General features: G+C 39.0%; 8 protein-coding genes across 19 annotated transcripts in view; 6 read left to right on the top strand and 2 right to left on the bottom strand.

Annotated features, from left to right (window-relative positions):
- The window catches only part of LOC121866015 (origin recognition complex subunit 2-like), a 10,633-nt gene extending 3,535 nt beyond the window's left edge, over window positions 1-7,098 (top strand). Inside the window, exons 4-11 of the mRNA XM_042365595.1 lie at window positions 207-299; window positions 954-1,222; window positions 1,496-1,707; window positions 2,470-2,602; window positions 3,374-3,617; window positions 3,940-4,090; window positions 4,438-4,520; window positions 5,108-7,098. Coding sequence (XP_042221529.1) covers window positions 207-299; window positions 954-1,222; window positions 1,496-1,707; window positions 2,470-2,602; window positions 3,374-3,617; window positions 3,940-4,090; window positions 4,438-4,520; window positions 5,108-5,316 — 1,394 coding nt within the window. The 3' untranslated portion in view covers window positions 5,317-7,098. The remainder of the gene's footprint in view (window positions 1-206; window positions 300-953; window positions 1,223-1,495; window positions 1,708-2,469; window positions 2,603-3,373; window positions 3,618-3,939; window positions 4,091-4,437; window positions 4,521-5,107) is intronic.
- Window positions 7,099-9,357: 2,259 nt separating this feature from the next.
- Window positions 9,358-34,874, top strand: LOC121866014 (mesoderm induction early response protein 1-like). Of its 10 annotated transcripts, XR_006088870.1 has the most exons (11): window positions 9,358-9,410; window positions 14,261-14,458; window positions 16,623-16,871; window positions 23,752-23,878; window positions 24,728-24,960; window positions 25,134-25,229; window positions 26,388-26,513; window positions 28,614-28,790; window positions 29,103-29,230; window positions 29,667-30,467; window positions 31,928-34,874. XR_006088870.1 is itself a non-coding variant. In XM_042365589.1 (10 exons), the coding sequence occupies exons 1-10, from the start codon at window positions 9,402-9,404 to the stop codon at window positions 30,151-30,153; spliced, it is 1,797 nt and encodes a 598-aa protein (XP_042221523.1). In that variant the 5' UTR covers window positions 9,358-9,401; the 3' UTR covers window positions 30,154-34,874. The 10 variants fall into 10 exon arrangements, 9 of the variants coding, with proteins under 9 accessions (XP_042221523.1, XP_042221522.1, XP_042221520.1 ...); XM_042365589.1 differs by having other exon boundaries at window positions 14,261-14,431; window positions 16,629-16,871; window positions 29,667-34,874; XM_042365588.1 differs by having other exon boundaries at window positions 14,261-14,431; window positions 29,667-34,874.
- A 5,301-nt stretch (window positions 34,875-40,175) lies between these two features.
- LOC121866011 (RCC1 and BTB domain-containing protein 1-like) lies at window positions 40,176-63,163 on the top strand. Of its 2 annotated transcripts, XM_042365582.1 has the most exons (13): window positions 40,176-40,408; window positions 41,855-42,004; window positions 42,521-42,732; window positions 43,061-43,219; window positions 43,649-43,756; window positions 44,681-44,912; window positions 45,641-45,798; window positions 51,449-51,573; window positions 54,084-54,181; window positions 54,630-54,760; window positions 55,186-55,257; window positions 55,978-62,391; window positions 63,151-63,163. In XM_042365582.1, the coding sequence occupies exons 1-12, from the start codon at window positions 40,330-40,332 to the stop codon at window positions 56,116-56,118; spliced, it is 1,665 nt and encodes a 554-aa protein (XP_042221516.1). In that variant the 5' UTR covers window positions 40,176-40,329; the 3' UTR covers window positions 56,119-62,391; window positions 63,151-63,163. The 2 variants fall into 2 exon arrangements, with proteins under 2 accessions (XP_042221516.1, XP_042221517.1); XM_042365583.1 differs by lacking the exon at window positions 55,186-55,257.
- A 7,174-nt stretch (window positions 63,164-70,337) lies between these two features.
- LOC121866013 (40S ribosomal protein S13) lies at window positions 70,338-73,000 on the bottom strand. The gene is made up of 4 exons (XM_042365584.1): window positions 72,869-73,000; window positions 72,472-72,599; window positions 70,749-70,914; window positions 70,338-70,494 (listed from the first exon to the last, which is right to left on the bottom strand). The coding sequence occupies exons 1-4, from the start codon at window positions 72,889-72,891 to the stop codon at window positions 70,356-70,358; spliced, it is 456 nt and encodes a 151-aa protein (XP_042221518.1). The 5' UTR covers window positions 72,892-73,000; the 3' UTR covers window positions 70,338-70,355.
- Window positions 73,001-73,420: 420 nt separating this feature from the next.
- LOC121866010 (PHD and RING finger domain-containing protein 1-like) lies at window positions 73,421-98,409 on the top strand. Of its 2 annotated transcripts, XM_042365580.1 has the most exons (12): window positions 73,421-73,652; window positions 78,325-78,634; window positions 82,065-82,297; window positions 82,601-82,753; window positions 84,751-84,912; window positions 87,554-87,778; window positions 88,264-88,536; window positions 89,670-89,875; window positions 91,106-95,214; window positions 95,582-95,649; window positions 96,119-96,247; window positions 96,992-98,409. In XM_042365580.1, exons 2-12 carry the CDS (start codon window positions 78,334-78,336, stop codon window positions 97,202-97,204), a joined length of 6,072 nt encoding a protein of 2,023 aa, XP_042221514.1. In that variant the 5' UTR covers window positions 73,421-73,652; window positions 78,325-78,333; the 3' UTR covers window positions 97,205-98,409. The 2 variants fall into 2 exon arrangements, with proteins under 2 accessions (XP_042221514.1, XP_042221515.1); XM_042365581.1 differs by lacking the exon at window positions 84,751-84,912.
- A 2,458-nt stretch (window positions 98,410-100,867) lies between these two features.
- LOC121866009 (proteasome subunit alpha type-3-like) lies at window positions 100,868-107,539 on the top strand. Its single transcript, XM_042365579.1, has 7 exons — window positions 100,868-101,017; window positions 102,929-103,011; window positions 103,500-103,623; window positions 103,774-103,875; window positions 105,358-105,501; window positions 106,449-106,561; window positions 107,061-107,539. The coding sequence occupies exons 1-7, from the start codon at window positions 100,997-100,999 to the stop codon at window positions 107,236-107,238; spliced, it is 765 nt and encodes a 254-aa protein (XP_042221513.1). The 5' UTR covers window positions 100,868-100,996; the 3' UTR covers window positions 107,239-107,539.
- Window positions 107,540-110,420: 2,881 nt separating this feature from the next.
- Window positions 110,421-120,446, top strand: LOC121866008. The gene is made up of 15 exons (XM_042365578.1): window positions 110,421-110,663; window positions 112,031-112,274; window positions 112,447-112,504; window positions 113,755-113,943; window positions 114,095-114,386; window positions 115,007-115,172; window positions 115,330-115,736; window positions 116,495-116,578; window positions 116,855-116,997; window positions 117,379-117,517; window positions 117,722-117,876; window positions 118,505-118,615; window positions 118,983-119,097; window positions 119,507-119,646; window positions 119,897-120,446. The coding sequence occupies exons 1-15, from the start codon at window positions 110,648-110,650 to the stop codon at window positions 120,011-120,013; spliced, it is 2,376 nt and encodes a 791-aa protein (XP_042221512.1). The 5' UTR covers window positions 110,421-110,647; the 3' UTR covers window positions 120,014-120,446.
- A 9,741-nt stretch (window positions 120,447-130,187) lies between these two features.
- Window positions 130,188-139,086, bottom strand: LOC121866007. The gene is made up of 6 exons (XM_042365577.1): window positions 138,996-139,086; window positions 133,921-134,008; window positions 133,122-133,832; window positions 132,344-132,502; window positions 131,892-132,071; window positions 130,188-130,794 (listed from the first exon to the last, which is right to left on the bottom strand). The coding sequence occupies exons 2-6, from the start codon at window positions 133,924-133,926 to the stop codon at window positions 130,288-130,290; spliced, it is 1,563 nt and encodes a 520-aa protein (XP_042221511.1). The 5' UTR covers window positions 133,927-134,008; window positions 138,996-139,086; the 3' UTR covers window positions 130,188-130,287.
- Between the last annotated feature and the right edge of the window lie 5,093 nt (window positions 139,087-144,179).

The following is a 144,179-nucleotide window of genomic DNA, read 5'->3' as shown; positions in this document are numbered from 1 at the left end:
TGCTCATAAAAACTAATGAAGAATAAACAATGTAAGGTGGTTTTAGTGTGGTATTGTCTTACCCTGTTTCAATGGGGTAAAGTGTTTGCTTGCTTCCCTGAGTTCCTAAGTTATAAACCTCCTCCGGATCCGGAGGCCATTTTCACGAATCATTTTATTCCTGCTGGAGCATAAAGAGGCATTTCAGTCAATCGTTCATTTTTCAGATGGATTCAGAACCCCGAAGAGTCACCAGAGGTCGTCAGAAGTCTTCCAGGAGGTTACAACACCTTACAACTTCAGGAACAGAGTAAAACACCGTAAGTTATGCCTGCCTCTCTCTCTCTCTCTCTCTGATCTTGATAATCTATTTCTGATCCTTTTGTTTACTTCCTTGCACACCCAGTACCTCCCCTGGTTAAGTCAGAAGTGTTTTATAGCATCATAGGCTTTGTGAGCTAGAGTTAATGTGTCTCTTGTTCATTTTCTTCGCTTCCTTCCCCTCCACCAGAAAGCTGATAAGGACAGATCATTGGTGATTGGAATTATTAACTGCAGCATTTTCAGGATTAATATTTTACTTATATTGTGCTACTGTATCGCATTTAGAATACTTAATGTGTGTAAATGATAGAAAAATAGGTAGTTTGGGGGATAATTGAAAACACATTGTTGCAAGTTTTCTGCCTGAGGTGCAATTAAGTTCTTAAGGTTTGCATTCCACTCTGCGTCTGTCACCTTGAATTTAGTAGTACAGTGCTCAACATGGCTGCTTGCTAGGATGGTTATTGATTCAGGGTTTTCTCATCTGTACTTACATACTCCCTCTGGTCACTTGCCCTCTTCACTTAACCATACACAAGGGTTTTTTTTTTTAAGAGAAGTTTTGATGACTCGCCTGAGATCACTCAACCCTCCCACTTGTTTTCCATAGAAGAGGGATATTCAAAGCTTTTTATTTTATTTGTTTTCAGGTATTAAAAAAATAGTTTGTGAGGAGGAAAGTTCATCAGAAGAGGATAGTGATGGAAGTAACTATTCTTTAAGCGAGTCTGATGATGATGACGACAACGAGAGTAAGGAGAACTTTGACGACTTCTCCGAGAGTTTCATCAGGACCCCGAGCAGAACACCAAAGAGAACACCTATTAGGAAAACATTATCAAGTAGTACTCCAGGAAAGACTCCCTCTAGAACCCCAGGGAAAGTTGGAAGAGGGAGGAAGATCAAGGACGTGGAAATGGTATCACGATATTTCTCAGTTTGTCAATACATAGTGTTAATAAAATCCTTGTGTTATATAAGACGGTGTTAGCTTTGAATTTACCCATAAAAAAAAAACATAAAGTAATTGAACATTTAATAGTGCATAGAGTAATATTTTAAACACAATATACAGTACAGTACACTTAAAATTTGTAGGCTTTGTCTTAATGGTAAGCTGATAAAATTTGTATTCTTATTTATTTATTTATTTATTCTGGAAACATGCTTTATCTTTGTGTTTTCTTTCCAGGTTGGTCGGTCAGACGAATATTTCAATGCAAATGGAGACTTAGGAAAAGTAATCACCTCCGACCACACGCTCAGTCGCCTGGAAACTCCCAGATTAGCACCGGACGCTCTTCAGTCAATTCTCTTGGGTGTAACGGCAACTCATCAGGCAGAGAGAAAGGCATTGATTGAAGAACACAGACAGATGTTCCCTCGATGGATGACGTTTTTATGGTTAGTTTCTCTGGTGTTCTGACTTGGTCGTTAGAATACATGTACAGGTATACAGGTAACACTTGTTTTATGACTGGGTTAAGTTCCTTGATAACCATAACAAAACAACACAACACAACATATGGGTAAAATAGGGTTCAGTTACCCAATTACAAGAAAACTCCAATATTATACCTAAATAAAAAATAAGGTTCATAAACAACACTAAAACCCACCTTATCTCCTGTAATTTAGTACCTAATACTGTACTGTACATTAACAAAATTAGTAAGACATAAATTTGACACGTCACCTTAAGGGACCATATATGTATTAATGAGAATAGCTTCCATACAGCAAGGAAGAGGTGTAAGAATATAAATTTCATGGAGCAAACTTTTGCATAATGAGGGATGCTTGTCTTTTATTTACAATGAAACAACTGATAGATGGTGAGGTTTTGAGTCACTTCAACATCACGACAGTTCTACAGGAAGTTTTTGTTATTTTTTAATGCAATATACTGTACCTGGTTGTATTGTGTGATTCAGACGAAAAGATAAAGTGAGATTGGAGTGCAAAGCAAGAACAAGAGCACCAATCAGTGGCCACCTTGCATTGTTTTAGTAGGAGAGAACCAATCAGTGTCCACCTTGCTTCATGACTTAGTAGGAGAGAACCAATCAGTAGCCACCTTGCATCATGACTCAGTAGGAGAACACCAATCAATGGCCACAGGTGTTAAGAATATTGTACAAATATTTGCTTCTTTTGTCCTTTCAGTGAAGGCTTCAGTATATTCCTGTATGGTTTCGGCAGCAAAAAGGACCTGTTATCGAAGTTCCAGCAAGAATATTTAGACGAATACGACCACATTGTCGTTAATGGATTCTTTCCGTCGCTTACACTAAAAAATGTACGTTATCGTGGATGCTACAGACTGTTTCTGTGTGTTCAGGTGTCTGTGGACCATACCATACCTTTGGGTCAAGGTGTTACCTGTATTCAGATTTTTATTTATTATGGGTGTCTTAGTTTGGCAGATAATGCTCCCCATGGCCTTTATAATGCTTCACCGTGGTTTTTATAATGCTTCCCCGTGGTTTTTATAATGCTTCCCCATGGCCTTTATAATGCTTCCTGTGGCTTTTATAATGCTCCCACATGACTTTTACAATGCTTCCCCCATGGCTTTCAGTAATGCTGTTTCCTAGGTTCCTGTAATAAGTGGCTTAGCAAATGTTATACTGTACTAAATGTGTTCCCTCAGTTCCCTCTCCTATAACTACTGACTCTTCTCCGGGTTATTTATCAGTGTTCTGCTGAGGAGAATCTTTCAGGTCATGAGAGATATCCACACGGCAACAAAAACGGATTTCTAAATTCAGTCTTTTGTTTTTGTTTTTGATTTTTTATTAAATATTTGGAAAGAATTAGATGGCATTAATGAGGATATTACAGGAACCAAATAATTTTTTTTTTGGGGGGGGGGGGGGGGTAAAGTAAATGGCACTTTTAGAAGTTTGTCTAAATATAATCAATAGTGTTTAAATGAGAGTACCAAAGTATGTTATTGGATAAGGTAAATTTTTAAGATTAAAAGGCAGACTGAAGTTCCTATGAGGTGAAATTATTACACTGTATGTGGATCTGATATAATTCACCACTTCCTATTTTCTTTTTCCAGATTTTAAATAACATAACGGAAGATATCTTAGATCAATCCGGCAGCTTCCACAGCATCCAAGAACAACTCGAATTCATTGAAGAAATCTATAGCAAACCTAATGCAGAATCCTTATTTATTATCATCCACAACCTAGATGGCCCTCTGCTTCGTGGAGACAAGACCCAGTCAGCTATTGCCCACTTAGCCTCAATCACCAACGTTCACCTCTTGGCGTCCATTGATCATATCAACGCTCCTCTCAGTAAGATTCTGTTCTCCATATTTTATTGGATTTTACACATACATTTAAGATTTTTTTTTTTTTATTACGTTTATAGATTTTTTATATTTTAAGGTGTAACTATTACGGAAAATGTAGACGTGGTGTTTTGTTAATCTTTACATGTATTTTTTTTACATATATTACAGTCCATTGTAAAGACTATACTGAGAGCTATCCGAGAGAGACAATATATTTTACACAGGGTACCATTTGTTATGCAGTACAGTATATGTATTTTATATGGTTTTCATATTTGTTAATTTATTTTATTTTATTTTTTTTTATTTTTATTTTTTTGCAGTATTTGATAGCGGTAAAATGAGCAGCTACAATGCTCTCTGGTGTGACGCTACAACGTTGGCGCCTTACTCTGAGGAGACATCTTACGAAAATTCCCTGCTAGTACAACAGTCAGGATCTCTGGCACTGTCTTCGCTCGTTCATGTCTTCAAGTTTGTATTGTTACTCCTGTACCCCTTTTATCTCTAATACATGATTTTTGGAGAGACAATTTTGCACAATTGACGAAGGGTTTTTGACGACTTAACCGAGACAATGGGAGTCGCGGTGTTTATTTTTAAATTCATCTAACCTTTACGTAAAGTTACTTTTTAGCCCGAGTGTATATAACCCTTAGAATGAAAATGGTTTCTTTTTCCTTAATTATTTATTCTATTCCTTTGTTTCTTCTTTATCTTCTCACTTTCTTTCTTTCTTCTTCAAATTCTTATCAAAGTATTAAATTATTTTATATATATTTACAGATCTACATAACCACATTGTATTAACTTTATTACAGGTCATTAACTCCAAATGCCAAAGGGATTTTCCTGCTCTTGGCTAAACATCAGCTGGACCAGAAGGATAAGTCCAACTATGTGGGTTAGTGTCTCTGAGAATATTATTGTTACACTTATTTCTGAATCATTTAACAGTATATGACATTACAGAAATTATTTTGGAGTCATTCACAATATTTCACTTGAATTAGTTATATTTTTAAGAATCTTTTGGTATATTTTTTGGTAGACAAGATAGGTTGCCAGTAGTTATACTGTTTAGGTCTTTTAGTTGCCATAGTAAACTCACGTGTGTTGGAAGGGAATGAAGAATAGGGTTGTTGCCATGTTTGATTAAGTGATATATTTGATACAGAATTAACCCTTGTGTACGGCTCCCCCTCTGTGCTGAATAAAATTATCTGATGTTAGCCAAATGAAGCATTAAAAGTGACATCCCCATAGTGAATGGGTTAGTAGAAGTGGTCCATTCATCCCTTGTGTATGGGGTCTCCTATAAGCTAAATAAAATCATCTAACGTTAGCCACATGAAGTATTAAAAGTGATGTTCCTGTAGTGAAGGGGTTAACAGAGCTGGTAAGATTTGGAACTGGCTAGAACAGTTACTTAATGTGGAAAAGAGGATAATTAAATCAAGTTTGTTTATTTTATTTTTATTTTTTTTACAGGTCTATCCTTCAATGACATGTATCAACGCTGTCGGGAAGCCTTTCTGGTTAATTCTGACCTAACCCTACGGGCCCAGCTCACTGAATTTAAAGACCATAAGCTCATCCGTTCCAAAAAGGGACCAGATGGAATCAAGAACCTCCTTATATCCTTAGATTCAACCACACTTCAGGATTTCATCAGTCAACAGGAATTAGAGAATCTTTGATAATTGTATGTTTGCTACATGTACTGCATCTGTTTTGTGTGATTTATCACTTTTATGATATAATTGAATTTATCACCCTATTTATATTATGGAATTATATTTTTAGAGTACAGTATGTCCTGTTATAAGAATTTGCTTAATAACCTGAATCCCATTCTCATGTTGTATTGAGTGTGTAGTTTTTAATGCATATTATTTTGTGTGTTACTACGTATTTTAAATCTTTTACATTGTACAGAACCCTTCACATATATTATTTGGTATGATGGTTTAATATGAGTGATGTGGTCTGTGCCTGGCTGTGTGGTTCCTATACTAATGTACAAAGTTACGGCAGGTTTGGGTTACTTAGATGAATACAGTAGATACGTTACTGAGAATCACCTAAGATGAAGAATGTTTGAGTAAGATGGCTTGAGATTGTTTAGAGAAATGTAGGAATGAGTTGAGGGTTCAGGAAGTGCTAGTTATTTAGACAAAAATGAAAAAGATCTAAATGAGAAAAGCTTATCGATAAATAGAAAAAGCGTCTGAAGTTTAGTTAGGGAAGTGCATGTATAGTGTAAACAAATGCTCAAAAAATTTAAACAGTGGATTTATTCAGGAGCTACTGTACTTTATTCCTACACTTCATTATGTAAATCAGCAGCATCCTGTGTGAGGGGCCAGGCCATTCATCTATCATCCTGTAGGTCAGTACAACTTTGTTAGCGACTTGGGCAGTGGTGGTGGTGGTGGTGGTGGCGGTGGTGTCTTTGATGTTAATTTGTTATGTTATTTCAGAAACATTGTGTGTGGTCATGTTCACCGATACACAAATATCAACTATCTATTATGTGTAAAAAAAACTGTAAGACAAATTGAAGCAACTGTAGTACAAGTAGCAGGCATGGGGCAATTATTTAACTTAATCATACGATTAAGTTAAATTAACTTTGCTTAATTAGTTAACTTTTGAAATAACACTTTAACTTAATTGATTAACTTCGATTAATTACCAATTATCTCCTTAGAAAAAATAAACACAAATAATATATAACACACCAGCCCTTGAGTATCCAATGTATTTATTTAGCATTATAAAGTGTAATAAGTATGTGAAGAAACAGTTTGAGTTTAAACTTTCAGTGATTATATTTATTTGATATGCAGAATTCTTATCTTATCATGATATAATTCTTCAAGTAAGAAACCTGGTTTTGCATCCTGAAATAATTATATTATTTACATGATAAAAACTAATTAGTAAAAATTAAAAAAACCAAGACTTTATAATTATTTTATCTCAAGACTTATTCATACCAAGGAAGTTGTGTGCCAAACTGCCTCACTATTCAGGTTATTCAAACTACAGTACTACAGTATTCATTGACTCTTCTGGAAAACATTTACAGGATATTAAGTTATTTAATCCACATGAAAATTCCCCTAAGTAAATTTAACACAGACTGGTTAACTTAACTTAACTTAACTTAATTGAAAAATCTTAACTTAATTAGTTATGTTCAAAAAAGCAGGTTAACTTAACTGGAAAAAATGAAAATTAACTTAACTAGTTAAATTTTAAACTTAATTGCCCCATGCCTGACAAGTAGTACAGTATACAAGTTTGTAAATATGTATAGAATGTACTGGGAGCATTGTACAATTACCTGTATCTTGATACCTGTACATGCAACCTGTATAAATTTTCTATATGGTTTACAGATTTTTTTCTGTTTTTGACTGAAACTGGTACATCTGAAATATATTTTTATAAGATCTTTATTATGTAAAAATATTAAAAGAATAATCTTGAGGCTTCATGATATTCATATCAGATTTATCCTGTTAATTACTGCCTGGGGTTGACTCTCTCTCAGGTCACCCATATTCAAAGAAACTTAAAGGTGTTTGGGTAGTTCTGAATGGCTGCCAGTGAAAGATAAATCAAACTTACTGACAATGACACTCAGAAGAAATGCCACAGACTGGACTTTCTGTTGTGCCAAGATCAATTCACTGCCAACTATATACTCTACTTCCAGTTAGCTGTCCATTCATACTGTACTAGGATTGACACCTCCTGCCTGTTTACTGAGGTGCTTTTGTCCCTAAGTTCCCTGATAGTCACAGGTACTTAATCCATCTGGGGTTAATCCTTAGTAGTGAATAAAGAAGAGGTCAGTACTGTATGATGGGTCTTGCTGGTGAGGTGATTGTTTTTATGACCTGCCTGCCAGGTGTTGTGTCTATAAACAGCAACTCTATTGTAGTGTAGGTTCTCACGGTATGGAAAGCTGCAAGACCCTACGAGCCAGACCCATCCAAGAGAGGGAACAAGCTTATATCCACTCTGCTTAGGTGACCTTTTGCATTATAGGCAGTTAAAGTATACTTTATAGACATTGACAAAGCCCACTCATGTTCTCCTTAATACAAGGACTAATGCAAACTTGTTTCTAAGCTTAAGATGTCAGAAATAACCCAAGAAAAAATCAACATATCTTGCACTTCATGAAATTGGAGATGGACTCGAGGCAGTGTGAGAACAGATAAGTAGGTTAAAAAATCAAATGACAATGGAAACACAAGAGAACTTGATTTAAGAAGTTATGTTAGTCAATAGTTATACCTCTGGAAGGAATAACACTATTTTCTTCCACTGACTCGACCAACTAACAGGAGCACACTGAAGAGGGATTGAAAAGAACCAGCAGACTAAAATTGTATCCTAAAATTTGCTGCCATTAGGGAAAGTCTGATTTCTAACTAAATAATACAGTATCTCATTTTCTTATGTTGATAGGTCACATGTCTTCTGGTGAGTCTGCTTCCCTTTGGATGTAATTAACTTAATAAAAAACCACATTGATAGGAGCTAAGCTGGGTACAATACAGAGGAGATATTGTTGACCACAAAAATACCCAAACACTAGCAAATGACATAAGATAAAAACTGTTCACAAAGCCATTGAAACTGCAGCACATGATAACACTACATACAAATAAACAGAACCAATGAGATGACACAATTCATAAATACTGTACCAGGCAATACACTGAACAACATGGAGACTAAAACTCCTAATTCATTTAACTATAAATTGACCTCAGAGAACACTACCAGAAGTTTATGGAAAGAAAATTATAATTTAAAGTCTAATCGAAATTTAGATGTATCTGAGGAAATTTTGAAACGAGCATAAACAGGGATATGGACAGTGACCGAGCATCAATTTTCGTGCCAGTAAAAGTTAATTCTAATGCAATGACTAACTTTCTCAAAACTCTTGCTGTTATTTTCTGTAACTGTGGTCATTGTTCCCAAACTTCATTATTGTACTTGACAAACGAGAGGTCGGGCTTTAAGGAATCATAACTTATTGAGGTCATTACATTTTGATACCAAATCCAGAGATTGTATTACAATATTCTTCAATGACTAAGGTTTCTGAGCGTGTAACAAGGTTAATAATTACGCTAATCCACCATAAAGAAAATGTAAGATAGATAGAACCCTTGACCATATGACTAGAGGGAAGGATCGAAACGGCATTTCCTCGTCTATTCCAGGAAAGACCAAACTATAGTCCTTCACTTCATACTCTAGAATCTAGAGTATATATCTTTTGTCTACTTACAAAAATATTCCCCTAATAGATTTGTACGTAAATTATTCTGTATTCTTGATAAATACAGTATAATCTATGTACCATTTTCCCTGTACAAAGTTATTGTTGGTGTTGTTGTTCCATATACTGTGTTACTATATTCTTGTATTTTTCTTAATTCATCCACTCTCTATACCGTAATGCTGCCTAACTCTCAGGATAAGTAAACTCTTAGTTCCAGTGTGTATCTTTTCGTCTATCTATCTATTTACATATATACATATATATATACATGCTTAGTACAATAAGTGCTTTTGGTATGATGTACAATTAACACATTTTGAAAGACCCGCCATATATTTGGCGCCCCAGCCATCATTGGACATAACTTATCCAATCAGAAGAAAGGACTGAGTTATAGATGATTCTCAACCAATCACAGATGCTCTTGCAAAGGGTCTGGGGGCCCGGCGTCCCCCGATAGAAACCAACATGGCGGAGGTGAAGTTTGATCAATTCTTGTTGATATTGTTATTTTTAGCAGAAACTGTGTATTAATCCGGAAAAATTATCAGATAAATTATATTCCAGCCTCTGTTGAAATTGATAAAGAGGGTGGAGGGATAACAGTACCTTAGATGTGATGAAAGGAAATCAGTAGGTGGCTTTGTTTACACTGGGTCGAGGTGGGGGGGACGTGACCAGTGCGGCACGTTTTGAAGGGATCAAGTGAATTATTACCCTAAAAGACCAAACCGGCTGTACATGGCCTGCCAATCACTGCACAAAGTATTCAACAATCGTTTACCACCGGAGAGTCCCAGAAATAGGTAATTGGAAGATCGAAATAAGTAATGATAAGTGAATGACGATTGACTGGGCGTGCTGGCTCTTGATTTCTTATCATTCCGAGTGATTAAGACCATAGAGGAAGGTAAACCTATGTCATATATAAACCAAGTATAATACGAAGGTTCAGGAGCAGGAATAAACCACTCTCAATGTTAATAATAAAGTGTAAAGTGGTTAAAGTGTGATAAAAAGTGTTGTGGTCGTGACGTTATGAGGATCAAGTGTGACAAGTGGAGGACGACGTCACTCACTACCACCTCCACCTCCTACTCCATCATCTCTACCTATACTTATTATATATATTTACAAACTTGGGTTATAAATCTAAGATAAATCATTTATTTTAAGAGAAATTACTCGAGATATTTATTTTTTTAATTTTTCTGTGGGTAAATTTTAACTCATTTGGGGATTTTTTTTATTTTTTTATTTTTATTTTTCATTCCTCTGGGTTTATTGGTTTATCTAATTGACAATTTTTTCCAAAGATAGATTATATAAGATGATGATAGATGAATATATTAAATTACTGTACTTACTTGAAGGAAAACTTACCCTGATATGAGTTTTGAAATTTTTCCTATTTATATGGACCATTAAAAAGTCTCTGGTTTAAGCTCATTGTGGGATTTACAGCATATATTGGGTACAGAATTTAACCTTTGTCAGTTAGTCAATATTAATTTATTTTTATTATTTTATGAATATTTATGGCTTAAAATAAAATTATAATTAGTAAAGGATGTAATATTTAACTCTTCATTATTAAAAAAAAGTGTAGAAATAGTAAATCACATGAAGATTCTGCCTCCCTTGCCTTACCCCAGCTTATTTTACCTGATGATTAAACACCTTGATGCTATCTTTGGGGGGGGTTAGGTTAGGTTAGAATTAGGGTGGTTAACTTTAGGTGAAATAAGCAATGAAGTATACTGTATGGTAAATTGGGGAATGAAATATAGTTTTTTATCATTATTATTTTTCGAGGGAAAAAATGCATAATGTATAATGAGAAGGGTTTGCTTTTAATAATGCATAGAATAAAACAGATGGAATAAGGAAAAAATGGCTGAATTTAGGTAAAGGTTTGTTTCATTGTTTTTATGGCGATTTTACTACAGGATTTATTTTAATGCTAACAATGTGAATAAGAGAGAAAGCAAAGGAAAAACAGAAAAACTTTGTCATCACGTGAAGAATCTCGATCACAGTTTATTTCACCTGATGTGATTAACCAACCTAATGTTATTTAGGAAGATGAGCTTAGGTTAGGATACCATCAAAGTGGTTAGGTTAGGTTAGGATGCCACTTTAAAATGGTTAATCTCCCTAGCTCTTCAAAAAGGGGTGTTTAGGAGCAATTATGGTAAGTGTAGGGAAATTACAAGTTACTACCATCATCAACACCTATACAGACAGTTCTGTAGGAAGGGCTTACCTTTATTCTTTATGTTTTACCAGACTGAGTTCTGTAGGACTTTACTATGCTCATTCTTGAGATGTGTTGGTTAGAGTATGGTGGAAGGAGTCTGAGCATGGTTGAAGTAGGTGTGGTGAGTATGGTTGGAGTAACAAGGTATGCTTGAAGTGGGTATGGTAGTGTGTGGTGGACTGTGGGTGTGGTGAGTATGGTGAAGAGGTGGTGGCATGGTGAGGTGGTGGTGAGTATGGTTGAAGTAGGTGGTGAGTGGCTTGGTGGTGAGAAGTGAGCATGGTTGAAGGCGGGTGTGGGCGAGCTATGGCTGAAGCAGGTGTGGTGGGAGTATGGTTGAATGTGTTGGTATGGTGAGCCTGGGTGCATGGTTGAAGTAGGTGTGGTGAGTTGAAGTAGGTGTGGTGAGTAGTGGTGAGTATGGTTGTGGTGAGTATGGTGAAGTAGGTGTGGTATATGGTGGGTATGGTTGGGGAGTTGTGGTGAGGTGTTGGAAGTGAGGTGGTGAGCATGGTTAAGTGGGTGTGGTGAGCATGGTTGAAGCAGGGTGGTGAGCATGGTTGAGTAGGTGTGAGGGCTGTGGGAAGTAAGGTGGTGAATGGTGGTTAGGTGTGGTGAGTATGGTTGAAGTAGGTGTGGTGGGTATGGTTGAAGTAGGTGGGGTGGCTGAAGCAGGTGTGGTGAGTATGGTTGAAGCAGGTTGTAGGTGGTGAGCAGAGTATGGTGTGGAGGTGTGGTGAGTATGGTTGAAGTAGGTGTGAGTATGGTTAAGCTTAGGTGTGGTGAGTATGGCAGGTGGTGGTACAGTAGGTGTGGTGAGTGTGGTGAAGTGGTGTGTGGTGAGTGGTGTGGTGGTGAGTATGGTTGGAAGCAGGTGTGGGGAGTATGGATTTGAAGAGGTGTGGTGAGTATGGTTGAAGTAGGTGTGGTGAGTATGGTTGAAGTAGGTGTGGTGAGTATGGTTGAAGTAGGTGTGGTGAGTATGGTTGAAGTAGGTGTGGTGAGTATGGTTGAAGTAGGTGTGGTGAGTATGGTTGAAGTAGGTGTGGTGAGTATGGTGGAAGTAGGTGTGGTGAGTATGGTTGAAGTAGGTGTGGTGAGTATGGTTGAAGTAGGTGTGGTGTGTATGGTTGAAGTAGGTGTGGTGAGTATGGTTGAAGTAGGTGTGGGTATGGTGGAATAGGTGTGAGTATGGTGTAAGCAGGTGTGAAGAGAAGGGAATTGTCTGCTACTTTGGCATGATGCAATAGTACAACACACACCTGATTCAGTTTTTATTCACTAATATGACCTCTTTTGTAAATAATTTTTGATCCAGTGTAGATTAGGTTTTGAGGGACCCACTCTTATGCTCATTAGTGGATTCATCATGGTGCAATCTGAGTGGTGGTGAGGTTCAATTTACACCAATCTGGGTCAAACATTGCTGTGATTCTTGTTTGGGGAGTTGGCTTGTATAAAGCCACCTGTAGGTTTTGCTGCATACTTTTTCCTGGTGTGAAATTGTGGAGGTTAGGCACCCCAGCATATTTCACCTGATGATGCAACACCCCCAATCCTATTTTGCAGAGGGTTAGGTTAGGATTGGTTAGAATAAAGGTTAGGTTAACTTAGCATAAAGGTTAGGTTATGTTTGTGTAAAGGTTAGGTTAAAGGTAAGCTTATGTCGAGAATAAAGATTAGATTAGGTTAGGGCCTTGATCATTGGTTATCTAAACGTGTGTTATTTAGTGGGAACAGTGAGGCATGTGAATATCTCTTTCCTCCAAATAAAGTACTTGGGTTCATACAAAGGAGTGTTAGTTACAAGACTAGCGAGGTCATCCTAAAACTGTATCTTGCTCTTGTGAGACCACACCTGGATTACGCAGTTCAGTTCTGGTCACCGTATTACAGAATGGATATAGAATCATTGGAAAGAATTCAGAGGAGAATGACAAGACTAATCCCGGGCATTAGGAACCTTGAGTATAGAGACAGGTTAAAGCACCTTAATTTGCACTCCCTCGAGAGACGTAGAGCGAGGGGCGACCTGATAGAGGTGTATAAGCGGAAGTCAGGGCTGAACAAAGGGTACATTACAAAGGTACTCAAACTATACAACCAGGAGCGAACTCGTAACAATGGTTTTAAATTAGACAAATTTAGATTTAGGTGTGAAATAGGTAAACACTGGTTTGGAAACAGAGTTGTGGATGAATGGAACAAGTTGCCAAATATCATCATTAACTCGAATACGCTGAATAGCTTCAAACATAGGTTGGATGCTTATATGAGCAATAGGGGTTGGGTGTAAACGGGACTGCCCAGTATGGGCCAATAGGCCCGCTGCAGTTTCCTCCATTCTTATGTTCTTTTGTTCTTATAAATCTGGGTCAGTATTTTCTATTCTCGGCATTTTTTTTTTTTTTTTTTTTTAACATAAGAGTGTAATTTAAAAAAAAGTAGTTACTGTGTTCTGCTGTTTGGGAAATACAAGACATGTTGCAATATAATCAGACTTAAACAAGATTATCTAAAGATATGTAATCACCTCCCAGATAAAATTAGTCACTGATAATATTTTGGGGTTTAAAAGTAATCTACCGGTACAGTATTCAATACATTGTTGCAGTTATACAGTTACAGTTAGGAAGTACAATATAGGTCATCTGGTCATGTTAAATTTAAGATCCAACTGTGCTTCCAGAGTACTGTAATGCATTATGCTACTATGGTCACCAAATTTCCAATGAATAAACAAATAATGGCTCAGAGTACTGTACTGTATACTGTAGTCACAAATGCATCTGGAAGCTAATTTTATATTACTCAAACTAATCTTTGAGTGCGTACTGTTATAACATTGGGAAATTCAGTGTGTGCAGTGGTCTCACCTTAGCATTAATCCAACAGTGTGATGAAACAAAAGAAAGTAAGATTACTTGAAACCTCTGTAAGATTTGGTACTAGATGGACTACAGTGACTCCTTAAGTGGACAATAATGTACTACTATATTATTATTATTTTTATAATTATTAAAAGAACGCACAAACTAATACGACATGACGTGTTGTGTTTCAGCAGCAGAAAGAGAGTACAGGGACCGCCGGCAGTGAAAGTGATGCAGGCGATGGAGAATTTGAACCGACGGCGGAAATGCTAGTCGATGATTACGACGATGAGAGAACATTAGACGAGGAGGAGGATATGGAAGAAGGCACAGACCGCGAGGAAGAGATCGATAACCTAGAGAAGGTGGGTGGCGTTGATGAACCGCAGAAGGTGAGGGGATCTTTTATTCGCTGGTTAGACGGTATCTGGGTCAAATTTATGTCACTTCTGTTTTGGGCAGAATTAACTGTATGATAAGAGAAACATGTCTTCCTTGGTGCAGTACCTTACCTTAAGTTACTCTCTCTGGTACTACACTGTTTGTTGTACCATTGTAATGCATCATCTTCATAGAAATTGGCCAGTGCATTTTTTTCTTTTTCTTTAATTAATCTTACAAATTTTTGGCCCATGATACTATATGATTCACTGTAAGTGTGTGATTTGTATGGTGGTGACTTGAGTTAGAATACATACAGTACGAGAAGTAATTTGTATAGCTGTGTAATGTGTGTGTGCGTGCACGTGCATTGTTTACTGTGTTTATAAAGTAAAGCTCAACAAAATCACTTCAGTGTACAGTATTTAGATAGCAAGGTTGGTGATTTTTTAAATTTAAATCAGATTTATTTGAAAATTTTTCCACATTCCAAATACTGTACATATACCGGTTATGTAACAAGTAAAAAAAAGATCCCTTTTATTACTATAAGTTCCTGTATCAGACTACTGTATTGTCTTTGCTGTTTAAACAGCTAAGTCATCTTCAAGGTTGGATTAGAATTGTGAAGTTGTGTAAAACTACAAATCTGGCTGTGAGAACCTACTGTACAGTACATCATTGCTCTTGTGGTTTTCTTCATTTATTGAATTGTTTCTCTCTATTCCCATAAGAGAGTACTGTATATTTTTAGGCATATTCATTTATTCACATACAGTACAGGTTACAGTATACATTACATTATCTTGACGAATATAAGCTGCACTTCTTTCCTAAGAAATGGTGGCAAACTGGAGGTGTGGCTTACTATCAGATACAAATTTTAGTACAGTAATGCCTCAAAACTACCTGTAAGTACTGTACAGTATAGGTATCCTTTATTTACTCTACTGATGAAAATCAGTGATTTAAATCAACCAACCCTGTTATGTAGAGTGCAGAGTCCAAGGAGAATCCATTCTTTTTGTAACAGACAAGCAATAAAGTTTGTAGCAACTAACTAAACCATCATGTGGCTCTACCAGCTTTGGGGTACAGGATGGTTTAATACTAAAACCTTGTACAGTAACTGTAACATTGGTTTCAGTGTGTTGTGGAGTTGGGAATGTATCTTGATAGCTACGATTTTAGTCCTACAATAATCCCTTGTATACGCTGTGATAAAATATAGTATTATGATTTTGCAGATTCTGTATACAGTACAGTACAGTAATTAACAGGAGAATCATACAGATGGGGGACTGATCTGTGACAATACTTTTTGTTGGCAGAACCTGTAGCCCAGCAGCCTTTGAGAGAGGGCTGCTTGTACAGGTTTTCAGTGGTCATATATTCCCCATAACAAGAGCTTCTGGGGGAGGGAAAGAAAATTAGCATATTTAATTGGGTTAATAAGTCTACTGTATTTACATTATGGGGGGGGTTATTCTGATGGAAAATTGGATGTCAGGATCAAACCTCCATTTACATCCTACAAATGAGTAAACAAGAAAGATGGTAAAACTTGTGGTTACCTGTCTACTGAATACCATGTTATTTTTATTAGATAAAGATAATAATGACTTTATTTTGGGGGTGATGAAGCCATGGTTAGGATTTTGCCGAACCAGTGACTAAATATCTTAGAACCGTAAGTTTCGATGATGATGATATTAATAGTGAACTTACTCCATGGTTTAAAAGTGTGCTGTTGAATATTATTATTTTTTTAATATTTGCACTAAGTGTTTGATATAGGTATACAGTAGTGTTGGATATGTAATAGGTAGTGGCACATCCATATTTTTTCATCTAAGTAACAAGACTGTGCTGGTGTTACCCTCTCTCCTGTTATTACCAATCCATTTTTATCAAACATTGAATTTAGTGATATAATGTTTTTCTATATCACATGTTTATCTGATATTCAGTATATAGTAGAATATTTAGGTACATATTAATGAATAGTTTTACTTATTTTAATGGAAGTTATTGCTTTAGTGTGTGTGTGGGAATTATTCAGTATTATATGGTGAAAGGTAACAGTAACTGACTCATTATTATCTTTTATTTTTAATACTGACTCTTAACCCTTTAACTTGTAGACCTTGATTAAAAAGCAACGTCTTGCCCCAGGAACAGGACATGCCCATTGCACAGCTGCTGGCTATGTATAGAGGATACCCACCCGAGGAGGGGGAAGGAGAGGTGGAGGAGCAAGCTAATGGAGAGGGGGAGACTAACCAGAATGAGAATGAAAACAGTAACGGGGAAGTGATCGAGAATGAAGCAGAGGTCGAGAACGAGACAGAGGAGCAGGAGGAACCCGAAGTCATATCATCGAGATCTTCCACCTCCGAGGAAAATGTAAATAATCACGAAAAGGTTGGTGGTCGTGGGGCGGTTCTGTAAAATGCTTATTGTCATGTGTATCTGTGGTGTGTGGGGGGATGAATGAGAATTGTTTTGGGGAAGTTGATTATTTCTTACTTTTATTTATTTATTTTATTTTATCTATTTATTTTTTAAGTCTCTGATAATGGTAGAGGAATGTGAGTGAAGCATCAACAGTAAAGATAGTCATTCAAGTCATAGTACTTCCTCTTGACACACACACACACACACACACACACACACACACACACACACACACAACTACTACTACTACTACAACTTTGCTGTCACTCGGAATTGAGTATGATGATCATCCAGCTATGATACAATGATATGAGTTATTAAGGGTGTCACCTTCATTGGTGAGTTTTAAGGTTACTAAAGAGACTGATACGGGACCGGCAGAGTCGATAACAGAAGTTGCACATGTGGGGGGCTACTTCTAGTGCCGGAGGGGCGGTGGCAGTGTCTTTCCAGCGTTGGGCTAACTTGAAAGTATTGACACCTTGTGTGATGATCCCCCAAGTGTTATGATGTGGGGTAATCGTCTCCCAGGTGAGGGGGGTTGTTTTGGCACTTTTTCAGGTTTGTCTTAAGACTATCCTTATACAGTGGGGTATGCTATAACGAACGTAATTGGTTCCAGAACCTCGTTCGTTATAGGATTAATCCGTTCCAGGCCCCCAAATACAACCGCTTAACACTGAAAAAATTCTGTGGAAAATGTAAAAAATACGGTACTTTATCTTACCTTAGTGTTATTCAGCATGCAGGTACCCCTAAACACTGGCACATCACTATCACTTCCACTGGGAGTCTTGGCTTTAAGGTCCTCAAACAATTGTTTAGCCTTCTCACAAATTATAGCTTCACTAATGTTACCACCTGCCATTTCTTTCTCCTTTATCCACACTAGAGTAAATTTTCCATCTCTTCAATCACATTACACCTTGCTTTGCTAAGTCTAAAGATTCCCTTAGCCACTTGCACAGTTTTTAACTCCTCTTTATTCTTCAAAATCGTACATATAGTCGATTTAGCCATCCCATATTCATCACTAAGTTTCGCAATGCTTCTTCCATTCTCACGTTTCTTTATAATTTCTTTCTTAGTTTCAAGGGTTATTAGCTTTCTCACTCGCTTTGGACGACTCATTGTTACAATTGTATACTTGTATAACAAAATAGTTATACAAATAACACGAATTTCCACATCAAAAGACGAAATTTCAACAATAACAGTGGTGCACTGGCTACACAATGAGACAAAGATGGCGCCTGACGCTCTTGTTGTGGGTCGCGGTACAACAATATTCATGCGCCAGGCGAAATAGTCCGGTATTCATCCGCGTTCGTTGTAGGAGTTGCGTTCGTTATAGCATTCTCAATTTTATAGATAAAACCGTTCGTTATAGGAATATTCGTAGTAGGATCCGTTCGTTATAGCATACCCCACTGTACCTTTTCAGATGCGTTACGTTTACTATTCGTCAGGTGACTGTAAAGTAGCTGCTTTGGCAGTCTACTGTCGTCCATGTGGGTAACATGGCCAGTCCAGCATAGTAGTTCATGGGTAATGGTAGCCTCGATGCTCCAATAGTTGATGTCAGCAAGAATACTGGCATTTGTTCTCTTGTCTTCCCAGCGAACTCAGAGGATGGAACGTAAACTACGTTGGTGAAAGTTTTCTAGTGCCTTGATATGCTTTCTGTATGTGACCCATGTCTTGCTGCCATATAACAGGGTGGGGAGGACCACTGCTCGATATACAGCACATGTAACTTCGTAGATAATTTCATCTCCCTAGAGCTGAAGACACAGTTTTAGAGTCTGCACATCTGATCCGATGCTGAATTTCTTTCTCAATGTCTGCGGTGGTGGACAGGTGGGAGCCAAGATACCAAAAGTGGGTAACATTAGTGAGGGTAGTACCGTTAAGCTGGATGGATGCTGAACCAAGGCTGTCTGAGGTCATTCTGGCCGAAGTATATGCATCTGAATCTCCTGCTTCAGTGAGGTCATCTGCATACTGAAGCTCAGTAATGGAGGCTGTCGACACCTTTTTTCCTGCCTGGAATCGTCTTAAGTTGAAAAGACCCTTCATCTGGTACCCGATGTCCACCCCGCTGGCTAAATTGGCTCTGGCACAAGTAAGGAAGGCAGCCAAGAAAATGGAAAAGAATTGGTGCCAGTATACACCCTTGTTTAACCCATTTGGATGGGGAATGACTCAGACTGGGTGCCATTGTGCAGGACACTGCCGTTTATGCCATCGTGGAGTTGTCTCACAATGGTGATGAATTTTGGTGGGCAGCCAAAACGGCTGAGGGTCCACCAGGGGGCTTCCCTGTTGACCAAGTCGTACGTCTTGGTTAGGTCGATGAACGCCATATACAGGTCACGACGCTGTTCTCTGCACTTTTCCTGTATCTGACGGGCAGCAAAGATTATGTCAGTGGTGCCACGTGATGATCTAAAGTCACATTAAGATTCTGGAAGGAAGTTTTCCGCCTTAGGAAGAAGTCTGTTTAGGAGGACTCTGGCGATATTCTTGCCAGCTATAGAGAGCAGCAAGATCCCACGGTAGTTGCCACAGTCTGACCGGTCTCACTTGTTCTTATAAATATTGACAATGCAGGCATCTTTAAAAACTTGGGGGATTTCCTTTTTTTCCCATATATTCTCCAAGAGAGGGTGGAGATGGCTGGCAAGTAGAGGTCCTCCTGCTTTATACACCTCGGCTGGGATTCCATCAGGCCCTGAGGCCTTGTTATTTTTCATCTGTTTGATGGCAGTAGCTACCTCATCCAGGGATGGAAAATAGCTGAGGTGGGTCAGTTCTGGATGCTGAGGGACCTGCTGGGTAGTCAGGACATCCACATCAGTGTTTCGTTTAAGCAGTGAATGGTAGTGCTCTTTCCAACGCTGTAGGAGGCCTTCATCATCTTTAATTGTGTAATTACCGTCGGTTGAGCGGAGGAGAGCTGCGGCACGAGTGATTGGGCCATAAAATGTTTTATTTGAATTGAAAAATTCGCGAATCTTGTACTGATCTGCAAATTTTTGTGATTCACATTTTTTATTTATTTTTTATTTTTTATATCATATTCGCCACTTATGAGCTTACTAGCCATTTGGGCGCTCTATCCAGTGTTAGTACAGGAGGAAACCAGGGACCGGGAAACCTTTGGTGTTTGGTTAGGTGACACTGGATAACACCCTTCTCACGTGTGTCTGGGCCGAGGCTCGAACCTTGACATATTGGGGAGAGTTATGTACGCTACTGCTGTACCACCAACACCCCTTTATTTTTAAACCAGTCGTTCTTTAGATTGCAAAGTTGCCGCTGGGCTGCCGCTTTCTTCTTGCGGAAGGTATCAGCTTTGGTCCTAGACTGAGGGTTGTTCTGCCAGTCAGTTAAAGCGGCACGTTTATCATCGACGAGTGCATTGATTGCCGGGTCATTTTCATCAAACCAATCCTGGTGTATTCTTTCAATCTGGCCGAGGGTCTCTGCAGGTTTTTGTCATGACAGTGTCGAGAATATCCCATTCGGCACTGGGATTTGGGTTGTTTATCAGCCCGTGTTCGAGCTGCTCTCTGAAAGCATGTGCTACTGCTGGATCCTTCAGATGCTAAATGTTAAAACCTCTTCTGGAAACTTGCTGCCTTCACCGTTTTGGGGCGACCTGAAGTGAGAGCTTGGCTCTGACAAGCCGATGATCATTGTCACTGTGGTCTGAGCCATGCATGGAACGGGTGATGAGGACATCTCGGCGATCTCTTTCTCTAACAATGATGTAGTCAATGAGATGCCAGTGTTTGGATCGTGGGTGTTGCCACGAACCATTGAACTTGTCGGCCTGCCTAAACAAGGTACAGTGATCCCTCGGTTAACGAGATTTCGGTTGACGATTTACCTTCCATAAGATTCTTAACTTCGGTTAACGAGCAATCCTTCGATTAACGAGTTTTTTACGAGCCGACTTCAACATGTTTTCGCTTGCATTTGGCGGTCCACCAGCTGTAGTATTAGTCCGCCAATACAGTAATTGGTTTTAGGGCTTAAATTCCTTACTATTTTAGTAAATATCAAGAAGTTTATACTATTCAATAATTTTAAAAGTTTAATATTAACTTTTTTAGTCATTTTAACAATTATTGAACATAATTGAAGGTAAAGAAACTAGTTTCTGGCGTGCCATCCAGCCTGTTAGCACACCAGACAGGCGTTAGTCTCCCTCTGTTTTCAGTGGAGGTAACATCTTGCTTGAGACTCTTCAACTAAACGCTTTTTTCTGTGTTTCCAAGCAAATTATTGGTCATTTTGAAATTTTTTTTACATATTGACAATATATAATGCAGTGCAGTGTTGATTTAAAGAAAATAATCTTGAATTACACCAAGAGAACTAAAATTTTATGGGTGAAATGGTGCCATGGGGTGACTTCTCTTCCACCCCATTGCCTTCTCTTCTCCCTTCTCCTCCACCCCCATTCTAATTCCCATCATCATCATCCAGGAGCCTTCTACATACACACCTCAAAGTAAGTGTACTTTTCTACCTTTTTTGTTGAATTTAGGCAATTTTCGGTGAGCTGGAACCAACTACCCAAAAACCCATTGAAACAATGGTTTCGGTAAACGAGTTTTTCAGTTAACGAGCAACCTGCTGGAACGGATTGTGCTCGTTAACCGAGGGACCACTGTATTGGTGATAGTGAGGTTGTGTGCAGCACACTTGCTGAGGAGGACGAGGGCATTGGGATTACACTTGCCTAGTCCATTTCTCCCTATGGTTCCCTGCCAAATGTTAGCATCTCTGGCATTAAAGTCACCAAGGAGCACAACCTTATCTTCTCTGGGGATAGAGGTTAGCACTCTGTCGAGGTCAGCATAAAAAAACCTCTTGATGTCATCCTCTGCAATCAGTTTTGGGGCGTATGCACTTATGAAAAAGGCATGATGTGAGTGATTCAATGGGACTCGGAGCGTCATGAGGCACTTGTTGATGCCAATAGGCATTTCAGTTAGCCTGTGTAGGATGCATTGGCGGATGGCAAAACCAACTCCATGAATGCAGTTTCTCTCCGCAGCAGGCTTACCCTTCTAGAAGAAGGTATAGCCAAACCCCTGCTCTGTGAGTTGACCCTCTTCTGGGAGCTGGGACTCACTGGTGGCTGCCATGTCGATGTTATAGCTAGCCAGCTCTTTTGCCACAAGGCAAGTACTTCTTTCTGGACGCTCATTTATGCTAGTATCCAGAAGGGTCCTGACATTCCATGCATCGACCACAAGAGGTTGTATACATAGTCTGTTTTTGTTTGGATATGTGATTTTGTTTGTGTTTTCGACTGCATAAGGATGACCTTACTGGGTGCTGTTGCCCAGTCAGGTTGGTTTTTTAGGCAGGTTATGTTTAGGAAACCCTTTCTAGCCTCCTCCCTATGTGGGGTGAGTAGAGTGTCACCTCGAAAGGGCTGCTCAGTCGCACAGACAGGACCGGATTGCACTGCTGCCTAGATCCCAGTGCATAAACGATCATCTTATTTGTGCCGCCCATATGCAGAGTTGTGTCTAGAGACTCCCGCCAGTCATCTCTGCCCGTACCCGTCATCATAAGACTTTTGGGGTACAGGGGTTTTGATGATGATGAGCTGGATGATGGCTGCGTGAGTTGATTTATGTGGTGAGGCAGGAGCGCAGGTTGCAACAACACGTCTTGGCTCTCCCTTTTCCTGATCCAGTGGTGCAAGTGTTACAACGACCGGGAGAGAGAGAGTTGCAATGGACTGCCGATAGCCCAGTTTGTTGGGTTTCACCTTAGTTGCCTGTCTATCAGGCATTGCCTTCATCCGCCGGTGTAGTCGTTGGGTTCCCATGGTGGTCACCTCTACCACCTACACCATCGTTGGGGTCTTGTTGGAGCTCTGTACTCATGTGTGCCTGATGCGGGGTGCCACCGCAGATTTTTCGTTTGGGGTTTACTCCTGTAACCTTATACCTACCAAGGTTAATCCGCAAACACACACCTCCAACCCCGCCCCCCACTCATACCTACACCCCCCACACACACACCTACACCCCCCACACACACCCCTACACCCCCCACACACTTACACCGCACACACACCTACACCGCACACACACCTACACACACACCTTCAACTAGCATGCAGTAAATACAAAGTGAATCCCCAAACCACCGCATTGATTACACCCATCCCGTGTATATCTCTCTCTTGTGCATGTTAGGTAAGGTAAGTAGGCAGAATAGGTAGGTAGAAGACTAATTTTATTATGTATACTTGGTAATCATAAAGCCAGCCTTTCGAATCACCCACCAGTCATTAGCCCCCAGTATGTCACCAGTCCTCTTCCTTACCCACCAGTCATCAACACCCAGTAACTGTCACCAGTCCTCTTCCTTACCCACCAGTCATCAACACCCAGTAACAGTCACCAGTCCTCTTCCTAACCCACCAGTCATCAGCCCCCAGTAACAGTCACCAGTCCTCTTCCTAACCCACCAGTCATCAACACCCAGTAACAGTCACCAGTCCTCTTCCTTACCCACCAGTCATCAGCCCCCAGTAACAGTCACCAGTCCTCTTCCTTACCCACCAGTCATCAGTCCCCAGTAAGTAACCAGTCCTCTTCCTTACCCACCAGTCATCAGTCCCCAGTAAGTAACCAGTCCTCTTCCTTACCCACCAGTCATCAGTCCCTAGTAAGTAACCAGTCCTCTTCCTTACCCACCAGTCATCAACACCCAGTCACACACACACGTTTTTAGTTGCTCATCAATATACCTATGCACACCATCACTCCCAGAGAAAGGTTAACGATTAATAATGACTCTTACTTTCCAGGAAATAAAACCAGATGTAAAGCCCGAGAGAAAACGGAGAGAAAAGACGTCAGAATTGGCCCAACTCTATGCAGACATGGATACCAACGGCGACACTCCGACCCCATCGTCTTCGCGTTCTCTGAGATGTGAGTGTGGCGAGACGTATTGAGGCGATTACTGGGTTTACCTATCAGTTTTATCGGCCGTTAATGCCTGGGTCATCATTACGGCCTCTAGCAAAGTTCATCGTTATCTGGGGAGTTGTTTCGACCCGGGGTATTTGTCGGTGCTGTCTTCAGTGTCTTCCTCTCGTCCCTGGGTGGTTAATCAAAGGAAGAGAGTAACTCCTCTTTCTTTCTTTCTCTACTGATACTTTTTCTATTATATACATGAGTGAAGATCAAATCACATTCTTATACAGTAAAGCCTTGATTCCGCTGTTGTCTGTTTTGAGATGTCATAATGAACGAATTTAGACGATAGACCACACAGGATGGAGAACTGCTTTCAGGTAATCATGACTTGCTTGCGTCAACTTGGGAAAATGGACGTAAAAACATAAAATAATGGCATTGATGTTCAGTGCCTCAATATGATGAAGTATTTAGTAGTGCAGTGTGGGAAAGAGGAGCAGTTATTATCCTATCTACACTAAAATGAGAAGAGGAAGTATTGAAGGCACCTTTGGTTTGAGAATTTTAAATAGAAGTGTTTTGGAGGGTGAAAAAAATTTGCGTACTAGTTATTGATTTTGAAAACGGGATTTGATAATGTAAACTATAATAAATTAAATATCATGATTATACTGTAGATGTGGCAGCTTGAGTGCCATTTGTTTCACCTTTGTATCAGGTTATTTTTGTAATGTGATGTTAGTGTCATCAGCCTACTGTGAAGGGTAGAATCTCCTCTGATCAAAGTTAATTTAGTTCCGTTCTTTTTAGAAATATTCAACCTGCCTTTTCTTAACTAATTTTGTTTTAAATTTATTGCAGGTCACAAACCTCTAGGAATCCTGTCAACGGGCAGCTCGCGACAACAGAGTGAAGATGAAGAGGAGGAAGAAGGGGATTATTCTGGGGAGGAGGAGGACTGGCATAAAACTATTATGATCGGTTCGTCCTACCAGGCACAGGTACCCGAGGGTCTACAAGCGTACGGTGCAACGCCGCCTTATGAGAATGAAGATAAACTCTTGTGGGAGCCTGGCAAATTAAGCCCTAAACAGGTAGATTGACGACCCTTCACAAGACCTAACATGATCTCTCATTATGTGGTGTCAGTGTTTTGTTAATTTTATTTTTTCTTCTTCGCTCCAGTAAGTAATGTATTTTCATGTGTTGTGTTTAATTCTGCGGTTGTCAGGGCTGTATACATGTATATTTCATTTCTGTTTTAAAGGTAGAGGAGTACCTACGGGCACTAAGTCATCCCCCGCCTGGTTCTCAAGGTGTTGCTGCCATCCCCCTCGGAAAGCACGTCAGAGATGATGAACAGGTGGGCGTGATATCTGTCCTTGGTGTAGCAGTACCCATACATGCCACTAATACAGACTCTAGTTAAGTTACCTTGCAGGGTGGCTCTCTCTCCCAAGCTCATAACCACACCTCACTCACACCTTCACACATTCCTTTACCATCCTTGCACCTCATTCTTGGTCACAATAATCTTCGTCTATTTTCGTTTTATGATCAAACTGCCTGTGAACCATTCTCTTTGGTTTTCCAGCTTCCAACGATCTCTGTCCTACATCTTTCTCCCACCTCCTCTTCATTTTTTCCTTCCGCTCTGCTCTTGTAGGCATTCACCCAAGGTACACTTTTATTGTTCCTTTAAACTGATCTCATTCTTGTTCAGTTCCTACTCTCTTTCACCTACCTGTACATGTATGTGTGTTCACTTTGTCTCAATCATCTAGTTTAATCTTTCATTTTCATTCTCTCTCTTCTCTGCTCATCGTCTTTTTATCAATTTCTCACTGGATTGAATAATTCACCCTCAGCCTCAAACCTACCCAACCGGTATAGATTACGCATCTGGAGTAAGGGACAGACATTTGCCGCATTTCCCCTTGTAGCGCAATTGGCATCAGTAAGACAACACTTCCTCCCATTCACTAATCCTCTTCTCTCTGTTTTATCCCACCTTCTTGTGTACATTTAGAAATCTTTTGCTATTGTATTTTATTGTGTATTTTCTCCACTCATCATCTTTCTTTCAGTACATGGTGGTATTTGTCTCTCTCCCCCTTCATCTATTTTCTTATTATCAAGTCTTGTGTTATGTCCCCATCATTATCACTCACTCTCTCTTTTCTCGTTTCCTGTTTTATTACTATGTGTTCACTTAATCCCACCTTTCACTTTCAGCTTTTAATATAAACTATTATAATCTGGGATTGACCTTCATTATGTTCTGTTACATGACTACATTTCATCAGTAAACAGTGCTATCAAGACCTCCCTCCTCTCTTCATCTTTCTGATAGTCTTGACTTTCCTCCCTCTGCACGTCCTCCCCACTTCACCTCTCTCTTTATTTACACAGAACAAGAGTATCCAGGTTCCTTGCATCCACTCTCACCATTGTTTCTGTCACTGATTACATCCATATACTCTCAGACACCCTATTTTTATTTGGTCTTTTTTCTTTTTAGTTACTGAATAGAAGAAAGTGGGGTAACCTGCCCCACTACCCTGGAGTAGGAAGGGGGGTGGGGGAGTGCATCAAGCCTCAAGCAGGTGCAAGTTTGTTGAATAATGATACGGGATGCAAATGTAAGGTGAGTCAGCTGCTGTTTGCAGATGACGCTGCTCTAAATAGTGATTTGGAAGAAAAGCTACCTTGCCAGAGGAGGCAAAACTGGACTTGTACTGAACTTTATTAAGTTGCCTATCTTATATGGGTGCAAAGTGTGATCTCTGGATGCCAAAGGAGTGATGAGATGAAAAACAACTGAAATGGTTTTCTTGAGAGTAAGATGTTTGATAAATAAGATGCATACAGAGAATAAGAAAATAAGGAAATATATTAAAAAGTTGTATTGAACCGGTATTGCATGACGGTCTTCACAGGTGGTTTGGCATGTTGAGAGAAGAGAAAGAATGGTGGATAAAAGTGTACATAATTTACTGTAAAAAAACAATTATGGTAAATGAGACGGAGGGGAAGACATAATGATTGAAGGATGTACTGTACAAATTGTGAGGAAGAAACATCAAGTAAATAGCAGTGTGTGTGTTTGAATTCCTGGAGACATTTGAGTAAAGGCTGATGCTGTCTTGTGTGACATGATGAAGGTAGACCAGATTTCTTGCAGCTTTTATATACAGTCTCTCCTCGACTTACGACAACCCGGACATACGACAGCCATGGTCGTATAAAATATTTTTCACATTACTTTTTTTTCCGAGTCCCAACGTTAGTGATCACGCTGTGTACTGACGAAATTTTCGTTTGTAATTCCCTTTAAAGTGGCTGGCAAGCGTAAAAGTGAGAGTTCTCGTGGTGCTGAGAAGAAAAAGAGACACCCATTTTAGAATTTCTATGTATTAATTTCGCCTTTTTGACTTACGACCAATTCGAATTACAACTGGGTTCCGTCCCGACGACCAGTCGCAAGTCGAAAAGGCGAAAATAATACATAGAAATTCTAAAATGAAATACAGTACAGTAAAGGTCATCAATAATGAAAATTGAATAAAGTGTTGCTGTGCACTTACCTTTAATGTAGTCAGCTAAATGCACACGGGGGGCCTTAATATAATTTTTAATTAAGCATGGAGACTACATTAATTGGATGAAGCAGAGGAGGAGACAGGGCTGGGTAGGTCATGAAGTTTGCTTTCTTCAGACAGGCTAACATACTTGCTTGTTGAAGGTATTGGATCATTTTTAGGGAGTGAAGAGGCAGCAGTGGTGGGGCGTGAGGAGACAGCAGTGGGGGACTTCTTAAAAAATATGTCCAATTTAGAATGCACAGTTTGCCTTTTCTTTTCATTGTAAATCTCCCTGTAGCAAGCAAGTGCATCTTGGATCAGTCTGTCAACTTTTGCAAAACGTTAAACATTTTGATCCATTTCTTCACACATTTGCATCCCCTTATTAATAGTCCCAACCAAATGTCGGGACTCGAAAATACGTAATGTGAAAAATATTTTATACGACCATGGCCGTCATATGTCCGGGTTGTCATAAGTCGAATATGTCGTAAGTCGAGGAGAGACTGTGTGTATATATATATATATATATATATATATATATATATATATATATATATATATATATATCCTACAGCTGTGAGAATAAGTGAATTGCATCAACAAACGAAGGAAAGATTTATGTGTGTGCTTCCTCTTGATTCTGACAAGCTTGCATTACTGCTCCCCCACCACCACTCCCTGCCAAAGAAAGGACAATTAATGAAAATCTATTGTATAATACAGTATAGTGAACCCATAATAGAGATACTAGATTAGGTTCCCCAAGGGTCTTACTTTCAGAATTGAGAAACCAATGGCATGGTTAGATGAGAACCCACTTCAGTATTATTATTACATTATTATTATTATTATTATTATTATTATTATTATTATTATTATTACATGTATTATTATTATAATTGCCCTGCCACAATTTCCAAACCCTGACTGGAGAATGTGGTTTGTCGCAGATTGACGTTCTCTGTGAATCATTAGCAGCTTGCTCCTTACTCAGTCATAAAGAATGGGGACTTTAGGCATCAGTCCCCCTTCCCATTTATATACATTTATTTAATTATATTCTGTATTTAATTGTATTTTGTCAATGGTGATTTTCATGTAAAGTACCTGATGATTTATATATTTTATTCATTTATGTATTTTTCCTCTCTCCCCAACAGGCTTTGTATCTATTACTTCAATGTGGGTATAATGTAGAAGAAGCTTTACGTAGACACCGTATGAACCCTACTCCGCTGGCCTCCACTATGACACTATGGTCGGAAGAGGAGTGTAGAAATTTTGAAAACGGTCTTAAAACTTACGGCAAAGATTTCCACCTCATACAACAAAATAAGGTGTGTGTGTGTATGTGTATGCGTGTCTGTGTGTTTGATTTCTCTCTGTGGTCTCTTCTCTTCTCTCGGTGATGATGACAGTGATTTAAAACTTCAATATGTGTACAATAAACTATATCATTAAAGTAATGGTTACAGTAAACCCTCTCAATAGTGGATATTCTCAATAAAAGAATCCTCCCAATAATGGACTGTAGTACTTACAAGAATTAGTCTGGTATTAGATGGTGTTGACTGTAATGTACTGTAAGGCTTTGTACTCATGTACTGTACTGAATGTGTATAGTTCATGGGTCTTTAATACACTAACAGGTTCGAACGAGATCGGTGGGAGAGTTAGTACAGTTTTATTATCTCTGGAAGAAGACGGAAAGACACGACCTCTTCGCGACAAAAACCAGAATTGAGAAGAAAAAATACATAGTTCATCCTGGCACTACGTAAGTTTCCATCTCATTAAGTCTCTTTACTGCACGTCCTACAATATACAGTAGTAATCATTTAGGGTTCTAAGAGGGTGTGTGAGTGTGTGTGTGTGTGTGTGTACATGCTAATACGGGTTCTCTTGACATGATAACTGTAACATTATCTGTCATGAATTATCTGTAGTTAAAGAGTTGGAAATTAAGTTAAAAATCCATACGCTCTTAATTTACATTATATAGTACTATCACTGATCCTTTTCTGAAGCTTCAAGTAATTAAAGTAATATGTAGGGTTTGTTGTTACTCTCTACACTGAGGGTTGGAGGTTTAATGATTAGTAATTGTTTTTAATAGGTCATTATAATACACACTTTATTTTTTGTAATTTTAAGGATCGCTACAGTGATACAGCTTTATATGTGAGTGTAGTGATTATTTGTGGGTGTTGCAGTGACTACATGGACCGGTTCCTAGATGAGGGAGAGGGAGGTGGCCACATGCCGTGGCGTGACAACCGCTCGTCGTCCCCCAGTCTTCACGCTCTGTTGTATGGGCGTCCTCCTGGAAGCACCGCCGGAGCATCTGGAGGTGGGGTAGAAATCTCTGCACCTGCAAGCATTGCTCAACCTACTCAGCCCAGCTCTACAACAGAAGCCACTGGAGGGAGTAATAACAAAGACAGCGAGGCTTCAGTTACTTATTCTGGACTAAACCAGATGGAAGACTTAGCCCGCCATTTGGACCCAGACTCTATTGAGTCCCTGGCCAAGATGACTTCTCCGAACACTTCTGTATCAATTGCCAGAACTGGGAAGAGAACCAGTAGTCCTCATCCTATGGATGTGGATTTATCTATATCACGTTCCTCGTTGCTAACCTCACAGACAATGAGTGTAGAGGCTAAAAGTGTAGCAATGGCAGAAACTGTTGCACAGTGAAATATACTGTATGCCTTTTTTAATGTGTATGAGTGGTGTGGTGGTTGTGAAAAGTGCAAGTGTTCGTTACCAGTGTTGCTGCCTGATAATGTAACCAAGAGGACACCCAAAGTCTGCCTTTTTGTAATATTAATGATCCAAGAACACTTATTACAATCAGCTTGCTGAATTTTATACAGCCTCTGTGTGAGTGTTTGGATCTATAACTTTCAGTGAAATTATCAAAGAAAATCTTAGATTTTGGCCATCAAAGTTGTGTCAGAAATTCTAGAAAAATAACACAACTGTACAACATGGGAATTATTTTCATTTATGTGAGTTAACATTATTGTATATTTATATATTTCTTCCTTAAAAAAAGTGCCACATAAATACTGTACACACATTGCATACATATTGTACAGTGGTTAATACCATACAGGTTAGCCAGTCAATTCCTACATCATCTTTGGGATTTCATATTCATTCATCATTATTAGACACATCATTCAAAATTATAGTTCCCAACACACACTCACACACATACACACACATACTGTACACATGTACTAACACACTCGAATACATACACTCACTCTTAAACACTCAATCACTCATGCTCTCATACACTCAATCACTCAATTTTAATGTAAATTAACACCTTATTGTATATTTATATATTCCATGTTAAAAAAAGTGCCACAAACACATGTAACATAGATTCATGTTGTTCACTGAGTCTCTGTCTATGTCTTTGGGAGTTCATACTCACTCACTCAGAATATCATTAGGCTCTTCATATTTGAGGCTATTTCACAACACACCCACACACACACATACATTCACCCACCCATTCACCCACCCATTCATTCACTCAGTCACTGTCATCTGTCTGTCTGTCTGTCTGTCTGTCTGTGTGTCCAGAAAATGAAAATTGTTTTAAATTTCAAGTCCCAAAGTCTAGTCTGATGAAAGCGATGTTGGAGATGTTACCTATGTTGAGTGCTGAACCCTCTTCCTCCTTCTCTTCTTCCCCCCACCCCCAACCATGAAAAATTTACCCAATATTAACCAACACTTCATTTCTTCCTCTAGATATCAATTTCAAAAAGGGAGATTGTCTTAATAGAAGAGGGTTAGTTCAATAAACAGTCTTGTATTCTGTAAAGGGAACGGTTACATTATAAGATTACTCATGGCTTCTAACGTTCTTTATGGCGTCGATGCTGGTAGTCATTAGAATGGGTATTGAAATTAAAAGTCTATTTATATTTTTACTGAAAGGTTACACTTACGGTAGACTCAGATGTTTAGGTGCCACTATACAAATAATGTTGGTTATGCCACCCCAGGAAGGTTGATGACAACCTTCTCAGGGTAGAATTATATATTTATTTGATTTTAATTTTTTTTTGTTAATCTCATGAATCTAGATCTACTCAATGAACAAGTTATTTATTTATATGCTGATAACACACGTAGGGAAAAAGACAACACGAAATACCCAAGCACTTGGGAACTTTGTGTTTTTCTTTTCTTTTTACCTGTGTGGTTATCAGCATATACATACATACAGTACATGGATCACATGCACCTACAGTGATTTATTTGCATATTTATTTGTTTCCTCACAGTATTTTTTTTTCCCCACCAGACAGGTCGTGTGTGTGCTGGTACAGAATCCTTTAATGCTAGAGTACCATAGCTACACTGGTACTGTATTAGAGACTACATACCTGAGCTAGCAACATGTATTTTTAGTGTGGGGCTCTTACTCTGTTGTGTTGTTTTACAGGTTGGATCCACATTGGAATACCCGATATGGTCAACACTGGAGTGATCCTCTATTCTGAGGTTTGGCAATGCCTTTAGTCAGGCTGGCAAGGATTTCTGTACTGATTTGTTTTGAAATTCATTAGCTTTCAAGAACCACTTTAGTTAATGGACTGTGTACATTATTGTCACGTATGCATGTCTTTGTACAAATAATTATAGTAGAGAGTCGACTAACTACAGCTACTTGCTCCAACAGGGTTATGAGGTAACCATCTTTAGGTCAGTTCTTGTTAAGTAAGTTTGGTGTCTGAGGTTTTGGAGTTTTGAAATCAAAGTTCTTCTGAGAGGAATTCGTAAGACATGTATTAAGGAAAGTTATTATGCCCCATCACCATAGGCTGAGGGGCATAGTGTAATGGTTTGCACTTGAGCTTGTGTACATCTGTCTGTCCGGGACTCAATACACATTATCTGAAGATGGATGGATATTAATCAAACTTACAACACACACACACACTACAATAGAAATTTCTACATGTGAGTAATTTTGAGGGGAGTCAGGGTCACAAAGGCATGTGTACTCCGATGCTGCTAGATGTTCATGTACACAATATCTGTAGGCTGGTTGGAGGAACATTGATCATATTAGTACCAGAGAAATTATATACAGAGTTCCTTACCTGTTTGATTTTTTAAGGTCAGCCCACCCCTGTCTGCTAAAGTGCTAGTTACTAAATGCTTCTGTGCCAGATATACAGATACTGGAAAACTTAATGATTGGATTTTTACCAAACATGTACTGCGGATTCTATTCTGTATTACACTTGACTAGTTTTTTATGGAGGTTGGGTCAAAAGCCAAAGTCACTGTTTAATGGTTATTGGTCTTGTGTTCCCAGCCGAGCAGATGGGGCATGCAGTATTTCCTTGTCCCCTACCTGTGTGCATGTCCGTCCTGATCTTGTGTACCAAAGAAGTTTTTAGGATGAGAGACTTCACTTATATGTCAGTGATGCATCAGTAACACTTGCAACGAGAGTCTTTTAGGCCACTCGTGTACCTCCAGAATTAACACTTATGTCAATGGCAGTTTTGTATGGTATAACTTGTTGAAAATCCCATAAAGAATGAATTTGCCATCCATTTGGGTTGAAGAAACTGAAAGTGAAGATATACTGTAGTAGTAGTGGTTTGGGAGTCTTGTTGAGTGCTGTTGATATTTTAAAGCAAATATATCCCCTCTACACATCTCTTGAGGGGCCAATTTTATGTAATTTTAAACACTTTCATTATCCCATCAGACTCATTGAGTTAGCATGTTTACGTCGAGTGTGGCACGAGCCAATGGAGGCACTCCCGTGTTAGTGTTACGGAGAATCCTGTGAGTGGAATCGTTTATCCTGGAACCTCTTTATCTTGTACCACTGATTGTTGTTACAGTGCCAAGTTCTCTCCCTAATTAGTTGATTGAGTTCAAGGGGTTAAATTCACAGTCATGTATACTAAAATATTTATCATGTCTCCTCTTAACATCCTATCCATTCGGGGAGTTGGTCTGTTCTTTGTTACTTTGTTATGACCTTCCTTGTCCAGGATGAATGGATATTGACCTTATGCCCATTGCCAAGCTGATGGGCATATTGGTTCACTCCTTTCCGTGCCTCCATCCATTGTTCTGATCTGGTGTACACAATGTCTCATGATTGGGTGAAGGAATGGTTACTAAACTGTAACTACTATACATGTAAAGTTCTACACCTGATTTATTGTTGGAGGTCAGGAGGGGTCAAAGCTTAAGGTCATGTATACTAAAATGCTAAAAGTGTAATTGTTTTAAATGTTCTTTAATGACCTGACTAGATTTTTAAGCTCTTGTAAGTTTTTACACAAATAATTATTCCTCAGTTTTTTGGGGAGTAATTGGACATTTTTTGTGGTCAGCGAGTATTTGTATATGTTTTACAAAGAGAATTACTGTTTTATTTAGATATATGTTGGTCAGTGACTTTGATTAGGTTATAAACACAAGAAAAATAATGTACACAGATGCATATTGTAGTATAATTTAAACAGAATTTCCGAGAAAGTAGTGAGTCGTATGCAAGGTTGTCCACAGGGAAGAGAATTACACTACACCACCCACTTAAGGTACTGAATAAAGGAACATGTATGTAAACGTTTGCTGTTGAAGACGTTGGACATTCAGAGAGAGAAAATTTTTGGTGCTTTTATGGAATTTTAGGAAATATATGATAAAGTATTTTGGAATATTATGTGTATGAGTTTTAGTTCTTTATTCTGTGCGGAGAAGACTATTTTATATTGTCCATGGTATTAGGATGAGAATTGTTCCTGTGTAGTAGTACAGGGTGGTGAGTGTGTCTGTGTGTGTGTCTGTCTGTCTGATGTTTGGTTATGTAAGCTTGCCAAAATTTTTGACAGTTATGGGAATGGTTTATGGATGGCTGGTGCCAAAGATACAAGTTAAGTGATTCTGAGGTCAGGTAATTTCATATTAGGATAGGGGAAGCTGTTAGTTATTATTTTGACCCACTGAATCAGAAGAGGAATTAGGTAAAATGCAAATGGGGAAAAAGTCCTTCAGTAGGGTAATGTTTGTCTCGTGAGAAAATGTTGAATAAAATGGTCAGGCGTTCACCAAATAAAATATTTAAAGCAGTGTCCCCGTAGTGAAAGGTTTAATGAGTTTAGTTATTTATGTGCAGTGGAAAAGGCTAGGTATTTCTTGCTAGTATGTTGTGCAGGAAGAGAAGTATAGGCAGTATTGAGGACTAAGAAATGGAAAGATTCTGTGATATATATAGAGTTACAGTAATTCCTAGCATATCATAGTATACTGTACTGTATGTACAGTAAACTCTCATGTATAGAGAGAATCTATTGCCTTGGTTAATATTGCCATAATAGGTGAATGTAAAACTGCCCCCCCCCCCTTATACACACACATACATACACCCACATTTGTGTTATATTACAGATAAATTCTGCTTTTATTTTAAAGATGTCACCTCCTTACAACCAGAAACTTGTCAAGCTCTTCTGGCATTAGAAGAGAAAACCAACTTTGAGAAAGAAACAGAATTCTTAGATTGCTTTTACATACCATGCCCCATATACTGTAGTGCTATAGGTGAAAGTTTACTGTACTGTACATTATAAACCAATTACAGTAGGTACCGTACTTGTTTTGTTTAAAAAGTTAGTTTTATGGGTTTTGGCACAAATTAATGTTCTCATCCCCTATGTATTGTATTAAAAAAATTGCTGACTATTCTCCAGTTAGTGAAAATAATTAATGTGGCACAGTCTACCCTGAGATATGGCAAATGTCATGAGAAGCCAAATGGGGCAACTAGTTCATAAGAGGCCAAACTTTTATCATTAGAGTGGGTTCTTCCAGTCTATTGATGTCCTTATATAGTTAGTATCTACATTTATTAGGTATTGAATAGTGGTACGAGGGCCCCCATTATTCCACAGTTTTGCTCCGAATCAAAAGATAATTGTTAATGACGAGAGGTGAATGACACAGACCACGTTATTAATGTACAGTGGTCCCTCGGTTAACAAGCACAATCCATTCTAGAAGGTTGCTCGTTAACCTAAACCATTGTTTCAGTGGGTTTTTTGGGTAATTGGTTCCAGCTCACCGAAAATTGCCTAAATTCAACAAAAAAGGTAGAAAAGTACACTTACTTTGAGGTGTGTATGTAGAAGGCTCCTGGATGATGATGGGAATTAGAATGGGGATGGAGGAGAAGGGAGAAAAGAAGGCATTGGGGTGGAAGAGAAGTCACCCCATGGTGCCATTTCACCAATAAAATTTTAGTTCTCTTGGTGTAATTCAAGATTATTTTCTTTAAATCAACACTGCACTGCATTATATATTGTCAATATGTAAAATAAATTTCAAAATGACTAATAATTTGCTTGCAAACAGAAAAAAGCGTTTAGTTGAAGAGAGTCTCAAGCAAGATGTTACCTCCACTGAAAAAGACACAAAGACTGACGCATGTTTGGTGTGTTGACAGGCTGGATGGCGCGCATAAAACTAGTTTCCTTACCTTCAATTATGTTCAATAATTGTTAAAATTACTAAAAAATATAATATTAAACTTAAAATTATTGAATAGTATAAACTTCTTGATATTTTTTAAAATGGTAAGGAATTTAAGCCCTAGAACCAATTACTGTATTGGCGGACTAATACTACAGCTGGTGGACCGCCAAATGCAAGCGAAAACATGTTGAGGTCGGCTCATAAGAAACTCGTTAATCGAGGGATTGCTCGTTAACCGAAGTTAAGAATCTTGTGGAAGGTAACTTGTTAACCGAGGCGCTCGTTAACTGAGGGACCACTGTATAAGAGAGTGAGAGTTACCTAGGAATGAATTGGCTGTTACCTGAAGGAGATACTACCTGTGAGATAAATTAGATTGGAACGTTTTAAAAAGATGTCTGTCAAGTATAATGTAGGATTCATAAATCGTTTGACCAGAATGTGTGTGTGTGTGTATAGAGGAATGTTTGATAGTTAAATACATACCGTATACAGACTTGATCATTTTAATTGACTCTCTTCTTCTCTCGTGGAAATTAATGATTATGTATAATTTAAAAACAAAATATTTTAAACTTTAATTTGCATCTGTGAAATCAAATTATTTTATCATTTATGAAATTTGCTCTTTTTTTTTTACCACACTAACTCAAGAGTATGAAAAATTGTTGCACTAGGGATAAAGTATATCCCTAAGGCAAATCATTTACTTTTTATCGTTACCTATTGCTCAACGCTAAGAATCTGTAGTGACCCGTGTAATGCTTTCACATGGGACTGTCTCTGGTCCGACAGAAATAATAGGTAAAACTTGTCAAAAAAATGTCCCACAATATCAAGAAAAATATTTTTTTTTTTCTCATTTGTTTAAAGAAAATGTACAATTAAACCAAGATTGAACCATAATTTTTTTTGCTATATTTTGTTAATGTGAAATCTGAAGGTGTGTTAATAGAATGTTTTATTTATACTATTCTCAGTATTGTGTTGAAACTAAATTTACTTTGTGTTTTTGTGTTATATTCTGTATTTTCATAGCTGGATAAGATGCGCAAAAGCAAGTTAGGTTCATTCTTTAAGTTGGAACAGGAAGAGGTACCTAAGTGGATGTATTTCATAAACTGTATGAATATAAAGTTTTAAATAGGAATTTTCTCCCAGGAACTGCATGGAGAGGGAGGGTAAGGGAGAGGTCATGAGGAACTCTGAATGATGGTAGGTGTAGGAAGCCAAGTCCCATTACCTCCTGTCACTTATTATATATGATATAATGCCACTCGTCTCCACACACACACATCTTCACCCATACACACATATTCACTCACATCCACACAGTTTTGACCTTGTAATGAAATGCGGGTATTCACTGTAACCATATTTCCACTTTCTTCCTAACATGAACTGACTAAAGAGTTACACGGGATATTGCTGTAACATGCCAAATAAATATCAACAACAGAATAGACACGATGGAAATGGTACTGCAATATTTTTTTTTTTTTTTTTTTTTTGCAGAAATGTATTCAAAATATATTGATTTATTTAGGGACAGTTAAAAAAATTAGTGTACTTATCTGGGTGAAGATATATGAATATATCATTAGAAATATTTAACTGACTGTCTTGCTTATATTTTTTATACATATATTTGTTTTCCGTTTCCTACTGTGCTCTGATTTATTTATTTATTTATTTATTTTTTTTTTTTTGAGATGGGAGACATCGATGGGAGGACTGTGGGTGTATTGAAGTGTGATGATATTCTGTGTATATATGTGTTTGTATATAGGATTACATTAATTATTATTAGTTGGCCTCCCACAAATGGTACAGTATGTGATGAGCATGGCAAGTTGACCCTCTACTTTAGTTCCAACAGTACAAAAGTTCTTAAATTGGCCAATTATAAAAGAATTTTATGTTTTCTCATCTCTAGAAGTTGAAAAAATACAATACCACCTTTATTCACCAATGAATATAAAAGAGGCAGTAGATTCATTGTAATTTTAACTACCTGTTCTTTTTAATTTATAGGAGAATAGAATATTTTATTGTAAATAAAGAATACTTCTTGTAGACACTATTTTATTGATATACCTAACAGGAGGTTGGTGGTGTGCAGACGAAGGTGATTTTGGTGACAACTTTGAGATGAACAACACCTAAGATTATGGTGTTTTTAGTATCGGTGAAACATCTTATTGAAGCAGTCATGCAGTACGTCCCATTTTCAAACTTATCCCTGTACAGTACCACATACCCAGATTTTCTCTCTCTCTGTTCTGCCATGCTTGTATGTGGGTGGAGAGTTGCTAAAACATGAACACTAATGTATAAGAAACCTACATTTTTACTGCCATTTTGGATTACTCATACTTGAAGTTAATGTGAATATTGCTGAACCCACTAACACTTGGAGCCCTTTCACCTAACACTACACAAGCTGCATTTATTCACCCTTGCTCTTGTCTCACTCTTCTAATCACTGCTTAATCTATATCCTTGTCATATGCTTTTCTCACATTGATTTTTCTTCGTCATCAACACTATTTTACTGTATCAAACATGGTCACTGTAGTCAACATTATCAGTCTGAGGTATGGGTGGTGTGATTCAGGCAGGGGTGGTGTGACTGAGGTATGGGTGGTGTGACACAGGCAGGGGTGGTGTGACTGAGGTATGGGTGGTGTAACACAGGCAGGGGTGGTGTGACTTAGGTATGGGTTGTGTGACTGAGTTATGGGTGGTGTGACGGGTATGGGTTGTGTGACTCGGGCATGGGTGTGGTGTTGTAGTGGATATTCTCCCCTACAACTGCTGGTTGATCACTTGCTGTTCGCTTACCAGCAAAGAGTTCCGAATGTGATGGGTCTCGCTTTTGAACTGAATGGGTGATTGGCCCGTTACCGCCTTCACCTCGGCCATTCAGCAGCGCCGCTCACTTAACACCTCTCGAGCTGATCCGGCAGAATCATATGAATACCCCCAGCCTCGCTGTCGTTACCAACAACTTTGGAGCTTCTAAACTTGAACTTTGAAGGTCATTCTACAAAATGCTCTCAAACAGACAAGACCTCTCAACAAGCTCCTCACCACACAGCAACTCCCTAGCACTACATTGTACATACAATATATATATATATATAGAGAGAGAGAGAGAGAGAGAGAGAGAACGCCATTGTGGGTTTTCCTTCTCACCTCCATCCTTAGTGCGAGATCTCTTACGTGTACGTATGTATGTGAGCCTAACAAAGAGAAAATAGACAAACAAATCCTCCGTAAACTTCCTGACCTCTCGTACGTCTACGGGAAAGGGGACGTGATTGCTGCCCGTATCATCATTGGGTATGACTTTGCTTGGGAGATTGGTATCCCCGCATCCCCTGAGCAACGCTCTTGTGCATTATGGAGAAGACCCGACAGCAGCACCCTTACCCACTACCTCCTAAGATGTCCCCACACACAACGCTTCCGTGACGCCTGCTGGACCACCACTCCACGGAGACACGATGATCCTCCCCATACTGGCCAGATATTTTGTAAATAATATTGATTATGTGTTAAAGGAATATCCTTCCTTCCTTAGGCTTTAGTAAGCCCCTTTATAATATTTATACTGTATATACTTGTCACTTGCCAGATGCTTCTGGTGTCATTGTACAGGGGTGCCTAGTGACAGCACTAGGATCCCGCTTCCTCTAACAAGGAATAAACAATTGAAATTGAATTGAAATTGACAAAACAAAGAAATTTGACAATTGGCCATATACAATACTTTACAGTGTGACTCAGGCATGGGTGATGTGACTCGGGTATGTATTAGAGGACTTGGGCTCTTTTTATTGTGTTTTTTTCAACGTTTAAGTGAAAATGAACAATTATATTTCCGTTTTTATGTGGAGGAAATAAACTCATACATGTACCTCTCACAAATATGTCATGGATTCGAGTCCTGGCCCAAGACACAGATGAGAAGGATATACTGTAGGTGAGATAGATACATGATAAGAGATGTAGGGAAAGTGACTGGTAGCAGTGCCATCTAGTGAGTGTAAGGGAAGGCACTGGCATCGAGAGAAAAAAGAGAAGTGACTGGTAGCACTGCCATCTAGTGAGTGTAAGGGAAGGCATTGGCATTGAGAGAAAAAAGAGAGATTGAGAGACACAGACAGTTGCCAGGAGTCATCAGTAAGTAAGAGGTGCGCAGTCTCTCTTTCTCTCACCTCCTTCAGTAACAACAAACCTCTTGGCTCTCTATTACTACTACCTGTCAGAGTCAGCTGGAGAATTAAATTTAATGCTGTTACCTTAATTAATTCAATTTTTAGTGCCGACGTAACAATGGAACTGGAGAAATGGCCGATATTCAGTTTACTCAAGCCAGAATTTGTTGAGAAAATAAAATTGGCTTGTGTCTTTGGTAAGAATGATAATAATAGTGATTGTTTAAGAAAGCTTTTATTTTTTTTTCAATTATTTAGTATTTTTGTGTTATTAAAGGTGTTACATCTATTTATTATTCATATATTTTGCACGTTATTTATAGAGATTAAAATTGCATATTGTTTTATTATTTAATTGTATTGTAAATTAATGGTTTAAAATAAGAAAGTTTTGCTCTAATATACAGAAAAGATATATTGGATAACATGAAGAATCTCCACCTCAGTTTATTTCCTTATTTTACCTAAAGATTATCTACCCTAATGCTATTTGGGAGAGGGGGGGATTGAGGTTAGGTTAGGATAGGTAGGGTTAGGTTAGAATAGTGTTAGGATAGGTGGGGTTAGGTTAGAATGGTGTTAGGATAGGTGGGGTTAGAATAGTGTTAGGATAGAATAGTGTTAGGATAGAAAGGGTTAGGTTAGAATGGTGTTAGATAAGGATAGATTAGAATAGTGTTGGGATAGGTGGGGTTAGGTTAGAATAGTGTTAGGATTGGTGGGGTTAGGTTAGGATACTGTTAAGTTATCGTCGAATAGTGCTAGGCTCAGATGTTAGGTTAGAATAATGTTGGGTTCAGATGTTAGGTTAGAATAGTGTTAGGCTAGTTAATCTTAGGGTGAAATAAGCTGGTGGTGGATATTCTTCAGGTGACCCATAATTTGTTGATCGTTTTACTTCAATAACTCATTTTTATAACTGCTGGAAAAAGAAAATTCAGTGATCATGTGACTTAAACTTGCCTCATCTTTCTTTTTTTTCATTTTTTTCAGAAATATTTTTAATGGATTTCTGTATGATTCATATTTTTTCTGACATGCATATCATGTGTAAATTCTTTGGAACTGAAACCTAACCAAAACCATTACTAACCTAACCTAACAATTTCTAACCTAACAATTTCTAGCCTAACCTAACCTAACCTTGAATATCTTACCTTATGTTAATTTAACTTACTAGGGAAATATACAACAGATAGAATGCCTTGCTCAACAGAATTGTATATTGAATCGAATCTGGAAGCATCTAAGTAACTTGGTGGGAACGATGAGGATTACTTGTACTTGCTTCTGATTGGCTGAAATAATATAACTGAAGAAGCTCCTCAAACCTCATTGGCTCAATACGTGCAGTACTGTCAACCACATTGGTGCATCGGGCCGCAAAAAAATAAACCGAGTTTTTTTATAAATAAATTTTCATCAGGATTTCTTAATACTGTATCCATTGCACAAATTTAATAAATATGTTCTTGCGTGTTGCAAACCTAACTTTTGAGTTTCTTAATGTTTTTTGGACCCATCTGCCCAGAGAACAGTAAATTAAACATTGTACCATAAAGCTGTATTCTTTGATGGTTACAGTATCCCTTTACCTGTAACCCTAATCTCAAATTTATCAATGGAATATTTTTCACTTCCAGGTAGTCTTGGTAACGAAGCGGTTATAGTAACAAAAGATGACGACGTCTATGCTCTCGGGTTCAATGGTTCAGGCTGCCTTGGTGTCGGGGACCAGAACAGCACAATGGAACCTCGAAAAATTGAACCATTGTGTCAGAAAAAGGTTAAAGGTATGGATAGGCATCTTTATGTAACATGAACAAACTGGTGCCATTATAATTACAAACCTTTCATTTTGTTGTAGTTCATTTAAATTTTTATATTTATTAGTATTGTATTGTCATATTAATAATTACTTGGTTAGCTGTTTGGTAATATTCATTCAGTTTAAGTAAGTATTGTAGGGTGTTGTACCATGCTCCTGCCACTGGTAAGGTCAAATGAGTGGAGTTGGCTTAGGGGGCTTGATGGTGGTCTGTTTCCCATACTGGTATTGTATATCACTTGCTAGATTCCACACTCATAAAAAAAGGGGTTTGATGTATGTATAACTCTTTCATTATTAGTCTGGTAACTTAATACAAGAAGAAATGAAGGTTATCAACTCCTTGCGTGGGTCCACACTAGTTAGGTAAAAGGAAATTTTTTGAATTATGTGTTAAAACTTTAGAATACATTAAAATGAAGAATTATATATATACTGTACAATACAACAATCAGATGTATCAGATAGTTTTATTTCACAGGTATTGCCTATGGAAGTGGTCCACATGTCTTAGCGTACACAGAAAGTGGAGAACTGTATTCGTGGGGACACAACGGGTATTGTCAACTTGGGAATGGCTCCACTAATCAAGGCCTCACACCCTACCTGGTCACTACTCACCTGCACAACAAACGTGTGGCGAGGATTGCTGCTGGGTCACACCATTCACTGGCACTGACGGAAGAAGGCGAGGTTAGACCGTAGACCAGACAGAGCTTATCGTCTTGAAGTGATATTTAGTTTTCACCCTTTGGTCGTGTCTCGTTTTAACTTCTACAAAATATTCTGTAATTCCAGTTTGAGACACCTGTTAGTAAAGAATCAGTATATACTATAACATTTAGTTAATATATTTCTGATTATTGTACATATTTACGTCTGTCTGAATATTTAATTGGTTGGCGCATGAATTATTATCATAGTTACAACATTGAGGGTGTGGCATTTTGATTGGTTACATTTGTTGTTACATTTGGATTGTAAATACACGTATTGTGCTCAGTCAGTGTATTATCAACAGGTACTTGCTTGGGGACAGAACAATTGTGGGCAAGTTGGTTCAGGAACAACAACCAATCAGCCCACTCCTAGGAAGGTTATCGCCAGCATAGGAGGAAGACGAGTGGTGGATATAGCGTGTGGTCAGACGTCCTCCATGGCCGTAATGGATAATGGAGAGGTTGGTCCATGTTTTTACCCATGTCTTTATGTATTTTTATAACTAGAGGACTACTAATGACAACATTAACCATGTCCTGGAACACAGCAGGGGATGATAGGTACAGGTAGTAATATAAGGCTGTGTTTGTGCTTCCTTTTATTTGGTAAGTAGATTATTCACAGAGATCTTAATTGAAGAATAAGAATTATCCAGAAATGGAGATTTGTATATACGTATCATTTTCCCAATTGTCAGCTTATTAGCCATTTGGGTGGTTGGTCTATCCAGTGTTAGTACAGGAGGAAACTGGAGTACTGTACCCAGAGAAAGCCAGTGATGTTTAGTAGTGAGGATCATACTGGATAACACCCTTCTCATGTGTGCCCGAACCAAGCAAGACTCCAATCCTTGACATATTGGTGTATTTGTTTACCTTTTGTGCTTCAGGTCTATGGATGGGGCCTGAACAGCAATGGACAGTTAGGTCTTGGCAATAACGTGAACCAACACAACCCGTGTAGAGTGACGGCCCTCCAAGGTGTTGTCATCACAAAGGTTTGTCCTCATTAGCATCCTCATCTAAACTACTCTGGAAAAAATTTTGAAACATTCATTATTCCTGATATAAAGATTAGATCAGTAATATTTTAACCTCTTGTGTATGGTGTTTCCTCTGTGCTGAAAAAATCATCTGGCATTAACTAAATAAAATATTAAAAGTGGCATCTTCATAGTTAAGGAGCTAAATTACTACCTGGTACTATTGTGGAAGTGTTGTTCTTTCATCTTTGGTCACAGTCAACCTGAAGCCGACCTGTGTGCAATCTTCCCTTCCTCTCCCTTGAAGTACAGTACAGTGAAGAGAAACTCAGCATCACTCCCACCTCTCAGAAGGATCCCTCAGATAATTGGTTCTCCTGATAGTATTAAATAAGTTGTAATATTTATCATCCCAATATACATCAGCAGTAGAATATCCCTGACCTGTGTATGAGAAGAAACCCACAATGGCAGACAAAATGTTTGGAATAAATATTTGTCTGCCATTGTGGGTTTCTTTTCATGCATTGTTGTTCATGTTATGGTGACCCTCCAGCCATTCCAGATCTGTGCTGTTAGTCTATTATTATACATGTGTTAATGGGGAGTGGGTAGGATGCCTTTGGACAGTTGGTTATATAGCAACAAAGGAAACACAGCCAGGAGTGTGGAATTGCTGGTGTGACTTTGATCTCTCTTGATAATCCTCAACCTCTTTTGGTAATAGACAGATCGATGGTATTTTTGCATTATATGAGAAACCATATTGTAAAATACTTAAAGTAAGAAGTAGTGATTAGATAAATGATTCATGTATCTTTAGTGATCAATTTATTTATTTTTATATAGTTATTTGTTAATGTTAATCAGTAGGTGTTCTTTCGTTATATACTAAATAAGAGAAACAAGAGCCGTACTTTCACAGTTCATTTCCCCCAGATTGTTTGTGGATATTCTCATACTCTTGCCCTAAGTGACGAGGGCAGCTTGTGGGCTTGGGGTGCCAACAGCTATGGTCAGTTGGGGACAGGAAATAAGGCCAATCAGTGTGCCCCGGTCAGAGTGGCGCAGGATCTAGGTCGCATTGTTGACATTGCCTCGTCACATTACTGCCACCTCTCGGCTGCAATGACTCAAAATTCTAAAATATATCTCTGGGGACACTGTAAAGGTATGTATCTTTATGACTAAGGGATCAGCAACAAGTATCCTCTGAGATTCAAAGGTAGACCCACTGAGTTGCTTCCTTGGTGCCATAGATGACTGTTACGATACAGTACGGTATTCAGGTCTTTCACTTTTTACATGGTAATTATTAGACAGATTTAATTGAGCTCTTCCAGTCTTATACAGTAAGTCGTCGCTTAACGTTGTGTTTCCGTTCCTGAAAACCACGACGTTAACGGAATCGATTTTCCCCATAAGAAATAGATAAAATACACTAGTTATGTTCCACAACCTCCCTTTGCCTCATAAAATAAACATTACATATACATAAATTCAATGGAATTTGTATAGAAAATAGTATGTATTATACTGTACTGTACATCCCAAAAGATAAATAAACTAAATCATTTTGTATTGTACTCACTGATGGGCGGAGGTGGAGCGAGTGTGTGTGGTGGGTAGTGGAGAGGAGGGGGAGGAGTCACTGAGACCCGGAGGGTGGCTCCTCCTCCCGCTCTGACTGGGTGAGAGAGGGTGATGCACCGTATAAAGTAGTCCGTGATGATGTTATGATGTTATAACGGAACATTGTCGGGGGCAACATTAAACGAGGACTTACTGTACTTAAAAAATTATTATCTTGCTACATTCACAACTTACTTGGGGGTCTGCTGTAGGAGTATCAAGCTAAGATATTTTCAATATTTTTTAATATTTAATTTTTTCTTCTAGCTCAGAGTGTAGTGGGCCCATTAGAGACAGGGTTCAGCAGTCTACATGAGGTGTTTGCTCTGTGGGCCTCACCAAGTGTGACATACGAGCCCGTCAGTGTCACCACCTTTACTCGCTCCTCTTTAGCACAGGCCATGGCACTGGCTTTAGATGATGAGGTGTGTATGTTTTGCTCGAGTACCTTTTGTTGTATGGTGATAATAGTTTACTGTTCTGAGTTATATAATTGGAATAGAGGAGTAGCCTTGACTCAGGGAGAATATAATAAAGGTTGTGTCCTCTCGCTCCAAAAAGTATCTTTATGAAGAGATCCTATGAATTTCAAAATGAACACTGCAACTCTTGATTTCTCGGTAGTGTTGTCAAAATCCTTTGTCCGTTGTCATATTGTCAAACATAAAACCGTAGAGACTCTTCTTGGAGCTGTGTACACGGAGGCGTACTAAGGTGGGGGGGACGGTCCGCCCCGGGTGACAGCCAGAGGGGGGTACCATGAGGCTCATAAATAAATAAATATCTGTCCTCTGTAGCCTTTCTTTCTTTCTTTTTTCTTTTTGACAAAATCTAAGTACAACTTACGAATTATCAGTGCGAAAATTTCGTCATTCAATTTAATTGCCCCTTCATCCATCTCATTTTCAAATTCACAGAACAAAGAAAACGTACAAATTAATCGAATGCGCATGCATAACTGCTTCCCAGGCCCCGTCTTCCCTTACTTGCCAAATTGCCAACTCGCGCTTCTTAGCCTTCTTTATGGGCAGAGACATTATAGGAGGTTGACGTACGCTGTTGTCTTGTCTTGTTATGCTGCATGATTTTACTTTGATGATCTGATCCTTGACCTTGGGTAAGTGTGATCGGTACCTCTTCTACTTTTTCATAGTAAAAACGTTAGAGTTAGATACGTGAGGTGTCCACAAGAGTGATCAGTGAGCTAAACGCCTCATTTATCGGTTTTGGAGTTCTGTACAGTGTATACCACTGTCTTCCTGACCCCAACAGAAGTATCTGTAAACAGAAGGAATAATCCTTGAGAAGTGCACTGTAGATCTCAATAGTTTGAAATTGTTTATAATGGTAAATTATACATTGGTAGGCTACCGAGTGCTGCGTGCATATTGCATAATGCTTGTAGTGATAACTGAAGCGCTCTATAAATGTAATATATATATATAAATATTGCAAAACTACAGTTTGTCCGTTCTATGTTGTGTATGTTCCGTGTATTTTTTTTCCTCATTTCGCAGAATTTGGCATAACTGCATAAGATTTTCAAGATAAAGAAAAACCGCCCCAGTGGATTTCAGCAAAGAAAAGTAAAAAAGGAAAGGGAACAGGTGACCCGGGAAATGTCTGGATCAATTTTAAAGTACAGTCGACCCTCGTTAAAATGGACTAATAGGGGGGGTAGGGTGTCCGTTTTAGCCGATTGTCTGAATTAACTGATTTAGGGGTTAATATTGCATAATATTGCATTATATTTCAAAGGAAATGCAGTGAGTTTGTCCTTAGCCTTGCATATGTCCGAAACTGTTTGCTTTTTAACACTATACTCGTCACAAACTCTAGCCACCGAAGCACCAGCCTCTAACTTCCTTATAAGTTCCAGTTTCTGGTTCACAGAAATGGTCACATACTTCCTCTTCAGCGTATTACTCCCCCTTGAAGATCATGATGTAAAATACAAGGCTGAAAGATCCCTAATCACTGAAATATCAACGAAAATTGCAGGGCAACACAACACTGATACTCGAATATGGAGCCAAATCAACAATGACTTAGTTCAGATTTCGTCCGAATTACCCTATCCGAAATCCGGATTAAAGGGGTCTGAATTAACGAGGGTCGACTGTAGTATGTGAATTTACCATCAATCTCAAGTACAGCAGGGGAATGTTGTGAAGAACAGAGACTACAGAGTGAGGATGTAAGCCAAATAAAGGAAAAGTCTTCAGCAAAATATTCTAGTGAAAATGATGACATATAAAGGATAGTAATTCACCTTCAAAGTTTGAAAGTACTGAAAGTGAGGGAAAAGACGCATATGATATAAGAAAATCACCAACACATCAACAAGAGGACAAAACCGATGAAGAGAGAACTGAAATACTGGTACCCGTATATTCTGATGTAGCTGTGTGGCCAATCCCAGTACCAAAGGATTTAAGAGATGATATTATAAAACGGGGAAGAAAACCTTTCCAAAATAGGGATGGACTGTTTAGTTCAGTACAAAGGCCAGGAGAGAAATTGAAAGGAGAGACACGAGAGCTCACTCCTGCATGGTTTTATAAAGTTCTGCTAAATGGAGAGACGGTTTTAAGAACTTGGATGGTTTACTCTCCATCCAAAGAGAGTTTGTTTTGCTTTTGCTGCAGACTATTTGCTGATAGTGATAAAAGGATTGGAGCATCTAGCTTTGTAACTGGGTTTAAAACATGGTGGAAGCTGAACCCAAAGGTTTCTGACCTTGAAGCCTCCCAAGGAGCATCTCACAGGGACGCACCCAGTAATTGAGTAGGGGGGTTTCCAAATTACTGAGAAGTCTGGCGAGCGTAGCGAGCCCTTTCATTTGCACTGAATCTTAGGAAATAATCTGAGGTTGAAGATGGTGTAATTCAGCATCCTAATCTTTGTGTATAGACTTATATTACAGGATAATAGAAGTCATAAAAATAATTTTAAATATTTTATTTACACAATTTTAAAATACATGAATTTACTGCAGTACAGTATATAATATGGTTATTACTGTACTGAATGTGTAACAATCATTAAGCATTTTAATACTTGTATATAATGACTAACAGAGCTCATAAAATTTGCTTAACAGTTTTTGAACACCCGTAAAATACATTGCCTTTATTTTTCTGCAAAAACTACATGTGAAGTGAGGAATAGAGAAGTGGGAACATGTTCCCTGTCCCAGCATGCTCGATTTCCAACGCCGTATTATCGTACTATACAGTTATTTGAAGCACACTTGCGAAATCATCAAATATGTGAAAGTGGATGGAAAAATAATTTATAAATATGTAAATCTATAGAAAATGTACAATGTAGATGAGAAAATGAAAAAAAAACATTTAATCTCAATATTTCACACTGTCTGGCAGTGCAATATGCAACTACATAATGTGAAGAAATGGGCATCTCTGTGGAAACAAGAGGGAGGATAAGACATAAGAAAATGATGCCAGGAGAGATGGTTAGGGATGCTGGACTGACAATGCAAGAGGAAATGAGATCAAAGTTTGAATGCTTAGATCGATTTTGTTTAGAATTGGATGCTCGTTCAAAGGCCATGGATAACATCTTGTCAATATTTGCAGCTATTCAGCCAAGCTACTTGCTTTCTGCAAAAGAAGAACAACTTCAGGGGAGTATTTCAAATTCAAGCATGACCAAGATTTTTAATGAAATTTCTGATGAGGATGTCATGGTAGAAATTTTGCAATTTCGCAGACACATGGAGGCTGCCAAAATCACACCTGAAGAAGCAAATAAATGGACAGTCTTGCAGTTCCTGATGTTTATTGTCAAATGGGACTTTTGTGAAACCTTGCCTAACTTGTCATTGTGCCTGAGATTCTTTTTATCAATATGTGTGTCTGTTGCATCATGTGAAAGAAGTTTCTCTAAACTGAAACTCATCAAGAATTATCTTCGTTCGAGCATGACTCAGGCAAGATTGAACAGCCTAGCTATGATTTCCATCGAAAATGAATGTGCCAAGACAGTTAATTTTGATGAAATAATTAGTAAGTTTGCTGAAGCTAAGTCACGAACGATGAGGCTGTAAAACTAATATATAGTATATATTTTTTTTGGCGTTAGATGAAAGTATACCGCTTGTATCTTGTGGTTCCTATGTTTTTAGAACAATCTAGTGCTATTGGTCAAGTTTCTGATAAAAGTGAGTTGAAGAAGGCTGCACCTTTCTCATTGTGTAATACTTTATTTAATGTGTAATTTGTAGTTATATACAGTTTGGTTTCTGTACTTTGTATATTTGAATTACTTGTATGTGCTTTGTTGTATTGTGTAAATTTTGTTGAAATTAGGAAATACATTTGTTTATATATACTGTACATTTCCTAAATATCATCCACATTTACAAACCTGCTTTTTATTTACGAATACTGTACTGTATTACACTTGATGTAGGCTACATTATACTTTAGTAAAAAAAATAATAATAATTTTCCATATTAATAGAAGGACACTAAAACATTTATAATATTTACTATGTATAATCCAAAATTCCTTAAAAGTATTATTATTTTTTTTATCATTCGTCTCAGTAGAGGAAGAGTAAGGGGGCAAAGGAATGCCCTGCCCTGGGTGCCCAGTACTCTAGGGACGATTGTGTATTTTACTTTTTCTGTATATTTATTCATCTCTGGAAGGAAGGGGTTGCCAATGGATAGGTCTGCCCTGGGTGCCAAATACAGTACTCTAGGAATAATCCTGTGTGTACATACAATAAATCTTTCCTAATCTATGGATTTTCAACCAGTCCATGACCTGGCCCATTGAATTGTAGTAAAAAATAATACAAGTACAGTCTGAAGTACATTGGAACTGGTACTTCAACAGTCCTTAAGAAAATGATTGAATTTTGATTTAGATCATGTTTAGATTATACAGTAGTACAGTATATCTAGGTGGAATTGGCTGCAGACACACCATCTAGCACAAGATTATCTGTTTGGATATTGTACTGTACTATACCTAACATGAAGTATAATGCTTCCTGGGTACAGGCAGACTTTACCCAGGGGAGCTCTGTCTCTTGTAAAGCTCACTTAAGTTATATAATTTGTCATTTCACCACATATCAGCCTACTAGTCATTCAGGTGGATGATCTGTTCTTTATTAAATTGTTATGAACCTTATTGACAAGTGTTAGTACAGGAGGAAACCGGAGTATTGTGCCTGGGGGAAACCTGCCATGTTTGGTAGTGTCAGACCCTTCTCACATCTGTCCCAGGCCAGGACTCAAACTCAGGACACACTTATGAGAGAATTATTTACCTCAGTCTTCAATTTGGTGCCTATAATATTTTACTGAGTGGGAGAAAGGCATGTAGCTACACTCTTAAGAAAGGCAATACTGCTCTCACTCACTAAATCTCTTACACACCTTCATACAGACAGTCTTCAATGTGTGGTTTGCAGTGGCAGGTACTGTCCTTGAGAGATATCTGGCATAATGAATGTTGATGTATTGTCTGCCATCAAATGCAATGCAGTTTGTGCAAGACTTTATAAGTGGAAGTACAGTAGTTTAGTATTCTGGGGTACTAAAAGGCTTTGAATTTTGAAAGTTATGTATTGGCACTTTATTGATAATGATTTTGAAGTCATTGTAATGTTTTGGTCATTGTGGAAGGTTTATGTTGGTTCGGAGGAGCTACGTGATGTGCGTCAATTATTGCATTGTTATCATGGAGACAGAGTTTAATGGTATATATTTCTTTACCCACCCCCCCTCCTTCCCTCACCATAGAACCACTTAAGAGGTATCAGGCTTTGTTTATAAACTTAAGTTACACCACATATTGGGGGTGATGTACTGAACTTCATCTACAGTAAACTCTCCCAATACCAAACTAATTCTTGCAAGCCCTGTCCATTATTGGGAGGATTCTGTTATTGAGAATATCCACTATTGAGAGGGTTTACTTTATCCATTACTTTATTGATAAGTCTGTTATTAAAAGGGTTTATTGTTCATGTATTATTGTTTCATAAATTTTGCAGTGCAGTAAGTTTACATAGAGAATCATTTACTTTATCAGGAGACGGCTGACGTGGTTTTTATGGTAGATGAGCGAAGGATTCGGGCCCATCGTGCAGTCCTCAAGATTAGATGTCAGTACTTCCGTAACATGTTTCAAGAACATTGGAAGGAGAATAATTTAGAGTAAGAGAATCTCTTTAAAGTTTGGGTGTTAAGTTTTTAGAATATTGTATTGTACTGAACACACTCACTCACTCACTTTAACACACACTCACATAACCACACACAACACACACAAACACACACACACACACACAACACACACACATACAACACACACACATACAACACACACACACAACACACACACATACACACACACACACACCATCATTGAAAGCCTAGAAGGGTATCTTAGAGTCAACTGTAGGTCAGCGAGAGATACTATTGTTAATTATAAGGCTATGCAGATGGTTTGTGATTACAGCACTCACCATGCAGCATGATAGAGCCTTTACTGGCACCCCATAAACACAGCTGTTGTTACTACTGATTAAACTACCTCCCCAACCAAATATGGATCCATCAGTGCTAAAGAAAGGGCTCTCAGAATGATGTGGGTGTTGCCAATAAAAGTAGAGAGGTCAGAGAGCCAAGTCAATTGTTCACTGAGACGAACTGTTCTTCATTTCATTCCAATCATAGAAATTACGGTAGATCATTTGACCAACCCCTCACCCACTACCTGCTACATCGGCAAGTAAAACTGATTCTTGGTTTTGAGTCTCACTGTTTATTGTTTCTTTTCTGTGGTTATTGGGAAGATGTTAAGTAAACCTGTCTTGTTACGTTAAGGATGTTTAGAAGGATTTGTTCTGGTTATGGATGAAGCTCCTTAACCAGGCAGGTCTTGCGGTACGTTGCCTGCTGAAGGGTGCGACGTCCTCACACAGCTCCACATATGTCAGACAGGGTTGATAAATTAACCCACCTTGGGGTAAACCAGTCATTCTTCCTTCTCCCACACATCCATTGTTCCACACGAGGGAAATCAGGAGACGAGGTTTGTTAGAGACGTGTCTGACCAGTCAACACACTTCACACAATCCATGACTCTGGCCGTTGTTAATGGATATCTCAGACTGGCTCTTCCCTGGCCTGTTTATTTCTACAAAAATCAAGTGTTGAATCCTCGTGAGACACACCAGGAATGGTTGTCTGAAGTCAATATAGTTTTAATTGTTATTTTTAAGTGAAACTGAGATTTAGGTTTTTATTCACTTGTTTACATGATGTGTGATGAGGTTATGGATGACTGGTGGGTTGGTAGCCAGACTGAAACCACTTGCCACTGTGCCTTAGCCTCACAGTGCAGTAACTCAGTCTATTTTAGGATAGTTTTATTTCAGACAGAGGATCTGACCTAAAGTTACTTAGAGGATATTCGTGTTCCTTGGATGACTATAGTCTGGAATGGTATGTCAGGAAATTTCCATTTTGGAAGCTTGTACTGGATATCCCGCCTCAGGGTAAATTGGGTGTGCATTTGCCATTATCATTCAAGGGATTATTGTGTGTTATGTTTTGCACAATTTTATGGCACATTGAGATACTTAAATTGAACAGACAGCTGACTATACTGAATTAGGGTTAAGTCTCTGTAAGGCAACCATTAGCTTATTTGTGGAGGGTGGTTTTTCGTGTCTGAGAGTGAAGGTGAGTAGGTGACCCTTTTCTCCGCCAGGGGAGCTCTGAGTGTGTATCATACCAGTTACTTTAATACTTCTTTTGGCCATAAAGTGGGGATTCCATGTCCATTTCTCTGTTTTCCTTCAGTATAAATTTATAATTTTCCTATTAATTATTTTATGCAACATTATAAAAGTTAAGCCTTTGTCCTTTCTTCAAGTATTAGGATTGTAATTTTCCACCAGAGTAGGAAAAATATACATTACTGTACTGTATCATGAAAATGCAAAAAGGAGAAAAAAGACAACTTTATCACTAATGTTCATACATTTAGCCAACATTTATGATGAATTATTTAGTACATGAAAAAAAAAAAAAAAAAAAAATATATATATATATATATATATATATATATATATATATATATATATATATATATATATATATATATATATTCTGTTACGAAGCGCATCTGGTTACTGTGCACATACCCAGATCACGCACAGTGTCATTTGTGTATATATATATATATATATATATATATATATATATATATATATATATATATATATATATATATATATATATATATATATATATATATATATATATATATATATATATATATATATATATATATATATATATATATATATATATATATATATATATATATATATATATATATATATATATATATATATATATATATATATATATATATATATTAGACAGTGGTTGGTGTGATGTGGTGTTAGTATTGAATAGTTTCTTTATGCTGTTGGCAAGTAACTGGACATGTACTGGCTCCAGAATGTATCTGCACCAGTGTTATATCAAGTCTGGTCTTGACCAGACACTGACAGTTTGTTCCAAGAATTCACAACTCTCACTCCAAAAAAGTTTGCTTTGTATGTTAAAGTGTTTTAGGGATTCCTTCTCTCTCTGTTTAGTTGTGTAGCACTGATGTTAATTTACCTTCTTTCTCTTTTTTCTCTTTACAGAGAGGTTGAGGTGAAGGACTACTCATTTGTGGTGTTTCGAGCATTTTTACAATATATTTATACTGATACAGTTAATGTCTCACCAGAGGATGCTATAGGTGAGTTGAAGGACTGCTCTTCTCTACTATATTCTATTGTATTTAAGGAGCACACTAGACAGGGTATCCAGATTTTTGTTCCATTAAGGATTTAGCCCTTAAAATGAAACACTAATAATGTACTGTACGGCAAGGTATTTTGTAATAGTAAATTACTGGACCAAGTGACAAGTTTGTAAAGTCTGTAGAAGCCTGAGTCAGTTACAACTTATACGACCTTGACCTCGTTCAGAAAGGTGATTTCTGGCTCAGTTCCTCAGTTCTAGTGTCTGACAACATAGACATACCACACTCATGTTAGGGAGTTTACTGTGTTAAATGGGGAATATTGACCAATCTGAGTTTTGAGGAAAAGGCCAGTTATCAGATTAATTTCAAAGTTTTTAAGCCGAGGGAAAAATGCGTATACAGTACTGTACTTTAAAAAAAAATAATGCTTAATTTCCAGGATTACTTGAACTAGCAAATGCTTATTGTGAAGAAGCTTTGAAGCACCAGTGTGAACGGATTATCCGTCACGGCATCACTACTGAGAATGCTGCCATGCTTTATGCCGTTGCCATTAAGTATGAAGCCACTGTAAGTATTAATTCAATTCACCTTTTGTATGTAACGTAAACTTTAAATTGTGGAAAGTGCATGTTTGTTGAGCCAGTGGATGTGACTTGTATAACAGACAAGTAAAAGATGAGGTTGCTTTGACTGGGAATTGTTTATAGTTCAGCTAAAAAGAATATTAAAGAGGCCATTTCTGTCGTTAGTTACATAATTGTGAGACTGACCTGTGGAGAACTGTCATTGTGTGGCAGATAAATACTACCGTACATACAAAAACAGCTGAACAATGCTACTGGGAGTTTTGTAGGGATGATGGCTGCATTATTGATAGTAAAAGTTTAAGATAATTCTTATATGAGCTTTAATGGCTTACACTTCTTTATAATAAAAGAGTTTTGGGGTCATATAAGAATTTCTATGATTAAGATATCCGTTTATATTTTAAGATACAAAACACTTCACGAGAGAACAAGACTGGAACCCAGCTTGACTTTGTTGAGGATCCACTGTACATTAAGGTGACTGGCAGCTTGACTCTGACCTGAAGCCCCACTGATCTATTGAGACAGCCAGCAGATATAAGGTTCAGATCCAGCATTTGACTGGGTGGGGAAACTTGATCACAGCACATAATATAATTGTCCACATGGGTCTTGTGTCTTGCCGCTAAACAGTTCTAGCTCCCTGGCAGTGGCTGGCTTAACTAGGGTAATTTTTTAGTGAGGGTGCATTTAAAAAGCCATTCATCTTGGTTCTAGGACATTTCGTCACTGGACAATTCATCGCCTGTTCAGTGTAAACTTAACGTAACCTAACCTAACCTAACCATGGCTTCATCATCTCCAAAATAAAGACATTGTTATCTAAATTTAATAGATATAACAAGGTATTCAATAGGCCGGCGATGAAATGTTTGCCAACCACTCATCTCATCCTTTCAATTATAAAATAAGATCTTGTACTTCAAGCTGTCATTTCTCACTGTCTTCTTGAGCCTTATGCTTGTGACCTGGCCTGGTTAGTTTCCTCTTACATGCTTTAGATCTTTGCTTTATGGTTGTCTTAAATCAGATAGTGCAAAGTTGGGTAATTGTTTGATATTCATGTGATCTAGGTGTGACTGACATCATATTTATGTAATTCAGCCCGTTTGAACTTTACATCTCACTGTCAGTCTCTTTTGATGTCAAAATTTGCTTTTGCTTTTTGCTTTTTTTTTTTTTTTTACTTTTTTCTAGGAGCTGGAGGAGTTTTGCTTCCGCTTCGCACTCAATCACATGACAGAAGTTGCACAGACCGAGGCATTTATGGCCCTCGACGAATTAACCGTTAAGAACTTCATCCAGCGAGCGGCTCAGCACGGGGCGTTTAAGTACTGATATTCTAGCTACTTGTTGATGAGAATCTCGCAACAACAGCAGCAGCCGAGGCACGATCACCACTCCTAACATTACACAGAGTTAAGGTGTGGCTTATTTTGCAACCAGGGTCAGAAGGATGGTAATGGTTTGGGAGTATTGATGGCACACATGATGACCATTGTATTAATTTGGAACTGGTAACGAGAGATCTTTGGTGGAGATAGAATACTGTACGAGAACCGAGGTTTGTCATTAGCTTAAATACATACTATCATGAGTGCTGGGACTGTGGGAACCTATTTTTGATTCTGAATTGATGTGGGACATTTTTATTGAAGTTTTACATAAGATTTATTACTGTAGCAAGTCTCTGTTTGTTGTAGAACTTAAATATCCTCTGTGGTTGTGAAGAAAAGGAATTCCACATCTTGAGAATGAAAGAATTTTAGTTTTACTGGTAATTTTTATAATATTATCTTACAACTGCTTAGAGTGTTGGAAAGAATGAGTGTGTGTGAACTGTATACATTTCCAGACATACACCAAAGAGCAATGCTGTATGAAGGACACGTGAAGGAAGCCTCCACACACACACACACACACACACACACACACACACACACACACATACACACACACGCTATTAACCTACATCGTGCAGCCTTATACCTCTAGTCCAGGAGCAGAGTTGTGCAGATCCTCAATGTCTTATCTGAACTTTCCAATGTTACCTTTTTACCCAAGTGACGTCTTTTCTCCAACACCTGAGTCGTCAAAACTTTTAAGACGACCAAGTATGAAAAATTACACTTAACTATAATTCATCAGTTGAATGTGTGATAATGTTAATTATTGAAAGACTTTAGGACAAAAATAGGAGTCAAATGGTGTCAGCGCTGTTTTGTTTCTATTGCCGATTGACTATTATTACTCTTGAACCTATATAAATCAATATCATCTGGCAGCTAGTTCTTGAGCAGCTTCTCCTTTTAAGTGCATTTCTAAAATCTCAAATACATCACTAAAAACTCAAGTGCATCTCTAAAAACTTGAGTGCATCATTAGAAACTCATGTACACTACTAAAAATTTATTGTTTGGCTCTGTGTAACCAAAAGTGTGATGCCAATTTCACTTATCTGCACGACGTGGGTTAAATTTATTATAGCTCTTGTCAATAACACACGGAATATTTTTTAGTTTATTTTCTACTTTTAATATGTGATATTGTATTCCTAAAGAGCATGTAGAAAATTATTGGCTTATAATTGTGCAAATATACGTGATTAGAAAGTGGTATGTGAAGGAATGTTGTCAGGCCAGAGCTAGTCTTTAGTGGCTTACAGAACTTTATCTTCATAGTGGTTTATTTCTCACTAACACACCAGACAGTTTACAATCATATACGTCACCCCTGAGATATCTTTTCCGTATTTGTCTGTAATCTGTCGCCTCTACAGTATCCTTTATTTTACAATGTTGTTTTAAGTTATGGTGTATTACCTGTAGTTTATTCAGCACTGATGATTATTTTTTTACGTACTTTTTTTTGTCTAATCTTCTTGTCGCTATTCCTTATGGTTGTAATATTTCCATCTGTCAGGAGATACTAAGGACAGATTATTCCGTACTATGTCTTAAAATGAATGGTGTTTTTGTACTGAAAATTGAACATTGGTACAATATAAGTATGTTAGGGTTGGGTTAAGTTAGGTTATGGTAGGTTAGGTTGGGGTGGGCTAAGTTAGGTTGGGTTGGGTTGGGTTGGGTTAGATTAGGTTGAGTGAAAAATTTTGTTTACAATATTTATCTTATTTTATTAACTCTCTCTCTTATTTTATAATATTCTATCCATATGTCACAGCACCAGCCATTGATTTATGTATATACCTGTACAGTACAGTATCATTAGGCCCAGTAAGTTTGCGGTACAGTAAATGAAGTGATGACGGACTACTACTTTGGTGAGAGATAATATTAATGAATGTTTATATGGCAGGAGAAACACTGAGATCATTATTGTACTCACAGTCATGTAGGTTATGATGTGTTTGAAAATGTCTTTATGTAGAGATGTAAGTGTATCCTGCTTTGTGTAAGAACCCCCAGCTAAGACACTGAACATTCATGGTGACATCACACACATTTTATCTTACTTCAACTTGGGTTAAAATAATTCCTTCATTTTGACAGTTCTGGCACAAAGTCATAACCCCCAAGGACTGAAAATTCACCTGCGTACCTTCCCTTGGTTTCAGGGATCAGGACCACATGCGGCTTCTCAGTTTATAGGGATGGAGATATGTTTAAGATGAGTGGCTTGTGGGTTCTCTGTGTTCCAGTAAAACCCCTCCATCATCCCAGTATAACCTCATCCCCCATCCCAGTATTACCTCATCCCCCATCCCAGTATAACCTCACCCCCCATCCCAGTACAGTATAACTTCACACACCCCCCTCCCAGTATAACTTCACACACCGCCCTCCCAGTATAACTTCACACACCGCCCTCCCAGTATAACTTCACACACCGCCCTCCCAGTATAACTTCACACACCCCCCTCCCAGTATAACTTCACACACCCCCCTCCCAGTATTGCCCCAGCCCACCATATCTCCCACAGCAAGGTTTATGTCCCCTCTTGGTTTTCTCCTTATGATGTGTAAATTGTGGCTTGTGATGTGTGTCTCTCCTGATAATTTTTAATAATAATTTCGTACTCGGTTACCTTTTTTTTTTTTAGAATTTCATGCTTTCGTATTGGTTCTTTATGGTTTTAATTTTATCTAACAGAAGTGTGTTTTATTTTTTTTATTTTAATTATGATAGAAGTGAGTGGTGTAGATATACATTTGGGGATAATTTTTGTGTGTAAATACCTACTAATATTTCTTTGTGAGCATGAAAATTAACTGGGTAGTTGCCCCTCCTTCCTCTCCAGGTTACCCTCTTGATGGGAACTTAGAGGGTCTTTATAGGGACTTAAAGGGTCTTGATGGGGCCTTGGTACAACAATACCCTCTGGAGAACAGTAAGTCTTTGAGTCGTGTTTACCCAACTAACACACCGAGGCTACTCTCCGCTGTCTTCCATTTCAATGTCTATCCATCATTTTGAAATTTGGTTTATCACTGACTGCTGTTGGAAGTTCTGTATACACAAGACTTTCTCTCTTATCTTGTTGTTTATTTACTACATAAACTAAGTGTTGAGCCCCTTTGTAACACATCAGGGATGGTTGGCAGGGACTACTATAGCTCTAGATGTTGTCATGCGAGTAAGACCAGTACTGTACTATATGGTCTCACGTTTATCGGTTCTTAAGGCTTGTTTGCATTTTTTGCCGTCTCTCCCAAGTTCTTTAGTGTTTTTCACGGGATTGATAGCATTGTCCCCAGGCCTTGACCCATAGTTCTCACACACACACACATATATTTCACTCCACATTGTTGGCAAAGTTTTATCTTGTAGGGTCTGGGCCTTGTCCTGCAGTGGAGATGACTTGTGGGTGCCTGAGAGCCCTGTGCTGGTTTAGGGGGTCATAGGAAGACTCTCCTTTACTGAGAAACAGATCTGAATTTGGGGGACTTTATCATGTATATATTAGATGTTCATAGTTTAATCACATTTAAGGAGGTCTGTAGGTAGCTTGGGTTAGGCAGTGCAGCATTTTTTAATTGGGGTGATACTGTATATTAACTCTCCAAGTCTAGCCAGTAATCTGAGGAACACCTCATGAATTGTATAACAATATGATGGATGACTCCAAGGTCTTTTCACTCCTGGGGGACAAAGACATAGTAAATGCATTATGAAATATAACACAGTACTGTACCGTACTCTTTGGGTCAAACAAGTTGGTGATTTTTTAAATCCTGTGAATTGTAATGTGTAGATTATTCAGTGTGCTTCCAGTTTGGTACTTATTGTTATTCCATAATGATGGTGATGAGCATTGCATTGCAGGTCAACTGGTTCATACCTCATACTGGTTTAGTTATACTGTGTAGAGTCTTCTAGTGTGTAAAGTACTAGAGAGTATCATATGTGATACAGTGTTTGAACATCTTCAATGAAACAATCTAATAAATGAATGCCAGCTCGGTTTCATGCCTGGACGCTCCTGTTTGATGCAATTGTTTAAGATGCTGGATGTGTGGACACCAATCGTGGAGTATGGTGGCAATATTGACAATATGTACCCTGACTTTTGATAGTGTACCTCATGAAGGATGAAAATGAAACTGAAAGGGTACTGAATTCGAGGGACATCCTGCCTGGATTGCAGACAGGTGTACCAGTGACAAGGAGGGTACCATAGGGCAGTGTGCTGGATCTGTGTTGTTCATTTGTTTCATAAATGATATGTCAGATGCTATACTGTACATTCATCCAGGCAAATGTCTGTGGATGACATTAAGCTGTTCAGAGAAATTAAGAAATGAGTGTACAGGGAAAAGTTAAGGAAGAATTATGTAAGCTTCACAAGTGGTCAGAGGAATGGTTACTAAGATCCAGCATTACCAAATGCAAGAGATGCACCGAGGTCACACCAATAGCAAGGAGTCATATCATATCACATGTCCCAATGGGATAAGAAAGCACTATTTTTTTAAACTAAGTGTGAAAAGTATCTCGAGTGTTTGAGGTATGTTAACAATGAACTGAGGTTCTCGGATGACCTCACTTGATGCAACATTGTAGGGATTTGGTCCACTGATTATTGGGGCTATTGATACTGACGGCCTGATACCTTGTTTCCCGAAGGTTAGGTGACAACACTGGGAAGCTGTATGTTGAGTGTGTACCACTCTTCCAACTGTAACAGATGGCATATAAAACAAGGTCAACTGGCTTTTGATTATGAAAACCACCTGACCTGACCCCTTCAATAATTACAATGCAGTTCTCTGATTGATTTCTTCCAACCACAAATAAAACTCAAATGTGCCAATTTCTTGTCTAACAATGTAACTCAGGGCCTATAGACTCTCCTTATAAACCACGCTTGGCAGGTGTTGTTTATTAGAGGTTTATAGATTGACACCACCACCACCTCCTCTCTGATCAGTTCATCCATTCACTCCTGAGAGTCATACTGATGGGAGAGCGACTACTTCACCTGACGTATCACTTCTTTGTGGTGATGCCTTACCAGGTAGTGGAGAAGATTCACTAGTGATAGATTAAACAAATGACCAACACTGGTGAGAATTAGGTTCCATGAATAATCTCGTGAAGAAAAATTCTCTCCTAAGAATCTCGTCATTGAAGGCGTTAAAGGCAGATGCTCGAATTGGAGGATTGATCTTCAAATCCTGTCCTTAGCAGAACCTGCTACTAGGCAGCTCAGATGTTCTCCCCTTCCTCTCAGTTTGTGGGTTATTATGCTGAGATTCAAATATAAAATGATGGGTTGGCTTTGAAATCAGAATTGGTAGAGAGTAGCCTTAGTGGACAGTAGCCTAAGTGGACAGAACCTTAGTGGACAGTAGCCTTGATGAACTGTATAGCCTTGGTGGACAATAGCCTTAGTGGACTGAATAGCCTTGGTGGACAGTAGCCTTGGTGGAGAGTAACCTTAGTGGATTGCATAACCTTGGTGGACAGTAGCCTTGGTGCGAATTGTGATGACAGGACAGAAATGGGTTAAAGAAGACCTCGTGACCTCCAGAGGACAACCATTTCACCATGTCCTTTTCATCTGAGGCTGATGTGAGGGGATGAACTTGTTAATACAAGTTGTTCTCATCTACATCAGGGGATGTGTTCCTAGGTAAGGCCACCATGAGAAGTAATAATATAAATATTGATAAACTCCTATAGTAAAAGTGGAGTTTACATTTCCACCCACAGCCAAGTTCCTTCCTCTATTAATGATGAATCCATTTTACATAAGTTTTCCTACGGTACATAAATACTGTACCAATACAGAAACTAGATACTGTATTGAATTATTTCATAAATGTATACTAATCTCTGCTCACTGATACATTCTTATTTTCTGCTTGGAGACAGGTCGGCAGTAGTCTTACAGAGGAAATTATATACATTTCACCTGAGGAAGTAGCCAGGGACAAATATTCTTAATCAGTTACTGATACTTGAACTGACTTTAATATTGAGTGCTTGGTACTCTTGTTTATTTATTGCAAGATACAGTAAATCCTTTCAATAACAGAATCTTCCCAATAATGGACTGTGCTTACAAGAATTACAGTAGTCTGGTGTTGTGAGAGTTTACCGTAAAACAATCAAAATTGTTATTATACAGTACAGTGTCAAGGTACAGTATAAAGGCACCATCATGTTGAATCTTTAGTCAAGGTGAGAAGTTAACATCTGAGTCCCTTAATAAATAATATTCCAGTTGTTAATATATGATGGAGGGATACAGCCAATTTAATATCCTCCCAAATAAACTTAATTTCTAATGATTATAATATAAACTAAAAAACATGGTATGTGTTGTGTCTGTACTGTTCCTCTTACACTGTACAGTACTATAAATAATGCACTATGTTAGGGAGGTGGGTTTTGTGGCCAATGTGTACCATCCATGTGAGAGGGACCAGTGTTGATACTTTATTTATTTATACCTGAGGTTAATATTACAGGGTATAATACAACTGTTCATTAAGTAATATATATTTTAATTTTAAAAGAATTCTTCCATTTAAAAAATTAATTCTTATTAAAAAGTGCTGTGATTTATTTCAGTTATTTTATAATTCTTCATTAATATTATTTTTAATATGCATCGATTTATTTTTCTGAATAATATTTTTGGGGGAATATGATAAAGGTTTTACTTAATAAGAATAAAAGTTGTAGCCACGGGCCTTGACGCACCATTATTTTTACACAAGCGTTATGATTTATGGTAGAATAAGTTGACTTATAGTGGAGGACTTACAAAAATATCTCCAAGGTCATTCAGGTTCTTATAAATTACCCCTGAGTTGACATAGTACAGTATCTCTCTCTTGGAACTTTCCTCATAATGGAAAGTATAAGTAACATTTCATACCAATACCCAACTTACTGTAGGTAGTACAGTACAGTAGGTGCAATACATTATGTAACTCCTCAAATACTGAACAAGATTTGCTGAAGAAACATGGATTTAGAGTCTAGTACAGTATATCTGTAAGCTGTGAAGGAGAATCAGGGGAGTGTTGAGGTATTGGTCCCTGTATATTATGTTGTATTACTGACTGCACCAATCATCCTACAGAAGTGTTGAATCAGCAGTTGTTATTTTAAATGATTTGTATTGTCTAGCTTGACATTCTTTTCCAGGTGACTTTCATTATGGTGTTGTGTTTGTTAATTTTAGGAGGTTGACCATCATGTTGTATTCCATGTGAAAACTGAGGCTGATCTTGCAATTGCCTATCCTTCCCAGTTACTGCCATAACCCTCAGAGGCATGAAGATTAGAAACAATAGTTTCTCTTTAGAGGCAGGAGGTCTAATTAGAGCTGAGCTACTGAGTCATTACCACTCCTGCCACTACTATGGGCTTCCATCTTGATTTCAAAACTAATCCCACTCCCCATTTTGCATCAAACCTCAAATGATGGCCAAGTGTCTGCCCCATTATATGACTATTCAGGGATGGTTATCAGGGACTATATCACTACTGTATTAGTAATTATCGGTCTTTATGTATGGTACTTAAATCATTTCTTTAAGGCTTTTTATAATATTAATCTGACCCTTTCTGAATCTGGGTCAGTATGCAAGAAGTGGCTGGCATAACGCTGCCGCCTGTAATCCTTCAGTGAGGTAAGAACAGGCAGTGTCTCCGTGACCTTGCATTGCAAATGGCCAGGACTATTTTTCTGTATGGTTATGAGGTTGTGCGGTGACTAGTGGTTCCAGGAAAGCCATTAGCTTTAATTCATTGGAGGTGCATAAGACGATCCCTTATCTATGCTGCCTCGTTCTTTCAGGGAGCTCCCCCGTCTCCCACCCGAAGGCATGGCTACAATAAAAGAATCTCAAGGCCACCTTATATCTACCTGCCTACCTCTTTTGCCTTCTCTTTTCCTCTTATCCCCTCTCTCGTTGTTCCACCTTTCCCTCTCACACTATAGGTGGTCTCCCTCCCTCTACTCAGTACACCTACTCTGCTATCCTCTCTTCCTGTATCTTTTCGAAATGTCCATATAGTAACATCTCACTTAACCTTTAATCACACAATGCATTCCACACCCCCTAAATTTACTTCAGTATATCTTGCCCTTTTCCATTCTGGTAACTTCAGATGCATTCCTCAGATAAATCATGTCTAAACTGTAGCTTGAATATTAAGAGCTTTCTACACCATTCCAAGACCATATTTCACTGCCATAAATTAAAATAGGAAGTGTCATATTATTCGTGACTTTTTTATTCATTTCCAAAGTAACATTCCTTCCCCTGATGATACTGTACTAGCTCTCCAGTCACCCTCCTCACCATGTATTGTTCACACAGCAGCACCAGTGAGGGATCTAGGAGTCGTGTATGGGTGGGCCTAGTAGTGTGGGAGCAATTCTCAACCCAACAATAGAAAATAACATCTAACACGCACATACAGTAACACAGTGTTGGCGTAGTTTTATAATAATATCCTGTTTCATATTAAATCACGACTTCACTGCCTTTCCGAAAACTCTCACACTATTTTATTCTCATTTCCCATTTTTTTTCCCTTTTCTATGCTGTGACTGCTACATTTTTTCTGCTTGTTTTCTCTGCAGATTTTTTTCTGTTTGTTTTCTCCAGATTTTAAGCAGTCCTGCATATGAAATCCCCTGCCCCACATATACCAAAGGGGATTTTATGCTTATGCCAATATGTGCTTTTTTGTAGTGGAATCATACATGTCAGTGTTGGCCAATGAATTCAGTTTCACTAATCGTAACTTGAACTCCCCCTGTTGTCCGGTATTCTGAGGTACAATACTCATAAAAATCCCAAGATCTATACTGTACTGTACTTATTCATGGAGATGGGGCAGCGGAAGATGTCTCCAAGGAACATCATAAAATCCCCCTTTTTTAAGTGAAGTTTCCAGGATAATACAGAAGAACTGAATGGTAAATAAGAGTTAATGGGTCTGCATTGCCTCCATATATCCTATTCCTTTATTCCTAGTCATAGAGTCATAATACCTCCTCTTCCCATCGTTCTGCCGGGCCTTCAGTAACCCTGTCAATAGTGGACTTCTCAATAACAGAATCCTACCAATAATGGATAGGGGTTGCAAGAATTAATCTAGTATTGAGAGAATTTTCTGATGCTTGGATACCCTCCCTCCCTTTCTCAGGTTTGAAATTAGTTAGCTGAAACTGAACATGAATGGCTGTTTTAGTTTTGAAATCAAGATGGTACCTTGTTATGTGACATGAGTGGTACAGTACTAATTAGGTAACTTATCATATACAGGGTCATTTTTTTATTCAAGAACCCTAAATGATTACTATATTTTAAGGATGTGTAATAAACAGGAATCTAAAAGTCAGTAGGAATGAAGTCTGATCATGTCATGGCAAAGAACATAAATGCTCTTTACAATGATCAGATTCTAACTACCGGTAAACCTGTTGGACATTTAGATTTTTTGACAATAGTTACTAGATCCTGGTTTGGTTATAAAATTGGATTTCTGGATCAGTCTTCCATCTTTGGCTATGCTTTTAGATATGCAATTAGTTCCATCTTATCAGAATAATGAAGAATATTAAATAAGTCATCTGGGTGATGTAGTTCACTGTGTAGCCTGAGTGATTGGCATTGTTGCTCTCCTTATACTGCCTGACCAAGAGCTCCCACGTTATTTACATTACAGTAGTATGATTGATACATTTGTTTAGACACTGGGTAACTGAGAATGGCTTTGTACATCTAAAATTGTAAATATTATGTACTGTGTGTGTTTTATAAGTACAGTATCACATGAGGTGCTTGAGGGAACAGTGACAAATATGCCAAGATAATTTTATATAACCGGGTGAGTCAAGATTTATCTACATATTCCTAAACTAGACTAAATATGCTATCTTTTGACACCAGTTTCATTATAATTGTGTCGTGGGTGACAGAGATATACGGAAAATACTCGGTAAGTCACGCCAACCCTAACCACGATTATCTAAAGTTTGATATTGGCGCACAGTATTCAACACTGTCCTCCTGGGTGCCTAATACAGGTGCAGTTATGGCAGGAGGATACTTGGCAGAAGAGTAAAATGTATGTATCATCGTGGTAATTGTCCAGCTACACACATCTCTCGAGTTTAAAACACTGAGGCAGTACAGTACACGGAAGTTTGAATGATGGTTTAGTTAACCCACGAATGAAACAGATTCCGTTTATTTACACATATAAATAAGAATGAGGATTACATTTGCAGGGCAAGAGATCAGGAGAATGGAAATGTATGTGTTGACTGTAAATAAATGTGTGTTTTTGTAACGATGATGATAATGTTTATCATAATTTGTTTATATCTGAGAATTGGGTACATATACCACTGGATCTCAGGTCATGCCACCACATCCATACAATCAAAAGTGTTCGTATATTTACATCAAAATTTACCTCATTTTATATATGATGATTTTAATACAAAGTCATCAAGGTGTCTAATACTGTATTACTCTAGAAATCCTTACTAAGTAGATTTTTATTTTATTTTACAATCTTACACTAAGGATTTTTTTTACCTTTTATTAATATTTATGTTGAAATTATTAACATTTTAGGTTACTATACATTAATTGAAGTGTACTGTAACAACATAATGGTAAATTTTTCTATGTTGATGAGTACAGTACAATAATAAACATTTAATTTGATTGTTCAATATACAGTATTTAGTAACTATGAAGGAGATGTAATATAAGATGGAGCAAGTTAAATTAGAACACTTTACACACATACACAACAACAATGAGCTTCACACTAAATTACTAACAAACATGCAGTGAATGGGAACAAAGATAGGGGGGGAAGGCATAGATGGAAAGTGAGAAACAGAGAGGGGGGAGGTAACTGTATTTTAGAGCAAGTGGGAAAGAAGGCATAGAGGGAAAGTGAAAAAGAGAGAGAGAGTGAGTGAGTCACATTATTTTAAGGTGAGATTGATTCAGAGAGGATACAAACACTGTAACAAGATGAAAACAGACTTATAGAGAACTATGTAGTAAGATCAGTGAAGTAAATAATTTCTGATGCATTTGACTCTCCTCAGGGGAAGCGTATACGAAGAATAACAGCACCAACATACGGACAAACAGCATCGTTTATTGGATAACATTTTGACAAATATCCCCCTTGTTATTATCACACCTAAAACAAAAAATGAAATACTAGAGATATTTGTCAAAAAGTTACCCAAAAAGTTTTGCTGTTTATCCATACGTTGGTGCTGCTATTCATCTTTCATAAGTAATTTCATATCACAAAAAAAAAATCCAATGCCCAGAGTTGATTTTATTTTGCAGTAATATAACATAAACATTTTGTACAGTATGTTAAACTTGGGTTAGGTTTTGAGTTTACAGTAGTTTTGTATCCTGGATATTTCTGATGTACAGTATTTTGCACCATTTAACAAAGATTTTATTATGCAAATGTTTTATTTTGTACTTTTTTAATGTCAAATGAAAATAATTCTATTTAAGGTGTACCAAGTAGGTGCTTTCATTACTCTTAAGTAATTCTGGAATCACCTGAAGAATCTCCACCCCAGCTTATTTCACTAGCATTAACCATCCTAGTGCTAACCTAACTTCATCCCCCAATAATATTGGGGTGGTTAATATTAAGGTGAAATTAGCTGGGGTGAAGATATTTCAGGTGATACTATTATGTTTTGAAGATCTTTAGTATTTAATTGTTCTCATATTTTATATTTTTCCTTTAGGTACTATTTATTGTAATAAATTTTCTTGAGTTGTAGATATTTCTTAATCTTAATTTACTTATGTAGTACAGTACAGGTAATATTGTGTATCCTAATATTTTTTTTCAGTTATACTTAAGACATTCCAAGATATCTTAATATATTCCAGTAATAATTAGACCTTTGTATTAACACTATTTCTTCCTTACTTGTATAAGATAGTGCAATATTGTATGACTTGTCTCTTACCACATTTCTTCATACTTCAAGGTTATATCAACAAAAATATTGTTATTAACCTTTGATTAAAATAACTTTTAAGTAGTTTTTTATTAAAATATATAGTACTGTAGTTCCATTATATTGCTCTTTCTCCTTTTTTTATATTGACTAATAAGAAAATATTAAGTTTACAGTAAACCCTCAATACAGGATTGGATACAGTAAACCCTCTCAATAATGGACAAAGCTTGCAAGAATTAGTCTGGTACTGGAAGAATTTACTTAATATGGTCATTGTACTTATTATGTAGTCCTGATGTCATGTATATGGTATTCATTGTGTCACATAAGCGATCCAGGTAAAGTTATATAGGAGAAATTACTCAAACATATTCTGTTCTTTGATGAGTTAATTTACACCTACTGTATATTTTTAATGACTGCCTGTATTAGTATTATGAGTTTTGGTATAATGTCCATAATTGATGTGGGTTTCTTCTTTTGTTATAATAAGAAACCTGACATGTCAAAGTCTTCCATAGTTAACACAGTATACCGTATGTTGAGATGTGTACAGTCACGGTCAAAAGTCTTGAACACTTGGCAGTATTTGGCATGCAAGTACCTGAAGATCTTAGGTATTAAGGAGTTTTATCCCATTTTGTGGTTCAGGCATAATATGTGATGACAAGTTAGTGTTATAAGTACTGTATACTGTATATCCCAATCATATACGTAGAACTCAGAAATAGATGCCAGATATTGCTAAGTGTTCAAGACTTTAGACCCTGACTGTACGGTATGATAAAGAACCAATTTTACAGACAGGTTCATCTCTGGTGCCGTATTCTTGTACGACACAAATACAACTGTAATTTTGTTAGTTCGTTAGTCATGATTAGAAGGCAATAGTGTTCACAGGTTATGGGTTTAATTTTATGTGCACGAGATAAAGGAGAGAGAGAGAGTAAGAGGCTTACTACAGGAGGAGGGGATATATACAAGTTATATATTGTATTTGGTGGTTGTTGAAAACTACCAAGAATGTCCATGTCACAGCTGTAGAGACTAGAGTTATTTGTTTTCATTGAAGAAGGAAGAATGAAAGGCAGTTTAAAGTACCGAAATATTTAAACCTGTATTTACCCATGTACTGTACTCGGTTAACCATTACTGTATGTAAAAGAAACTGTGTACACACTACCCCATTGTTCAGTACAGTTTCTTTGTACTGTAGTCATTTGTGCAGAAAAAGGCAGTCCCAGAAGTGTGAAATTTAGGCAAAAACAATTGTGATATACATGTAGCTGTGTATGTTGAGATTCTTGTCAACAAGTAGGATATGGCTGACTGTAGCAGCAGTGGCAATGTTTGATGGCACTGAAATTAACTACAATATACAAAAGGTCTATTGTTGGCTTTTTGGATATGCTTTGAATGCTAGTTAAATACATGTGACCCACTGTATACTGTACTACTGATCTCTGTGCGAGATAGTCTTGGGCTTTTGTGCACTATGTATAAAAGCATTTGATGATCAGTCTTTCATAGCCATTGGAATAATAATAATACTACTTAATGAAAATGAGTGGATTCATTTTTTTGAATTCGTAGTTTTTATCAATGGTTAATGTCAGTTTATGAATATAGAATGTAACGAGTTTTAAATTAGTAACTCGGTCGTAAGTCATATTTAGTGATTCGAGGTACAGTAGCTTTAAATGGATGTAGTATAGGTAATTATAATATTAAATCATTGTGTTTGACTCACTGACGGCATTTAGACATTAATGAATTTAAAAAATTTGGTCTCGAAACACTGCATGACAATTAACCATTTCATTCTTGTAAATGTCCACCTGTAATAATTTGTTATTACACAAATTAAACATGCCTTTGTTTTAATTAACCTAATATCTAAATTATTGTCGTTATTTTTCAAGCGTACTGAATATACAAAGTTAAATTATAGCAATGAGAAAACACTTCTAAGAAAAGAAATTGGATACATTCAGCTTTCACAACACCTTCAGGAGGAAGCGGTGGTGTTCGCTAACTGTACAACCCCTTACCATTAGAGTAATGTATACACTAAATGGGGAAAGTATAATCAATATCACAGAAATAGATTTATTTATGCTACAAGGGCAGATGCTGTGGATGAAGCATATTTCCAGGTAGGGGCCAACACATTACGTGTCTTGTAGTAACGGGCCAAGCGGTGGATACGAGACTCTACCAGGATCAGGCGAAATTTGGAGTCGCGATCCTTCCTGTAATATTGTTTTTGCGTATAAAAACCTGATTACGATGAACATTCTTTCTCGGCTTTCTAAAATTAACAATGCTTAGAAGTGCAAACGGTTAGCAAAATTCATTTAATATAAAACTACTTGCCAACATATTTGCAAATTAGGCACAGCAACAAACCTCCATCCTTTAAATACACAAAAATTTGGAAAGGTTTTCCAGGATGTACATTATTTATATTTATGAAATTGTACAGAAAAGAAAACCACAATCTCACCTGTTCTTTTCCAAATGCTTGCGGATTGCTACAGCTTTCTTAATCAGGTGATACAAGTCTTCTGGAATATCTGGGCCCAGACCCTTGGCTTTGAGTACACGTAGGATCTTGTTGCCAGTGACGAATCGTACCTGAGCGACACCGTGACTGTCTCGCAAGATTACACCTGAAGGAAGAAGATTCATTTCACACCTGCAAAGTCTTTTCTATTTGGCAACAACCTAAACCAGGAATAGAATTTTGAAAATATCTTGAACATGTTTCAAAAATTCCCTTTAGCTTTCACTACACTGCAGTTCTTAAATAACTAGGCATTGTTTAATGAAATTTCCATAAATTTACACTTTCACCAATTCTTGATAAAATGTGTATTTGAGGAACAACAGTTGGGCCTCTTTATAGTCATTACAGTAGACACTTAACTTACATGAATCCATTCAATGATTTTTAAAGCAGCATGACAGTTTTTGTTTTTCAAATTCAATTTTGTAAGGTAAAAGGCCAGAGATCAGTGTTTATACTGTACTCCCTAAAAATCAGTAGGAATAATGCCTGATCTTTGTGAAGAACATTTATGATCTTCATAATGATCAAACTTTATTTTTAGGTTCCTGTATATTAGACATCCTAAATTTAGTAATCATTTAGGGTTCTTGAATAAAAAAAAAAATTACCCTATATAAATTTTTGGGGCATGTGACCACACGTGAGGTGGGAAATAACGGGACCACACAATGTACTTTACCTGGTGACCTGACAACAATAGCCTAAGAAAATAAGGAGTCTGCAATAGGCCTGTGCATGGCAGCTCCTGTTGAGAGTTACTACCACTCTTTATCATCCATGAAATTAATCTAGCCTCCTTTTAAAACTTTCCAGCACTTGCTACAAAGTTGCTAAGCTTGTTCCACTCGTCCACCACCCTATTTGTGAACCAGTTCCTTACGATTTCCCTCTTAGACCTAAACTTATCCAACTTAAATCCGTTGCTCCGAGTCCTATCCTGCTCAAATATTATAAGAACTTTATCTATATCTCCTTTATTGATTCCTTTCACCCACTTAAATACTTCTATCATATTTCCCCGCACTCTTCGTCTTTCTAGGGAATGCAAGTTTAGTTTCTTTAACTTGATATGGAAGCTTTTTAAGTCCCGGAACCATTTTCGTCATCCTTCGCTGCACTGTGGGGTGACCTGACCACGACCAGATAAGACATTGAAGAGTTCCATAATTTAAATGAGTCACTTAAAGCCCAAAGCATTTGAATTTGCACTCCCTCGAGAGACATAAGAGTGAGGGGCGATATGATCGAGGTGTATAAATCGAAGTCAGATTTAAACAGTGATAAAACAAAAGCACTTCAATTATCCAACCAGGAACAAACTCATAGCAATGGTTTTAAAGACAAATTTAGATTAAGGTGCATGATAGGTAAACATTGATTTGGGAATAAAGTAGTGGATGAGTGGAACAAGGTACCAAACATAGGTTGGATGGACATATCAGCTATAAGAGTTGGGTGCAAACAGGACTGCCTAGTGAGGGTCAATAGGGCCTCTGCAGTTTCTTCCCTTCTAGTATATCCCTTTATAAGTCTACTGTATAGTGGAATTAAGAGGCATACTAAACAATCTGATAATCTAAATGTGCAATTAAGTACATTATGTTTCAAGTACACAGTAAGGTTCTAAGTACATTGTGTGGCTGAGTAGCAAACTAACCAATCTGGGAAGGAGTTAGACCTTTCTTGGCCAGCTTGACAATCTGGTCCTCCACATCGTCCTTGGTCAACTTGAGCCAATTGGGGACTGAACGACGGTATGGTAGAGCAGATTGGGATATACCCTTCCTGAAACACAAATACGGGGAAAATATACCACATATACCTCTCAAAGACAATATATTATAGTTTATATTCCAACAGTAGAGGTCATTGGTGTTCTGGGAGACAATAATGATAAAGTGATCTTGATATTGGTTCACGTGGGTAACACCATCAAGAGGTAAACAACGTTACTTTATTGTAGTTTTCTGTTGTTTTTAATGATTAATGACATTAAAATGTTGATTCAATTTTGGAAGGAGATCTGAGGAATTTAATGGGATGTTAACACTTACCCTCCACTGTGCATACGACCCATGGTTTAAGATTTTATTGTGTTTGTTGGGCGCTTCAGCCGCCTCTCTCTACACACCACTCGGGAAAGAGCGGAGCCTCGCGCCTCGGTTCCAATAATGTCTGTGAGAAGTTTCCGGTGAACTAAAAAGGATTATTAATATTTAATCTTATATATTTTATACTGTTTATGGCTCAATAAAAATGTAATTAATTATTTTAAATCTTCTAGAATTACTTAAATGGACCAGGGAGGATATTTAACAGTTATGTATTTTTCTATGGTTAAAGATTAAAATAACTTTACAGAGATTCTTATTTCCGCTTATATTTTTAGAGGGTTATTTCTTGTTTAATTAAAACATTTATATTGAGTAATATTCAACATTAGAGTAAAATAAAATAAATAATTTAGAAAATATTCTAGCAGATGTATTTCCAAACCCTGAGGTTCCAAGTATTTTTTCTCTGTCATTTGACAGGTGAAGTGCTCTCATTAATTTCATATAATAATCATTTGAAAGGACTTTTGTGACTTTAATCTATATAACTTATAACACGGAATATAAAACGAAATATATGAGAGCTTTTCTTAACCAAAATACCGAAAAGATTGATTTTTGATCAACATGATGTACATTAGTGGAATATAAGGTAACTAGAAATGGCCGACGCCGACTTCCAATTATGAGACAATTTGTTGTTTACATTAGTCTGGTGTAGCACCCCGAGCAACAGCACTATCACTGCCTCCTTCATCTGACAGGACAGAAACCGTATATTCGGGTAGGTCCATTACAGTTATTTTAGTGAATTAATAACGAGTGAACTAGCGTCTGGTGGATTGATTTGATATTGTTATTGCTTGAGTTAGATGAGATATGTGTACACCTCCCACCAACCACATCTAAACCATTATATTAACCACAGTATATAGATTACTTCATAGGAGAGATATAGTTAAGGTTTATTAAGGTTATAGGAACAAAGCGATATATGGAGACTGACCCAAGAAAGTTGTCAGGGGCGGCACCTAATTCTTCATTATTAACGTTAATTATATTATTTTTTCTTGGTTATTATGTCATACTTGTATTATATCTTTGGTGTTAATGTTGTGTTTGATTTGGTGGTGGTGGTAGTTATTTTAGTCAAGGATCAGGTCGAGTTTTGTTGTGACTGAAGGTTTAAGTTTAAGTTGTGTTATGTATTTTTTCGAGGATTAGGTCTGATGTTATGTACTTATTCGAGGATTAGGTCTGATGTTATGTATGTATTCGAGGATTAGGTCTGATGTTATGTACGTATTCAAGGATAAGGTCATGTTATGTACGTATTCAAGGATTAGGTCATGTTATGTACGTATTCAAGGATTAGGTCTAATGTTATGTACGTATTCAAGGATAAGGTTGATGTTATGTGCGTATTCAAGGATTAGGTCTGATGTTATGTATGTATTCAAGGATTAGATTTTGTTCTATGTTATTAAGGGTTATGTCAAATTGTGTTATGTAGTCAAGGATTAGGTCTGGTAGTGGTGTTAGGATTAGGTCTGGGTTCATTTGAGGATCTGTTTTGAGTATTTGGTTTTCATTATAATATTTTGAGAGTTGACAAAATCATATTAACCCTTTGTTACCTTATCAAATAATCTGTAACTGGTTCTGGCAAATATAAAACTAACCATCACTGAACTAAACCAGAAATAAACCACTTAAAGTCCTGTCAAAATTTGTTCATTGTTACTAAAATCAGAAATGGTTTAATGATTGTTTTCATTTGGTAGGTTGTATGGGACTGTAAGTAAGTGTTGCCAGATAAAGGGGGAAATACTTGTAGATTTCCCCCGTTGAAATCATCGTCATCGAGAAAATTTAAGAATGGTGTAATATTTGTACAGATGAGAAGAGCAGATGTTAAGTGCCTGGAGTGATGGTGATGTTCTAAACTATTGAGACTTGAACTGTCAAATTGTACCATAACAAGTGAAGACAAACCAAGTGGGAATTGTTAATTATTATTTTGAAGGTGTTCCTATGAGGCATGAAGGTGTTAGAACAATGGTGTCTCAGGGAAGGTGTGCGGCTTTATGATAATGACAGGAAACAATATGAACTGATCGAATCTAACCCAACGATCTTAGATAAAGTGAAAATTAAAGGGACAGAGGCCAGTTTATCCCCTGATAGTTACGACCTGCCAATCTTCATTTGTGTGATGCCGCTGGTGTAGACTCGAGAGATCCGACATTAATTGTGGAGATTAATCTGAGCGGTTAGTCTGCCTCTCTTACTGTCATCATCACCCAGAAAGGGAAAATAGAAGGAGGACGAACTTGTGATATCACGTGAGTTATAGCGCGTTTTTTCCCAGCTGAGAAAAGATGCCCCGCCCCCTCCTCAAAAGTTACAGCTGATTGGCTGTTCCAACCTGTCCGATTTTGTCCTGAAGTAATAATGTACAGGTATTTCTAAACGAGTTTATTCATAATCATTGGAATGACCATCAACAGAGGCGGGAAATATGACTGTGAACAACTTCATATTTTTCCAGCCTCTTCTAACGGTCGTGTAATATTTAAATATGATTCTGATCTTTTAAAATGATGTTTTTTCATTATGTAGTATTACTGATATGTAATTTGTCTTAGTATGCCTTATTGTGAGTAAAATTAAGTATATATTAAATGCGTCCTCCAAAAGCGCGAATTTGCTACCAGAGTTTAACAGTTAATTCGTGCATAATACAGTGACCCCTCGTTTAACGAACGCCTCGGTTAACGAAATTTCGGTTAACGAACTGCCTTCCATAATGATCTTCAATTCGGTTAACGAACAAAAATTCGGTTAACGAATTTCTTACGAACCGACCTCAACATGTTTTCGCTTGCACTGGCCGGGCAACCAGCTTTAGTATCAGTCCGCCAATACATTAATCGGTTCTAGGGCTTAAATTCCTAACTATTTTAGTAAATATCAAGAAGTTTATACTATTCAATAATTTTAAAAGTTTAATATTCAATTTTTTAGTCATTTTAACAATTATTGAACATAATTGAAGGTAAAGTGACTAGTTTAAAGCGCAGCATCCAGCCTCTTAACACAGCAAACAGGCGTTAGTCTCTCTGTTTTCACTGGAGGTAACATCTTGCTTGAGACTCTCTTCAACTAAACGCTTTTTTCTGTGTTTCCAAGCAAATTATTGGTCATTTTGAAATATATTTTACATATTGACAATATATAATGCAGTACAGTGTTGATTTAAAGAAAATAATCTTGAAATACACCAAGAGAACTAAAATTTTATGGGTGAAATGGTGCCATGGGGTGACTTCTCTTCCACCCCAATGCCTTCTCTTCTTCCTTCTCCTCCACCCCCATTGTAATTCCCATCATCATCATCATCATCCAGGAGCCTTCTACATACACACCTCAAAGTAAGTGAACTTTTCTACCATTTTTGTTGAATTTAGGAAATTTTCGGTGAGCTGGAACCAATTACCCAAAAACCCATTGAAACAATGGTGTCGGTTAACGAACGACCTTCTGGAACGGATTGAGTTCGTTAACCGAGGGGTCACTGTACAGTACTTCTGATAAACTTCCTACGTGCTTATGTTTGAAATAATGAATGTACGTATGTATCTTTATATAATTTAGCCAAATATCTTTCTCGTCAGGAACGGTCATTCCAACAATTATGAATAAACTCGTTTAGAAATACATCATTACTTCAGGACAAAATCGGACAGGTTTGGAACAGCCAATCAGCTGTAATTTTGAGGAGGGGGCGGGGCATCTTTTCTCAGCTGAGATAAAATGCACTATAGTGTGATCTCCTTGCCTTTCTTCTCAGGTTGGCCATGAATGATTTCAGGATTCAGCTCTGTTTTTGGCCACGCATTCCAGTGAACAGATGGACTCACTTATTTGCTCCACCTAACACTACTGTATTTAGCATTATTTACGGTGTTAAGGTCGAGTCCTGCTCCGTACACACAGTCCCTGGTTTAGGAACTTATGTTCCTCAAAATGTATTTCTTTATGAGATGTTTGTTAACTGGATGAATAGATTATAAGGAAACGGTGATGTGCCGTACTGATGAATAATTAATTAGTCCCCAGATGCCAGTGGAAAACCACATACAGTATTTAGAATAAAAAGATTAATATTATCATCAGAGTGTGGTCACAGGTACACACATTTCACTTATCACCCATTATTATTGTGGTTGATACAGTAGATAAAAAAAATGCTCACCAAATGAATGATCGGTATAAAAACACAACATTGTATAAAATGTTTAGTGCCACACAAACAAAGCAGATGCATTATGGAAGGGTGCTTGTGTGTAGAAGTGATGCACAGTGTTCATTTTCCCACATTCAAGTGTTTAAATTTTTTTGTTTTGTCATGGGTGACAGTATGTATGAGAACTCTGTGTTTGTATGAATGGAACAATGGTTTGAAAGACTAAGACCCGGTCATAAAGATAATAATCTTCGTATGAGCAGATGTTCTGAAGCTGAGGATTGCATGTGTTGACTGCTGTTTGTTAGCTGTCCAGTTTGGGGACATTTGATGAGTCAGCTGGGAGTTATCAGTACCTGCCGTGTCAAAGCAATTATAGTGTTCTTTGAAAGATAACTTGTGGGTTTGGTGTGGCGGCAGGTGGTGAGGATGTGATGATGGCAGGTGGTGAGGGTGTGGTGATAGCAGAAGGTGGTGAAGGTGTGGAGATGGCAGAATGTGGTGAATGTGTGATGATGGCAGAAGGTGTGATGATGGCAGAAGTTGTGGTGATGGCAGAAGGTGGTGAGGGTGTGGAGATGGCAGAATGTGGTGAATGTGTGATGATGTCTGCCATCATCACACATTCACCACAGAAGGTGGTGAGGGTGTTGTAGAGGTGGCCGGTAATAAAGTCACAGGAAAAAAAGTCACAATTAATTTATGGTGGCCGGTAATAAAGGTTAGGTTAGGTTAGGTTACTGAAACTGATTGACATATTAACCTTAAAAAATGTGAGAATTCGATAGTTAACTTTTCTTTTTTTTTCTTGTGACTTTTTTCCTGTGACTTTTTTTCCTGTGACTTTTTTTCTGTGACTTTTTTACCTATGACTTTTTTACCTGGATTTGTTGTAGAGGGTTTTTCCCTAACTGACAGATGAAGCCATGATGAACTTAGCATGCAGACATTTTGTCACCAGTCTATTGAATACTGCATTATATTTATTAAATTTGGCTATGATAAATTTATTTTAGAGGCAATGAAGCCATGGTTAGGTTAAGTAAGGCTAGATTTATACTGAACCAGTGACGAAATGTCCGATAACCATTGACTTTTGATCTTTACACATATATACAATGCAATAAACCCTCTCAATAACAAAATCCCAATAATAGACAGGGCTTGCAAGAATGTCCCAATAATGTACATGTTGTTTATGTTTCAGCTGTCCGAGATGCACAAGGAGGAGAACAAGCAAGAGATTAAGGATGTTGATGATGAAGATTCTGATGATGATGAAGAACTGATCACCAGGGTCCCCAAGCGTAAAAGAACGGTTGAATCTGATTCCGAAGGTTCGGATACCGAGGAAGAAGGCTCAGACGAGGAAGATTGTGATGATGATGATGACGATGATGACGACAAAGAAGAGGAAGATGATGAGAGTGATGAAGAAAGAGGTTCAGAAGATGAGGGCGATGTTAGTGAGGAGGAGGAGGAGGAGGAGGACGACGACGACGATGACAGTGAAGAAGGTAGTATGTATTTTTTTTTCTAAATTAGTACAGTTGTAGATAGTTCCCCCTAATTAATGAAGATTCACCTTATGAAAATCTGAAGTCACCCAAAAAATTCCTTTTGTCGTAATTTTTTCTTCAGTAATAATGAGAAATGTACTACAATGATGCTCTTTTTTTATTTATTATTATTTATTTACTATGATGCTTATATATATATATGCAAGTAAATCACTGTAGTTGCGCGTGATCCAGGTATATGCTGATAACCACAAGGAAAGAAGAAAACATTGCATTGACTGGGGTAATGCCTCCTCAATATTACCTTGTAATTCAATTGACAGTAGGAATATTATAGAATCTAGTCTCATTAAACATACCGAAGCAGTCAACATGAATTTGAGTAATGGCCCGTACAAACTGGACAATTTTGTAATTAAGAAGATTTGTAACCAGGTGAGAAGGTTGGGTCACCTTACCCTCTGACCTGACTACAGACCGTTGCCGTGCTTTTTAAAGATTAGTAGGGTCATTACCTAATACCTGACCATTGTGGACCTGATCTCACCCTCCTCTGTATATATACACCTTGTTTTGTACTTCTCCTTAGTCTGTACTCACCCCTGAAGATGTGAATTACACGAAAGCGCTTGGGAACTTCGTGTTTTCTTCTTTCCTTGTGGTTATCAGCATATATATATATATATATATATATATATATATATATATATATATATATATATATATATATATATATATATATATATATATATATATATATATATATATATATATATATATATATATATCACAACCTTTCTTCATTATTATACAACACTCACAATGTTTATTAAGTCTACAAATAAGCTTCACCAATTGCCAACAATCACCATATACAGTATCTTATTCCTCCAACAATCACCACATATATCCAACAGTCATCACTTATTCTCCAACAATCACCACATATTCTCAAATGATCACTACATATTCTCCAACAATCATCACTTATTCTCCAACAATCACCACATATCTTACACCTCCAACAATCATCACTTATTCTCCAACGATCACCACATATTCTGCAACAAGCATCACTTATTCTCCAACATTCATCACATATTCTCCAACACTCACCACCTATCTTACTCCTCCAACAATCATCACTTATTCTCCAACAATCACCACATATCTTACACCTCCAACAATCATCACTTATTCTCCAACCATCACCACATATTCTCCAATAATCATCACTTATTCTCCAATATTCATCACTTATTCTCCAACATTTATCACATATTCTCCAACACTCACCACATATCTTACTCCTCCAACAATCATCACTTATTCACCATGTGTTCTCCAACAATCTTCACATATTCTCCACCAATCACCACATATCTTACTCCTCCAAAAATCATCACTTATTCTCCAACAATCACCACTTATTCTCCAACAATCACCTTATATCTTTCTCCTCCAACAGTCATCGCTTATAATTTTCCAACAACCACCACATATCTTACTCCAACAATCACCACATATCTTACTCCTCCAACAATCATCACTTATTCACCATGTGTTCTCCAACAATCACCACATATCTTACTCCTCCAACTCACAGGGGGACAAGTAGGCTCTTCACCACCACCACACACAGTTATTCGGCCAATTGCCTCCCTGTGTAATTACTTCTCATTTATTCTCATATAAATGTGGAAAATTATATAAACAAAATTAATCTGTATTCTTAAATTTCTTTTGTTAATTATGTGCAGTAAAGATGTACCATGAAACCTCTCTGTGATTACACGGAGGGGAAAGTCTATTATATCGAGGGTATGTTAGATGTGAAATCACCATCTAATTGGATTATATAGAGGTTAGAGTCCATTATATCGAGGGTCAGTTAAATATGAAACCCTCATTTTATAGATTACATGGAGGTATCGCTGTTGAGGTGTAAGAGAAAGTGTGGAATTTGGATGTGAATAAAAATTAGGAGGTGGTGAGGAGAACCCCCCACGATGCATGAGTGTAAACGTAGCATCGGCTGACTGACGGCGGTGTTCATGCCGTGTCAACAAAGCACCGTGGATTTAGAATGAGGCAATAATTGTGTTTTTCCTTTTTTGATAGAGAATACATCACCAATAATAGATTAGAGATGAGTTTATTACCACAGTAGCGTATTTATTATAGATATTGGTGTAACATTTTATTTAAGCTCATCCAGGTGTTTCCATTAAAATTTCAACAGATTTGGCTAAGTTTTTTTGTGTTTGTTTTTGTGTTTCTTTTATTCTTTTTTTATAATCTAATACAACAAACACTTTTGATGGAAATTATTTGTGCTTTGAGAGATATAGAGAGCTGGACTGATGATACTTCATGACTAAAACCAAACAGTTGTTTCCATTCAGTGACGAAAGAAAAATACACTTAAATAACACAAAAATCTTTCCAATTTTTTTTTTAATTTTTGCAATTAGGTACAGTACAGTGTATAGTAATTTTTAGAATTGCACATTAATTTTAGTTGTGAATATTCTTCTATCACTGGTGAATCTAATACAGTACTGTTTGAAAATTTAAAATTGTCCTAAAATTATTGGGGTTCCAATTTTATCTGCAAAATGTTTAAGTTACGAACCTTTAAAGACTTACAAGTTCATGGCACCTGGTCCACTCTTGGTTTTGCATGATATTACTTGCTCGAGAGCAAGGGTGCCAAAAGCACCTACCATTCCCTTTGTTGCCAGGTTTAGAACATGTTAGAATAATCCAGATTCATAGAACTCATTAGAATAACCCAGGGTGGTATAGTCCTCTGAATTTTATATGGTGTCAGGAGTGAAGCACCTTGCTTCTGAATTTTTCATAGGGGAAGGAGTTGGTGGTAGCAAACATAATGGAGAACAGCAAATAAGATGCCTGATAGCCAAAGTTGCTGTCTAAAAATGACTGAGGAAACTGCATAATTCGAGTCAGGACGTGCAACATGGACCTACACTCTGCGAGACCTGGACCAGCACTGAACTAAACAGATTCCTCTCCTCATAGCACACCGTACTGGCTGCTAGGGGTTGTCAGATGATTTTTTTTAGTTTCAATCAAAAATACAACATAGAACAATAGAACTAATGATGTCATTTGCCAAAAAACTACAGTATTATGATGACAATAGAAAAAAAGAATAATCCAACACTGACTATGGGATCTTTTATAATTTTTAAAGGGAGAAGATATTATCGCACATCGTTCATACTGGGCAGTGATGTAGCTGAAGGTTGCCAGAGTTCAGAGGAATTTTTTAAGAAATTCTGATTTTCATCATTTTCTATTCGTTTGCAGTGGGACAAGTTACTTAACATTTCATACTGTTCAGTTTGTTAACACACAGGATCAGCTCTGCTTATTTGACAACCTAATATGATTTTTTCAGTAACAGATAGTGAAGATTATGATTCTGAAGAAGAACAGCCAAGAGTCACCACCCATACCTCGTCATCCCAACCAACTCGCGCTGAAAGGGTTAATGAATCTGACAGCAGTGACAACGGAGATGGGGCTGGAGAGCCTTGTGCTATTTGCCTTGGACGCATGAAAGGTGAAATTGGATCTCCAGAAGGCTGTGATCATTCGTTCTGCCTTGATTGCATTCTAGAGTGGTCAAGGGTAAGTGTAACTGCATCTCTTTATACAGTAAGAAATAGTATCTTTTTTTTTTATTGTGTCATAATGTAATGTGTGTTCAACTGAAAACATTCCCAAGAGTTAAAATTGACAGTAATTACAACCATATTCATATGCAGTCGTTTCAGTAACTGGTTTCATACTATTTTTACTTTCATGCTGTTGTTAATTGAGTGTTTCTTAATGGCCATGAAGACGAGAAAACAACTTAAATATTATATTCAGGTGTTAGTTGTTTAACAATGTCTATGACTCCATGTTGTTTTTCTTACGTGTTATCTACAGACAAATAACACCTGTCCCCAAGATAGAACACCGTTCTTGTTGGTATTCGTACGGAAACGGATCGGAGGACGCATCATCAAACGACTCGCTGTTCAAGAAGTAAAACCCGATGACCACCCACCAGAAGAGGAAGAAGACCCAACTTTCTGTGAGGTAAAGTAACAGCAATGTAAAGCTACTGTTAAGGTCTACTACTACGACGACTGTGGCCACCAACCTCCCCTTATAGCCGTACTGTACCATCTCTACCATTTTATTACCTAATTATCTTCGTACAAATGTATCTACCCTCAACAGCTACTAGCATTTTTTTTTTTTGGGTGTGTGTGTGTGTTTAGTACAGTACAGTACAGTAAAAGTTTTGTTATGCAATTTCGAGATAGCCTTGCCAACTAAGAGGTTCCACTGTATAAAAGTGAGTTGGTGATAGAAAGGGAATACAGTTGTAGAATCCACTTCAAGTTTGCCTAATGACAACTGGGACACCACAACTTATCTTCCCTCTGGTCTCTGCTGCATTTTCTTGGTCATTGCACTGGGTTAGGTGATATAGGGATATTGATTACTAAAAAGCAGGTGGAGAAAGCGCTGGAGGTTAAGAGGGTAAATGCACAAACTTGGGGTTTTTAAGGTAGGGTACTGGTTGACAAGATCTGGTAACTGTTGTATCTGCATATGTATCATAGGTTGGGCTAAGGTGAGGAAGAAGATGACAAGTTGCTGCATGTAGTCTAGTATTATTATATTACTGTCTTCAGCCTGCTCGTATTCCTAGTCCCATGGAGGTCTGATAATAGGACTTTACCCCGTGTGTTTGTGTACACACCACACACGTTCATAAACAGAAACAGATAGATGAGTTATGAATTAGTGTTTAGTAGATTACTTAACTTAAGTTCAGTAGCTTATGGAAGCACTGCCTTCATGTGAGTACTATATGGTGATCATCTCTCTATTAGGGTTCTTGTCTTACTTCATAACTGCAGTTTTCCTTGGCAGGGCAGGAATCTCACCCTCAAACTTCACTTCATTCTTTCATGACATGCAGACTTTTCTCTCCCTCCTCTCCTAATTTTCTTTGTTTTCCACATTTGTGCCTTCTGTCATTTCTCATTTTCTTTGCCACCTGTTTGTGTAATGTGTGTTCTTGTTGGAGCAGCCCTTCTCCAAGTTACACCACTGGTTACTGCTTCCTGTAAAGAAAAGTTATGCTGACACATAAAAGTTTTGTAGAAATATGTTTGGAAAATTTTAGCCATGATGATGATAAGATAAGCAGTGGTCAAAATAGTACAGATTTGCTGCTGTAGCTACACAGGTACAGTATGTCCTCATGCTCCCTACTCAATAGATACTACTTCCACAATCACCGTTCTTGTGACTTACACTGTATATTTACCTCATACACCAAATACGGTATTCAGGATTTTCATGAAAATTATCATAAGTTATGCGTTTTATTTGTGTATTTTCTTATATCCTCTACTGTATATGGGAGATCCTCACCTTGCAATTAAAGGTTAAGGAATGGTGGAGGGAGAGACAAGGAAAGATACAGAGAGAAATGTAGCAAAATTTAAATATATCCTGATAAGTATTCAGGTTGTAGTGTTTGGAATAATAGTATTTTAAGGCTTCCTACTACCTTATGTCATAGTATTTTTAGATAGATGTATCACCCCTGGTTTAGTTTATAGAGGTAGAATGTGTTTGTCAGATTGATATTAATTTTCAGCTTTCCTTCCCTGTTGGCTGCTGTAATGCTTATGTGCTTTGCCTCACACAGGATGTAAGGGGGTGCCCAATAAACTAGCCCCTGTGCTGCATGGGGCAAATCTGAATCTTGTTTTTCAAATATTAATCTGTTTCAGCTGTACCAGAAATTTGACTTCATAAAGAAACAAGTTTTTGTTTGATCTCTTGTCTTTTATTAATAGCATGTTAAGTGTTTGTTATTAAATACTGTTTGGTATCCTTAACCTTCCCTGCATCATTATCTTGTACTTTAGCTACATTTATATTTTACTCTTTCTTATAAGTAATACTGTACTTTTATTTCCTTCATTTTATTCATATGAGAAAGCAGTAAGCATAAGTACAGTATCTCTACAGTATAATGGCGGACGTACATTCATGAGTTTGCCTGTTAGGTGTGTGGTCGATGTGACCGTGAGGACCGGCTGCTGTTGTGTGATGGCTGTGATCTGGGTTACCACCTGGAGTGCCTTGACTCACCATTGGCTCGTGTACCCATCGAGGAGTGGTTCTGTCCTGACTGCCAGGCTGTGAATGGTTCCTCGGCTGCTGCAGAGGTCTGTTGGATTAACTAATTGATAAGTTTTTGTTTCAAAATTTCACTTTTTACAAATTACCTTGTTTTTTTTTATTATTTTTATCATTTATTAGTACAGTCCGTGCTGTATTATGGATGGTTGAGAGGGTTCACAGGCTCAGACAAGTAAGACTAAGAAATGGGTGAGGTGATGTGAGCATTGGGCTGAATTTATGATTTATAAATAATTTTTAAGTTTACAATAAAAGAAAATGTATGACCTGACATCACTCCAAGGAGGCTCAAAACATCAAGATCTTTGGGTTTCAACTCAGGCTCAATCTTCAACACTGATGGGTGGTGCTAATATTGACTTAAAACATGTCTGCTGTGTTAACCTTGGCTCTCAATAAATGGTGGTTAGATGCAGTACAGTACAACAGTTTCCTCAAATGACTGAGTGGTGAGTGGTCTTGATGCCACAACAACCTACACATGTGCTGTTCCTTGCTGCTGTCAGCCACCTGGGATTTCTAGTCACACCCGTTAGTCCATCCATCTCCCTGCCAGTAACAGGTCATTCACCTGATAGCTGTGCATCCTAACAGTGCTAAGTAATGATAACACCCAGTTTATGTAACACTTAGGGATAGATTTAGCTGTGGCATACAGCTCCTTTGTTGTTTGTGTAGTGCACTGAGGTGAAGTTCAGACTTTATTTTTTAGTTTCAAGGAATATTTTCAATGATATCCAGACAACAGTTCAGTACCTTGTTCAGTTGATGGGTAGTTAGTGACTCCAACTTTGCCTTTACACTCATGGTTGACAGAAGCTCCCAGACTCATAATGTAAATTAATGAGCCTACCTTTTGAGATAGTATTTTTTAACCAGCTGGATATCTTGCTTGAGGGTGAGCAAAGGTTTATAGGAAGCCCCATTAAGGATGGTGGTTGGGGGTCTGAGGGAGAATTCTTCTAGATTGAATGAGCCTGTACATGATATTGATTATTCAATGAGTTTTATCGGCTTCTCTTTAAGGGATCGTTTAAGGTTCCTGTGTTAGGTCCTTACTGTAACTTTTAGCTGCCTCCCCCGACCATGAGGTGCAGGTGCTGGACAAAGACTTGTGACTGGAAATCCCAGTTGGTTGATGATGGTAATGTAAGGTGCAGATTCTGGTGATAAAACTTGCTCTCTTTTCAGGCCTTTGGTGAAACTGATGCTTCTTATCTCTCTTTTTGAGGGTGATGGTTGCTTTATTTGAGATGTACTAATTGTATATTAGTGCCACGTGTGTGGGTTAAATCTGGATAGAAACTCATAGACTTGCTGGCACACTGTACTGTACGTGGACCTCTTTGGTGTATGGAAGAAAAGGTTTGATATACAGTATAGGATATAACAAGAGGCAAAAAATTGGTCAAATGTTGTGGAAGAAGACATCAATCATGAAGGAGAGCAAAGAAATTTCAAAATAGAAGAAAAAAGGTACTGTAGCTGTTTCGTTTATGATCTATGATCCTCAGTGACTAACCTATGAGACCCCACCACACAGAGGGCACATGTCATAGGAAATCATTTAGAAACAGAAAACAGACTGGTTGTGACACTCCAGAACCTTGATAGTGTCATTAATCATTAACTGAAATCATAGTACAGGACAGTACAGTATTTATCCATCTGACTATATGCCATGTAGCCAGCCTGCCAGCCTTAACAGATCCTCGTGCTCCTTGATGGCATTAAGTATTGTATACTCTTTTACATGCTCCTGTAGTTAATAGTGTGTCTTGGTTCAGATTGAGCTACCTAGTCTGTTTTGTGGTAGTGAGGTGATATGGGGAGTATTTTCAATCGCTCCTGGGGAGTGTATGGTGCAAATTTTATGTATACAGTCTATCTATACACTGGTACCTGTACTGTGTGTGTGTTCTGACGACTTGTCATCAGCGGGACTGACGTAGTGTCCCTTGTAAAGGATCATTGTATTGCGGTGAGGCTTCAGTAACCTTAGGGCAGAGCAGTTGCTGGATTATAGTATGTTATAGGTAATACAAGGAGTGGTGAGCTGTGGACCAAGTGATTTGGAACATTAGCAGTGGATATTTATATACCAGATGTACTGTAGGCTACATATTATTTATATGATTTATATGTAAATAAAAAGGTATCTAATTATATTATGGTTTTTCATGTTGAGGGCATGTGGGTAATCTTTGGTTGCCTCTGGGAGTTGTGACCCTGTCCTGCCGGCTAAGAGAGTGCTTGGAACCACTACATGCCGTGCTCAGTTCCCATTCTGTGATAACAGATTGGTACTAGGAATGTCATCCAGCCATAAAACCTGCTTCAGATTTGCCTGATAGCAGCCATGACACCAGAACTGTGTCTTTCCCCTAGACTTCGCTGTATTTTCTGGGTTATTGAGTTGCCTGAACAGAGGGTACTGGGTGAGCATTTTATAGGCTCAGTTATGGATACTGTGAAAATCATTCTGCTTCAGCGCAGAGGATACTGTACTGTACAGTACATCCAATGGCAGTCGATGAAATACCATTCAAATTTTTGTATTTATATTTACTTTACAATTTCCTTGCATGTACAGCATATAAGAATCAATATCAAATGTTATTTCATCATTCTTTTCATCAGGTATTTAATTTTGCTAACTTGTACCAGGCTGAAATAGAGGATGGAGAACTACATGACCTGATACAGGATGGTGCTCCCAGTTCATCTCTCCCACATTTGCGTCCCGAGCGTGCTGTTGAGCGGCCGAGGTTGTTGCCCCGTACCCGTGCCTCAGAAAGGGTTCGTGCTCGGATCACCCGCTCTCGACAGCAGAGGGCTGCAATTTCAGAAAGTGAAGTAGAAGAACAGGAAGCAGTACTTGAAGCCATAGCTGTAAGTTATATATCTTTGTTTTTGTCTTGTTTCCTGGTCTATCCTCCGGGACAGTCTCATGTTTTGTTAACCAGCTAGAGACCTGATCAGTTGGGTTAGAATATTCTAGTTTGAGATAATAAATACTGTAAGGTTATAGAAGGCCCTTTTGAGGGTGTAGATTTGGGCTAGGTTAGGTGGGGGGGCTGACTGAAATCCACCTCATCCGGATAATGGGCCTGTGTACCATATTTACTTCTTGTCTGTTGATGAGTGCTTTACTGTGCTGACCTGTGGAGCAAAGGAATGGGTATAGATCGAATTGATTAATAAGCCCATTAGATTTTACTTGGTCCTTGTAATTAACTTGCTGAAATCCAACACGGTGTAGCTCAGTTCTTATGTGTAAATTCTTCTTCCCCCTCACCTGTTCCTTTGCCTTGCTGTAAATGTTAAGTACCAGTTCAGAATTTAATATCCCATTGTCTCTCTCTCTCTCCCCTTAGGCAGCAGAAGAGCAAGAAGCCGGTGAGAGTCGTAGCAGGATACAGACCAAAAGTGCCACGAGTACCACGTCACGTCGAACCACCAAAGCCCCCAAAAGAAAGAAGAGAAAGATCGTACGTAAAAAGAAGAGAAAAGTAAGAAAGAAAAGAAAAGCCACCAAAAAAAAGGCGACATCCACGTCAAAAGCTGGCTCAACGGGTGTCAAGGCTAAACGCAAAACTAGGAAAACAACTCGAAGGAAGAGGAAAACAAAGAAAAGGAAAAAGAAGAAGGTTGGTACAGAGATATAAAAACAACTTCATATATGTCTATCAAAAGTGTGTGTGTGTGCGTGCAGATAGACCATGTAAAGTAGAACTCATTGTATTTTTATGAGGTTCCTTCTCTATGGGGCTCATATTAACTTGAGATGTAAATATATAAAAAAAAGTGGAAACTGCATGAAAGCAAAGCTATATTTTTGGCCACCATAAAGACCGTTCATTATTAGCTATATTTCACCTAATTATAGTTTAGGTTAGGTTCATGTAGCTCAAAATACAATGGTCTGCTCAAAACATACATTTTTTCATGGTAGAATTTCTTTTACATTGAACAGAAAACGAGTTAATCCCCACTAAAGTCTGTATGGTACATACACGTCTTTAATGTGTAGTTAGTATAGTAGGTGACCAAGAGGATTCAGACAATGCAACATGCTAACCAATGATAATTAGATGCCATGAACACCTTATTTTCCCATATTTATTTTCACTTGGATGAGATACATTTTGACAAGTATCCCATTGAGGGGTCACTGTCTGTCAGTTGTTATATTGACAACACAATTCATGTGATTATTAAACATGAAGGACCATCAAATTTTAGCCAATGTCATTAATGTTTGGTTTGATATTCAGTGTTTTTATTGTCGTTCCAGTGACACTGTTGCTTCAGGGGTGTCCCTGTTTGAGATAGTTTCTTACTTTGACGAATTCTCCTGTTCAAAAGTTAGGTGCAGGTGTGTGTACACTAGTATGACATCATAATTCATTACCTTCCAACTTATAATGGTGACTGTTGCTTCATCACACCCATTCTTTCACCTGTTTGTAACGTAGGGCAACTTTGTCATGGGTTCTTGAGCTCTTTGATTGGGCCTCTCCATGCTGCTAGTGATGTGCTATTATCTAACTGATCATCTTCTCTATTACTGCACAGCCAACCTCAGTGAGAGAACATATACAGCAGTTACCTTCTCTCCAGCTGGGGATGGAAAGAAGGCTCGAAGTCTGCTCTGTGGGCCAGTGTCTGATCGATCAACCACCACCATGCCATAGCAATCTCCCCAGCCCTATCTGAATCTTCGTTCACACACTAATTACGTTTTGGTTATTAGTTGTTTTGACACGAGTTTCTTTTGCAGGTAACCAAGAAAATTAAACTTCCCACCCCAGCAGTGACCCCAAAAGGAAGACTAGCAGAGGTTCTAGGCATAAAACCATCTAAACCATGGGAACTTGTACCAACAATGCAGCCTTCTAGTAAGGATGGAGGTTCAGGAACCATGAGATCAGCACTACCTCATCTCTCTCTCTTAGGGGTTAATGCCGACGTAGACCTAAGTACCGAGTAAGTCCATAAACATTTTCAGTTGATGAATTTGAATTAATTTTTATTAAACAATTTAAAGTTTTAGTGAATGAGAAGCACTGTAAAGCCTCTGCAGGGACACCACTTCTCATGTTCCAAGTTGACCTCATCTGTATGAGTTAACATCTTTAGAATCATTTGTATTGTCAAAGACTATTTACAGGTTGTCCAGGAAATATATTATAGAAATGTGAAAAAAGAAAGAGAGGATTGTGAAAGAGCAATTAAAACTTTGGGAAGGGTCGTCTCAAGGCTGTGGAAGTAACTGAATATCCGGAGACAACCCAAAGAGTAAATTATGACGAATGAAAAGGGATAAATGGTCATTAGGATCACTATTTGAACAACTACCAAATATAACAGATGAGAGAACAGGTGAAATTATCCCGCTCAGGATTTGAAGGAATTAAATCTGTAAATTGAATGAGGAACCACGAACAGACAGAATCACTATTAGACTTTTTAAAGATAGAAACTAATAGACTGGATGACAGGTGTACACAAGCTAAATATGACAGAGGTAAGGGTTACAGAAGAATGACAATACAGTTGGTATGTATATATGCATGTATAGCCCCCCGTATAAAAGTATAGGTGATGAGAATGAATACAAAATCACAATAGAGTAAATGTCACTTATACCAGGGGAAACATTTGGCAGAGTTATTGTTGAGAGGATCAATATAAATACAAATACCATATTAGAAGAGGAGCATTGTGGATACAGGAGAGGAAGAGTTTTAGTGTGGCTCAGGAGGAAGAAGCAGAAATGACGGTGTTGAGTTATTAGGATGAAGAGAAATAAGATGTGGAGGTGGATTACAGTTCCCTTGGGTGATATATTGAGAGAATGGGAAGTGATGAATTTTTTAAAAGTTTGTGTGTGTGTGTGTGTGTGTAAACCAGTAGTGGGGAGGAGATGAAAAGTTGAAAAGAAAGATTTGCTACAAGTAAGGATGAGCAAGGTGGACGTCCAGCCAGCAGCACTGTGTATGAATACTTTGGGTGGTTTTGGGGGAAGAATGTGTGCTGCTGGTGGGTGATGCTAGGTTGTGTGAACGGCTGAGAGTAAACCAGATTGATAAATGGGACTTCATTGTGGAAAGGGGAGTATCACAGCAGCACATTTCTATCTCAGCAATTTAAATGAATCACTGACAACAATAATGGAAGAATATGTATTAATATTTGTCTTTTGTTCCCCCCAAGGCCTGATGAATATGGAGATGCTATTCTGGCAGCAGGAGTAAGAAGAAGGCGGGTGATGGACACCAGTCAAGCCCTCGCGCGCCGTAAGGCTCTCTCAGTCAGAGCTCTTATGTCCCATACCTCCCTTGTTACTTCAGTAGCAAAACCTAGAAAAATAGAAAATAACAACAACAACACAAACATTGCAAGTGATTTATTAGGCACAATAATAGAAAGCCAATCACTCATCCTCAAACCTGTTCATACTCAAAGTAAAAGCAGCAGTGTTCTTAGAGCTCCCATCAGCACAGGTAGTCCAACAGTTGGCCGTCTACCATTAAATGGAAGAATAGTGGCCAATACTAGGGCGGCCGGGCCCGAGTCACCGGGTAAGCAGCAGTCAGGTGGGGACGGGAGATCCACCTCGCCCTCCAGACAGCAGCAGCCCGGGCAGTCAGCTGGTGGCGATGGAAATTCCCCACAGGGAGGCCACAGCAGACCTCCTGGTGATGACCCAACGGGCTCTAAGGCGTACTCTTCCTATCTGAAAGAAAATAATGGTGATGGGAGAGAAGGAGGATCTCAGTGTGCGGTACCCAGTGGCAGCTGTAACGGGAGCGAGAAGAAGGAGAAGAAACAGGACGACAAAAAGAAAAATGACGACGAGGATGAGATTGATATTTATAGCGACATTGAACCAGAAGTACCTGAAGGAGAAGAAGAGGAGGAGGAGGAGGAGGACGACGACGACGATGACGACGATGAGGAAGGCGACGCCGAAAACTTTAAGGCTGACGTTTCGGTCACCGCTACGTCAGAGGCCGATAAAAAATGCAACGACGAGGAAAATGAACCCGAGTCCAGCGACGACGAACTGGTGATCGACGACAGTGACAAACCGGAGAGTAGAGGAAACCCGGAGACGGTAACCCGGAGAATAGTCATTGAGGAGTCGGAGGAGAACAATGTGGTGGGGAGTAGTAACTTGCCGGGGTTAAATGACTTTGAACTGGAAGCCGTGTCCGATACGGATACCCCAGAGTTAGAGAAATCTGCCAATAGTTCAATTTCTTTATCCGACAGTAATATGGGGGATCATGAAGTGACTAGTAGCACAAATGAAAATGCAAATACTAATAAATCTGATCATCTAGTTAAAGAAATATTTGGTGAAAGTGACGAAGAAAAGAGTAGAGATAGAAACAACCAGCCCATCGTCGGCTTGGAGGGGCTGGAAACCGAAACCATATCCGATAACGAGGAGATCAGCTTCGACGATAACGACGATAATATCGAAGAGGGTGAAATTCCGAGTGAGACCCCCAGGCACGCTACTCCCCCCACACATCGTCCTCGCGTTAACTTTCAGATCCGTCGGGTGATAGAGGTGTCACCTTGCCTCAGAGACCAGGACGGGGAATACGAAGAGGGCGAGATAATCGACGAGAATGCTAAACGTAGAGAGAAAAAGAAAGATAAGAAAGAGAAAAATAAAAAGGAGAAAGATAAAGAGACAAAGGAAGACGAAGAGAAAGAACAGGAAGACCCAGAGAAGGATAAAGAGAACACAGTCCCCGAGGTTGAGCCAGAGTCACCCAAAGAACCGGTGGTTGCCGTCCCTGAGAGGCCAAAGACCCCTCCATTAAAATTAAAAACGAAGACCAAGCAGAAAGATAAAGAAAAAGATGTTTCTTTTAAGAAGGTCTCCAAAAGTACCAAAGAAAGAAACTATAGAGATACTGAGAAGGAAGACAGAGATAGAAGAGGGGCAAAAAATAATAGGAATAGAGACGTACAAGACATGGGTCGGGATAGAAACAGAGACAGGGAGAGGGCGGGCGAGAGGGAGAGAAATGCCGACAGAAACCGTGACTCATCAAGCCGGAGACGAGTGAGGGACAGAGAGAGAAAAAAAGAACCGAAGAGAAAGGAAATGGAGAGATACAACGTCAGAAAAATGATCACGCAGAAGGAGGAAGAGAGAAAAAAGAAGGACGAATTTGGCCGCGACGTAGCGCTAAGGTCGAGATCTAGATCGAGGTCCAGGCGAAGATCCAGATCACGTTCAAGAAGGCGGTCTAGATCCCGGTCGCGTCACGGCTCCAGACCTCGCAAGGGCAGAAGAAGTTACTCGCGTTCGGTGTCTCGTTCCCGTAACAAAAAGCGGGCAAGAAGAAGGAGCTACTCTTCCTCCTCCTCGTCATCCTACACGTCCTCAAGTTCCAGCTCGAGTTCCAGTTCGTCGTCAAGGTCGAGATCTCGAGGGCGAAGCAGAGACAAGAGAAGAAGAAGATCGAGAAGCAGAACAAGAACGCCAGTTAAAAAGAAGCCGGAGAAGAAGAAGCCCCCTCCTCCTGTCAAGCCAAAGGAGAAGACCAAAGAAAAACCTAAAAAAATTATTCCAGTTGTAGAAAAGAAAAAGGAAAGGAAAAAAGAGGATAAGAGGAAAGATCGCGAAGTAGAGAAAAAAGAAGAAGCAAGACTTGAAAGGGAAAAGAGGAAGAAGAAGAAGGAAAAGTCTCCCTTGCAGAGTAAAGAAGTGTACCAGGCTGGAGGAAGTATTATGGTAAGTGTTAGTTTTAATAGAGCACCGGGAAAGGAAAATAAAGAAGGTAAAAAGAAAAAAGAGAGAAATGTAAAACTAGAAGGAGAAGCAAGAAAGAGAGCAAGAAAAGACACTGCAAAAGCACGTGGAAGTCCCTTCAGATCTTGGTCAAGAAGCCGTACTCCATCCCCAAGTGGCAAGCGAACGCCGCTCCAGGATGAACCAATGTGGTCACCAGATCATTTGGCTGAAACTCGCAATAAAGAAAAACCGCCTAAGAGTCCAGAAGTAATAGATTTAGATGTGATTATGGTCACACCACCACCTCAGGAACCCATCCTCATTTCTGATTCAGAAGATGAGGGTATCACTCGGTTGCCTCCAGATTTAGGCACCACACCTGTGCCTCCTGTCAGACCTCAGGGACCTAAAACTCCTCCCGAGCCTGCTGTTAAGTTTACTCTTTCAAGCAAGCAAGTGCTCAAACCTATAAATAACCCACTGCGTGACGAGGAAGAGGAGGAGGAGGAACCCCCGGCTCCAGCAAGAGGACCCAATACTCCACCAGGTCCTCCTCCTGAATCAGATGAATCTGTGGGAAGAGCAAAATCTCCCACAGGTGGAGTACCACATTCTCCTGCTGGTTCTCCCCCGGGTTCTTCTCCAGAACCGGACGTTTACGATCCTTTCGAACCGACAAAATCTCCGTCTCCTCCAGGGTCCCCTCAGCAGGAGGCTCGGGTCAGCAGCAGTGATCAGACAGAAACTGTGGAAAAAGCCTCGCCTGAAGTTGTTTCTGCACCAAAAGTGGCTTCTCCTCCGCCCTTACCTACAGAACCACCAGAACCTGAAGAGCGTCCACCTGAGCCTCAGAAGCCACCCGAAGAGGAAGCCACGAGTACTGTGCCCCCTACCACAGCTCCTGCTGTGTCTGTGGCTGTGAAAACGAATACTGCCCCTAAGGCACCCAAGGCCCCAAAAGTTCCAAAGGCAGCAGCAACAGTATCTACAAAAGCAGTTGCCCCAAAAGCAGCAGCACCTGCTGCTGCAACCCCAACAAATCCCATAAATCAAATATTTCCAGGACTGCCAGCCAATGTTGCTAACATTCTTTATCCAGCAGCCATAGCAGCAGCAGTACGCAGTGCAAGTGGTGCAGTAATTCGTCCACAAGTTTTACAGACTGTGGCAGCTCCAGACTTCTCACGGCCTCCCCCGGCAGCCAACCCCTTGAATCGCCCTCCCCCGATGACCATAATAGCTCCCGTACGGCTTGGAGAAAAGGGAAGAGCAACACAGAATGGAAGAGATGTTACACACACTGATGTTATTGACATGGATCTGGACTCTCCAAATTCGCCCGACAGTTCTGACGTCAGTGACATGTTTGAACCACCCTCACCCCACTCAACGCATCAGTCAGAAAAGCCTTCTCCTCGGAAGACAAGAAGCCAGGCAAGAGCAGCTACCATGAAAGTGGGTAAAGGTGGTGGAGATAAATTTGATAATCTGTTTGGAGGTCGAGGAGGACGCAAGCATAGCACACCACACAAACATAGGCTTGGCAAAAAGGCAAAAGCTGGAGGTAGTGTAACATATTTATTGCATTTCTTATAAAATTATTCTTGATGTATGATTGAATACCTTGAGTGTGATGACTTAGCTTACCATATTCAAGAAGTTAATAGTACTGTACAGTATTTTCCAATTACAGTCCAGTACTATATAATTAACAGAACAAAACCACACAGTCCAGTTTGCAGTTTTCCAGATAAGCAGATGTGTAGTAGTTCAACCTGTTATTAATATACTGTACTACAGTACACTGCAATAAGTGCATGATATATACTCATGTTTGTATGTATAAATTAACAGTTTACATGAACCGACAGTCCTTATACAGGTAACACTAATTAAAGAATTTCATCTACTGTTATTACCTTTACTTACAGGTAAAAAAGGTGAAGGTAATGAAGAAGATATCCCCAGTTCAGCCGTTGACTTACAAGTGAAAGAAAAGGTGAGGTTGTGTGGGAATCTTTGTATTATTAAGCTGGTTTGAGAAATCAATAGTTTTACAAGGAAACCATTCAAACTTTTAAAACCAGAAGCTGTGTGGCATAAACTACAATATAATTTACCTACAAATTGATCTTAAAAAATGGTGTTTCTAATAGGAATAATCGTGATGATATATGATAATACTAGTGGTGGTAATGATGATATATGATAATAATAGTGGTGGTAGTGATGATGATATATGATAATAATAGTGGTGGTAATGATGATGATATATGATAATAATAGTGGTGGTAATGATGATGATATATGATAATAATAGTGGTGGTAATGATGATGATATATGATAATAATAGTGGTGGTAATGACGATGATGTATGATAAGAATAGTTGTGGTGATGATAATACTGTATCTAATAATAATAGTGGCGAAAATGATGATAATATTCCATCTCTATCTTTTTCCACAGTTCCTGAAGAAAGTGCAGCGACAGGAACGTGTTGTTGAGGAAGTGAAGTTGAGTCTCAAGCCATTTTACAACAAGAAAACTATAGGTAAAGAAGACTACAAGGAAATAATGCGCAAATGTGTACAGAAGGTGAGTTGGAGGTCTCTTCTCTTGTCTGTCTATCATGTGAAGGGATAGGATTAGCCCAAAGTTCCAAGATGACCCCCTTATTGTGGAGAACTGTAAGGGTGGATGGAAATATGATGGTAAATACATTTGATTAATTTAAGGTTTGAAGAAATGCAGGTTGTAGGCTGCCAAACAAAACAGATGATGGAAGCTTGTTGTAGAGGTGTACTGCACAGGGAACAGACAATGTGCTCTTGTCTCTGTCTACTAGTGATACATCAGGTTGGCACAATAAGCATCTTGTATGCAAGTAAGGTGAGTAAGTACGTTGGGGGTTGACCGAGCATCGCCAGACAGTTGATTCATGGAAGCAGGTACAGCATAAAGAGTGAGGAAGAGACAGTATCCTCCCTGGGCCAGGGTTTGAAGGCTGCAACTGGCTGAGCTGTCAATATAAATTCTAATGATGTTAATAGTGATAGTCTATTGTTGGTCAACTTTTACCGTATTACACATATTGTCAGCATAGTACTGTATATAAAACTGGCGGCAACATCATTGGTAAATTTTTTTGTATTTATCCACTCGGTAGTGAAGAAAGCCTGGTGACCTCCACCTAGTTATATAGTACAGGGAGTAATAGTGTACCAGTGGTAAGACACTGTTTATGAGACTCCAGGTTAGAGTTGAATAATCATATGTTCACCTCATCTATTGTTTGATTTTTATTATACTTACATAGTAGTACTTTTCTTATTCCCGCAGGTCTGTCATAACAAATCAGGAGAGATAAACCCCACCAAAATCCGTGGTCTCGTACAAGGCTACATCAAGAAAGTCAAGTACTACCGTAAGAAACAAGTTGGGCTGTCTGACCAGCCTCCCACAAAACCCACTGCCATTGATCCCTCAGCACCAACCTTTGTTCTCATCCCTAAAGCAACCAAACCTCCAACGCCTATAAAAAGTAAAGCTTAGATTATTGTAAATTTTTTAGCAGGAATTATTGTTCAAATTTGGAGTACATTTACTGCTCTATGTAATATGATGTAGAAAGACCTGTTTTTCAAAGACTGGAAATTTCTGTTAGGTAATATTATGGACCTTCAGGGCTGGTGGAGCTGATGTAGAGTATGACTGATTTTGTATGTTTTTTTATTTATTTGATATTTTTTTTGTTATTTTTTTATGATAAGCATGAACTGTACATTCTTGGTAGGAAACTGGAACATGTTAGGAATACTGTATAGTACACGAAGATATTGTAATATTATTTAGCTATTTTCATGCAGGTGAAATCTATTATGTACTGGGTCATGTTATACTATTTATAAAAAAAAAATTAAAGATGGTCGGGAGCCCCTCAAAAATAATTTGTGGTTGTCATTAGTGTTATAACTTATGCTTGTGGTAAATATTTGTGATGTGACTCTGGGCTAGTGATCCTGAGGACAGCTGTCAGCAAGATGCTGGTCATGGTGACTGCTTGCCTCATGTTAATGTTGAATCTCTATTGCATTGTTGATACCCTTTTACTACATACCAAAACCATGAACATATTTGCCAGAAAACCTCATATATTTTTAAGTGCATTTTCCAAAGCACAGCTGTGGTAAAGATGATAGAGTACAGTAAATGGTGAAGTAAGAGTAGAGAGGAGCCAGTACTTTTGATGGCTTGGTATGATGGTTGTGTTATATGTGAATACCTTATTTTAGGAAGGTGAAGGAATCATTATAACATCACTTAAAAGTTGTGGTTAACAAATGCTCTGAGGTCTCTGCATTGTTCTAGTGTTCATAGAATATATATACAAATGTATATTTACTTGTTGGTATATTGTATTACCACATCAACTTGGTATTCACACCTAATTTCAATGGATCATTGACAACAGGTGTCATTTAATTTCAGTTTAGTTCAGTGCAGTTTCCTCCACCAACTACAGAACCACACACACACACACACCACAAAGAGGGGCAGACTCCATTTTCTGTAATGAACAAAGATGGACTGACAGCTATGTTGTGGCAGACCCACCAACTTTCTTGATAATGAATAAGAATAATAACTTAAGAAAGTTATATAAGTATCTTCTCTGTTTGTAGTGGTTATGTATGTAAAAATGTTTTCATATCTTTTAAGTGTGTATCAGCATAAATTGAATAAATTTAAATAGATTATGGTTTATTTTATTACATATACTGTACCACAATGCATCTGCTGAAGTTTGTACTATTTAGTATTTTACATGAAATTATGACAACTATGATGTACTGTATATTGATTGATGTCCATACTGTATATGAATGGTTACTGGGCAAATATAAATTATGTTTATAGATTATGATGTATAGGTGGACACTAGAATAAAATATTAGTTAATTGATCCGAGTTCACAAGAGGAGCTGTGCAAGCGGTATATGATACACCATCTAGTGGAAGTAACAAGGATATGGATTACTGTACAAGGTTTTTGGTTAGAATTGATTTAAAGAAATCCAAATACACGGGCCATAAGTCATGAACTGAAAAAGAGAAGTGTGTTAGTATTATTTAATGATATGATTACTGTAGGATGACGTGATGACATGTAATTGGAGGTGAAGAGGGAGAGTTTAAGAGATGTGGAGGCAGTACAAGATATTAGCCCAAGGAAGTGCATTGAAGGTGTGTAGGTGCTAGAGAATAAGGAATGACAAGAAGAAGGACTTGTAGGATGACAGAATAACATTACTAATTAAGAAGAGGAGGTAGACAAATGAACACCAACTTCAAGTAGAAAGTGATGAAAGAGAGGAGGAATTAAAAAATTTAATCATGTGCCGCAAAAACACGTACTCTACCCACATAGAGAATGACTGTGCCCTCGGCTTACACATGTGAAATGACCCAAGCTTTATTTCAGCCCAATATGGTAGCCAATCATTTCTCTGGCACCTTCTACAGTTATGGGATAGTAATATACTGTATATGCATTGTAACGTGCTCAGTTAGGCTCCTGACAAGTGAAGAGAGGGTGTGTGTTGTCTGGTCTTGGGGGTCAGTGACTCGTACATCAGAGTGAACAGAAACTGCTTTCAGAAGACAACACTGACAGTAAGTTTATTAAAGGTGAAACAACTAAACTAGCAACAAAATGTAAGAGTCAAAAGTGGAAACCATTGCATGGTGTGGCTGTCTCAAACAAATCCAAACAATTAAAGCTACTATGTCATAAGGTAGTGCAACTTTCAGTGCTCAATGTTATGGTAAAAAAAAAATTGCATTTTTTTTTCATAATGTTAGTGTATATTTCTCATGTCATTACTGTATAAGAAAAAGTATTTGTGGTTGTGGCTTTGCCTCATCTCTGACTATGTGAATACAGTTCTTAGTTGCAAGTTAAAAGGAAAAAGAAAAGAGTAGTGAAAAAATCCAAAAGGGCAGATTAAAATGGTGAAGGCTGCCATAAATTATTCTAGAGTGAAATAAAACAAAGAAATGGCATCTTTGGAAATAAGAGATAAATGGTGATAATATTTTGATCAACTGCTAAATGCATCAAGGGGGAGGGGTTCAGTTATCCTGTTTGGAACAGTCATTTTCTGATGAAAATCACCTAAATTAAGAAGAGGAAGTAAGGTTGGTTGTAACCAAACCTCAGAAGGGCAAGGCACTAGGGGTAATGGCATCTAGAAATGTTTGAGAGGAGTTAAAAGAGATGGAGTGCAATGGATAGATCTTTTTTACAAATAGAAAGGATTTCATAAAGCTTAGGAACCCCTGTTTATTTCACCTCATGATTAAACCCTTTAATGCTATCCTAACCAAACCTAGTCTTCATGTGACCCCAGAAAGGTATTATTCTGTTGAATGTACAGTACAGCACCAGGGAGGAATATTATAAGGTAGTCAGTCATTACTGAACCTAATACAGTACTTTGACAAATGAAACTTTTCTTAAGAATACTTTTTTAATTTTCTTGGTTGTCCGGGTGATATGATATCACTGGCACTTTTTGGAGTATGAAACTGAAGTTTTGATACTATAGTGACCAAGTGCTTTAGCCAAAAATGTATTTATTTAATTTTAAGATTTTTAGACAATATGCCACCCGTCCCCATTGCCCCTTCATGAACCGCTCCGTGTGCAGGTGGCTGGACAAGCTACTACTGTACTGTTAGTCTTCATGCCCATAGTCTCGGCCAATGAAAAATAAATTGATAATGCCAATTAATGAATATTAGTGCAATTAATATTTGATAGATTAAAAAAATAAAAATAAAAATTGTTACATTTTGCGCTGAGATATGAGAACGTCGACTTCATTATTTTTGCACCATTATTTTTTCTAAAATTGTTTTATTAGAAATATTTTCATAAATCGTATATGTTACAAAAATATGTAACTTTAAATAAAGAAATATATGAATATATTGAAGAGCTAGAACAAACGGGTTTTACATAGCATACTTTTAGATAAATAAATCATATATTTATTGTAAATAATCTCTACTACATTATATAAAAATCAAATTAAAAGCAAAAAATATGATGAAATACATTTTATAATTAAATAAAGATAATTTAGACACATGAAAACTATTTTTAGCAGAGTTAAATTTGAACAATAAAACTCCTAGGAGAACGGCTAAGTCCAACATGGTGGTAGACGAACGCGACCCGGGGAAGTGAGTCGAGGTTTGCCCGAGTTGTTGACAGGCAGATATACCGTAGAGGCGGCCAGTGGTACTTGGACCATTATCTGCAGACACCAGTAGTACATTATGAGTTCTATCGGCACAGGGGTGAGTAGATGTTGGGTGTGTTAAGGATACGTATAAGGAGTTAATACTGGTAGTGTTAAAGAATAAAAATATATCATCACATGGTTTCGGTAAGTTAGAATGGTTGATATTTAATTAAGAATGCCATGTAATTAGACCTAAAATCAGATATTAATTGTGGATATTATTGATGGGTAATTATATAGGACTAACCCGCGAGGGAAATTGATTGAAAACAATAATATAAACGTCTGATTTTCATTGTTATGTTATAGTGGACACTTATTTTTTGGAGATGTTAAAAAAGTTTTATTTTTTAAATAAATGCTTCTTAACATTTGTGGATATGAAGAACAGACCTAACTAACCAAACCAAACAAACCTACCTAACCTTACCTAACTTCCCCGGTATATTAAACAGAAAGAACTTACTATGATATGGTGAAATTTGAGGCATTTTCTGGATGTGAGATGATACGGCGGCATTGGCGTTATGCAGCCCTGGCTGGTTAATCCTATATATTAACCTAGTGCTGTTAGTATTCTCTTTGTAATGGTAAAGTTTGTGTATTTTGTTATTAAAGATTTTTTCAATTAAATGTTAACTTGATCTTCCCGCAACTGCTTCAGGAGAAAATTCTGTCGAAGAAAAATTATTTCTTTCATCACTAATATCTGTAAGAGGTTGAGTGAGGAATTGCATCTTTGTTAGTTTTGTTTTTCTTTAGTTTTTATTGATTAAGGATGGTCCATTGATGCACAGAGGCCATGTTTGTCAGTGAGTGAACGTAACTCAGAGCAACCCACTGTTTTATACTGAACTCTCCATCTGTTAATAATAAAGTGAAACCCTAATCTCACCTAAAATAATGCACCTCCATCCTAGGATAGATATGTTAGGTTTGGTAAGGTTTGCTTGGTAGGTTTATCTTATACGTACTGTATATGTTAAATCTTCGGTCGCTGATGAGCCATCCTGGGTGTGATGAAATGCTCTTTAGGGATGGAACGTCTTCCTGAACAAAATTACTTAATAATATGAAATTTGCTGTAAAACCTTGTAATTTGTTGGTATATTAATTTAAGAAACAATTTATATTCTTTTATACAAAAATGTTCAAAAGTTGTTGCCAGTTTTTTGTGTGTATGGAACAGAAGTGTTGTTGTCTGTGAAACTTTTGCCGGTAAGATTATCGTTTCGGTCATCCACCTATTTGGAAGAAGGTCAGAAGCGTTCAAAACACATAAAAAAAATTTGGAAAAAACATAATTTCAACCTAACCTAACCTGCTGGATGACCGAAACGATAATAATACTCTTTTATGTTTTAGCATTCACATAAACAGTGATAATGACAGCACAGGAGAGGTGTCACACAGCTTAGGTTCACGACGGAATTATCTGAAAAAAAAAGTAGGGAAACTGCAGCTCTTCCAGCCTTTGGTAATACTGTACTTGAATGTAGCAACACCTAGTACGGTATTTCCAGAACCTAGATAACTAGAGGTGGACCATAGCAGGTACTGGCAACATTTTATAATTTTGGGGGTAAAATTATAGTTTCGGTCATGCCTATGTTTTGCTGGTGGTTTTTGACGTGTTTTGAATGATTTTGATCTAACCTAACCAACCTAGCCACGTAACCCAGGAACTATATCTAATCTAAACTCGAAGATTCCCCGGATGACCAAAACCATAATAATATAATACCATTTTTGTTTTTTTTTGTTTTTTTAATTAACCAAACTAACCTAACCTTAAATACATCTTGTAGAAATTAGAAATCAGTCATTGTATTCCCCTGCTGTTTTTTTTTTTTATGAAATATATGTTTGTGTGTGTACAGTGTTCCAGGTTTGTAAGAAGGTTGTATTCATGTTGTAGTCAGGAAAGATGGCGTGCTCAAGTATATGATATGTTTTTTTCTTTCAGTACGATCTTTCAGCTTCACAATTTTCACCAGACGGACGAGTATTCCAAGTTGAATATGCTCAAAAGGCAGTAGAAAATAGTGGGTGAGTTTATGGTATATAAGTTTTATGTTTTGTTATAATAGAATATGATATAGAACCATGTTGTGGAAGGGTGGAAACATAGTAGAACATTGTTGTAAAACTAAGAATGAATTACTATAAATGAAGGGAAAATGCATACTGTATTAGTTCTTGTTTCTGTACACCTGGCATTAACCCCTTTGCTCAGAGGGGCCGATATGGTCACCAAACATTTTGTCCGAAGGGGTGGGTGAGGGAGGAAGTGGGGTTGTTTGTGAGTGAACGCTCCCATCGCCCATCTGGCAGCCCAACATATGGTGGTCAATCTTTTATCAAACACATAAAGAGACCAGGCTGGACACTCAGCTGACTTATGTAGTTGAATATTTCTTTCAGTTTGTAACAGGCAGTGTCATGTACTCCCCAAGTCCATTATGAGAAGAAAATAATTATAGTGTACTGTACTTCATTTACTAAGATGCTAATTAAAAAACTGTTATTCTCCTTAGAACAGCTGTAGGTCTTCGGTGCAAGGATGGAGTTGTATTTGCAGTTGAGAAAATCATCACTTCGAAGCTTTATGAACGAGGGGCTAACAAGCGCATCTTTTCTGTTGACACGCACGCTGGCATGGTTAGTTTTGCTGTTCAGTTTTTGTGTGTAAGACTCAGTGAAGATGGTTCATTAGTTATATAAGTTGGCTATATTCAACAGTTTGGCCATTTTGTTCACTGGAAAGACTTGCAGAATAAGTATACTGTATATGTTTTTTGTTTTTTTCAGGCCTGTGCTGGATTATTAGCAGATGCTCGAGCAATTGTTGATGTGGGAAGAATTGAAGCCTCAAACTACAGAGCTGAGTATGGAATGCCCATTCCCTGCAAGGTAAATATTATCTAAATAAAAAATTCAACTCCAATACAGTCCACAGTCTGAGGTTTGAAAACCCAATTTCAGAACTCCAGACACATTGTGACTGGAACAGATTCAAAATAAGTCCAGTATAGTACTGTAATTTACTGTATATCTGACTGATTGAGAGAATTTTTCTATAGTAATTGATCCTTCCCAGCCATGACCATAGTCCCCGAAAGGGAAGCTACAGTAGTGGTGTGAATCTTTATATACAGTGGGGTATGCTATAACGAATCTAATTGGTTCTAGAACCTTGTTCGTTATAGGATTAATCCGTTCCAGGCCCCCAAATACAACCACTTAACACTGAAAAATATAATATAAAATTGTAAAAATTGTAAAAAAGTGCATAAATATGCATCTAAACCCCTGAAATAAAGAGTATCATTAATACTTGTAATAAAAAACAATAAATTAGTAAAAAAAAAAAAAATTTTTTTTAATGTTCGTTGTAGGAGTTTCGTTCGTTATAGCATTCTCAATTTTATAGGTAAAACCGTTCGTTATAGGAATATTCGTAGTAGGATCCGTTCGTTATAGCATACCCCACTGTACTTGGAAACAAAAGTCAAATAGAGTTGAAGTTATTCCAAATACTTTTGCTTAACTTTTTTCAAATGTTATTCATAAGATCCTTAAGAAAAAGCTTTTGCTTTAGTCCATTATTAAAAGGTAATTGGAGATTTGTCTAAATACTGTACAGTACTGGGTATTTCTTTTTAGAAAGACCTTTCGAATCTCAAACTGAAGACTGGTACAGAAGTTGGTCATTGGCTTTAAATGTTTCTGTACAGCTCAGACTCCTACATCTCGTGTCTTGGCCGTCTCCAGTGCTTATCCTGCTATATTGTATAAGAATTTCAAACTCATTCAGTTGATATTCAACAGAAAGACAAACAAAAGACTGTGCAGTGGCTTGCATGTGAGACCCAATATTTTAAGCATTTCATTGTAGTTCCAAAGTATTATACATAAAATAATACAGTTAGTCCCCGACTTACGACGGGGTTAGGGACCGATGACCAGGTTGTAAGTCGAAAATGCGAAAATAATACATAGAAAATCTAAAATGGGTCTCTTTTTCTTCTCAGCACCACGAGAACTCTCGCTTTTACACTTGCCAGCCGTTTTAAAGGGAATTACAAACGAAAATTTTGTCAGTAATTTGAAAAAAATTTTGTACGACTGCGGCAGTCGTAAGTCGAGGAGGTCGTAAGTTGAGGAGTACCTGTATACTCATTACAATTGGGTGATTGCCTTTTCTTTTATGATATTTGGATCCAGATGTAGTTAGAAAGATAGCATGTTTGGTAGCACTCCACCTTTGTAACCAAAGCGTGGCAATAACTGGCATTGTCCTGGGGATTATCAAACTGTAAATTGTGCATCATATCTGTACATCTCAATCCTAAAATGTGATTTCTATAAATATTTGTTTGTTTATATCAACAGCTCCTGGCAGAGCGTGTAAGTACCTACCTCCATGCATATACTTTGTACTCTGCGGTGCGACCATATGGCTGTTCTGTCATGATTGGAGCCTTTGACCAAGATGGACCCCATCTGTATATCATTGACCCATCTGGCATGTGTAATGTAAGTTTGTTTATATTTATATGGAAATGACATATTCCAAGAGTTTTTCACTTCTCTAGTTTAAAGTCTTTTTTTACAGAGTTGAGTATGCATAACCTAGCAAGGAAGAGGAGGAGACTTTGCTTAGTTTAAATTATTGCTTCACTCTTGCTATAATGTACCACCTCAGAGCTACAGGCTGATTAAGGAATTCCTTAGTGTTTTGTATGCAGTTTAGTCAGATTTCCTCAGTTGAACTTTCACTGACAGAAAAGTTTTTTTCACGTCAGGGGGTTGCAACCCTGTCCTACCAGCTGTCGCAACCTGTTGGTTGGCAATAGAAAGGGCATCCAGGCATAAAACTTGTCTGCATGCCTGATGGCAACTGGGTCCCCAGAACTGTGCCCATCCCCTGGTCTCTGCTGCATTTTGTGAGTTTGTGGTAGTGAGCAGGAACATCCCATTCTGGTTTTAACCAAAAGCTGCCATCAGGTAATCACAGCTAACTTATGCAAGTGTGTAAAATGGCCATAAAATGTTGGCGATGGAAAGAGTATCAAATGAACACAGGGTAGCTACAGGAAATTCTATGTGTAGGAACATATAAATGAGGTTTCACACTGAAAGGAAAAGCCCTTTCTTGTAATTTTCTCAGTTCTTTACCTCTTAAACAGCAGCTAACATCAGTTTGTTTCTTGTTCCTAGGGTTCCAGTTTTTGCACATGTGGGGGCAGATTAGGATCCTTACCTGCCATTTGAAGATTAATTATTTATGCAATTCGACAAAACCAGATATTTATATGTACTGTACTCCTATTTTCCTTAAATTTCCAGGTTATGATGTCATAGCAAAAAAAAAATCGATGTGGTTGGCCTACAGTTGTGAATATGATGTAAAGGGGAGGGGGGGGGGGATACATTACAATAGATAGAACAAATTGTAGTAAATTTCAACTTTTTATTCTCAGGGTTACTTTGGTTGTGCTGTGGGCAAAGCAAAGCAGAATGCCAAAACTGAAATTGAGAAACTGAAGTTAAAAGATGTTACGTGCCGGGAACTTGTCAAAGAAGCTGCAAAAATGTGAGTAATTATGAAATTTTATGACTAGAAACTCTGTCAGGTGCCTCTTGTTACCGTGGTAGTCAATGGTGGGAGCCTTGGCCACCCTCTGGTAACCCTCAACACATTTAAATAATCCTCTCAGGCTAAAGAATAAATTTAGGGACTTCTGTGACCCAAATGATTCTGTTTGGTCAATTGCTGTACTCTATTTAAAATGGAAGTACTGTACAGGTGAGTATATACCAAGTGCTTTGTTTTAAATATTATAGATTATAAATATTCTTAAAAGTTTGGATGGCTCAGGAAAATATATTTTTATTACTGTTTAATAATCCTCTTAATGTAAATATAATACTGTATCCATTCCATTGCTGTAGGATTTATGCATACTGCTGTAGACAAACCCTCATTTACTGGCTACAGTAACCCAGTACAAGGTACTGTAATGTTATTGATCAATAGAGTTTAAACATAGTAGTTTATATTTCATTTGTTCAGTATTTGCTTTGCATTTCAGCATATACCTTGTTCATGATGAAGTGAAGGACAGACACTTTGAGATGGAGCTCTCCTGGGTGTGTGAAGAATCTGGAGGTCGTCACCAGTATGTTCCTGAAACACTTTACAAAGAAGCAGAGCGATATGCAAAGGCTGCTTTGGAGGAGGACTCCTCTGATGAAGATGAGGAAATGTAAAACATTCTCAGTGTAGAATTGTTATATATTTCTTTACAAAGGAACTGTTGAGGAACTCTTTGAGCTGTAACATAATTTTATGCCATTTTTTAAGATAAAGGTTAAGTGTTTTTCCTGTTCAGAGACATGCAGTGATGATTACAACAGAATGTCCATGGATTTTTCTTGTACCTGTACGTTATTTGTAAACTCGGGAAGTCTCTAATTCATTTGTGCTGCATAAACTAGACCTTTTTTTTTAAATTGCAAGTTGGAAACATCAAAAGAAGCTGGCTGATACATAAAATAAATCTTCTTGTAACTACTTATTTTATTGCCCACAATTGATGGATCTTGAAATTATATGGAAGCATCACTGAGTGAGAAGGAAAGATGGTTCATTTTATCCTTTCTAAAATGTATTCCTGGGTGAAGAGCCACAAAAACTGGAACACAAGGAACAAGAAATACTACATCCATTGAGTTGGCTGTTGTCCCTACAACTAGCATTTAAGGGCTTAACTAATAGCTTGATTACTGTCGAGAATTTTCAGTGTTATGGAGGCAGTCTCAAGCACTTGCAGAGCCACTGTCTTTTTTTGTTATTAAAAATTGCAAATATCCTGTGTTGAAGCTGCTATAAAGTATACTGTTCTGTATGTTCTAAATTTGATCTTGGGTTATTAAAATATGCAGATATTACAGGGTAATAATAACTTTTATTTACCATGTGACCCCAAGAAATTTAAATTGTTTGCAAATAAGTAAATGATGATCAAAAGGATTCTGTGCTTATTAGACTATGGAAACCAACTGCCAAAATCATAATAACTCAAGTAGAAATGAATATTTATTTTGTTAAAAGAACAAAGAAAAGGAATGAGTAAGAATGAATTTCTTCCCCATTGGAATAACAGTTACAGACACTACTATCTATACGTTTTTTACTCCAACCTTGCAACTGGGTCATATTAAAGGAAAGTCGTGTTTGGTCGAGTCACGTCGGGTGCATGTATGTGGGGGTGGTTCAATACATGTGACTTACTGTGCTGTGTATCACTATTCATTCTGTCCTCATCACACACTCCCACCTAACAATAAGCAAAGTTGTATCTCGGTCTCTGATTACTAATTTTAGATTGAGTTTTATGGACCAGTAAATTTAAATCTTTATTAAGGAATGAGTTATATAAGAAAATAACTGCATTGATGTTCTCTTAATAGAATCAAACAAACATATTGAGCTAGACAGAAGCCTCTGGGTTCTGTTTTATTATGTACATACAAACTTTCTCAATTCCAGTCACCTTTCATTTGTCCTAGAGGAGAGAATGATGCCCCCCAGCCTGGCCAAAACTTCTTGGTTCATTTGATAAGTGGTACCTGAGGTAACACAGGTAATTAAACTGCTTGGCGTGTGCAATAACAAGAAGAAAGAGGATCCTTGTGGTCAGCTGAAGGTGAGGCTGAATTCTGAATACAATAGTCTGATAAAAAATTAATGATGTTACATATATAAATGTTTCCCACTAATGTTTAACCTGACTTTACCAATCCTAAACTAACCTAACCAGATTTCATCAAATAGTGTTGGGTGGTTAATCTTTAGGTGAAATAAATTGAGGTAGAGATTCTTCAGGTGATCCAAAATTAGGTTCAGGGTCATGAAAAATATTTGATAAATTTTTCCTCGAATGCATGAAGCCTGATCCCACTACCAAGGAGTGAGAGTAGGTACACTTCAACTGATCCACCGGGTGTTAGCCTTCGAGGCACACGGCTGTATCGCCCAAGAACAATGGTGACAGAAACAATCCCAAACGTCATACAATAGGATGTTTGTTTTTAACCCATCAGCTGCAGCAAACATAGGGAAATAAAAGTAATGTTACATATCTAATGCTAAAAAGTAACGCTTTTCTACATTATTGGAAGAAAATTTTTATTTCGATGTCAATGATTTACAGTACTGTACTCCACAGTTTTTATAATAAAATTACTGTTCAATCTACTGTACTTAAATAGCAATGCAGCTATTTAAAATACATTGAAAGTATAAACAGAAATACAGACAGTTACAAGTGACCTGTGCCCGGGTGGGCTAATCCACGTAAAAAAAAAAATCCATGGGGGATAACGTTTACTGCAGACGACATCGCCGTCAGTAAAGTAAACAGCACAGTGTGGTCACCAACAATAGCAGGCATGGCGGAGCACTAGCTCAGAACCAAGATGAAGATGGATTCACTTGTGCAAGAGGAAAAGCTTTATAAATGCTGAAAATGTTCAAATACTCGTTTGCAGCTTTCATTTTGAGGCCAATGCGTTTGAGGAGAACTTCAAATATAAATTGCTTGGACTACCAGTAATAAGAAGACCTGTAAGGATTAAAAATGAAACAATACCAACATTACAACTGCCATGTTTAAAAGGTGAGCCTATATTATTTCAGCTACAACAAAAATAGTAGTATTATAACACAACGTAGCCGACTGTGTCAAATTAAACGTACCCAAAAACACTAGAATAATTTGCATATATTTCAAAGAAGCAACAAAATATTATACAGAGCTTCTTTTGAAGGGGTGTCATTTTACTGTGACATGAATGAAAACTACCTTTTTTCATATCTATATCGATATCTGGTATTATTTCACTTGTTGCCACTGTACCATCTAGGAAATTTTATAGTTTTGATAATTCCAACACTTTTCTTCAATTGTATTTCTGGCGCAAATTACGTATAAGCGAGATATTTAACATTTTATTATATATGCTTGTATGTGGCTGTACACACCCAGAACATCGAACGACGTAGTGGGACACGCAAAAATCGAACGACTGAAGAGCTTCCCAGTTTGGTTAAATTAGGTTAGGTTGGTTAGGGTTTTGTTTTTCCGATGCGATGTGTTTTGAACACGTTGATTTTTATAGAAAATCTCTAGATTCTGAGATTGATGGGGGGCTTATCTCAGAAACTTATTTTGCACCAGAAATGAAGGTCAAATTCGTTCATAACACATCAAAAACCATCGGAAAAACATAGTTTCAGTTTCGATTTCGTATAGTGGCAACAAGTCAAGTTTTACCCTATATCTTCATAAACTATAAGTGTTTTATATAAGAGAGGAGAAAGCGAGGCCCCTAGGTTCATGTCGCGAGGGGTGATGTGGAGACAACTCCCATTATCGGGCAGCGAATCAGTAGCTCCTTGAGAGTGTGGAAACCTGGTGCTGGAGAAGACCCCAGATCTTATCTACAATTGTTTTGTTCTTGTCCTTATGGGTAGACCAGGGAAGGGGGTTAGGAGAGGGTGTCCGTGCGGAGGAGTCCTTTCCTACACGTTGCCCAGGACGCACCTCACACCAGGGCCTCCCGGGGACATCTTGAGAACAGTGTTGGATTTGTTTGGTGTGAACTGTGGCGGAGGATGTGTCGAGTATTGTGTAAGGACAGTTTTTCGTGTTTCTTACTCTGTAGTGTTATATTGAAGAAAAAAAAGCTCTCTGTGGACTAGGTGATCGTTAAATGTGGTGTGATGCTGTGAATGAAACGGAAGAGTTATAATCCAGTAATTCCTGAAAGGAGAAAATCATATTTGACTGAAAAATGCAAGTTCTTTCACTGTTAGGTAATCAAGTACATGTTTATATTATAACGTTGAGTCTACACAATGAGATATTTTTATATTACCTAAAATGTGATTAAAATTGATGTTAAGAAGATAGTTGCAGTAAAGCAGGGCACCAGTGGTGGTAGCAGCATTACGCCGCGCAGCAAAGCTTGGCATGACGCCCACCAGCAACTCACGTATGCCAGAGGCGTCATGGCCAGTCAGGAGCTGGCTCGAGGGTTCCTCTCACTCACGTAGACTGGAACCCGCACTAACACAGATGTGTGTGTACTGGGACAAGTGTTAAGCTGTCAATGTTTTTATACAATAATATGTGGCGTTGAGGGAAGGTAACGGTGCTGGTGGAGTAGTGGTAGTGATGAAGGGAGGTAATAGTTAAGAGTAAAGGTAATGGTAGTACGGTAGTAGTGGATAAGACCATAAACCTTGATCACCAGGTGGCAAGTGTCATTAACATGCAGGTGAGGTGTCTTCGGGGGGGGGGGGGTTGCTACTGTGTCTTCCTCATCGTGTCATCACCTCTGGACGATCGAGTTTTTTATTTTAAAGATTTTCACCATCCCACTTCGACGATTAGGTTTGGTTAGGTTAGGCTAAGTTATATAAAGTTTGGTTAGGTTAGGAAGTTAAATTAGATTCGGTTTGGTTAGGTTAGGTTAAGTTAGATAAGGTTTGGTTAAGTTAGATTAAGTTTGGTTAGGCTTGGATATTAAGCTAGATTTGGTTTGGTTGTTAGGTTAAGTTAGACAAGGTTTGGTTAGGTTTTGGAAGTTTGGTTAGGTTTTGGAAGTTTGGTTAGGTTTTGGAAGTTTGGTTAGGTTAGGGAGTTAAGTTAGACAAGGTTTGGTTAAGTTAGATTAGGTTTGGTTAGGCTAGGAGGTTAAGTTAGACAAGGTTTGGTTAGGATCGCTGACACTTTGTGAATCAAATTATGAATCAGTTGAGGATCGCTGACTTATGGATTAAAATATAGATCCTTGTCTTGGTTGTACAGTATACTGATCCTTGTCTTGGTTGTGCAGTAAACTGACTCCACTACTGAGGATAACCCATCAGTCTTCCTACCATTCATTACAACAGCATTTGGCGTGTGATTCATTTCCTTGATATGTTATGATGATATTTGTCATTTTCTTCTGACTCATTTTCTTTAGCATGTGATTCATTTTTCTTGGAAAGTGATGATGGTGTGGGCAATAGTCACCCCCACATCATCCTACACACACCACTCAGGCGACCCACGGTTCTATGCCTACACCCATGCTGCGTCCTGCCCACAACATGGTTTCCAGACCCACACGTCAGTAGCCCACGTCCATAGCACATCTTGTCGCACACAGGGCGGAGTCGACGCCCACACACCTTTCTGCCGAGAAAAGAAACTTGGAGTTGAAGTGGATCACGTGACTCAATTACTGTTAAGGTGTGTGATGTGCTGTGTTGTGTTATGTTATGCTGTGTTGTTGTGTCTGTCTATTCTACTGTGTGCGTGTGTCTGCTCCAGTGTGTTTGTTGTCTGTTGTGTGTTTTGTGATGTGGGCGTGTCTACTTGTCGTTCCATCTGCCTATACACTCACGTGAGCTTCACCTTACAGGATCCCTGGTGAGTGTCCCTCATCGAGCACACCCGCCACCATCGCCCTCACACTGCAGGTCAGCCTATATAATAGGACACCTTGAGCCTCGGGACGTTTTTCTTGCATGCCCACAGCCAGTGCCGGATTTAGACCTGTGGAGGCCCATGGGCAGCCTCTTTGTGGAGGCCCCCCTCATTACAACTACCCAAGAGGGTGGGATGGCGAGTGAAGCGAGCCTAAACATCTGGGAGTTCCGGGGGGCGCTGTAAGCCCCCCGGGAAAATTTTGAAAGTTGAACACTTCTTTGGAGAATTTTGAAGCCATATGCAGTTATATTGAGGAAATTAGAACATTGAGAAATTTTTAATTAACTATATATTTATTGATAGTGTATTAATTCCCAACACACACACACATACACAAAAGTGAGACATGACTGGAGTTATTCATGTGGTTTCAAGTCGACCAGTCCTGATATAGCTACTACCGCACATGTCAAAAATTTTCAAGAGACTTCACAGAAAAGAATATATTATTAGTTATTACAGAGAGATTATTCTTTGCATTATTAATCAGATAAACCTCTACTTAAATAATGGTTCAGTCCAGGAATGCATATATAGGCTTCTTTAAGTCCAAGGTCATGTAATATGTGGAGGCCCCCAGATTGTGGAGGCCCCTGGGCAGCTGCCCACTTTGCCCACTCCTGAATCCGGCCCTGCCCACAGCTCTAATTATTTGTTATTAACGGTTGTTGCCATTACTGAAAATTATTTGTATTTATGATAGTAATAGCTCAGTTTATTAATATTTCCTGCTTTATGTGTTTAATTATTTATCCTAATTTACCGGGTATCTATATTTTGTTCCCGTTGTTGTGAAGACGAGCGGCGGGGTACTGTAGTATTTGAAAATAACCCCGTCACTCGTTTATCTCACAAACACGACAACCGGAATAAATAGTTATGGATTTCAAGGAAACTTTTGTAGATGTGATGCAACAAAACCTCCAACGTGTTCGACGATCAGGATTTTTTTTCATATCTCGGGGAAGTTATGGCCCGTTTTTCTCTCTTCTGTTGACGGGGAGCAGTGGATTCTGGCGGCCATCTTGTTGTATTTTATCTTATAATTAATAAACAATCTTCGTTTTCTCTTCATTTTAAAATTTAGCCAAACTTACTATTTGTAGGTAATATTTATAAAACAAAATATAAGTATGAAATACAATAATATTATTAAGCATTACAAAGCCGCAAAAACATATTTCGTAGATTGTTGTCTTAAAGTACACTTAATAATCTATTTGTCTTCCTGGTGTTACAGACGGTGGTGGCCTCTTGTGTCATCCAGGTGAACCTCACATATCTGGGGGAGGCGCTGCAAGCGGAACTGACGAGGGTGTGGTCCTTACCCCACCACCACCATCCTCGCCCTCAACCACGCCTACATCTTGTCCTCAACACCGGGCACGGGTCAGGCAGCTTCTCTCTGGCGTGGGGCGGTGTAAACCAGGTGAGTGTTGCTATAGTGTCATTCTCTCCAAAAACAACACAGTACAACAACACGCAACACAGTACAACACAATTCACACTTCATGCCACCTGCATCTTCTCTCCTTACCTGGCTGTTCAAACTAACACAGGTATAATTACTGCATCCTCAGGGTGTGTTGTCCTTCCCTGAGGGGCGTGTCACCCTAACTACAGGGGTCCAGGGCGAAGTGGATGGCAGTGGCGGTAGTGGCAGTGATGGTAGTGGCAGTGATGGTAGTGGCAGTGATGGTAGTGGTAGTGATGGTAGTGGCAGTGTCGGTAGTGGTAGTGACGGTGATGGCAGTGACGGTGATCGCAGTGACGGTAGTGGCAGTGACGGTGGCAGCCAGTGGTGGAGGTTGTGTGTGGAGGGAGGACACCCATCTGTTGGTGACCACACATCACCACCACACACCTGCCCAGGTACTGTACATCGTCCACACGATGGGAAAGTGAGGAAAGTGACTGACACTTCCTCTGGACAGCTGCACGTGATGGTAGGAGGTTGCGGTTGTCCTGGAGTTTAGGAACCCTCGCTTATTTCACATTATGATTAAAATCCCAAATGCTAACTTAACCTTGCGTAACCAAACTAATTTAATCTAACTTAATTAAACCGAGCATACAAACATATTCCAACAAGGCATAACCTAACTAATCTGACAACCTAACTTAAACTAAACCACACCTCCTCCCCCAAGTAGCGATAAGGTGAAATAAACAAGGGTTCTTTAATCCTAACAAGATCCGGAGGCCCTGATGATCTCAAACTGTCAAGACAACGGCTCTGTATGGAAAAGCCCGGGGGCAACTATTATATCTTATGAATAATTAGTTCCATATTACGATATCGAAGAAATTGTGAAGTGTAGAGCAACCTACCTAAATTAAGTGCTTAATATTGTAAAGATTAATTCTATCTGATTCATATTATTTATTCCTGTTATTGATTTTGTAATTTTATTCAAATTCCACTTTTAACGAATTCACACAGTACAGTACAGTATTAGTATATATTTTTGTTTTACTATTCGGGGCGTCAGAGGAGGGTGGGGGTGGCTTGGAGGTGTTGGCTCGGCGACACTGGGGGGAGAAGAACAACACATGGGTGAGCGGCGCCACACTGAGCATCCAGGCGGGCGGGAATGGGGAGGAACACCACCTACTGAACCTCACCATCACCTCCAACATTCCTTCTCTTCCTCACAGGTATACGTCACTCTCTAGTCTGTCTTGAGATAGAATACGCAATCTACCTATAATAAACTTCTCTCACAGCCCAGGTATTATTATGGAGGTGGCTGTTACGCACCTATGTGTTTATATCCCGAGTTCCAGACCCTGATTTTGTATACTATCTGGGCAGGGGGTGGCGGCAGGTGGTCGCTCACATCACCCCTCTCCGCCTGGTGCTGGAAGGAGAGGTGACCACGAGGAGGGAGGAGAGCCACCAGAGAATGGACATCACAGCTGAAGTGAGGAACTTGGCAACAGGGGCGTCCTTCAAGTTGTTCAGCTGGGATGTGACTACCCTCCAGGCCTCCAGTGGACGGCAGGAGGAAGAACACAAGGCTAGTAAGAATATAGGCGAAAAGTATTTACCAGATGACCACTCAGGGCAAGGTTCTCCAGACACACTATCACAACTACATACAGAAGCCTCGCGAGTCAGGGAGAGCTCGGCGAAGCCAGAGCCAGAGAGGCAAATACAGGATCTCAGACAAGTGATCACGAGCGACGTTCTCAACATGAAGACCAACATGACCGTCCATGGTGAGAATTTGTATTCATGTTTTCAAAAGCCAAGCAGTTTAGATTCCGATAAAGACTTTCATAGTGATGCTCGTTATTTTTTTGGCTTTCTTTCATCCCGCTGGTGATAATGTATCGATTTAGTTATTATACAAACACTACCTCGGTATGTAGTGGCTACTTAAAGTTTTACATTAATTTACGTTCTGGGGTTACTACAGGTGTATTTTTTATTTAATTCGTTGAATATCTCGTGAAATTAGGTTGAATATTCGTTCAGTACATACCACGAATTAGGCGGCCAGGTAGGTCACAAGTACCAGGTCAAGGAGAAACATTACTACCAGTGTTGCAGCCTATTGGAGTCAAAAGAAAGATTAATTTTGTTTCCTGTATTGATTTTTAGCCATTTAGTTCCTCAACCATAGTAGGGGAGTTTTTTAAATACGGTTATCAAGCAGAATTATGAAGCACAGTGTGGATGCCCCATTTCAAGAAATAATACCGTGTTGTCAGTTGGATATTATAAACCCCACGTTTACCATAAATAATAATTGATAGATTATTATGATTTTAATGTACAACTACAAAGTGAGATGGAAGCCAGGAAAGACCTCTGTTTTTATAAATAATTTTTAATACGATTTTTTAGAAATATTGAAATAATTGATATTTATTTTGCATTTCCTGTCTTTTTTATCTTATATTCCTCCCTTAATCTCCCTCTCTACCAGATTTATTACCGTTTTGTATGTTAAATACTTTTCCACCCTCTACAGAGACACCTTCGGGAGGATATATAGTAAGAATTCACCAAGATGCTCTCCCGCCATTCTGTCCGCAGCTCGGGTGGAAACTCAACCGTAAGTATAGCGGGGATGTGATGAGGTGTTAGTACTGTATTATTGTCTAGGACGTAGATCTGTAGGTGTGTGTTGGGAGGACAAACTAATATATTGTACTGTACTGTCCACCGTCTCCCCAAAATAGAGGGGTCTGTTCCTCTCTCCCTCCATTATCGTTCAAAATATCTGTGAATCGTTGCATCGTGTTATTGTAAACTTAGAGCTGTGAATTTCTAAGTTCACCAGTATAGGAATGTGAATAACAATACGTCCTCATCTCTGGTTAACTTACAGAAATCTTCAACTTTTCACGGGATTTCTCTGGATGGGAGTACGTAGTGAGTCAGTGGTCGTGGGGAAACATGGTGGTGAAGGGGGAATTTGGTGCCTCGCCTCTCCAGTGGTACCAGAAGATCTTCGCTTTCTCCCTCGATCAGGTAGGCACTAGATATATACAGAGGAGAACAGGTATTATTACTCCAAGTATTTACTTTCTTTTCTGTAAACGTCTCTTAGAGGTATGACTCGCACCTACCCCTGGAGACGCTCATAAACACTTCTCGCCAGGGACATACTGGTGCCTTTATCTTACCGCACCGTTATATAAAACAGTAACTGGTGCCTTTAGTGCAACAGCCAACAGATTATAAAAGAGTTTAAGAAGCGAGTGTGCCTCAGGAGGTCTCGCTATTTGTATCCAGTAATAAATATGAGATTGTCATCAGGCTGCCCAGAAACTATCCGGGTGTCATTGTCAGTGTTTGAAATGCCTGTCATTATGTTTGTGAATTATTATTGTCCTCTCGTGTGTGCACCAGGCGGCGCCCTTGCCCTCCACCCACCTGGTCTTCGACTTCCGCGACTTCAGGAAATTTATAGTGCAGATGAAGTGGCCCACACTGGGTGCTGTCCTCACTGCCTCTCTTACCCTCAGTGACGATGAGTATGTCCTACAAGGTAAGACATGCTGCTGGCTCTTGGTGATCAAATGAGACGATAGAACCTATTGTTTACCTTCTGTACTGTACCTACTGTGTGTCTAGTTTTATGCACTTCACATTGTCTGTTGTAATTAGAAAGGATTGATATGTATAGTTTTCCTCTCTCTCCTTTTCCTTTAGTTACGATAAAACTTAACTTTCCACTGTTATCGTGTATCAGTAAAGGAAGGGAACGAGTTTAGAGGTGAACAGTTCGAGAGGGTGTTGATGAAGGTGTGCGGAGAGGAGACCCCGGCTGGCCTGGCCATCACCTGGAGCCTTGACAGTGAGAGGACGACTACCTTGCTCACCGCCGCCGCCTCCGTCCTCACGCGGGTACTGTACCTTTATACTGTAGTTACAGTTCCTTGTTTACCTCAAGTCACTGAACTCTGTTGACTTAAAGGAGCATTACATTGTGGCTTTCATAAATGGAATTAGAAAGGTTTTGGCATGATTTCTCGTTGCTCTTGATTTTTTCCTTCAATTATTTTGATTATAAAATGAATTGAAACTCGGTACTCAAAGGGTAGGTGTATCCAAGGTAGACCATGGGTGTATCGTGAGTGTTGTTATCGTGGTTCTGTTATCACTACTACACTTCATGTTTGTATAATTAAAAACAATGTTTGAAAGGTGTCACAACTGTTAGTATTGTAAAGAAATTATAGCAAATAGTACAGACATAATACATTTACAGGCAAAATTATCAGGATTAAAGTGTATAGAATATATTTAAGTGAGAGTGTACTTTAGTGTATAGATCTCCTGAAGATTAACCCTCCTAGCTTATTTCCTAACGAGTAAACACCCTAACGGTAACCTAACCTATCCCTCCATTTGGTGGGGTTAGGTTAGGTTAGCGTTAGGATGGTTAATCTTAAGGTGGAATACTCGGGGGGGGGGGAACCTTCAAGTGATTTTAATATAGTGTTGGTGACGAGAGCGTTATCTTATCCACCAGGCAGTGTCTCACCCAGGGATGTGTGGCGAGGGACCTGGCCCTCACCCCTTCAGGCAGGTCCTACACCGCCTCCTGGGCTTCACTCACCTCTCGGACGGGCTGATGCTGGAGGTCAGTCAACAGTACTGTACTGGATGTATCTTTAAGGTACTGTAAGTAGATATAGTACGTTAAATACTGTAGCTGGTGTACTGTATGTCACCTTGTCTTGGATCACCTGAAGATTAGCCCCCCGGCTTATTTCGCCATAGAATTAAGTAGTCTAACACAACCTGACCTAACATAACTTGGGAAACGTTTATCAGTAAAAATCTTGACAAATATATGGCAGTCTAAGTACTGTATAAAATAATAATAAATTCGAACACGTTATGAGAAAAATGATGTGGTTGGTTTTATTTTTATTAGAGTGACCACAGATAACAGTAGGCATGAGGTGGGTAAAACAACTATATCTCTCTCTCCCTCCCTCCTTCAGTGGCGCCGCCTGTTGCACTGGATTGTTCACTCCACGGAGCTACAACACCTGTGGGAGGCGCTGGCGAAGGAGCTGTATCTTGGCAAAGAGAAGTCCTCGTCGAGTTACAGAAATGGTAATATTGGTAAAAGGAAGACGATGTACACACACTACTACACGCACACACACACACACACACACACACAAATGTCACAGGCAATGTAAAAAAGCCTGGTGTCGACACTACCTGTACTCTCTACCTGCTTGAAACTTCCTCATATTCACCATGACGTCATCTGTTCACTACGCCATTGCTTCAGTTTTTATCTCACTTCATGTTATGACTCTTGTTGGCATCACATAAGAAGGGAATTACCATAAGAAGTTAAATATATGAAGTAAAATTTGTCTTTAAGTGATATCACGCATGTTTGTGGAACTGTGAATACAGTATTATGAAGGAATGAAAATGAAACTAAAATAGTCAGCAGTTGAAAGTACTGGGGTCATCGAAAGATTATATTTCCTATATTAAACACCTACAGGCGATGAACCTAACGAGCGGACAGTGTGGGCGTACATGTGGGCGGCAGCAGAGAGGCTGGGCGTGGTGAAGGAGACCCTGGAAGGCGAGGGGGTGCTTGTGAACAGAGAACGATTGTGGGAGTGTAGTAAGATGGCACTGGTCAGTTGACGGACCTAATAATTATTATTTTTTTCCATATATTGCTTTATTGAATGAAACAATTCAACTTTTACACAACCTTAAGTTATCTTGAAGTTATTTTAAGATTCTAAATTAAATAATTATTCTCTTTTGATGTGCGCTTTTGATTCAACAAAAGCTGACGACATCGTTAATATCTGTAAACATTTATCAACATTGCCTTCTGAACTTGCTCCCCGAGTATTACTTCAACACATTTTTATTACAGAGATTCTGGGAGCTGCTTGTGACAGAAAGACAAGATGAGTGTAGCGTCTCTTACCAGGTAGCCGCCATTGTACAAGACCTGACGTCACGTTTCAGCCATATATTACTGAAGACATAATGAAAAGCTTACTCACACACTATATATTCATGTTACTTTTTACTGATAAGTAACAAAAATATCATTATATGGTTTTAATTAAGAATGTATTCAGTATACGAACATTAGAGATCAGGCAGAGGTTGAACAATGAATAGTAATGAGTGATATAATTTATTCAGCTATTAGTCACATAGCTGAGATTAAATTGTGTGCTTAAAAAAAACCTCAGATTGATTAACTTTTTTAATTTTCTCCTATGTATTAATTACGAAATATAAAGCCCAAACCACCCAAATTATTACTCCTATATTTAGCGTCATCTATTGTAACACTAAGCCAAGTTTCGCTAACATCGCCATATGGTGGGATACGAGCTTGACAGTATGTAAAATATACACTATATGTTTTTTTTATAATATGTCAACAAGAATAAAACCTAAATTACTTGTTATTTTGATCTGTCAGTTCTCAACACGGAATGTTACCAAATAATTTTGCTTCACGTATTAAATAATACTAATAGCAAAATGGCCAGACAACAACTCATTCTTTGTATAATTTCAGAATGATTATGATATACTTTTGAGTATCTATTCAATAGGTACATAATTATTTCGAGTTACAATTTAATAAGCGCTCTTGTTTGCCCAGCCTTAACCGCTATTTGTAAGCGACCTGACAAGCAATAGCGCTGTGGCGCGTAAAACTCTGGCACTGCAGGGCCGGGTGTGTACACGGCAGGTCAACAGCACACCTCGTCTCATTCTTTCTCTTACTTCACTACCAAGAAATATGGGAGATGAAAGTGACGAGGGATGAACTAGATTAGTGTAAAGGAAGATGATGAGGCCAAGGATTTAGTCGTTTTGTGGAGGAGACGACGACGAGGATGAGGGAGATGAAACCCGTGAGTATACAGTGACTAGTAAAATATATTTAGCTACGTGTGAAATTTGAGTATTATAAGTGTTATGTCTCGTCGGCTAAGCTTTGAAATTGTCACACTACATGATTGTGTTATAAAACCCTCCCTTTGTACTGGTTTAAGATTTAAAGGAATCTTAAGCCAAGTAAAAAATGTGTATTTTCTCGAAACAAGGTTAATAAAGTACTTGGATTCATACAAAGAGGTGTTAGTTACAAGACTAGCGAGGTCATCCTAAAACTATATCGCGTTTGTGAGACCTCACTTGGATTACGCAGTTCAATTCTGGTCACCGTATTACAGAATGGATATAGAATCCTTGGAAAGAATTCGGAGGAGAATGACAAGACTAATCCCGGGCATTAGGAACCTTGAGTACAGAGACTGGTTAAAGCATCTTAATTTGCACTCCTTCGAGAGACGTAGAGTGAGGGGCGATATGATAGAGGTGTATAAATGGAAGTCAGAACTAAACAAATGGGACATTACAATGGTACTCAAACTATCCAACCAGGAGCGAACTCGTAACAATGGTTTTAAATTAGACATTTAGATTTAGGCGCGAAATAGGTAAACATTGGTTTGGAAATAGAGCAGTGGAACAAGTTACCAAATATCATCATTAACTCGAATACGCTGGATAGCTTCAAACATCGGTTGGATGAATGTATGAGCGATAAGGGTTGGGATTGGGTATAAACGGAACTGCCCAGTATGGGCCACTAGGCCCACTGCAGTTTCCTCCATTCTTGTGTTCTTAATCGTGTAGAAAAAAACCAGGGAATAAAATCACACAGGAAAATATACTTGGAACATACAAATAATATTTTAGTGATATTTACGTAGATTCATATTTCCCCAAAATCTAGACTCCCTGACCCCTGATGCGCTTCTTGACTGTCTGGCTAATTCAACCAATCAGCGATGAGTATTAAGAGCTCCCTTTCTCGCCATTCTGCTGTTGTCTTTCATTGACAAGAGCGAGACTGATAAAATTATTCCCAGGTATTATAAAGTTAGTATACGACTCAAATAGTGATAATACTCGGTTATAATGCCACTAGACGTCTTAATCATGGCGCTCTAAGAAGAATTGCGACTTGTGGCCGATGTAAAAATGTGTATGCTGAAATTAAGGAATGATATTGAAGGTTTTGGTTGAATTAGGCCCTGTCTGTTTAGGTTAGGTAGGTGTTGCTAGTTTTGTTTGTCTGTAAGGTTAGGTATGGTCTTGTTAGGTTAGGTGGGTCTTGTTAGGTTAGGTAGGGTTTTTGTTACGTTAGGTAGGGTTTTGTTACGTTAGGTAGGGTTTTGTTAGGTTAGGTAGGGTCTTGGGTTAGGTGGGTCTTGTTAGGTTAGGTAGGGTCTTGTTAGGTTAGGTAGGGTTTTTGTTACGTTAGGTAGGGTTTTGATAGGTTAGGTAGGGTCTTGTTAGGTTAGGTAGGGTCTTGTTGGGTGAAGTAGGGTCTTGTTAGGTTAGGTAGGGTTTTGTTAGGTTAGGTAGGGTCTTGTTAGGTTAGGTAGGGTCTTGTTAGGTTAGTTTATGATCTTTTCAAGTTAAATCAGGTATGGTTAGGTTAGATCTGGTTAAGTTCAGTAGGGTTTTCAGTTTTTAATATATCGGAAAACTCGTTAGTTTAGTCTTTGGTTAATATTTTATCACCGTCCATGATTTATATTTTTTTATTTCTTTTCGTATTTAAAGTAAAACTAAATTAATTTTATTTGTTTGAGAGTGTGGTTAATTTTGGAATTATTTTAACTTTGGTTCTCCCTGCACCAATTCGCTGGAGTTTTGGTCAATAATTTTATGGTGTACCGTATGAGTTCACTATAAATGGGCAGTATTCATTAACAATAGACAAACATAAGTTGTTCCAGAATCGATAGTTTTCGTCGTTTACGTGTGGCAGTTCGGTGAGAGATGTCCGTCGGTCTAAAGTATTTTCAAGACGCCAAATGTTTGAAAGTATTTGGCAGACACTGGCAGTTACGGAAGGCCTCCGTTGAAGGTTCAGTTTGCTGTCAATAACAAACCGTTAGCAAATCTGTGACGTCACGTGCAGCTTTCCAATAAGAGGAAAAATTGCGAGTTGTCAGACAGAAGTATGACCACCGCAGTGTTGCCAGGCACGGCGAACCACCATACGGTGTTGCGCCAGGCACGGCCAACCACCGTACGGTGTTGCGCCAGGCACGGCCAACCACCGTACGGTGTTGCGCCAGGCACGGCCAACCACCGTGCGGTGTGCCAGGCACGGCTGACCACCATACAGTGTTGCGCCAGGCACGACCAACCACCGTGCGGTGTTGCCAGGCACGGCTGACCACTGCACGGGTGCCAGGCACGGCCGACCACTGCACAATGTTGCCTAAGGCACGGCTGAGCACAGCACAGGGTTGCCAAGCACTGCTGACCACAGCACAGGGTTGCCAGGCACGGCTGACCACCGCGTAGTGTTGCCAGGCACGGCTGACCACCGCGTAGTGTTGCCAGGCACGGCTGACCACCGCGTAGTGTTGCCAGGCACGGCTGACCACCGCGTAGTGTTGCCAGGCACGGCTGGCTGACCACCGCGTAGTGTTGCCAGGCACGGCTGGCTGCTGACCACCGCGTAGTGTTGCCAGGCACGGCTGACCACCGCGTAGTGTTGCCAGGCACGGCTGACCACCGCGTAGTGTTGCCAGGCACGGCTGACCACCGCGTAGTGTTGCCAGGCACGGCTGACCACCGCGTAGTGTTGCCAGGCACGGCTGACCACCGCAGTGATGCCAGGCACGGCCGACCACCACACACTGGAAGACGTTTATTTTTGTACAGGGTGAAGGGCATTTTGTTTTCCGCTGATTTTCTTTCAGTGGTGTAGATTCACTGTCCTCTTTTACCCACACAGGGAGGGAATGGTGAGCGAGTGTATGCTAAATGTGAAGAAGGAATGTATTTTCGTAGCTCAAAAATGAAGTAAAGAGACGACCTTCGTGAAAGTCCCCCGGGAGTGGAAGATGACTCAAGGACGCGCTCACATAAACACTTGGTATAGAGATGGAAAACTCCCTCACGTTTCACTTGGTCTTTTGGCTGAGTCAAGCCTCTCATGGCTATTCCAGCATCACTGGTTATCAAACGCGCCCAAAATTGATTGAGTCACCTCAGGAGCAGACGGGTGTCGTTCTCCTCTTTGTAACCTTCACGACCCTGGCGGAGAAAACATGACACCGATAGCTTTCATATGACTGTTTTTTACCTCGTGATAGCCAGTCATGTTATATTCATTCTCAGGATGTCTTCGATAAATGTATTCTACGGTAGGTGTTCTTAAAAATACATATAATATACTTAAACCTTTTATATTTATATTAAAACTGAGTAAACTTTTATAGTCATCGATCGGAAGGCAAACTGAATAAAGGTAAATGGCGGGGAAGAGGCATCAACGACGGAGATCTTTTGACTCTTCTGAGATAATATTTTTCTCGGGGAATTTCAGAAATAACTCTTGGATTTCTAGTCACTGATGATTAAGTAAACTTTCCAAGTGTTAAGTAGATACGCGAGTCCTCTTCATGAGTTGATATCATTTAGTCGAGCATCTTGTACAAATATTATCTCTTATATATTTGAATAATTTTGTATAAGAAAAAAGTCTCGGTATTATTACAACCTTGGTCCGAGCCGTCAGAGAAAACTGGAAATTTGACACAATGGACCCGGCCATAAAAGGGTAGGGAATGGGAAGCTAATGTTGATAGGATTCTGATAACGGGTACTGATGAAAGATACGGCCGTCGTGCTATCTTATCGCAGTTTTATGCCGTGAGGTTATAAGGCATTCTATAAGGTGTGTCGGTGAAAAATATAAAGAACTGAAAATGAGTGAAGTTAATGCTGTCTTTAATGAATGGAATTTCCGACAGATGTCACTCCCGTCCAATGGTCATCTGACATTACCCAATATTTCCAAACTTGTCTTCGATTACAGAGTTGGGTTTGGTGTCTGGGTTGCTTCTTACTGGTGCCTGGGATACATCTTACTGATGCCTGGGATACGTCTTACTGGTGCCTGGGATACGTCTTACTGGTGTGTGGGATACATCTTACTGATGCCTGGGATACGTCTTACTAATGCCTGGGATACATAGGTCAGGGAGAGATAAAGGTAAGGATGAATGTCCAATCAATTATGAGAGGCCATTCTACACACACACACACGCTCTCCCTGTAGTAGTGTGACGATGGGCGGACATCCTGTTTATTGAAATAGGTTAGAGTAGGTTGAGGCACAAAAACGGTAATGGAGAGGTCAGGTTAACGTCTCCGGCCAAGGAAAAGAACTTGACTGTCGCTCGTGGGGTGAACGGTGAGAGACTAAACTATAACGTTTATTGGTGAGGTGATGGTTTGTTTGTGAAGGACTGTTTGTTTGTATGAAGAGCCCTTGTTTGTAAAGGACTGTTTGTTTGTATTAAGAGCCCTTGTTTGTGAAGGACTTTGTATTAAGAGCCCTTGTTTGTAAAGGACTGTTTGTTTGTATTAAGAGCCCTTGTTTGTGAAGGACTTTGTATTAAGAGCCCTTGTTTGTGAAGGACTTTGTATTAAGAGCCCTTGTTTGTGAAGGACTTTGTATTAAGAGCCCTTGTTTGTGAAGGTCTTTGTATTAAGAGCCCTTGTTTGTGAAGGACTTTGTATTAAGAGCCCTTGTTTGTGAAGGACTTTGTATTAAGAGCCCTTGTTTGTGAAGGACTTTGTATTAAGAGCCCTTGTTTGTGAAGGACTTTGTATTAAGAGCCCTTGTTTGTGAAGGACTTTGTATTAAGAGCCTTTGTTTGTGAAGGACTTTGTATTAAGAGCCCTTGTTTGAGGTCTTTGTATTAAGAGCCCTTGTTTGTGAAGGACTTTGTATTAAGAGCCCTTGTTTGTGAAGGTCTTTGTATTAAGAGCCCTTGTTTGTGAAGGACTTTGTATTAAGAGCCCTTGTTTGTGAAGGACTTTGTATTAAGAGCCCTTGTTTGTGAAGGACTTTGTATTAAGAGCCCTTGTTTGTGAAGGACTTGGTATTAAGAGCCCTTGTTTGTGAAGGACTTGGTATTAAGAGCCCTTGTTTGTGAAGGACTTTGTATTAAGAGCCCTTGTTTTTGGAGGACCATTGTTTGTTTGTGAGAGACAATAGTATGGGCGATGCAGTTTGAAGTAGTCATCTCTTCTTTGATATCAAGATTTGGTGACTCATGGCGACTCGTGACGACTCATTCCTCCGATACACCTCCCAGGCCCTCAACAGGAGAATTTCATCCTTGCCCGTCATTTCGGAGGTCCTGCGTTTAGCACCGACTGAGAAGTGCCTTCTTTATAACCCTAGAGGTCGCCAATAAGCAAACTATAAGTCCAAGAAACGCTGCTCCAAGTGCCTTCAGCCGCGCGGAGAAAGCATCATATTCTCATAAATCCGACGTGATATAGTGACACCCAACCCCAATGAAGCGGAATTGGATCCTCTGCGGTCTGTAAGTTACTGGAATCTATTATGGCTCAGTGTTACCAAATGTAGGGTCGTCGTGTCGTTGACTCCATATTTAACTCCGAGGAAGTATCTTCATTTTTATCCCTTTATTATTTATATGCGTGTAATTCTTCTTATAAGGTGAACGGACATAATAAACTTAGAATATATATAGTCGAGGCAAATTTAGGTATTATCACACAGGTTGTGAAGCGAGGAGTGTTGTAGGAGATTGTCTTAATACTGTACCATGGTTAGAGGACAGGGCAGGATGACAACTATTAGGCGAAGTAGTAGTGTCCTGCTACACATGCACACACCTTCGGTCCCTAACCCTCGGTTGACTGACAGTACAGGTGAACTGGTGTTACCGTTACTAGTCACCCTCTCTGTGTGTATACCATGACAACACCAGGAAGTACTGTCAGGTGCCAAATTTCGGGTCACCTGAAGTTTAGATACCCCAGCTTATTTCACCTTAAGATTAGACACCCTAGCTTATTTCACATCGAGATTAGACACCCTAGCTTATTTCACATCAAGATTAGACACCCTAGCTTATTTCACCTCGATTAAACCACACACAGCTTATTTCGTCTGAAATCGCAGTGTTTCCATTATTACTGGTATTACACACATGTCTGATAATACTGGAGAAAGGTTCACATATAGTATTGTTATTATCTTAAACTGGGTCACCTGAAGAAGCTCTTCCCTTCTTATTTCACCAAAGGATTAACCACCCTAACACTATTTGGTAAGATGAGGTTAGGTGAGCGTTAGGGCGTTTAAACTTTAGGTGAATTCTCAACCATCCTTTCAAAACGTTTCATATAGAGTACTGTATTGTTTCAAACGTTTACAAGCACATATTTGAAGCTGGACACCTAGTACTGTACTTTAATAACGTGTTTTATGATTTAGGCAGTTTACGGGGTCTGACTTCATGTGAATATAATTGATTTTTAAATGAGTGTGAGGTAAGTTGACTCATCCATTACCATGTCTAGGTATTGCACATAAATAATAGATATAATGTTGCAGTACCGGTTGATTTTAGCGGACGGCAGCGTTGCTGTTTGACCCGGCTGTTATTTCAGTCCGTTTAGAATTAAGCTAATGTTCACTTCTAGAAAGTATATACATAAATACCGTTTTAAGCTATATTCATGGCCGCTATACAATATATACTGTGGGATCATAGTTTTTTATTTTTTTGTTCGTCAGCCAACGAGACCAGCGACTGATGGTAAACAAGTAAATTGTTGTATTGTTTTGTGTAATGCACATGCTCGTTAAGGAAATTATAGAACATTAGCATTCACCATCTTAACATAGTGTTTATAACTACTGTGCAGTACAATAATTCCATCAGTCAGTCAGAGGTGATCATCACCCTGGAGGTCCTGTGCTGGACACCGAAAACAAAACAAAAATAATAACTTCTGTACACCAACATCTTTGTCATAACCCAAAATACGCCAATGTAAAGTAGTCCCCAAACGTAAAAAAAAAAAAAAAAGTTACTCTACTGCAGGGACTACACGCCAGCTTCCCCATGACAGTTTAAATCTTGGAAGAGCTTGGCAGTGTCGCCCAGAGGAGTACGATAAGTTGTGCAGTAAATGGAGGAGTGCAAGTGGGTGGGCGACGCCTGGCAGTGGGGCCAGCAGGGCTCGGGTGACGACGGAAGCTGGCGGCAGTTTGGTGGCTCGTCTCCCGCCGTGCCCAAGTGTTTATGACGCGATCCACTATTCTCTGTGGTTTATAATGGTCCTCCATAACACTCGTGTCCTTCCTGCCAGGGAGCTAACGCACGACTAATACTGCCAGGCCACTAGGGAAAAGTTCTGCTTTAGGGCATTTGGTTATGGCACGTCTTCTCAGTTACCATCTGTTGTTGGTAGCCCAGGCTATATATAGTTTTTCCTGTATTATTTACCAGCTCACATTTCTTGGCAAAATTTTAGGAAAATTTCGTATTTTTGACGTACAGATCATCATGGAGATTTAAATATTTAAACATTAATGAAATTACTGTACAAACAGGTGCAAAACTTATGCTAATAAAACACACAGCTTCACACCTCACCAACGCTGGTGACACAAGGGCCAAAATTAGTCAAAGTAATAATTAAATTTACATTTTATTACCAATAATTATAATAGTTACATTAATAATAAAAATATTACAATTGTCATATGATGTAATTTTTCATACTTGTGTAAGATAATATACTTCGATTACCATACATGACTTACTATAGTACAGTACTGTACATATTGACATCTAATCAAAGGAACACCCTTTTGGTTGTCCTGTACATAAGTTTACCACAGTCTACAGATACTAGCTATGTTACCAAATAAAATACCGTAAATACTAACACATAATAACGAAATATTACAAAGTATAGTAGTATTAGTTGTTATAAAATGCATAAACAAATTTGCTACACGATAACAATTGAGAGAGATTTTTTTTACGTTTTAATTGATAAAGCTGTACTCCTTAGTTCAGCCAATCAAAAGGTTGGCGACAATGGCTCTCTCTACCCTGAACATTTTTGGGCGTCTGCTAATTATTCCCTTATTGTTAATCCTCAGTTTTACACATTTGCCTGTAAGGTATAAATAATTAGTTCTACAATTATTCCCTCGTCCTTAATCATATGACTAAAATGTCTCGTAGTACAGCATTATTGTTTTATACTCAGTGTTGAATTTTTTCTGTCATCAATTTTAGTTTTATTTATTATTATCTCAGAACACCACATTTTAAAGACTCCCTGTGCCTTCTGCTGTCCACTCTTCTGACTTGTGCAATACATTGAGTACTTGAACTGTATTGATATCTTAAAATTACCGGTTTTTTTTACGGGGATTTAACCCACCCGGGCACAGGTCACTGACCCACATCGGGGCCTGGGGGCCGAAACTGTATTAATAATAATAATAATAACTCAAGAGTAAATACAATTTATAATAAAATTACAAAATTAAAAAATAATGATAACAGTAATAATAATAACACTGGAATAATAATAATAAAGAATCATGAATAAAAAAATAATCCGTAGTGAGAAACAATATATGTATGTTGTATTGTCAAAGTAAGAGAAACAATTGAGACCCTGCAATTGTGTGTAATTGAAGCAGAAAGACAGATCAGCAACCTGGGATTTGGTCACAATTTTCGTGATGCCATATGGCAGCAGGGTCTATCATTAGACAATACATAATATTTCCAATATCTTCCCAGGCGGTAGTACCTCCCTGTTTGGTAGCTGCCTACTACCTCAAGTCCCTGTTTAGCATAAGAGGATAATGACAAAGGAATGGTGATTGTGACCCCGTGATAGCAAAAAGGAGAGACTGTGATTGAACTGTAATAGTGACATGATGTTGGTTGATTGACTATAATGCTGCTTGAGTAACTTGCAGGTAGGCCTAATTGTGACTCAAAGAGTGAAAGTGATGGATTAATGGTGGTGACATTAGTGACTTAGGACTTGAGGGTGATAGTAACATTAGCAACTTAGGCTACCAGTCAGTGGCAGATATTTGTGACACTGAGGTGATAACAAAAAATATGATGGTAAATTGTAATGAGAGGTGATGGTGATGAGAGAAGTGATGGTGATAGGCAAGCCTGAGAGGTAATGGTGACAAGAGGTGATAGACACACAGGTGGTGGTAGCACAGGGATGGTGGTACAGGTAGTGGTAGCACAGGGATGGTGGTACAGGTAGTGGTAGCAACAGGGATGGTGGTACAGGTAGTGGTAGCACAGGGATGGTGGTAGTGGTAGCAACACAGGGATGGTGGTACAGGTAGTGGTAGCAACACAGGGATGGTAGTACAGTCAACTACAGCTCCAACACAACACCACAGTCCACTACAGTCACAGCTTTTATGTCACTGTGGCTGACTGCTGCACTCACCACTTCCAGCCCGCTCTCCACCTTACCGTAGACGTTGATTCGCGGAGTGTTGTGGGCTTTAGTGCTGATGGTAAACTGTGCACTTTTGGGATTAACAGGATCAAGCCACGAAAATAGAGCCCCCTCATTGGCTGACTCCTGGTATTTACCTTTCATAACAGGCAGCAGTGGGGCTCCTCCCTCCCCATCATTCTTTTCATAGTCACCTCCATGCACACATTCACCTGTCTTACCTTTGTTCGTTACCTCCAGTAACTTTGTGTTGGCATAGGTGTGGCCCCGCTGGCCCGTACACAACAACACAAACTGTCTTGCCAGTGGGGTGTCGGGGCTCAGCCGGACGAGGACCCTCCCTTTGGCCAATCCCTCCCATGCGAGGTCAAGAAACGCCAGGGTGGAGGAGGGGTCCAGGGCGTCCATTATGTCACTGTGCTGTACAAGCAAAATCAATGGCCTTGAGATATGAACTCTTTTTCTTTTCTTTTTTTACAAATAAATAGTAAATTTCATTATTGATATGACAGGAAAAATAATTAGTTGTCATGAGGTTAAGGTACAGGAAAACTAATTTTATCACAAATGAAATTGAAAGAATACAGGTGAAGAAAAATCGAGGAAGTAAGGCTTATAAAGAACTTTATTAAGAAATTGAAATTAACATTGACTAAAGCCAATTGTATTGATAAAAAAGTATGAGGGGATGGAACACATGAGGTGCTATAATGTTTAAAAATGGAAATGTACAGAATGGATGAAAATATTAAATTAGAAAAGATGATATAAACGGAGTGAGCACTAAAATTTTTTTTTTAAATTGAGGGCGAGAAAAATGGGGCAGAGTAGAGTACATACAGTACAGTACATAAAACTGTACAATGATAATAGGAGTTAAGCAAATTGGAGACAAAGATCAAGCTACAAATTTGGGAAACCAATTGAAGCAGTTGTAAACATGATGCAGTATGATGTGGCTTGTGGTTGTGGGGTTTGTCATATTACAGCAGAATTTCTAAGACAAATGGGACAAAATAAGGGTAAATGTTCAGGACAAGAGTCGGGGTTAGTTAGATACCTAACAAATAATATTTATAGAAGAAAACTTATTCTTTATTTCAGGAATAAAACAAATCATGTGGAGGAATGGCACTTTTGTATCTATGTTTTTCAGATGCTCTCGAACTGTATAGATATATACTGTATATATACAGTAGTATACAGTACTGTGCATGCAAGAATGGTACAGTTAAATCATACTGATTGAAAAACAAATGTAGAACCGAGACTGACCAGAACAATTGAGATTATATGACATATAATTAGGGATGAGGATATAATGATACATAACATTTGGCTAAACTGAGAGAGGGTTGTTAAGGAAGACTGAAACTGAGCTGTAAGAATGAACTTAGTTAATATTAACAAAAGATCTAGAATGATTAGTAAAAAAACCTGTAATAGTACAGTAGGTCGTGGTGGCTAACCCTTCAATCTAAAGATGGCAGTGACAGTGACGAGAATAATTAACCTACCTGGATCGTGTGAGCATTCGTGGGTGTGGGCTGACTGAGGAGTGTGTGCAAGTACAGCTGTCCATCTTTTAAAGTTATCTTGGCAGAGCGGAGGTTGTCTTGGTCCTGATGGACAGCAAACACCCGGCCACTCTCTACCAGACTCTTGACGGCTCCACTCATGTTGCGGAGATTGTCAACCTGTGGAAAATAACATGACCATTATCACCTGTGGACAGTGTCCCAACACAACTGTTACATCACTTAATTACAGAACTGTTTAAGTTATTGTCTCAATTTCTTACATGTCTGGGGAAGGTGATAGAGGAGTACTTCTCATAATTTTAATCACTAAGTAATAAATCCTCCACTTCTTATTTCCTGTTGATCTGATGCCCTGAACCTTTAGTTAAAGTTAACAAGACATACTTTATATCTGTACCGACAACAACAAACTTAAGATGTTAGCTTACGTTTAAGCCGCACAAGGAAACTCTTCCTGTAAGTCGCTCAACTCTCTCCATGAGGGTGGTAGGGGAGGCAGTGGCTCCCTCGAGGGCGGGGTCAGGGGCAGCTATAGCACCCATCTCAGTGGTGAACACCTTAATGGCTTTCTTGATGGTCGCCTTCACCTGTTGTTAACCAAAACAAGCATCAGGGCTGAGACTCCCGAGTGGGCAGCAGTGTTTATAATTGTCATGAAGTCAATCATTTTCGGGACGAATTTTCTTTAAAACATTCGTACACATATTAGCATGACCGACGTGCTCAGGTTTAGTGGAAAAGAATTTTGTTTTTGAGTCTTGGATTGTATGCAAGTGTTTTAGTCGCTATCGAGAGTATGGAGCCGATTATTTTCAGCATATATTAACGAGTCTCTGATACAGTATAATATTCAAGTTCTACGTCTCCAGAATAGGCTAATGTGCGTGAAGTACTGTACTGTACCAGGTACAGTATGAAGTGATCACATTATACTATTTGATGGAAGGCAGTCAACAAGGTGATTCCTTGTAATAAATTGAGATATAAATTGTCTTGTTGGAGGAAGTACAATACCACACATACTATGTATTAATTATTACAGCCACCGCACACTAACAACAAACTAGGACCCCTCAAATCCACTGACATGAGTATATTTGTAATAATAGTGAATACACAAGTGTTTACTAGTTTGTTTTATCACGTAATCGCTATGTTGGTGTTAACTAATAATGTACAAGGCAGTAACCCGGAGCAGCCACATACCGTCACAGAGGTGTGGATGGCGTTGATGTCTGGGAAGAGTTCCCTACACTTCTGGATCCAGTCTTCCGTCTCCACACTATATCGATCAGAGTCGTCGATAGATGTGACGACCTCCTGTGCCGAGCTGACTGTGTCCAGGCACCCCAGCATGGTCTCAAGCTGTTGCTTACCTTCCTCTCCTTCTGTCTGTATGTCCTCAGCACTGGAATCCTCCTGCTCTATTAGTTCCATTGCCTTCCTATTTTGCCCCACTATGATAAACAAATCGTCTTGGAGTTGTTGGTGTTCATTCTTCATATGACTCAGATGCTTACGGTACACTGTCAGCTGGGACAGTTGATGATCAGAATTAGTGATGAGGTCGGTGAGGTTGCTCTTCTGCTCCTGCACCAATGTCCGTAACTTCTTGCTGAAGCTTCTGGGTTTGTCCTGGTCAAGTTTTTTTGGTGCCTTTGGTTGCTTGGATTGTATTTCTTTAAGTTTCTTAAGGAAAGCTTCTGATGTAAAGTTTATGGGGAGTTCGGTAACGTCAGTAGTAGCCAAGGCACTGTGGTCAGCACGACAGCTGGGGCAAAGAAACAGAGCGTTCTTTATCATGTCGGCCAGGCATGGCGAGCAGAAGGTGTGGCCGCAGGGCAGGATACGAGGCCGCCGATCAATCTCATCGAAATTATTAAGGCAGACTTTACACTCCTCAGGCTTACCACAATCCTGTAAAAGTTGTATCTTGTGTTAGGTTAATAACACACACACGGCATCATCATACCAACATACAAACATAATACGTAATTGTCCTCACCATCATCAGTGGGTCGTGAGCGGTGGTTGTGCTGTTAGTAAGCGGCTGATCACCTCTCGGTATGGGTGGAGGATGAACACGTCTTCGTCTGTTTTGGAAATAATTATTTTATATTAGTTAAACTGTATAGGTGATGATCAAGCAAGAGATATTGAAGTATGAGGCAGACCCACACTCTCAGTCATACGTGGAAGTCAACAAGTACTGTACCCGGTCTGATCTGTCTCCCGCACACAACCAGCTGCTCTATCCTCACAGCTGACCCTCCCTCACTCTCACAGCTGACACTCTTTCACTCCTCACAGCTGCCCCTCTTTCACTCCTCACAGCTGCCCCTCTTTCACTCCTCACAGCTGCCCCTCTTTCACTCCTCACAGCTGCCCCTCTTTCACTCCTCACAGCTGCCCCTCTTTCACTCCTCCTCCTCTTTCCTCACAGCTGCCCCTCTTCTCCTCACAGCTTCTTCTTCTCACAGCCCTCTTTCACTTCTCACTTCTCAAGCTGCTCCTCTTTCGCCCCTCACAGCTGCCCTCTTTCCCCTCACAGCTGCTTCTCTTTCTGCCCTCACAGCTGCCCCTCTTTCTCCTCACAGCTGCCCTCTTTCTGCCCTCACAGCTGCTCCTCTGCCCTCACAGCTGCTCCTCCTCCCACAGCTGCCCTCACCCTCACAGCTGCTCCTCCACCTCACAGCTGCCCCTCCTTCACCCCTCACAGCTGCCCTCCTTCACCCTCACAGCTGCTCCTTCACCCTCACATTGCTCCTCCCTCACCTCACAGCTGCCCCTCCTTCCCCTCACAGCTGCCCTCCTTCCCTCACAGCTGCTCCTCCTTCTTCAGCTGCCCCTCCTTCACCCTCACAGCTGCCCCTCCTCACAGCTGCCCCTCCTTCACCCCTCAGCTGCTCCCTCACCCACACAGCTGCCCTCCTTCACCCTCACAGCTGCCCCTCCTTCACCCCACAGCTGCCCCCTCCTCACAGCTGCTCCTCCTCACCCTCACAGCACCCTCCTTCCCCCACAGCTGCTCCTCCTCACCTCAGCTGCCCTCCTTCCCCTCACAGCTGCCTCCTCCTCTCACCCTCCTTCCCCTCACAGCTGCTCCTCCTCCCCACAGCTGCTCCTCCTCACCCCAGCTGCTCGTCCCTCACCCTCACAGCTGCTCCTCCATCACCCTCAACTCTACATACATTTGTTCTTTTAATACTCTTGATCTCATAACTCTTCCTCCTTTGTGTTCTAGCGTGTGTATATCCACGTACGTTCTCACTCACTGGTGCACACGTACGTATGCACTCGCACACATACCAGTAATATTCACTCGCGCGCGCACACGTATTCTCGTACACACCCGTATCCCCGTACACTGCCATAAACGTTTTAGAGCGCGCGCACACACACACACACACACACACACACACACACACATACACATTAACAATGATATGGAGTAATCTTTCTCTTCGTGAACATTGGTATACATAAAAATATAACCACATGTTATAAGTACGGCAACTGTATGCGCACGCGTGGTAGACGGACTATACAATGGTAATCACGAAGATGTCTTTTTTCCTGACTAAACTAACCTAAACATTAACAACGTAGTCCGCCAATACTGCTGTTGTACGGTACCTTTATCCCGTGCGATTTTTGGCATGTGGCTGCCGGCCTGTATTGTACAGTATATACACTGCAAAAAATATTAGATTAAATAAATTATATCTGGCTTCCTGAAAAAAATTCTGAAGGAAAATGTTTTTGTGGTGTTTCAAGGCTAAAGTTTTATTCTTGTTACGGAACCCAAAAGGATAGTTGGTAAAGGTTTACATTCATCAAAACCATAAATATAGCAAAAATAAAGAGTCATCAAACAACTTCTAATGATAACAGTTTCGTAAACATTTACCGGATAGTTTTCTGGGTATTTAGCAGGTTCAGTGAAGAGAAATTAAGTCAAGTTAGGTTAAGTGAGGTGATATGTTAAGTTTGATTACGTTAAGTTTGTGAGATGGGAAATATAGTCAAGTTAGGTTAGGCTTTGATGAGCTGCGTATGCCCGGAACATTTTCAGCACGGAGCAGTCTGACAGCCCGTGACTCCGGAAGGGGAGGGGCCCAGCAGTGTACAGCTGCAGTTGCATCTAGTACAGTGTTTCTCAAACAAGGGGTCACGGCAAGATTTTAGGGGGGGGGGGCCATGGCAGGCTAGTGTAAGGAGTATATGTTTGGAGAAAATGTGGAAACTCAGATTCACTTTTTTTTACTTTGCCTTGTTAGGGGAGAAATCTTTTTTTTTTGTCATTGTGTGTAATCATAATACCCATACGGTACAGTTTTGATATTTACATAGTATGGTGCAGCAGCTAGTTTTTCACTTCCAACGGATTCGCTCAGATTGCACGATTCTAGTTCCTGTTCAGACGAATTCCTTGATCTCAGAACGATTCTGCTGCCAGAAACCTCTATGAAGAAAAATCTCTGACTGTAATCTGGTGCTCAATGTATCAGTCATATCCAAAAGTTAGTGAGGTCGCACTTCGAGTCCTCTTGCCATTTTCTACATCTTAATTGTGTGAATCTGGTTTCTCCACCTTCTTCAAATGGAGAATAAAAGCCGAAACCAGTTACATGTGGACCCAGACATGAGATGTGCTTTATCAGTGACTCAACCTCGAATCAGTCGACTGACTGAAAGGAAACAATGTCATCCATCCCATTGAACTGTAACAAAATATGCATTCTGATGATTGAAAACATTAAAATAAAGGAAGAGAACCAAAACAGTTTATTTTCATCATTATTTGTGAGGGGCTTGGGAGAGAACTAAGGGGGGCCATGTTGTGTGTTCCTCATGAGGGGGGATGAAGTGACAAAGTTTGAGAAACACTGGTAGTACAATAACATCCGCACAGTCTTTGAGAAACACTGGTAGTACAATAACATCCGCACAGTCTTTTTTTAAATTAAAATTATGGTGATCAGTTATGACAAAACTTGATAGTAATAATAAATAGGTGATTGAACTATTATCAAGCGTTCGTTTACATCAACCACAACTGTTGCCTTATGATGTAACAACCACTTGATGCTGGCTGTCACAAACACACAATACTCACCTGTTTATGCTCCAGTTGTACTATATATATTCTTCAAGTATTAACTAGATAACTCCTCTCAATACTTTGCTACAGTAAGTAACGTCACAGAACGACTCCCTCGCACCACTTCACTAAGGGCTGGTGGACCAGGCACTGAGGCTCGGTTATATTAACGGCAGCTCGGCAGAAGAGTCAATCTTATCATAAACAACATAAAAAATTAACAGTATTTACTTTTTCACACATGTATTAACAATATTATCAATTTCATTATGCACGAACTAAATTAAAAAAGTACTTGGTTATTTTTAGTTTGGACCGTTTAAGTTGATTCCTGACATGAAGAAGAAAAAGTTTCTGGTCGTGGTAAAATTTTGACACTGCATCATCCATCCCTTGGACGCCGCATGAACAGGACATGTGAAGTGAACGTGTAATGTCCATGTGTTTGTTGATGATGAAACCTTGGTTTTATAAATATATATTCGATAGGCGGAAAATATTGTTGGGCTGTGGGATAGATCGATAGGATGTGAATAGAATAGGCTGTGAAAGAACGATAGGCTGAGCTAAAACGATAAGTTGCGAGAAATAACGCTAGGCTGTTATAGAACGATAGGCACTGAAGGTAAACGTTACTTAGATTCACTCTTATGCATGCAGGTAAAAATAGTTGAACAATAAAGAACATCTTATTTAACTAACAAAGAGTATAATTATTTTCATACATTATCATACAAACAAGTTGTATCGTGTGAGCCACAATCCTTGAATTTCCTGCTCCAAGCGACAAGAGCTCTGAGACCTGTTCAAGACCTGTTTAACTCACGTATTTGTTGGTCTTAATCCACATGAATGCCATATGAATCATTAGTTGTTACTGAATAAACGTCATGGATAATTAATAAATAATATTACCGTTTATTTATTTAATTTGGGGGGGAGTCCGGATGTTTGGGCATGAGTAACGAGTACTAGGCTGTGGGAGTTAGAGTACTAGGCTGTGGGAGTTAGAGTACTAGGCTGTGAGAGTTATAGTACTAGGCTGTGGGAGTTATAGTACTAGGCTGTGGGAGTTATAGTACTAGGCTGTGGGAGTTATAGTACTAGGCTGTGAGTTAGAGTACTAGGCTGTGGGAGTTAGAGTACTAGGCTGTGAGAGTTATAGTACTAGGCTGTGGGAGTTAGAGTACTAGGCTGTGGGAGTTATAGTACTAGGCTGTGGGAGTTAGAGTACTAGGCTGTGGGAGTTATAGTACTAGGCTGTGGGAGTTATAGTACTAGGCTGTGAGAGTTATAGTACTAGGCTGTGGGAGTTATAGTACTAGGCTGTTAGTACTAGGCTGTATAGTACTATAGTACTAGGCTGTGAGTTAGTACTAGGCTGTGGGAGTTATAGTACTAGGCTGTGGGAGTTATAGTACTAGGCTGTGAGTTAGAGTACTAGGCTGTGAGAGTTATAGTACTAGGCTGTGGGAGTTATAGTACTAGGCTGTGAGTTAGAGTACTAGGCTGTGAGAGTTATAGTACTAGGCTGTGGGAGTTAGGGAGAGGTTCAACGTCATCGTTTTAATCATAACCAAAACATTAATTCACTCTGCTGATATAAAATATTATTTCTTATTACGATACTCTTAATAATAATTGTCCCAGACGTAAATAGGTCCACCTGAAGAATCGCCACCCCAGCTTATTTCACTTAAAGATTAACCACCCTAACACTATATGAGGGGGAGGTTGGGTTAAGGATGGTTAATCTCTTCAGGTGATTCAGTATTGCAATTATAGTTAGACATCTCTAGGTCACTTGTTAGCCTTGTGAACTGTTATCAAGAATTCGTGTTCACCATGTATGTAAAGCGCTTGTTCTTAACTGTTCCAAATACACAATACTCATCAGTTTGTGCAGATATCTATAATTCTATTATTTAGTAAGTCCACGTAAACACACACACTATCACAGAGCACCACTATACCACCTCTTCCGCAACACGTGTGTTGATCTGTCTAGGAGGGAGAGGAAGGGAAGGGCGGTATACTGATAACTTAGGGACTGTGAGAGCAAACAATGTTAAAACATACCACCAGCGGAATCGCTAAAATGTTACAGTATTGTATTTACCTATTAATTTATTTGCGATTATAATTTTTTTTCTCAAAGCACTAATTTAATGATTCTAGAATGATATATATTAAGTTTAGATAATTAATAGCCCAAGCAAAATAAAATTAAAATGTGATGGTGGTTCTGTTCGTGGTGTATTTTTTAACATTAGTTATTGCCATCTAAACAACTTGAGGGTGCTAGTGTACGATAACTCTTAACTGGTGTGCAGACTATGGTGCAACAACGAAACGTTCTTGAACACTATTGATCGTGCTGATGTACGATAACTCCTAGCTGGTGTGAATCATGGTGCAATACATGTCTAAACGTTCTTTTAAAAGTAATACAGTGTAATACTACAAATTACAATATACTGTATGTCCGCCTATTGTAGTTTCTTATACAACCAAGTAATAGAGCGTAAAGGAGGAATTCTTCAACAATGCGTTGCGTGATGGGCTTCGCCGAGTTATTTTTTTTATTTGCTTTATCATATTCGCCACTTATCAGCTTCCTAGCCGTTCGGGCGGTCTGTCTAGTGTTAGTACAGGAGGAAACGGGGACCGGGAAACATCCTTAAATTTGTTGTGTAATTATATGGAATTTGTTGTGTATGTGTTGTGTAATTCGCAGCTTCAGGGGTGAGTACAGACCCACCCCTGAAGCTGTCCTGGTGACATCACAAGGATAGAGAGAGCTGCTATGGTCTTGCCTTGAACGGTCCTGTATTGAACCTGTATCAAACACTGTACTGTACCTGTCTCAAACACTGTACTGTACCTGTATCAAACACTGTACTGTACCTGTACCAAACACTGTACTGTACCTGTACCAAACACTGTACTGTACCTGTACCAAACACTGTACTGTACTCGTCTCAAGCACTGTATACGGTAATAATTAAAGCTTCATCTCTACTTACAATAAAATATTTCTTTTTTAGTCTTGATGAATATTTAGAGTATAATAGTTAAAACTGGTGTACGATAGTGGTTGTTTAATACTGTCTACGTGGACGCCTCCCAAGGTTATCCTTCACGACTGACAACCCTCACCAAGTAACTTTGACTCATTGCTTTCTGTCACGGGATTAATAATTACGTGAGAAATATTCTACTTTATTTTATTTTCCATCCGTTTAGTAATTTTTTCTTAGAGTATTATTATTCATATTAATGACATGACATATTGTTTACGGAGGTCTTTTGTCTGTATAATTTAATGTATTATTTCAGGTTCGGCAACTTAATATAATTTCTACATGTCGCTACGCTGTTTATAATATAGTTTCTTATATATACTATTTTTATTTATTTTTATTTTTACTGAACTCATCACAGTTTTAATTAGTAAACAATAATAGTGTAAATGTTTTAGAAGTTCCAGTGTTTAGTTCAGTTTACTATCTCCAGTGCACATACGTCACCCATTGCTGGTTCGATACAGAATGGCTGCGTAGTTTACCTCTCATTTTACGTATCATCGCTGTGTGTTCCTGTAATATATTGTAAGGGTCAGTTTCTGTAGCCTTAGTAAAGATGACCAATAATGCCATGTTGTTGTGGACTGCTGTTGACGTCAGAGCTCCCTGGTTCTCCTCTAAACTAATAGTCGCAGCAACTCGCCTTACCCGCTACTTTAAACTACTTCCTTTCACGCAAGTACTTGACGCTTACTGTAAATTACAGTACTTGTGCTGTTTGTACTCTGGCTTAGTCTCATAAAACCCCAAAGTCCCATTCTAAGACAATGTTTTGGCCAGACATCAAGTGTGCAGTATGGCCAGCTTGGGTGTTGCTGCACCGCACTTACGATGCTAATCGTCCTACTAAACTGGGCGTGAAGTTGCGAGCGTCTGTCCACGGCTGTTCCGGCACTAACGCCAGCAAGAGTGAAACATTTGCCTGAGAGTTTTAGCTGTGCTGCTGCCTTTTCATCCCAGGAAGGAATCGTTGGAGATGATGGTGTTGGGTTATTACGCCGAGGTGGCGAGCTGGACGCTGTCTATAGTGGCTGGCTAATAGTACACGACAACTTGTTGGGTTCCTCAAACATTTCTTTATACAGTACAGTCTGTACAGTATATATATAATAGGGTACACAGAGACTGGACTGTAGTATACAGTAGGTGATGAGTATGAGGGCCACGGTTAATGTTTCCTTTCCGGTGATGTGTTACCCCGTGTTGCTTCAATGGTCACTGATAGCTTGCTGCATCACCTCAGGGGTTATCTTGCTGCGCCTCCTGGAGGCTGCCTGGTGGGGACTCATCCTCCTGGAGGTTGTGGAGGCCGCCTGGTTGGGATACGCACCCTTCTGGAGGTTGTGGAAGGCGTCTGATGGGGGACACCCTCCTGGAGGTTGTGGAGGTCGCCTGGTGGGGAATCATCCTCCTGGAGGTTGTGGAAGCCGCCTGGTTGGGATACGCACCCTTCTGGAGGTTGTGGAGGTCGCCTGGTGGGGGGGGACACCCTCCTGGAGGTTGTGGAGGTCGCCTGGCGGGGACATCTCGTGCATCAGATTGGGGCGGGGCGGTGGGTGGTGATAGCCGATGGTTATGTTAATGTGAAGTCTCTCAGAATTCATTAAAGGTGATGAAGTGAACGACTCTTATCAGTAAATGGGATCACGGGAACAGGATGTGTTATTGGCTAGTTATAATGTGACGACTGTCGTTGGTTGGCTGATCATAATGGGGACTAACTCTGGTTGGCTGATCATAATGGGGACTAACTATGGTTGGCTGATCATAATGGGGACTAACTATGGTTGGCTGATCATAATGGGGACTAACTATGGTTGGCTGATCATAATGGGGACTAACTATGGTTGGCTGATCATAATGGGGACTAACTATGGTTGGCTGATCATGATGGAGACTAACTATGGTTGGCTGATCATAATGGGGACTAACTATGGTTGGCTGATCATAATGGGGACTAACTATGGTTGGCTGATCATAATGGGGACTAACTATGGTTGGCTGATCATAATATGACTAACTATGGTTGGCTGATCATAATGAGGACTAACTATGGTTGGCTGATCATAATATGAAGACTAACTATGGTTGGCTGATCATAATGGGGACTAACTATGGTTGGCTGATCATACATCCTCTGTTAATACTTACATATAACTAAACTAACATAATTATTATCAGTAGCTAAGTCTCCCCCTCCCCCAAATACAATACAAATCACTGTAGAAGAGAATCGTTCTGTAAAGTGTTAGGAAGAGACTGGCCGTAATCTTGTGTAGTCTGCCCTCCACACGATATAAAAATGGGAAAATGGTGAGTCGAGTCCGCGGAATTTATTTATTTTCTGTATTATGTTAAACCCACTGTCTTGTGGGTTAACTGGTAAAGTGCAAGACTACGGGAGTCAACCCCCTAACGAAAAAACTGTGTTTTGAGTCACGCAATAGGCGAAGCACAATAAACCGCGTTCTCAGCAGACTCCTGCGACCCCGCTCAGCAGTCCTATCATCCCCACTCAAAATCCACTCATTGCGCAGGCCCTTTGCTCCAATCATCCTCACTGGAGCAACTAGCCTCAGACCGTTCCTTATGGCGCTCAGTGCCATAGAGGATCGGAAACACTTAAGACCTCACTGAACCAAAAGAGAGCTACTAAACAAGCCCAACGACATCAGAGGGCTCAAGGCATAATTCCTCTCAATGAACAACATCCCCGTCACCTATGCAACAAGATCTGCGCCTCCAGGATTGAACTCCATCAGAGGAATAACACATAACTCATCAATCATCTCATCTGGAGCAACGTTATCATCGACTTGGATGGACTGCCATAAGTGTGTGTGTGTGTTTCTTTTTATATGTTTTCCTCAGTAGCCAGTTGTAGAAACATGTTATCTGTGATGTGCTTCCTGTAGGTACTGAGTGCTGTTTTGAGACGGTTAAATATCACCCTGGCGGTATGACGGAAATCAAGAGCTGGGAAAATGAACTCGGAAGGCAAGACGGCTGAGGTTGGTTGACGTTAAGAGTTAATCAGTACCTCGCGCGCCGCCTGCATTGCTTGTTTACACCGCCAGTGCTGCCATCTGTCAGCGTGATTCTAAGTCGTTACCGCCGCCGTCGTTGGCATCTCTGGTGTCATTACGCAATTAACAACTCTTTTTCATTTTTAATTACTATAATTCCCCCTTGTTATTATAAAACCAAACGAATCACTTTGTTTTTAATTACAGTTATTAGGTAGTGAGTGATGCGGTGAAGGCGTTGGAGGTGGGAAAGGTTTATACTGGTGGTGGTGGATGATGGCGCCACCAAACTCTACCTTTATGTAGGATGGTGTATCTAAAGCCGCGTGTGCTCATCATGGGTCTTGCTCACGCCACAATCACCTGAGTGCCCACACACCTGGACACTGCATGGAGTCGGGAGGAGGAGAAGGGAAGGGGAGGGAAGGGAGGAAGTGAGAATGGGAAGACCAGGGGAAAGGAGGCGGTGGGGGATTGTGTAGGAGGGAAGGGCGGGGGATTGTGTGGGAGGGATAGGAGGGAGGGAGGTTGTGTGGGAGGGATAGGAGAGAGGGAGGGAGGTTGCGTGGGAGGGAGAGAGGTTGTGTGGGAGGGAAATGAGGGAGGAAAGTTGTGTGGGGTGGATAGAAAGGGGGATTGTGTGGGAGGGCGAAGAGGGGTGAGGGAGAGAGGTTGTGGGGGTGGAAAGGGAGAGAGATTGTGTGGGAGGGAGAGAAGGGAAGGAAGGGAGGGAGGGAGGTAAGGGAGGAAGGGAGGGAGAGAAGGAAGGGAGGGAGGGAGAGAAGGAAGGGAAGGAGGGAGAGAAGGAAGGAAGGGAAGGAGGGAGAGAAGGAGGGAAGGAAGGAAGGAAGGGAGGGAGAGAAGGAAGGGATTGATGAGACTTTCACAGGTATTAAACCATTCAGGACGAGGAAATGGTTATTATGCTCAGCCACCGCTCGATTGCCATCTCTTACCCTAATAGCCTGTTTGTCATGCTAGCTTTTGTTTAGTTTGGCTTTGTTAGGTTAGCTTTTATTGGGCTGTTAGGTTAGCTTTGTTTGGGTTG

Source organism: Homarus americanus, unplaced genomic scaffold (genome assembly GCF_018991925.1).
Source record: "Homarus americanus isolate GMGI-L3 unplaced genomic scaffold, GMGI_Hamer_2.0 scaffold9729, whole genome shotgun sequence".
NCBI classification, from domain to species: Eukaryota; Metazoa; Arthropoda; class Malacostraca; order Decapoda; family Nephropidae; genus Homarus; species Homarus americanus.
This window is presented reverse-complemented; position numbering and strand designations above follow the sequence as displayed.

Excerpts from the sequence above, each read along its gene's own strand:
- LOC121866014 (XM_042365585.1), top strand. Across the intron at positions 24,961-25,133 it reads GCAAATTAAGCCCTAAACAG|GTAGAGGAGTACCTACGGGC; the intron begins GTAGATTGACGA and ends TCTGTTTTAAAG. Across the intron at positions 28,791-29,102 it reads ACCTCATACAACAAAATAAG|GTTCGAACGAGATCGGTGGG; the intron begins GTGTGTGTGTGT and ends ATACACTAACAG.
- LOC121866011 (XM_042365582.1), top strand. The coding sequence starts at position 40,330 with ATGGAACTGGAGAAATGGCCGATATTCAGTTTACTCAAGCCAGAATTT. Across the intron at positions 40,409-41,854 it reads AAAATTGGCTTGTGTCTTTG|GTAGTCTTGGTAACGAAGCG; the intron begins GTAAGAATGATA and ends TTTCACTTCCAG. Across the intron at positions 43,757-44,680 it reads AAGGTGTTGTCATCACAAAG|ATTGTTTGTGGATATTCTCA; the intron begins GTTTGTCCTCAT and ends CATTTCCCCCAG.
- LOC121866013 (XM_042365584.1), bottom strand. The coding sequence starts at position 72,891 with ATGGGTCGTATGCACAGTGGAGG. Across the intron at positions 72,600-72,868 it reads GGTCGTATGCACAGTGGAGG|GAAGGGTATATCCCAATCTG; the intron begins GTAAGTGTTAAC and ends TTTGTGTTTCAG. Across the intron at positions 70,915-72,471 it reads TCTAACTCCTTCCCAGATTG|GTGTAATCTTGCGAGACAGT; the intron begins GTTAGTTTGCTA and ends TTCTTCCTTCAG.
- LOC121866010 (XM_042365580.1), top strand. The coding sequence starts at position 78,334 with ATGCACAAGGAGGAGAACAAGCAAGAGATTAAGGATGTTGATGATGAA. Across the intron at positions 82,298-82,600 it reads GCATTCTAGAGTGGTCAAGG|ACAAATAACACCTGTCCCCA; the intron begins GTAAGTGTAACT and ends TGTTATCTACAG. Across the intron at positions 84,913-87,553 it reads GTTCCTCGGCTGCTGCAGAG|GCTGAAATAGAGGATGGAGA; the intron begins GTCTGTTGGATT and ends AACTTGTACCAG.
- LOC121866009 (XM_042365579.1), top strand. The coding sequence starts at position 100,997 with ATGAGTTCTATCGGCACAGGG. Across the intron at positions 103,624-103,773 it reads TTGACACGCACGCTGGCATG|GCCTGTGCTGGATTATTAGC; the intron begins GTTAGTTTTGCT and ends TGTTTTTTTCAG. Across the intron at positions 106,562-107,060 it reads GTCAAAGAAGCTGCAAAAAT|CATATACCTTGTTCATGATG; the intron begins GTGAGTAATTAT and ends TTTGCATTTCAG.
- LOC121866008 (XM_042365578.1), top strand. Across the intron at positions 116,579-116,854 it reads GCTCGGGTGGAAACTCAACC|AAATCTTCAACTTTTCACGG; the intron begins GTAAGTATAGCG and ends GTTAACTTACAG. Across the intron at positions 118,616-118,982 it reads CGGACGGGCTGATGCTGGAG|TGGCGCCGCCTGTTGCACTG; the intron begins GTCAGTCAACAG and ends TCCCTCCTTCAG.
- LOC121866007 (XM_042365577.1), bottom strand. Across the intron at positions 132,503-133,121 it reads CCATCCACACCTCTGTGACG|GTGAAGGCGACCATCAAGAA; the intron begins GTATGTGGCTGC and ends GGTTAACAACAG. Across the intron at positions 130,795-131,891 it reads CGAATGCTCACACGATCCAG|CACAGTGACATAATGGACGC; the intron begins GTAGGTTAATTA and ends TTGCTTGTACAG.